We start from the raw sequence: 144179 nt of genomic DNA, 5'->3' as shown, positions 1-144179 counted from the left end.
GTACACAGCGATTGGTCACATCAATAGTGTGAGTTGTGGACACTTACGAATCGAGAGAGTAGCACGGAAGAATATACATTACCATATATAAAATAGATAGCAAGTGGGAATTGGCTGTATGACGCGGGGAGCAGCGCTCTGTGACAACCTAGAGGGGTGGGATGGGTTGGGAGGTGGGAAAGAGGTTCAAGAGGGAGGGGACATACGTATACCTGTGGCTGACTTATGCTGATGTATGGCAGAAATCAACACAATATTGTAAAGCAATTATCCTCCAATTAAAAATAAATTAATTTTTTAAATAGTGTGCACACTGGAAAAGGAAATGTCAACCCACTCCACTATTCTTGCCTGGGAAATCCCGTGGGCCTGGTGGGCTACAGTCCATGGGGTCTCAGAGTCGGACACGACTGAGCACAGTGTGCACCCCGACAGCAGGCGAGGAGGCAGCCTGGCACCTGTGTAGTCTTCCTCCCCTAAATCCATAACCCAGCCTGACCCGAAAAGGAGCACTGGACACTCACCCAGTCAGTAACCTGGCAACCATCGAGGCCATCATGAGGAGCTCGAGGAGACAGGGTGGCGACATGTCCAGCAGTCATCTGGAGTGGATCCTGGGGCAGGAAAAGCACATGAGGCAACAACTAAGGAAACTGGGTGAGGTCCAGACCTCAGCTAACAGTGAGCTAACATCACTTCATCCATGTGACAAGTGTGCCTCACTAAAGCAAGGGAGCAATAATGGGGACCTGGAGGCACAGTGCATGAGAGCCCCCTGCACTGGCCCTGAGATGCTTATGTAAACCTGAAACTGTTCCAAAGTTTATTAGCATCAACAGCAATGAAAAAGGAAACTAGTTCCAGGAGTCGTGGTGCCCAGAAGCCATAAAGAGCCAGCAACCCGTCGTTTACTCAGTTACATTATTCAGACAGTCCGCTGTGTTTCAAGTGTAGATGCTTACTCACAAAGTTAACACTTCATTAAGAACAGCAAGTGGAGGGAATATTTTTATCTGATTTCTGGAAAACACAAAAGAAACATATCCCTGAAAATGCACTTAAAAAGAATTCTGATCAATTCCCAAGGAAGACAGTGCCATCTAGTGTCCTGTCACATAAATGAACCAGAGGTGGTCTGGTTACTTCATCAGCTATACCTTACCTTACATCCGAATACGAAACTGAAAGAAAAATGAAATGAAAGCACTTTCCCCCCACCTTCACCAGAAGTCCTTTCAATACCAAATGGCTTGAGCCATCAAATTTCAATAACTTGGTTTCACTTACAAGCTCAGCCTAGAATCTTTGTTTATAAAATATTTTAAATATTTTTAAATATTCAGTCCAATAATAATGTGTATGAAAGAGATCTTATCAGAAATAATAAGTGATGAAAAAGTCAGTAAGAGCCACTTTAAAAAGTTACAAAATAACTTAAGCCTTCTAAGACAGCAGAATTGAGATCTCTCAATTCCAAGCGTCTGTTCTAGAAACCATAAAGCAATATATTAATATTGTGTTATTTAACTTTACCCTAACACTTACATAAAATTCCCTTGTTTAATAAGTCCATGCTTATATTAATATCAGATTGTTATTCATAAAGTTATACTTTTATTAAGAATAAAGACTGAAAGAGGAAAAATGAGGTCAATTATGGTCTAAAACATCTCAAGGGAAAAAACTGAAATGATTAATTAACATATATTGGTTATAAACCTGAATGTTTTTTCAAAATATGTCATTAAAAAAAGAAACACAGCTGAAATAACTGGCACATTTAAACTGCAAATAACCAAAGTAGCAGATTGCCTAGAATATAAATGGCAAAAATTTATTCCCCTCCCCCTGTATTTTCCTATATACTTGGCATATGAATAGATGGAAAAAATCATTTCAGTTGTTAATTTGATTGACACTCTTTGTAGTCTTCTAACCACCAAGGCATGTTAAGATAGACCCCTGGAGAGATTATGTCTGTAAGGTGTGTGTCCTTTGGTTAGGAAGTCATCTTCCATAACGGAAAAGAATCTGGGAAAGAATATATATATACATACATATATATATATGTACAGACATCGGAGAAGGCAATGGCACCCCACTCCAGTACTCTTGCCTGGAAAATCCCATGGATGGAGGAGCCTGGTAGGCTGTAGTCCATGGGGTCGCTAAGCGTCGGACACGACTGAGCGACTTCACATTCACTTTTCACTTTCATGCATTGGAGAAGGAAATGGCAACCCACTCCAGTGTTCTTGGCTGGAGAATCCCAGGGACGGGGGAGCCTGGTGGGCTGCCGTCTATGGGGTCGCACAGAGTCGGACACGACTGAAGCGACTTGGCAGCAGCAGCAGCAACATGTACAGACATATAAAGGCTTCCCTGATGGCTCAGAAGGTAAAGAAACTGCCTGCAATGCAGGAGACTGGGGTTTGATCCCAGGGTCTGGAAGATCCAAGGACATGGCAACCCATTCCAGTATTCTTGCCTGGAGAATCCCATGGACAGAGGAGCCTGGTGGGCTACAGTCCATGGGGTTGCAAAGAGTCAGACACAACTGAGCAACTAAACACATACAAGGATCTCTTAGCATCAGAGTCTTGGGACTTCGAGAGGATGAGAAAGCCCCAGGGAGGCGAGGAGAGGCAGCTTTTCTAGGACAAAACACCAAGAGGCAAAGCTGCCACCAACATCATCTCCAACAGATACAGAAGGACTGGCCGGAGCTCAAAGAGGAGCAGGTTGGCGTCTCCAGGGTGCTTGGAAGGAGTAGTCTTTGGCTGTGATAAGATGGTCTCTTGAAGGATGCTGGGTCCTCAGGGAAGAAGAGAGATTGTAGTGCTCTGTGTTCTCTGGAGAGAGTGAGGTTTCAACAGAAACACCGCCCGCCCCCTCACCCCACAACTCCCAATAGCAAAAGGGGCGATGACGTCAACTTTAAAAAATGCACAATGTGAGAACTGTGAATTAAGTTTTACTGGGGGCAAAATGTGGACTGCAGCCTGGGAAACAGCACCTCAGATAGCTCTGAGAGACCACTCCAAAGAGACAGTGGGGGGAGGTCAGTATGTGTGTGATTTTGGTGAAGGGAGAGTACATGCAATCGAGCACAAATTTTCCCAGAAACTTTCTGCTAGTCACAAGGAGCAGTGGTCTCCATGAAGGGTTTTAGTGCTTTTCTAGACCCGAGGAAATATGAGAATTGGGCTCATAAAATCAGCTCCTGAAAATACCAAACTACCTGAAGACCTGTCCTGCCAGTTTCTCCCTCCTCCCCTCTACCTGAGCACAGCGTTCCTCATTTCTGCGCTCCACCCTGAACTCCTTTCAGAAGGTGTTGAAGGTCAGCAGCTGCAGTAGTTCATGATTTCAGCCTTGTAGAGGCAAGGGCCTATGGCGAGTACCCATTTGTAGTTGACAATGAGCTAAGTCAAATTTTCTCTGAGAAACATCCATTTATAGCCATTATAAGTTGATTAAAAAACAAATGAAAATCAGAGATGATACAAGCCTTTCCCTGTTGACTGAACGAAGTAGGATTTCAGTTTTCATGTAACTCTGCACCATTTTGCTATATATAACAACTTCAGGAGCTGTTCACTGATTTTGCAGAACTGGATACGTCACTGTAATTATAGAGAGCATGCGGATCTGAACCGTTTCCATGCCGTTTAGTGCCATCTGTAGGTGAGTTGAGGTCACCAAGATTTATAATTGAATCGAGTCTGGAGTACACGTCACTGCAGGTGTGAACACAACTCCCCATCAACTGGCCGGGCAGATTGATGACCAAGGGGTTATTTGATTAAATTTTCAAGTAAAAAAAATCCCTAGGGAATCTCTTCAAAGTTGCAGTGAAATTGTGCAATGCTTTAAATTTGCTGTAATAAATTTCATGCCAATCTTGAGTCCCTGGAATTAATAAAAACACATAAAGATATATTGGGCTGTGAGTTCTGGAACCTTGTGGAGAATGGAAGGGACGTTCTCCAGGAAGCAGGGTTGGGAGGGAGGGCAGAGAGGGTCCTGAGGGATGATTTAAATCTTTCTGCCAGCTTGGGATCCCCAGTTTCTGCTCCAGGAACCTTTCTGGTTGTGATAGACCCTCCAGATTTGGTGTGGGGTTGGGGGGGAGGGTGCCCTGTGGCTGCAGTTCTCAGATGAGTACAGGGAAATTCTTTGATTTTCTGTTGGTCAGCTTTTCTTATCACAGGAGGGAATGACGACTTCTGAGCTCTTTACCAGTGAGAGCAGAAACTGCATCAGTGTGTTGGGTCACTGGAAATATGCTCTAATAACCCCACAGCTAGGAAATGAAAAAGAAAGAGAAAAACCCACTCTTCTGGCTGCAATTGATTTTCATAAAGCCCATCTGAAGCCACTTGAGAACCAGATGAAGAATATCTTTGAAGTGGGTTTGGAATTAAGCAAAGTAGAAAAGAATCTACCAACAGTAGAGTGCCCTTCCATCTTAGCATCCAAACTGGGATATCTGGGGGCAGGGGCAGTAAAAGGGAGAGGTTTCATTAATTACATGGGGAAAGTTTGTGCATCTCCTAGGATTTTCAGTACTGCATACATTTATTTAGGACTTCCCACATGGCAACATGGTAAAGAATCTGCCCGCCAATGCAGGAGACAGGAGACATGGGTTCGATCCCTGGGTTGGAAGATCCCCTGGAGTAAGAGATGAAACCCACTCCAGTATTCTTGCCTGGAGAATTCCATGGACAGAGGAACCTGGTGGGCTACAGTCCATGGGATCTCACAGAGTTGGACACAATTGAAGCAACTTAGCACCCAATTACGTACGTTTATTTAAAGATGAAAAATAAGTTAGCATCTCTTATTTACTAAAACTCCATTCTAACAACAACAACAAACTTGCTTTAGTGAATGTTACTAGATTCTTTGCTGTAGGCACTTCAAGGCAAAAATCTTGGCACTTTTCCAAGCACATCAATGCCAGTATTCTCAGATCTTTAGTTAGAATTAGAAATATAAATTTAGTTAGAAATTAGAAATAGAATAGAAATAGCAATGGAAAGTCCTCTTGTAATCATGGAGTATAACACCTTTCCTACTAATTATGTTATATAGCCATGGGAGGAAGTTTGCATCACATTTGTTTACGATTAGGAAAAAACTATTTCTCTTTAATATAATCATAGAATTGTAGAGTTCAAAGCTGAGATCTCACTTAGCCTCAACTTTTATATACTAGGCATCTGAGTCCCAGAGAGGTCGAACCACTTGCTCAAGGACAAACGAGAAGGAAGAACAGAAGTGAAGCCCATCTCTCCCAGTACTGAGTCCTGTGCTCTTTCAGCTCCACCGTTAGTGCAGGCTCGCACGTAGGTGCAGGCTCGCACGTAGGCACAGTCACGACTCCTCTGCTGCTGTGAGAGGCTCATCATGGGCTCTGGCTTCCTTTCACGCTGACTGGATGTAACAATCAGAATCTTTTTCTGTTGCACATCCTCCCTTTCATTTGTGGCTTTCTTGGTCTATTACATGGTAATATTAATCATAGTTAAATAGACCCTACATGAGATCTACCCTCTTAACAGGTTTTAAAGTGTCCACCACAGTATTATTATCTATTGGTGAAAAAGAATGTATATAAATGAATCACTTTGCTGTAGAGCAGAAATTATAGATGTAAATCAACTATACTTCAATTAAAAAAAGAAACAGCCAGAGAGCTGTTTTCCTTGCTCAGCAGAGAGGTTAGCTTTCCATTTTAAACTGTGGTATCTTCAGGTGTTATTTCTTTTGCCACCTCTATAAATATAAAAGCCCATTTATTCTTCTAACAGAATTTGTCAATAACTATTTCTTCCTCACACGGATGTTTGTGGCTGGATGTATATCTTTTTCTTATAAAGACAAGGCATATGGTGTATGAAGGCAGGATTCTATTTTTTTTTTAAGATTTATTTATTTATTTTTGTTCTCCATCGCTGAGCAAGTGATCTCTAGTTGGCAAGGCAAGCAGGGGCTACTCTCTAGTTGCAGGGCACAAGTTTCTCACTGTGGTGGCTTCTCTTCTCTGTTGTGGCTCCCTGACTCTAGAGCACAGGCTCAGCAGTTGTGGGACTTAGTTGCCTCGAGGCACGTGGAATCTTCCTGGATTAGGGATTGAACCAGGATTGGTTTGGTTCAGTTCAGTTCAGTCGCTCAGTCGTGTCGGACTCTTTGCGACCCCATGAATCGCAGCACACCAGGCCTCCCTGTCCATCTCCAACTCCTAGAGTTCACCCAAACTCACATCCATTGAGTCAGTGATGCCATCCAGCCATCTCATCCTCTGTCGTCCCCTTCTCCTCCTGCCCCCAATCCCTCCCAGCATCAGAGTCTTTTCCAATGAGTCAACTCTTCGCATGAGGTGGCCAAAGTACTGGAGTTTCAGCTTTAGCATCATTTAGCATCATTCCTTCCAAAGAACACCCAGGACTGATCTCCTTCAGAATGGACTGGTTGGATCTCCTTGCAGTCCAAGGGACTCTCAAGAGTCTTCTCCAACACCACAGTTCAAAAACATCAATTCTTCGGTGCTCAGCTTTCTTCATAGTTCAACTCTCACATCCATACATGACCACTGGAAAAACCATAGCCTTGACTAGGCAGACCTTTGTTGGCAAAGTAATATCTTTGCTTTTGAATATGCTATCTAGGTTGGTCTAGATTCTTAATCATTGGACCACCAGGGAAGCCCTGAAGGCAGGATTTTAAAGTCTTTCTGTTGATGAAATGCAAAGCTTAATTGAAATTGCTGATCTTATTCCAAAAGTATTTTTATTGAGATATAATTAACATAGAACTTTGTATTAGTTTCCACCATCTCCTCCCCCGTGATGATGTCATCATCATCACCTCGTCCTGTGTGTTCAGCTCTCGCCTCTCTGCTGCTTCCTTCCCAGCAACCTTTAAAAGTCCTTTAAGTTCATCTGAGAAACACAAAGGTCCACTCTCAACCACACGCTGCTGCACTCTTGCTCTTTGTCTATTTTATCTCCTTTAGAGCCTAACTTTTCAGATTTTTCTGTGCTCAAGGGTCTCCATTCTCTCATTCTCCTCTGTAATCTACCTCACATTCCCATCACCTTTGTGAAACTGTCCTTTATCAATTTTTGCTAAATCTAATGGACTCAGGCAAATTGGAAGTCGTCAAACAGGAGATGGCAAGAGTGAACGTCGACATTCTAGGAATTAGCGAACTAAAATGGACTGGAATGGGTGAATTTAACTCAGATGACCATTATATCTACTACTACGGGCAGGTATCCCTTAGAAGAAATGGAGTAGCCATCATGGTCAACAAAAGAGTCCAAAATGCAGTACTTGGATGCAGTCTCAAAAACCACAGAATGATCTCTGTTCGTTTCCAAGGCAAACCATTCAATATCACAGTAATCCAACCAGTAATGCTGAAGAAGCTGAAGTTGAATGGTTCTATGAAGACCTACAAGACCTTCTAGAACTAAAACCAAAAAAAGATGTCCTTTTCATCATAGGGGATTGGAATGCAAAAGTAGGAAATCAAGAGGTACCTGGAATAACAGGCAAATTTGGCCTTGGAGTACAGAATGAAGCAGGGCAAAAGCTAACAGACTTTTGCCAAGAGAACGCACTGGTCATAGCAAACACCGTCTTCCAACAACACAAGAGACGACTCTACACATGGACATCACCAGATGGTCAACACCAAAATCAGACTGATTATATTCTTTGCAGCCAAAGATGGAGAAGCTCTATACAGTCAGTGAAAACAAGACCAGGAGCTGACTGTGGCTCAGATCATTAACTCCTTATTGCCAAATTCAGACTTAAATTGAAGAAAGTAGGGAAAACCACTAGACCATTCAGGTATGACCTAAATCAAATCCCTTATGATTATACAGTGGAAGTGAGAAATAGATTTAAGGGACTAGATCTGATAGATAGAGTGCCTGATAAACTATGGATGGAGGTTCGTGACATTGTACAGGAGACCAGGATCAAGACCATCCTCATGGAAAAGAAATGCAAAAAAAGCAAAATGGCTGTCTGAGGAGGCCTTACAAATAGCTGTGAAAAGAAGAGAAGCGAAAAGCAAAGGAGTAAAGGAAAGATATAAGCATCTGAATGTAGAGTTCCAAAGAATAGCAAGAAGAGATAAGAAAGCCTTCCTCAGCGATCAATACAAAGAAATAGAGGAAAACAACAGAATGGGAAAGGCTAGAGATCTCTTCAAGAAAATTAGAGATACCAAGGGAACATTTCATGCAAAGTGGGCTCGATAAAGGACAGAAATGGTATGGACCTAACAGAAGCAGAAGATATTAAGAAGAGGTGGCAGGAATACACAGAAGAACTGTACAAAAAAGATCTTCATGACCAAGATAATCACGATGGCGTGATCACTGACCTAGAGCCAGACATCCTGGAATGTGAAGTCAAGTGGGCCTTAGAAAGCATCTTTACAAACAAAGCTAGCAGAGGTGATGGAATTCCAGTTGAGCTATTTCAAATCCTGAAAGATGATGCTGTGAAAGTGCTGCCCTCAATATGCCAGCAAATTTAGAAAACTCAGCAGTGGCCACAGGACTGGAAAAGGTCAGTTTTCATTCCAATCCCAAAGAAAGGCAATGCCAAAGAATGCTCACACTACCACACAATTGCACTCATCTCACACGCTAGTAAAGTAATGCTCAAAATTCTCCAAGCCAGGCTTCAGCAATACATGAACCATGAACTTCCTGATGGTCAAGCTGGTTTTAGAAAAGGCAGAGGAACCAGAGATCAAATTGCCAACATCCACTGGATCATCGAAAAAGCAAGAGAGCTCCAGAAAAACATCTATTTCTGCTTTATTGACTATGCCAAAGCCTTTGACTGTGTGGATCACAATAAACTGTGGAAAATTCTTCAAGAGATGGGCATACCAGACCACCTGACCTGCCTCTTGAGAAACCTATATGCAGGTCAGGAAGCAACAGTTAGAACTGGACATGAACAACAGACTGGTTCCAAATAGGAAAAGGAGTATGTCAAAGTTGTATATTGTCACCCTGCTTATTTAACTTACATGCAGAGTACATCATGAGAAACGCTAGGCTGGAAGAAGCACAAGCTGGAATCAAGATTGCTGGGAGAAATATCAATAACCTCAGATATGCAGATGACACCACCCTTAAGGCAGAAAGTGAAGAGGAACTAAAAAGCCTCTTGATGAAAGTGAAAGTGGAGAGTGAAAAAGTTGGCTTAAAGCTCAACATTCAGAAAATGAAGATCATGGCATCTGATCCCCTCACTTCATGGGAAATGATGGGGAAACTGTGGAAACAGTGTCAAACTTTATTTTTGGGGGCTCCAAAATCAGTGCAGATGGTGACTGCAGCCATGAAATTAAAAGACGCTTACTCCTTGGAAGGAAAGTTATGACCAACCTAGACAGCATATTAAAAAGCAGAGACATTACTTTGCCAACAAAGGTCCATCTAGTCGAGGCTATGGTTTTTCCAGTGGTCATGTATGGATGTGAGAGTTGAACTATGAAGAAAGCTGAGCACCGAAGAATTGATGCTTTTGAACTGTGGTGTTGGAGAAGACTCTTGAGAGTCCCTTGGACTCCAAGGAGATCCAACCAGTCCATTCTGAAGGAGATCAGCCCTGGGATTTCTTCGGAAGGAATAATGCTAAAGCTGAAACTCCAGTACTTTGCCACTTCATGCGAAGAGTTGACTCATTGGAAAAGACTCTGATGCTGGGAGGGATTGGAGGCAGGAGAAGGAGGTGACGACAGAGGATGAGATGGCTGGATGGCATAACTGACTCGATGGACGTGAGTTTGAGTGAACTCCAGGAGTTGGTGATCGACAGGGAGGCCTGGCGTGCTGCAATTCATGGGGTCGCAAAGAGTCAGACACAACTGAGCGACTGAACTGAACTGACTGAATGGATTCATGCAACTTGTGTCTAATCAGCACCAATTAACACCACCCTCATTCTAGAAATATTGTTTTGGCGTCCCCCTCATTCTGGTCTGCTGGTTTTCTTGATCCCACTTACAGGTTCCCTTCCTCTCAGGATCTGTCTGCTCAGGGCTCCATCCAGCTCAGCTCACCAGTCTCACACTCCCTGGGCCATCTCACCTATGACTATGGTTGCGATTATCATCTTTATGCTGAGGTTCCCAGGTCCACCTCCCCACCCAAGATTCCTCTCCTAATCTTTAGATCCACATTGTCCAGCGATTTATCAGTTTCTACACATGGAAGGAACACGGCCACTTCAAACATGTCAGATCCAGCCCTACAACCCTTCTTCAGAGTTCTCTGTAAACGCTCAGTCAGCATTCACCACTTAAGATCCTGCCTCACTCTTTATTTACCCTTCCTCCTATTCGACCTACTCACAACTGCAGTAGCATCTTCCTCTGAAACCTCTCATAGTGATAGAACTTCCTCTATCCCCAGTCCCTCTATTTTAGTTCAAGCTGCGTTCCTGCCTCAACTGGACCCTTTCAATCACTGGTCAGCCTCCAGGCTTCCCTCTCCCTGCAGTCCACTCTTAACAGCAGATCCCCTCATCTTACGCCTCTGACTGAACACTCCGATGTTCTCCCCTTTGCTGGAAAATAAACGCTACGTTCCTTAGCACAGGGTAAAGTATGACCCAACCCTTCTTACGGCACCAGTCCTGTGTCTCTCCTCACATGAACCCAGACTAGGCATTTCATCCACACCTGACTTCTCTCAGCCCCTTTACCATGCCACGCTCTTTCTCAGCTGCGAGCTGGTCCTTGTTCCTGGAATGTCCCTTCACCTGTTCTCATCCTCTTTAGTACTTCCCTGACCCCTCCAGCTCTGGCGCCCATCCACAATCTAGTTTATTCTGACCTTTATTTCCAAAATCTGAGTTAGGTGAAACATCTAGCTTTGCAGATAATAAAACAAATATGTATGGAATTGAAACTGTGATTTTTATCATAACCATGTTGAAATTTACAGACAAACATATGATTTACCAAGGCTTGCCTTCAACACAGAGCTCAGCCCTTCACCTCTTATGGAGCCAAATTCCTAATAAGCTCTTAAAGGATCAAGCACATGTTAAAAGAAATAGACCAACTTCTAAAAACCTGCAGGGAGATTATTCAAGGAATAAAACTTCAAAGTCTGCATTTGAAAATCACAACCCGTTTGAAGTTTTATAATAGTTTTCACTACAGGACATTAAATTATTTTTCTATAGATAATAATGAGATCTATGGTTACAACAAAGCATTCTTTAAAAAAAAAACTATGATGATTGCTATGAGCATTTCCTTAAGTAGGTTCATAGTCAACTTAAGTTGGGGTCATGTTATAGAACTTTTGACCTCTTAATCTGCTCTGTTCCTATTATTTCCTGGAATATCACTGGGTATTAATAAATCTTTATTTAGTGCATCAGTGCATTGTTAGTCTTTTGGCAGTTAACTTTTCTATCAGATTTCCAGCTGACCTTAACAGATCTAGCAAAAAATCATTGAAAAGAGAAAACAGAGACATGAATAATTTGTTCTGCAGCAGGGTTAAATCACATATCCATCGGTGAAATGGAAGCTGTTCCTCTAGCACCCTGGCTTCTCACTTAAAGCACTTCATACTCTAGAAAGATTGTATTTATGGGGCAAATATGAACATACATCTCATGTAAGAAGAAATACGGATAATCCATAAATATACAAACATCTTCCAGAGAATAAATAACAAGTACAAGACATAGTTTTCACCTTTCACTCAGGAAAATTCCCAAAAGATAATCACAATGTCCTGTGCTGGAAGGGAATGAGCAGAAAGATACTGTTATATGTTGTGTAAAATCATATGTACAAAGATCTGCAGGGTAGCACTGTTTACGACCAAAAATGACTAGAATAAAAATTATAAATATCTATCCATGAGGTGCCGGATAAATAAATTGCAGTATAGCCATGCAATGGAATCCTATGTAATTATTTTTAAAATATTAGAACAGTTCTATAAACAAAAATAAAATGATGTTTGTGATATGTAAGTGAAGGAAACCAGGACCTTGTATAGACAGCACTGTAATTTGAGTTCCATGTACACACCTGGGCGCCTTGGAGTCTCATTCCACAAAGGTTACTCTGGCAATTTATTCTATCAGTTTGCTTATACCTGCTCAGCTCAGACCAAACCTGTTCAGAAGACTAATGACCTGCTTCATCACTTCCTCTTCTTAGGAGTAAGATCTCAGCCCATCTTAGGAGTAATATCTCAGCCATCTCATTCCTTTTGAGAATCTGATGACACTGTTGGATCTTCTTTCCAGAAGGGTCAGGCATAAGCCCAAGCAAAATTTCGTCTGTAATTTCAAAGTGAATTCACTGAAGTCCATCCACAAATGTCCAGCAATCCAAAGCTCCTAAGAAAAGAAAAGAGCTCTTTGTTAAAGAAGAGCTCACCGTAGGATACCACAGAATTTGAGAAAGGCATGATAGCCAGACCTGGATGGGGGCAGGGGCACGCTCTCTGGAGTGTGTATCAGTGGGTGTGTGTCACCTCATACTGGGCTTCTTAGGTGGCTCAGCGGTAAAGAATCAGCCTGCCAATGCAGGAGACTCAAGTTCGACCCCTGGGTCAGGAAGATCCCCTGGAGTAGGAAATGGCAACCCACTCCAGTACTCTTGCCTGGCGAATACCATGGACAGAGGAGCCTGGCAAGCCACAGTCCATGGGGTCACAAAGAGTCAGACACGACTTAGTGCCTGAACAACAACAAGCGCCTCACACAGGCTCTTGGAGCCTCAGAAGGGCAAGTGATGCAATCACGTGGCTGTGGGACCAAGCAGGGGCCTAGCTGTGTTCCAGTCCATTTCCACTCAGCCTTCTGGCACCTTCTCACTCTTTCCATAAGACAGCTTTTCTAGTAAGCATGATGCCACCGGGAAAGAGAGCCTTGAGAAACTTTCCTGGAAGAGAAGGAGAACAACTAGAGCAGCATCTCCTTAAGTGAACTCAAGAGCCCCTCATGGTGCCATGGCCTTGAGGACAGACAGTTTTCTAACACCTGAGGTTCAGATGGCCCTCTAGCAGATAAGGCCTAGATAACCGGTACACTCTATTTAATACAGCAGGGAACAGCATAGCGTATATTAGAAGAGTTCCCCTGAGAGGGAATAATAGAAAAGCTTTGGAAATTAGAGGATTAAATTTCTGTTGTTTATTCACTAAGTCATGTCTGACTCTTTGCAACCCCATGACTGTAGCCCACCAGGTTCCTCTGTCCATGGGATTCTCCAGGTAAGAACACTGGAGTGGGTAGCCATACCCTTCTCCAGGGGATCTTCCTAACCCAGAGACTGAACAGGTCTCCTGCATTGCAGCCACATTCTTTACCATCTGAGCCACCAGGAAAGCCCCTATGGATGTCGGCAGACCCCAAGGCCTACAGGACAAGGCAACAAGCAGGAGATCAGGAGTGCTGATGGTTTAGGTCCAGACTGAGCGCAAAGGCCTGGGAACCAGGGAAATCTATGGAATAATTTTAGTCTGAAGGTCAACAGGCCAGAGACCAGGAAGAGCCAGTGTTTCAGCTCAAGGCTGAAGGCAGGATAAAGCCGTGTCCAGGCCCAAAGGCAGCCAGGTAGGAAGAGTTCCCTCTTACTCCCAGGAGAGTTAGACTCTGTGTTCTATTCAGGCCTTCAGCTGATTGGCTGAAGCCTGCTCATGTTAGGGAGGGCAACTTGATTTACTGTCTGCAGATTTAAATATTAATCTCATCCCAAAACACTTCACAGAAACCCCCAGAAAAATGTTTGGTCAAATACCTGGGCATCTCATGCCCTAGTCAAGCTGAAATTAATTAAATTCCATAAAATTTATAAATTAATTTACAAATTTCATAAAATTATTCATCACAGACATCAAACAGTCGTTTGGGATTGCAAAAAGTCAGACATGATTGTGCGACTAACACTTCACCTTCATAATCACGTGAGATGACTCATAATATATTTCATACATTTCAATAAATTTCATACAACATATATACATATATATTATTGATTCTGTTTCTCTGGAGAACCCTAACACATCACTGCAGAACATAAACCCACATTTCATAATAACCTCTAACTACTTTAAATGTTTTATACAATAATTTACTGATTTCATTTTTCAGTGTGGGCAAAATAGATTGAATATCATTCTGGGGTACACACATAAATGTTTAAGACCACGTGAATTCTCTGTATGAATTTTTAAAATAATCATAGTTAAGTATGACCACTTCCTAACCCCTCAAAATATTCCTCTGAGATTCATGACGTAAATGGAAAGGCATTTTGTTTAAAATTTGTGATTCTGCTTAGGATGACTTCAGATCATCGACTGGATCAAAGTTTTACCTGCTACAGTTCACGGTTAGACCCACATGAAAACATATTTCTCTAGACTGTTAGAGGCCTCTTCCTTTTCTTTTCTTTCCCCTTTATCCTTTATCCCTCTCTCCCTGAGCATCTCAGCATGGGTGTGATCACCCCCAGAGGGAGTGGGAGGGCAGTGGCTGCGTTGCAGGGTGTCAGCACCCAGCAGGGGGAGGTGGTGGGACCAGCAGCTCAGCCCAGCCCAGGACATCGCCCGAGAGGGAAGGGCTCAGTGGAGAAGAAGGGCAAGATTGCAGGAGCGAGCCCTGAGTGGGGCTGCAGCCTGCACAGGTAAGGCAAGTATCCAAATTACAATGCCTGTAACCCTCCAAAGTGCCAAGGTCATGAAGATTAAAGGAAGACTGAGGAATGGGTGGGCTAAATCAGGCAAAACAGAACTTTAATGCAGTGCAATGCCTGACTGAGTCTGGTGCTGAGTTAGGACTGGTGACAGAACTTGAATGAGACACGAGGATTAGACCAAGGTGAGCATCCTTGGTCTAATTTTGGTGGCTGCACTACGGTTGTGGGGGGGCAGGGCTGAAATACACATAGGGAAGTATTTGAAGGATGGTGTAATGTTGATCATTTTTATCCAAATGGGTGACAAAATATTCTTTGTACTGTTCTTACAGCTTTTATGTAAGTTTGCGGTTACAAAGGAAAAATAAAAGAAAGAATCTTTAAGGAACATATGTTTGTCAACATTATTTTCTGACATGGCAGCAACAAGTTTTGAGATCAACAAGTTTTGGGATCCCAACAAGAATTGGGATCAATGAGGCTTCCTGTTCATAGTGTAACTGGTTTATTTCTCCTTCCTGTTTTAAAGAGACAATTTACTTTTTTTTTTTGAGACAATTTACTTCTTGTTCTTGTGGGTTTTCCATCATTTTCCTTAAACCAAAGTTTAATGGGATTCGTATTTGGAAAAGATTCCAGCTCAGTGTTGACGCTTTTAGAAATGAAAACATCTGAGACTTGATAATGTACAAATGTGCTCAGTCATAAGTGAACAAATGATAAATGATTGAAAACACCTGTTGAATGTTCATAGGAAAACAATGTCCACAGTTCTTTTTTTTTTTAATTGCAGTTTTGTCAGAACTTGATCTTTTGCTGAGTATTTCACTGTGGTCTTTTTGCTGGGCTTTCAATAGGTAGCGTTTTTGCTTTCCTCGAGCTTTGGCTGAAGTATTGTGAGGATGCGATGATTACCAAAAATAGAAGCAAACAGATGTTTGGAATCCTGTCTTTGAGCCTCCTTTGTCAGGCTATGTCTCTTCCCTGTTAGTTGTTTGTATGGTGAATTCATTTCAGTTGCTACTCTGATGCCTGTGTGTCCTGTCTGGGATACACTTAGTTCTTCAGACTTACACATTTACTTCTTATGAACTGCCTACTTAACTGCAAAAGCAGTCACCACTGAACCTAAGTGATTTTTAAGCAGGAAAAAAAATTTTTCTTAAGCCTCTTTGTATTCAGGGAACTCTGTTCTAGATGTGGAGACAAGAAATTAAAGGGGCCACATTTTCAGATTCATTTTTCATTTCTTGAAATTCAAAGCTGTTCATTTTCAAATAAATAGTTCTTATTCTGTGCTAACCACTGTCCTAAGTACATTAAAAATGTTAACTCACTTCATTTTCAAACAATTCCATGAGGCACTTTCTTATTTTACTGATGAAAATAAGTAAATCTTATTATAAGTATATAATAGGTAAGTTTACTTATAAGTAAGATTTACTTATAAGTAAATAAGTATAAATAAGTACTTATAAGTACTTATTTACTTATAAGTAAATCTTATTCCACTGATGAGAAAGTGAACGTGTTAGTTGTTCAGTCACGTCTGTCTCTTTGTGACCCTATGGAATGCAGCCCGCCAGGCTTCTCTGTCCACAGGGATTCTCCAGGCAAGAATACTGGAGTGGGTTGCCATCCCCTTCTCCAGGGGATATTCCTGATCCAGAGATCAGAGATGGAACCTAGGTCTCCTGCATGGCAGGCAGATTTATTTTTACCATCTGAGCCACCAGGGAAGCCCTGGATGAGAAAAGCAAGATACAAGAGGATAAATAACTCAAAGTCTCAGCTAGAAAAGAGCAGAGTCAAACTGTGAGCACAGACAGCCTGGCTAGGAGCCCCTACTCTCCTTACTACACTAGTCCACTGTTCTTCCTAAGGAGACGTGTCCCGGATGGGTAAGAATCAGCTAGAAATCAGCTCAGGATTGCAGACTGAGCAAGGAAGTTGCCTCACCTCTGTTTAGAGACCTCATTGAAACTATCGTAGAGGAAAACAAAGGATTAAAGAATAACAAGAAAGAGAATGGAACAGACTTTTGAGTTCAACAGCTTTCTAGGATCCAGAACGTGTGAGAAGAGACAGAATGGAGGAGGCCGCCCTAGAATATGTTCCTGGTAGGGCTGGTGGTGGGAACTGCCCTTCCTGGGGCTCTGGGTAGGGAGGAGTTGGTGCAACCCTGGGTGCAGGATTAGAAGAAGGCTACCAACAGGGGGCTTAATTTTTAACTGAGAGTGTGTTGTTGAAGCACCTATACCTGTCAGCCTGCCCCACAAGCTTCTGCCTCACTAAGGACAAGAGGGAGATTGTAGCCGTCTATAACCTGAATAACCCTGGGAAGAGATAAAAGCATCAAATGTGACCGAGTGTTGCTCTTCATTTAAATGGTGTCTGTTGTGAGGGTCCCCAGTCTAGCAGCCGGCTGCCTATACGTGTACCTTACAGGGAATTCCAGGCCTTGAAAATCCTTCAAATGGTAAAGAAGAGCCTATTAGAGATGCAGGTCTGTCTACCTAAGAGGGAAGATCCAGACCAGTACCAGAAAGAAAAGCTTAATTACGATTCTTAAGTACAAATAAAAGAAACCAAAGATTCCCCATAGCTTCAAGGGGAAAGATCAAAATAGACAATTGCCCCTGAGAAATCAGAGATAATTCCAAGACAAATGTGGGTGGTCTTTGCTTTGCCAGGTTCTGATAAGCACGAGCTTTATCACAGTTATCACAGTAGAGGCCTACACCACCAGGCCCCCTCTGATGTAGTTCCTATATCAGTTACCACAGTACATCAATTGTGAGAAGCTGCAGAGAAGATAAACTCTGTGGCAAGCACTTCAGTCTACAAGTCATTAACACACACATAACAACGTCACTTCTCTCAAAGTCTGGTGATGGCTCATGTTATTCAGTCCTCAGAGAGGCAGCAGAGACAACAAAGCATGGAGCCATAAACCCATGTGATGTTTTACAAAAATGGAGACTTAAGAACAGGAATTTGGCACACAAAGACAAAAGAACAGCGAAGAAGCAATATGAGAATGCTGGATGTGAAGTCTGAATCAAACGTGAACAGGGTGGTGGAGCGAACAGTGGACCCTGAGCCTGTTGACAGTGCAATGTTGAGAGACTCAGAAACACAGCCAAAGAGGCTCAGTGAAGACAGACTTACTGAGATGAAGGAGGAGCGCGGTTGTGATGAAAAGGGTGATGATGTCCTAGAGGGGGGATACCATTAAAAAGCTATACGTTAAAAAGAAACTAGAAATATTTCATGACCAAAGTCAGAAATATGACAGCTCACCAAGGCATAGGAAAAAAAAATGCCTTAAGTTATGTAATGAGAAAACAAGCACTGTTCATACTACTATTGATGAGCTTGGGTTTTTGGTTTTTGTTCTTTTTTTTTTTTTAACAAAGGCATAGAATATTTTCTTAATATTACTAATGTTTTAGATGATAGTACACTAAATATCAAGCTTCCCAGGTGGCACTAGTAGTAAAGAACTGGACTGCCAACGCAGGAGATATGAGACATGGGTTCGATCATTGGGTCAGGACGATCCCCTGGAGGAGGGCATGGCAACCCACTCCGGTATTCTTGCCTGGAAAATCCCATGGACAGGGGAGCCTGGCGGGCGTCAGTCCACAGGGTTGCAAACAGTCAGACACAACTGAAGTGACTTAGCACAGCACACAAATACTGAATATCAGTTCTACCATTTTATATTTTCCTTTACATTTATAACTGAAAGCAAAGACTTAATTTTTTGTAAAACTTTATAGGTAACAGAACAATCATAATTTTTCCTGTTGATTATTAGGACCATTTTGCAAGTTTTCAGCTTGCGTGTTTACTTTCTCTGGTCCCATGCTACTGCTCAAGATGAGGTTTGTCTGTACCTAAACAATTTCTTAGATGGAAGGGGAACCACTAGATTAAAAGAAATTTGAGAAACATCAATCAGATCCTTATTCAAATAAATAAACAGTAAAAATACTCAAAGAAACTTGAATACTACTGGATATTTAAGAATATTAAGAGGTTATTGTTATTTATGATATTTGATTATATTTCAAAAAGATTCATTAGAGTGATGTCAGCAAGACAGAGGGATAAATAGGAAGCCCCAGACCTTCTTCTAACACACATACCAACCTAACAGTGATACACAGACCACAGTATCTTTGTGACAACTCCAGGAACCAGGCAACAGGCTGCAGCATGAGGTGAGCACAAAGCCAAGAAGGGTCACAGCAGGTGACCACCCACACCCCCGTCCAGGATGAGACCAGAAGAAAGCCCCCAGCTTCTCTCTTGGAAGAGAAAATAGAGTGGAACATGAGTCCCATGTCCTGGCTTTTTGCGGGACTGCCTAAGGGACTAATTTCAGTCTCTGGAACTCAGGGAACTGATGGGAAAGCAGTATACTGTGTGTGGTTGCCGGACTCGAGGCCAGTTGAGAACAAAGTCATGTTCAGTTGGAGTTATACTTTGGCCACCTGATGCGAAGGACTGACTCATTTGAAAAGACCCTGATGCTGGGAAAGATTGAAGGTGGGAGAAGGGGACGACAGAGGATGGATGGCTGGATGGCATCACCGACTCGATGGACATGAGTTTGAGTAAGCTTCGGGAGTTGGTGATGGACAGGGAAGCCTGGTGCTCTGCAGTTCATGGGGTCGCAAAGTCTGACATGACTGAGTGCGACTGAACTGAACTGAATCGATACCATGGAGAATGCAGTACCATAGACAGACACCAGAGGGAGTAAGAGATTACAGGCTCCTGAGAAGCAAACAGGCAAGTCTCTGTCTCTAGTAAATCATACACACAAGCCCAGAGAGACGTACCCCCAGAAAGTGTGAGAGGTTCTCAAATCTCCAGCCAAGATGACTTCCCCTACAGACTAGACTTCCCCTACAGACTGGGGCTTCCCTGGTGGCTCACTGGTAAAGAATCTGCCTACCGATTTAGGAGACGCGAGTTCAATCCCTGAGTCAGGAAGATCCTCTGGAGAAGGAAATGGCTATCCACTCTGGTATTCTTGCCTGAAGAATTCCATGGACAGAGGAGCCTGAAGCTACAGTCCAGCCCATGGGGTCGCAAGAGTCAGGCACAAATTGGTGAATGAACAACAGACTGGGAGGGATGGCCATTTTTCACATGCCCAAATTTCAACAAAGGATCACATGGCTTACAAGAAATTAAAAGGGGGGAAACAAACAGCTCAATCAACTGATCAAAATAAATTTCCAGAAACCAACCCTAAAGAAACAAGAGGTCTATGAATTACCAGACACAGAATTCAAATAACCACTTTAAAGGTGCTCAATGTGCTAAAAGAGAGCACAGATAGACAACTAAAGAAAATCAGGAAAACAGTGGTTAAACAAAATGAGAAGATCAACAAAGAGACAGAAATTATTAAAAAAAAAATTCTGGAGCTGAAGAACACAATAACTCAATTAACAAATTCAATAGGAGGATTTAGCGGCAGACTTAATCAAGCAGAAGGAAGAATCAGCAAATGACCTGAAGACGATAATTTGAAATTACTAAGTCAGAGGAGCAGAAAGGATAAAGAACGGAAAAGTGAAACAGTTTGGGGGTTCTGGGACACAATCAGGCAGATCAGTGTAATAATTATAGGGGCTCCAGAAGGAGAAGGAGTAGGGTATGCAGAGAGCTTACTTGAAGAAATAATAGCAAAAAAAAGAATTTTTCTAAATTTGAGGAAAGAAATGGACATACCAAACGACTGCAATGGAATGAAACTAGGGCTCAATAGCAAAGGAAAAATGGGAATATTCACAAATATGTGGAAATTAAACAATACACTCTTGAAAAATAATCTAATTTTACATCTCAAAGAACTAAGAAAAGAACAAACTAAACTCAAATTTTTACATCTCAAAGCACTAAAAAAAGAACAAACTAAACTCAAAGTTAGCAGAATGAAGAAAATAATAAAGATTAGAGCAGAGATAAAATAGAGAATAGGGAAATAACAGAGAAATTCATAAAACTAAGAGCTCAATTTTTGAAAAGATAAAAAAAAATGACAAATTCTTAGCTAGATTAACTAGGAAAAAACTACTTAACTAAAATCAGAATTGAAATATAAGACATTACAACTAATGCCATAGAAATAAGACGGATTATAAGAGAATACTATAAATGCTTATATGTCAACAAATGGGATAACCTAGAAGAAATGGATACATTCCTAGAAATACAGAACCTCTTAAGACTGAATCATGAACAAATAAAAAATTTGAACTAGTAAGGACATTGAAGTAGCTTTAACAAAGAACAACAAAGAAAAGTCCACGATCAGACAGCTTCACTGGGGAATTCTACCAAACATTGGAAGAAAAACTAACACCAGTCTTCTTCAAACTCTTACAAAAAACTGAAGAGGTGGGAACAATTCATAATTCATTCTGTGAGGGCAGCATTATTCTAATACTAAAACCAAACACTACAAGAAAACTACTGATTATATACAAATATAAAATCAGTCCATGGTACACCTGAAACTAATATAATGCTATATGTCAATTATGGTGGTTTGGTTTAGTCACTAAGTCATGTCCAACTCTGGGGACCCCGTGGACTGTAGCCCACCAGGCTCTTGTGTCCATGGGATTTCCCAGACAAGAATACTGGAGTGGATTCCCATGCTCTCCTCCAGGGAATCTTTCCCAGCCAGAACCCACGTCTCCTACATTTCAGGCAGTCTCCTGCATTGCAGGCGGATTCTTTACTCCTGAGCCACCAAGGAAGCCCTCAATTAAAAAAACTCACACCATTATCTCTGATCAATACACTGAAGCATTCCTCAACAAAATACTAGCAAGTCAAATTCAACAGCATGATCAAAGGATTATATACTATGACCAAGTGGGATTTATTCCTGCACACAAGGATGCTTCAGCCCTGACTGAAGGTCAAGTGATCTTCAGTAAGGGTGCCAACTGATGCTTTTGAATTGTGGGGCCGAAGAAGACTCCCAAGAGTCCCTTGAACTGCAAGGAGATCAAGCCAGTCAATCCTAAAGGAAATCAATCCTGAATATTCATTGGAAAGGCTGATGCTGAAACTGAAGCTCCAATAGTTTGGCCACCTGATGCAAAGAGCCAAATCATTGGAAAAAAACCTGAAGCTGGGAAATACTGAGGGCAGGAGAAGGGGATGAGACAGTTGGGTGGCATCACCAACTCAATAGAAAAGAGTTTGAGCAAACTCTGGGAGATAGTGAAGGACAGGGAAACCCTATGGACAGGAAGTGCTGTAGTCCATAGGGTCGAAAAGATTTGGACACGACTTAGACTGAACAACAAAGGTGCCGAGACCAAGCAACCGGGAAAAGAAGTCTCTTCCAGCCAATGGTGTTGGGAGACATACAGAGATACACTGCAAAAGGAAGCCGTCTACAAACATCACCTTATACCATACACAAAAATGTACTCAAAAGGAATTGGCATGAAGAGGCAACCTACAGAATGGGGGAATTTGCAAATCACATATCAGATAATCACTTAATATCAGAATATACAGAGAGCAATATGTTTAGTATTGTCTCACATGTATTTTTAAAGAGAGAAATTTTATATGGCTAAAGAAAAGATATTGAATAGCTTAAAATCACATATACTTGTATTTATAAGAAAAGTTCTGAAGATTTCAATATTAACAATACCTTTTGGGGTGGGTGGGTTTTATGTAAAGAAAAAAAAAAAGCACTTTATGGGACAAAACGTACAGAAAGATCAAGTTCTCTTGTTCTAGAAGTCTAATTTGCTATGAAAGTGAAAAGTAGTATACCTAGAATGAGAATTAGTTCTTCTTATTTTCTAGAGGTTAAACTTTGGCTTTGCCACATTCTGCTTTGGAGTTGGACCTGTGTACTCACTAGTTTGGTGAAGGAGGAAGCAGGTAGGAAAGCCATGTCCTGGGCTCAAATGCCCCTGTAAATAATCTCACCTAACACCATTGGTCAGCAGTGCACCACACCCTGTGGGAATCAAGGTTGCCGTGGGAGAAATCTATGCACTTAGCAAACCAGTCTTGATTTTGTTAGAAAATGTCTCCCAGAGAAACAAAGGAACCCCCAGTATGACCTTGAGATAGACACAAGTACCTTCATTTTGCACATGAAAATTGAGGCTCCAAGAAGTATTTTATTAAGCCTGCATATCCATGTAATTAAGCTTGAAACAGATTTGACAGCCCAGCCGAGAATTTCTCCTCTCTTGCCCGTTTACCTTACATCCCAGGTCCTGAACCTATTTAATACATACTTTAGGAGCCTCAGGTGGAAAAATCTGACCTAGCAATGCATAGCTGTTGTCTCCGGTTTAGCTGCATGTTTAAAACAAAGTAGCTGTGAATCTAATGGGAATGTGTTAAGGACTGGAGAGCCTCCCATTTTCAACCTTCCTCTGCCTTGGGCTAATTTGTGGCTCAAATGGTAAATAATCTGCTTACAATGTGGGAGACCCAAGTTTGATCCCTGGACAGGAAAGATCCCCTGGAGAAAGGGAATGGCTACCCTAGTATTCTTGCCTGGAGAATTCCATGAACAGGGGAGCCTGGCAGGCTGCAGTCCATGATATCCCAAAGAGCTGGACATGACTGAGGGACTAACACTCTGCCTCCCTAATCCATACGAGCTGGCCTACAACCCAGACTCATTGATATCGATACCACTATGTAAACTACCATTATTTTGTTACGAATATTTGAAGGCCCAGTATGGATTTTAAGTAGCTATTTTTGAATGTTTGAGTGTATTAACATGTAGAGACATCACTTTGCCAACAAAGATCCGTATAGTTAAAGCTATGGTTTTTCCAGTAGTCCTGTACAGATGTGTGAGTTGGACCATAAAGAAGGCTGAGCGTCGAAGAACTGATGCTTTTGAACTGTGGTGTTGAAGACTCTTGAGAGTCCCTTGGACAACAAGGAGATCAAACCAGTCCATCCTAAAGGAAATCAGTCCTGAACATTCACTGGAAGGACTGATGCTGAAGCCGAAGCTCCAATAATTTGGCCACCTGATGTGAAGAAATGACTCATTGGAAAAGACTCCGATGCTGGGAAAGATTGAAGGCAGGAGAAGGGAAAGACAGAGGATGAGATGGTTGGATGGCATCACCAACTTAATGGACATGAGTTTGAGCAAGCTCTGGAGTTGGTGATAGACAGGGAAACCTGATGTGCTGTATAGTCCATGGGGTCACAGAGATGGACATGACAGATTAACTTAACACAACAAATGCATTTATGTATATTTTCTCATTTGTCCTTTTAAAGTCCTCTGAGGTAGTGGGCAGATGTTTATTACACTTTAGTTCATTCATGTTAAGTGAGTTACTGAAGGTCTCAAAATTTCTCTTTATTTTTAGGGGGAAAACGTTAATGTTTCCTTTGGAGAAGAGGGAAAAAAAATCTTACCTGAAATAAAGTCATTCAGTCACGTCCAACTCTGTGACCCCATGAACTATATACTGTCCATGAAATTCTCCAGACCAGAACACAGGAGTGAGTAGCCTTTCTCCTCTTACAGATGAGAATTAATGACCAAAGAGCTTAAGTAAGCAAGTTTAAGGTCACCTAACTAACCAGCTGTGGAACTTATGACTAAAAACCCAGTTAGTTCACTGCTATCTCCCCTGTACTACATTATCTACAGTTAGGATAGGGAAGCCTGGTGTGCTGCAGTCCATGGGGCCAGAGAGCCCCACAAAACTTAGTGACTTAACAAAGGAATTGAAGATAATAGCAGTTCCTGAACTTTAAGTGCCAGGTTTTAGCTGTATTTCAGGCCCTATGAATTGCTTATGGCTTAAATGCAATTATCCTTGTGTGATGACAATTGCTAAACCATCAGTCACCCTGGCATGTGTTGGTTAAATTTCAGAACTGTATTCAAGTGCATCTTTTGATTTAGGAAGGCACATTTTGCTTAACAGCCTACTCTTTAGCCATTAATGATCTTAACTGCCACTGTAGTTGTAGAACTTCCTAGTGCAGAGAATGCTGAAAATTGGGCTAGAGGGCAAGTCAGTAGCTCACTGCCTGGCTGATTTCCTACCAACTTCTTCAGTTGAACTGAGAACACCAGCTCCTCTAGGAAAGGTTAAATCACTGCTGGCCTCAGGAATAGAACTGTAAGACTCTTACGCAACGAAATTTTCTTGTTTCCCCAAGCTAATTAGAAGTTGATCTGGCACAATGTTATTGTAAATGGGTTAATATAGGTTACTTTGGAGAAGGCAATGGCACCCCACTCCAGTACTCTTGCCTACAAAATCCCACAGACGGAGGAGCCTGGAGGGCTGCAGTCCATGGGGTCGCTGAGGGTCGGACACAACTGAGGACTTCACTTTCATGCATTGGAGAAGGAAATGGCAACCCACTCCAGTGTTCTTGCCTGGAGAATCCCAGGGACAGGGGAGCCTGGTGGGCTGCCGTCTGAGGTTGCAGAGTCGGACACGAGTGAAGTGACTTACCAGAAGGTTACCTTAGCATAGGTTAGCATAGCATCTTTGCTAAACCTTAGCATTAACACCTTTCCAGGTTCCGCTCTACAAAAATCCCTTTTCAACATCTGGTGTTTTGGAGACCTGCTAGGAGGAAAAAAACAGAATCAAAAGGACTTGGATGTTGCAGAAGTGTTTTGGGATGAAAATTCCAGTATCAGAACGATTGTGTGGCATGTGTTGGACATGGGTTGAAAACCAGGTGTGGGGGCTTGTCAACTTACAGTGAGGCTCTGGCATCTGGCACATAATTGGATAGAGAAACCTGAACAGCTTACGTATGCTAACTGAAGCCACTGGACAAGGTAACCCAAAGTGGGCTGGGTTCCTGGGAAGAAAGGCAGGAATTTCATTACTGCAATCCTAAGAGTGGCCAATTTTATCAGTTGTAAAATGCTTATATACCTGTCATATACTTCTGTAGAATAGACATACATGTTTAGGATAGCCACCCAATTAAAAATAGCAAAGACTTCAACCCTTCAATGGGACATCAAGATGGATCCTCAACCCATGGGCACACTAAAATTTCAGCTGTGCTATTAAAGCTCAGAACACTGAGCAAATTAAAATGCAAAAACCAATTTCTATGTCTACACAATGGGAATACAATGTATAAGCAGGGTCTTGGAGTTAGCCAGTGTTACCCAGTAATAGAGGTTTGGATTTGACCTAAGATGTGCTTTTCAGCCCTAAACATATAAATGCTTAACTTAGCTTCATACGGAATGACTTATATACATAAAGTGAAAAGTGATTCCAAGGAGTATAACACATTCTATAGATATAACCTAAGTACTAGGATTGTTTTATATTTTATTGTATTATATTTTCTTATCTAAAATTAAGGCACCAGTATCTATAAAAGTTTCCACAACTTACTGAAATTTGCCAAATTTAAAAGGAGTTATGACAAATGGCAGGGTCAGATATTAAGACCTAGATTTTGAGTTCCTTGCCTTTTATCACACTAGGTTTCTAACTACAGCTGGTCACATTAGAATCATCCCAGAAACTGCTGACAGTTCCAAAGTTAAACGCACACACATGTTCAAAAACCCCAATATTCATCAATAGCAAGATCTCATGTGGCAGTTAACACAATTCCATTTTCAAATGCTGTCACGTGTAAACTAGCTTACAATGGAAACAGGGTCAAGAACCACAGGCTATCCATCTAATTCTGATTATTCTACTTAAAAGGTGGAATCAATTCCATAACACAACTCTATTTCTAAGACTTGTCAGTATTATAAATAAGTCAACAAAATTTAACAACTGATTATCGATTTATTAAAAAGGTTGATTTAGGCATCGGCAATGGTGACTTCCACCTCGACTCCCGGCTCAATACTGATGGAAGTGATCTGCTTGACAATTTCAGAAGGACTGTGCAGGTCAATGAGTCGCTTGTGGATCCTCATTTGGAATCGATCCCAAGTCTTAGAACCTTCACCACAAGGAGTTTTCCTCGTAGTTATTCTCAGAGTCTGCAACAAGAAAAAATGGAAACCAAGCGTTTATGGTCTGTTGTGCTTCCCTAGGACACTTCTGATATCCAAACGCACATCAGAATTATCTTGGAATTTTTTTAAACATATAAATGCCCAGGTATTGCTTTTTTTCGCCAAAGCTCCAGATGTTTCTATCGAGCAGCCATGTTTAAAAGCAACCGGACTGTAACAGAACCTTTTACCTAGTTTGCTTCACTTTTTCTATTTCATGTTCAGTGCTATTTCACTTAGTTTATGTTTTCTAATTTCTCCATCTTCTCTCCAACTATCATCTTCCACCTCCTGCCCAGGACACACTCTCTCACCTTGGTAGGCATCCGAACTGGTCCTTTCACTTTTAGATTCTTTTCCTTCGCGCCTCTGATCAGGTCAGCACACACTGCAGGGAAGTAAAAGCATCCTTCAGTTGGTTCCCTTAACGCACAAGAGCCGGCTCAAAGTCGAACCGCCGCGGGCTCAGAATAGCGTATAAGACGATCACCGTAAGTCAACACAGCAATTCTCTCCTCACCGCCAACACGGCACACACCAAGTGTGGACCACTCTTAATTCTTGTCTTTTGAAAGAGGACACTGGCCCCCCCGAGAGCCGACCTCGCTCAGGAACAAGCCCCGAGACCCCCGAATTCGCCGCACTGACCCTTCTCCAGAGACTTCACGTTGCGGCTGGTGAGGGTGATCCTAATCCGGTGAATGGCCACCTCTGGCTCCACGGGAGTCTTGCCGGTGTCTTTAAAGGCCTGTTACCACACAAATGAGAATAAAAAACCCTTAAGTAGCTTATCAAGTCCGGGGACCAGCGCGCTCGGACCCTTCACAGTTCCTAGCGGCATCTCATAAGCCCATTCCCTGGACAAACGAGTCCCGTTCCCTCCCTCCAGCCCAATCTTCCTCCAGGACGCGACCCGGACGCCCCCGACTCACCATGGCTGCGGCGTGGCTTCCTGACCGACTTGTTCCTCGGCGAGAGCGAACAGCGGTGAGTCAGGAGCAGGAGCGGGCGGCACACAAGTCCGCTGCAGCCGCGACCGCGTCTTCCTCAAAGAGGAAGGCGTGAGGCCTGTGGGGCGCTTATATAGCCGCACTCGCGTTTGCATCCGGGTCCCGCACGCTTCTCCGCGCTGCCCCGGAAGAGGAATCGTCCGGCGGGCTCTAAGGCGGCTGCGCGAACCGGGGATGGGGCTCCCGCGAAGGGGCAGGCTAGGCGTGGCTGCGCGCGCCCCCTGTCGCCCAGGCGGAGTCTGAGCGCCGGGAGGTGGAGTGCTGGCGGAGCCGTCCTCGGGGGCACCTGGCGGAGGTGATGGGGACACTACAGTTCAGTTCAGTCGTGTCAGACTCTTTGTGACCCCACGAATTGCAGCACACCAGGCCTCCCTGTCCATCACCAACTCCCGGAGTTCACCCAGACTCATGTCCATCGAGTCGGTGATGCCATCCAGCCATCTCATCCCCTGTTGTCCCCTTCTCCTCCTGCCCCCAATCCCTCCCAGCATCAGAGTCTTTTCCAATGAGTCATCTCTTCTCATGAGGTGGCCAAAGTACTGGAGTTTCAGCTTTAGCATCAGTCCTTCCAAAGAACACCCAGGGCTGATCTCCTTCAGAATGGACTGGTTGGATCTCCTTGCAGTCCAAGGGACTCTCAGTCTTCTCCAACAACACAGTTCAAAAGCATCAATTCTTCGGCGCTCAGCTTTCTTCACAGTCCAACTCTCACATCCATACATGACCACAGGAAAAACCATAGCCTTGACTAGATGGACCTATGTTGGCCAAGTAATGTCTCTGCTTTTGGATATGCTGTCTAGATTGGTCATAACTTTCCTTCCAAGAAGTAAGCGTGATTTAATTTCACGGCTGCAGTCACCATCTGCAGGGATTTTGGAGCCCAAAAAAATAAAGTCTGACACTGTTTCCACTGTTTCCCCATCTGTTTCCCATGAAGTGATGGGACCAGATGCCATGATCTTCGTTTTCTGAATGTTGAGCTTTAAGCCAACTTTTTCACTCTCCTCTTTCACTTTCATCAAGAGGCTTTTTAGTTCCTCTTCACTTTCTGCCATAAGGGTGGTGTCATCTGCATACCTGAGGTTATTGATATTTCTCCCAGCAATCTTGATTCCAGCTTGTGCTTCTTCCAGCCCAGCGTCTCTCATAATGTACTCTGCATAGAAGTTAAATAAGCAGGGTGACAATATACAGCCTTGCTTGACGTACTCCTTTTCCTATTTGGAACCAGTCTGTTGTTCCATGTCCAGTTCTAACTATTGCTTCCTGACCTGCATACAGGTTTCTCAAGAGGCAGATCAGGTGGTCTGGTATGCCCATCTCTTTCAAAATTTTCCACAGTTTATTGTGATCCATACAGTCAAAGGCTTTGGCATAGTCAATAAAGCAGAAATAGATGTTTTTCTGGAATTCTCTTGCTTTTTCAATGATCCAGCAGATGCTGGCAATTTGATCTCTGGTTCCTCTGCTTTTTCTAAAACCAGCTTGAACATCTGGAAGTTCACGGTTCACGTATTGCTGAAGCCTGGCTTGGAGAATTTTGAGCATTACTTTACTAGCGTGTGAGATGAGTGCAATTGTGCGGTAGTTTGAGCATTCTTTGGCATTGCCTTTCTTTGAGATTGGAATGAAAACTGACCTTTACCAGTCCTGTGGCCACTGCTGAGTTTTCCAAATTTGCTGGCATATAGAGTGCAGCACTTTCAGAGCATCATCTTCCAGGACCTGACCTAAAACCCCACAAACTCCCCGGCTTGGTGCGCAGACCGCCGGCCTCCGTGCTTGCAGCTTCTACGCTGCAAAGTCCACTGCCCGTAGAAACCCAATCACTGGTACTCTGTGAAGCGGTAGCTTTTCTGAGCACAACTCACGTGGATATCAGGAAAAATGACTGGTCATGTTATTTTTTTAAATTAGCAGTTATTTTTCATAGCCTGGAACATCCTTTTGTGGTATTTCATCCTCTGGCTTCTCAGGCGGGCAGAAACATCTGCAGTCTGTTTCTAGAAAGTACGTGAGTGAAGTTCTTCCGTCTGGACCTAAGGTCAAATGCTCCCCGCGCTGCCCGCTTATCTGGGGGCGTGTCGTGCATCCAAGGCCCCCGCCTGGACACCCAGGCCCTCCAACTGATTCAACTCAAAAGTGTGTAATCTCCTCTGTCGGGATAAAGTGAGGTTGGCCGAGATCCCTGAGGACCTCCCCAATACTGAGCATCTGTCTGTTCATAGTCAGATATGGACAGAGTACAGTGGACACCCGGAGAGTGGTCGGCTGACCTGGTGGCCAGGAGGACACACGTGCTTACAGATGACGGAGTGGTTATGCAGGCCGAAATGGGTGAGCTGGGTTTTGATACAGGGCAGAAGTGAGGGTCAATAACCTCCTATTATTTTGCAGGTGAACCTGAGTGCATAAGAGTGATTTGCTCAGACTCAAATCTAATCCTTCCAGTTCGGGGCCTTTCTTGAGCCTTTCTCTTCTGTTCCTTGGAGGGAAATTATACTTGAAACAGATTAAATAATCTCATTGACTTTTTCCTGGATAATGGGGCACAGCTAATACCTGGCTATCTTTGGCTCACAAAGAATATGTTCTAGATTTTGCTTCTATTTAACAAGTAATTTAAGTGTTAAAATTTGGACATTTTTCAGTTCAGTTATTTTAAAATGTCATCCATTGGCTGTAAAGACTTTATTAATAGAATTTGCAGCAGAAAATCCAAAAACCTGCTTTCTTGTTTTACTAGTTGTAATCTAAATGAGACTTCATAACTTTGGGCTTTTATGTCTTGGCAGGGCTCATGCTCAGTCACTCAGTCATGTCTGACTCTTTGTGACCCTGTGAACTGTAGCCCACCAAATTCCTCTGTCCATGGGATTCTCCAGGCAAGAATACTGGAATTCTTCAGGCTTACCATTTTCTTCCCCAGGGGATCTTCCCAATCCAGGGATTGAACCAAAGTCACCTGTGTCTCCTGCATTGGCAGGTGGTTCTTTACCACTAGCACCACCTGGGTATGGCTAACAGCCATAAATAGACAAAAATACAATTGCCTAAACTCCCCTGGTAGTGATCAACCACAACTGCATTAGTACCGAGTATACATCTTCAGAGAAAGCTTACAGCTGCATTTAGGTTTTACTAGTGCTCAAAAGGGACATGAGTCTGAGCAAACACCAGGAGATGGTGAAGGACAGGGAAGCCTGGTGTGCTGCAGTCCATGGGGTCATGAACGGTTGGACACAACAGGAAGATTGAACGAACAACAAGTGCTCAAAAGACAGCCAGAAATTCAGTGGTGAAATACTTGGGAAGTACATTTGTGATTGTGGTACATCCATTCTTAGACTTCCTGACTATAGAAAAAGAATTTCAGTATAGGAAAAGGCAAAATATCGCCCAGCATTTATGGGGAAAATCATTTGACGTGACTGGTACTAAGGAAATGGCTAGTTGAAATATTAGATGAATGCAATGAAAAAAATCAGTGTTTTGAAGTTTATAAGGTTTAGTTTCAAACGTTTTGTTATATTTTTCTCTCAAAAGTTATCAACTGCTGTGGTACCCAAATTTGTATTAAAATTGTAATATTCTAATATTAGTAAGATGTTCATTGGAGAAAAAGTAACGTTTAATGATAAGCACAAAGAAGAATAAAATACAGAATGCTACATTCAGAGATAAACCACCTATTTACACCCTCAGCTGTGTATGTAGCCCTTTAAAATGTGGGCTCGTACTGCATATACAGTTCAGTAAGCTTTATCCACAGAATGTTTTGTCACAATAATTATACTTCTGCAACATTCCTTTTAACAACTGTCTTGTATGGATGAGTCATTCATCATTTATTCAGCTAGTCTTCTGTTTTGGACACTTAAGTTGTTTTCACTGCTTCACTCTTACAAAAACAGTACACGAGGCACATGCTTCTAGTCCAGGGTGTCTCAGTCTCAGCACAGTTGACATTTGGGGCCACATGAGTCTCTGTTGAGGGGGGCTGTCTTGTGTGTTGTAGGATGTTTAGGGTATCCTGGCCTCTGCCCACTGGATGCCTGTCCCAGCCCCTCCCCTCCAGTTGTGACAAACACATCCCTAGATATCATCAAATGTCCCCCCACGGGACAAAACCACCCCAAAATGAGAACCACTGCTGTAGATAGATTTTTTTAGCTCAGGCTTAATATCTTAGATCAATGACTAGGTATATTTATTTTTTGATGGCTTCATCAAAGAAAAACATATTTTAAATACTTTGGCATTAAGTAAATTGCCCTCTGGGAAGGTTATACTCCCATAGATACTTCTTCTGGCAGTGTGACAAAGATTTTTGTGTGAAGAATAGAATTAAATTTTTGTCTCAAATGTAAAGATATTCTTTAAAAAATTTTTATTGGAGTATAGTTGATTTAGAATGTGGTGTTAATTTCTGCTGTAGAGCAAAGTGATTCAGTTGTATACATGTATATTCTTTTTCATATTCTTTTCCATTATGGTTTATTACAGGATATTGATTGTAATTCGCTGTGCTATATAATGGGACCTCGTTGTTTATTCATCTACATATCATAGTTTGCTAATCCCAAACTCCCAGTCCATCCCTCCCCACCCTCCTTCTCCCTTGGCAACCAAGTCTGTTAAAAAGTACTCTTAAGATCGTTACAAAGTCTGTGTTTTCAATATTGACATCTATAGCTTTCTTGCACTAATTTTTGCAGTTCTTTGGAAACTATCTTGTAAAGCCTTTTCCTGCAGGTATTTGTGTGTTTTTGTGGACAGCCATCTGCTGGTCTTTCGCTGCAATGACAGTGTCATCAAACGACTTCAAAAGGAAATTAGCAACAGTTCAAAACGACTCACTTCATGGTACCCATGTGTACGTGTGGAAAGAAAATAATAAGAATAGATTGTTGAATGTGGATGACTCTGCTTAGACACTATTTTATTTAATTTTTGATCTAAATAAAATTTCTGTGACGACTTCTCACTCTGAAACTTCAGAATAGAAACCAGAAAGAGAAAGAATAAAAACTTGGTCCCGTGTCCACCTCTGTTGTGTGGAAAGGAGGCTCCCGCTTTACTGGGATTGCAGGTGGGGATCCGAGCACCTAACGTGTACTGTCACCTACGTGATAGTAGCTGACACTGCTGGAAAGGGACTACCTGTGTGCTCATCCATTTGTTTGATCCTCACGTCAACCTTGGATTCATATTCTATATACATGAGAAAGCTGAGCTTAGGTGGCCTGCCCAAGGTCACAGGAAAAGCCATTGTCTGAACCCACACTGTCTAGCTGGAACTCAGAGGCTGCATCGTGGCCACTATCCTGTGCTACTTCTCTTCGTGCATGTGCGCCAAGTAGCTTCAGTCGTGTTCAATTCTGTGCGACTGCGTGGACTATAGCCCACCAGGCTCCTCTGTCCATGGGATTTCCCAGGCAAGAATACTGGAGTGGGTTGCCTTGCTCTCCTCCAGCGGACCTTCCCAACCCAGGGATCAAACCTGTGTTGTCATGTGTAACCTGCATTGGCAGGCACCTGGGAAGCCCTGTTTCTCAGTGTACGTTAGTCTAATCTTCATCACTAGTAGCATTAGAATGTCTGAGAGGTTAAAATCCTCTTATGTTAAAGAAAATGACATAGAAGGGCTTCATAGATTTCACTCTAGTTGAGGTCAGAAATTTCACTGAGCTACTAATATATGTTCATTTTAAGATCAGTTCAGTTCAGTCACTCAGTTGTGACAGACTCTTTGCGACCCCATGGACTGCAGCGCGCCAGGCTTCCCTGTCCATCACCAACTCCCGGAGCTTCCTCAAACTCATGTCCATTGAGTTGGTGATCCTTGGTGATGCCATCCAACCATCACATCCTTTGTCGTCTCCTTCTCCTCCTGCCTTCAATCTTTCCCAGCATCAGGGTCTTTTCCAGTGAGTCAGTTCTTCAAATCAGGTGGCCTGGTATTGCAGCTTGAGTTTCAGCATCAATCCTTCAAATGAATATTCAGGACTGATTTCCTTTAGGAAAATTTACTGGTTTGATCTCCTTGTAGAGATCCATTTTAAGGTAGAATCTACATTAAAAAAATTTTTGTGTTGCAGTAGAGTTGATTTACAATGTTAGTTTCCACTGTATAGCAAAGTGAATGAATTATACATTCACATATACCTACTCTCTTAGGTCCTTTTCCCGTGTTGGTCATTACAGATTATCGGGTGGAGTTCTCTGTCCTGTACACTAGGTCCTTTTTAGCTCTGCAGTTTACATGTAGTGTGTCTATGGCAGAATCTCATAATTCATCCCTCCCACCTACTTTGTTTTCTACATCTGTGAGTCTATTTCTGTTTCGTAAATAGATTCATTTGTACCTTTTTTAAGATTACACATATAAGAAATAACATGGTAAGTGTCTTGTCTGACTTACTTCACTCAGTATGACAATCTCTAGGTCCATCATGTTGCTGCAAATGGCATCATTTCATTCCTTTTCATGGCCAAGTGATACTCCATTGTATGATGTACCACATCTTCTTTATCCAAGAATCCTCATTTTTTAAAAAAACTCTTTCAATTTTTAGTTTGAAATTCCATAGACAGCCACAGTCAGTTAACTCTGTTTGCTCATTAACATTGGTCCGCAAAGTGAGCAGTGGAAAAGAACCAAGGACACAGGAAGGTCTTTTCACTGACAACGATTCATATGCAGCCTGCTTCAGGGTTGGTAATTTTCAATCATATTGAACTGCTGAGCTCAGGGAATTCTCTGTAGGGGTGAGGCTGAATGCCAGGCCCCCTGGGCCTCAGTACGCCCCTCCTCCCTTTAATCCTCCTGTTCCTAGGCTTGCAGGCCTAGAGATGCTACTGTCCCTTGTTTCAACCTGAAGAATTACTCAGCGCCGTTTTCTAGCTTTCACAGGTAACCTGCAGAGGATATCCACAGCCAGACCTTGTGATTCCGATGTCCTGCAGGGGAGCCAGGGATGTGTTTCTCTTATCAGTTACTTTTTCCTGGGCTTGTGCTTCTCATGTTATGTGGAATTCGTACACTTTTTTCTTTGGCTTTGCCAGGTCTTGGTTGCAGCATGTGGGATCTAGTTCCCTGACAAGGGATCTAATCTGGCCCCCCTCCATTGGGCCCGCAGAGTCTCTGCCACTGGACCACCAGGGAAGTCCCCACAATTTTTATAAAAGATTTCTACAGTTTGCCTTCCTTTGTGAGAAGATTGGAGCCCCTGGCTCTCACCACGGGTGAATTCTGCCCCATCGCTCCTGTATGGGGACGCCCTCTGATGAGACCCCCATGCTCGCCCTCCCACCTGCAATTCCTGTCGCTGTGATCATGCCCTCCTCTTCAGGGAAAAGTGCTGGGCTGTCACCCTCCACGAATAGATTAACTACGGTGCTGATCCCTGGCCTGCTGGCCCCTAGTCGCTAGCTTTGGTGGAGCAGCTATCCCCACAGGAGACACTGGATGGAGAGGCGCGTGTGCAGGAAATGAAGGCATCCTGTGGCCAGCAAGGAACTGAGGCTCCTGCTGCAATAGCCCCAAAGCACTGAGATGCTGCCAGTAACCCTGGGTGTTGGGAGCCATCTTCCCCCTGCAGGAGCCTACAGCTTGAGTGCAGCCTTCACAAGGGACCCTGAGCCTGAGCCTGCCTGGATTCCCGATCCACGGGAAGTGAGATCTAACCACATGCTGTTTTCATCTGCCCACTGTGTGGCAGCTTTTCTGTTCAGCAACAGATAACTGCAACATTGTGAATATACAGATTTATTCATTGCTATATTTTTAAATCTGTTACCATTTTAAAATAAGTAAATGTTTTTAAATTTCCCAATTTTTAGTCTCTATTATAACAAATACTGGCTTCCCTGATAGCTCAGTTGGTAAAGAATCCGCCTGCAATACAGGAGACCTGGGTTTGATCCCTGAGTTGGGAAGATTCCCTGGAGAAGGGAAAGGCTACCCACTCCAGTATTCTGGCTGGGAGAATTCTGTATAGTTCATGGGGTCACAAGGAGTTGGACACGACTGAGCGACTTTCACTTTCACTTTTCATAGCCAATATCTGTAGATATAAATAAACCACGTAAACAAAAGCTCGTGGGGATCCGCAATAATTTTTAAGTATATAAAGAGTTCCTAAGACCAAAAAGTTTGAGAATCACTGTTCTAGAACATTTAAATTGCCAAAACTGACCCCAGAAAAGAGAGACTGAGACAAATCAACTACCATAGAAAGAAAGTATATAGTTAAAAAGTTAAAGTTTATAGTTAACTCTCAAAAAAGCATGCATTCTACCAAATCTGTAAGGCACCCATTACCACACTACTCCATCAACTTTTCTAGGGCGTGCAGGAAAAACTTCCAGAGTTGCTTCTTTGGCACCACATATTTTTATGGAAAAATAAGGGTATTTTCCATAACAAAAAAGTTTAGTGAGAAGAGTGGCACTGTTTTTACATTTTTGCAAATCTCTTTAATGTCTGGTGTAATAGAGGAAGAAATATCATATCTGCTTTCTGCATCCAGTCTGTCATAATACTCTGTTTTTGTAGAGGCACAGATATGTAGCTGGTAAAAGGAGGATAACTTTAATTATCTTTTCAGATATTCAGGATAGTCTTTGATATACCAAAGCTGGATGAGTGGTAGTTTCTTCCATTTTTTTAAGTTTTATTTTATTTTTGTCTTCTGATTCATTGATTTCTGCTTTTATCTCAATTTTTATTGCAGTCCCTCAGTTTTTTAATTTTTATCTTTTTGGTCACACCTCGTTCATGTGGGACCTTTGTTCCCTGACCAGGGATTGATCACGCACCCCCTGCATTGGAAGAGCAGAGTCCTAACCACTGGACTGCCAGGGAAGTCCCAGTGATATTTTCTTAAAGATTAGTTACAGTCGGAATCTGAAACCATATCCCTGACCTTTTTGTACTCTCTTACATTAAAAAAAAATCAGTCTCTAGTACCTTGCTGGAGAAGGAAATGGCAACCCACTCCAGGATTCTTGCCTGGAGAATTCCATGGACCGAGGAGCCTGGCAGACTACAGTCCATGGAGTGGCCAAGAGTCAGACACGACTGAGCAACTAACACACACACACACTGGTACCTTGAATGGATCTTTTATCGTTACTCATGTATATTTTTGCAACATTGTGCATTAGTCCTTTGGAAAATATTGATTCACTGGCTTATGCAGCTCTTCTAAATGTTTGATTATATAATATTAAAATGTCACATCTGTTAACATCACTACAGTAAAGTTGTTATGTATTGGGATGCTGTGAAGTTCATGGTGGCAGCTACAAGTTTTCCAAAGTGCGAATTTTTGCTTGAAGCCTGGGTTTTTATTATTGATAATTGACTACTGATTGTTTTCCTTGTTGATGGGCTCACTTCATTCATTCCCCAGGAAATGTCTGCCAAATACTCCAATCTGAATAACCACAGTTTGTCTTTCAATTCTTTTTATATATATTATAAGTGGGACTGCTGGATCACAGTAGTTCCTTTTTACACTTTTTTTAGGAACCTCAATACTGTTTCAATACTCAATAGACGGGACTCCTCTGGTGGTCCAGTAGTTAGGAATCTGCCTTGCAATTCACGGGACGAAAGTTCGATCCCTTGTTGGGGAACTAAGATCCCACATGCTATGGGACAGTTAAGCCCATGCATAACAGCTAAAGAATCTGCACCTCAGTGAAGATCCTGAGTGTCCTGAGTGCTGCAACTAAGACCCGAGGCAGTCAAATAAATAAATATTAAAAAGAATGCTCAATAGAGACCGCTGCACAATTTTACAGTCCCAGCCACAGTGCCCAAGCATTTCAATTTCTCCACATCCTCAACACTTGATATTCTGGGATATTTTGCTAGTAGTCACCCAAATGGATGTTAGGTGATACTTTGTTTTGGTTTTGATTTGCATTTCTGTGACGATTAGTGATAATGAGCATCTTTTCATATGCTTTGTATATCTCCTCTGGGGGTGTCTGAATTCCTTTGCCCATTTGAAATTCAAGTTATTTGATTTTAGTTGTTGAATTGTAGGAGTTTGTCATATATCCTGAATATAACCCGTCATCAGATACATGACTTGCAAATAACTCCTTGCATTCCCTAGGTTGCCTTTTCTCTGTTTCCTTTCACGTCCTGAAGTTTGGTGTAGCCCCATTTGTTCATTTTTGCTTTTGTTGCCTATACCTTTAGTGTCGTATCCAAGAAATTACTGCCAAGTCCAATATCGTGAAGGTTTCCTCGTTTTCTTCTGGGAATTTTATAGTTTTAGGGTTTATGTTTAGATTTTAATCCATTTTGAGTTAATTTTTGCATATAGTATAAGGGTCCCATGTCATTCTTTTGCATGAGGATATCCAGTTCCCAGAACCATTTGGTCAAGAGACAGTCCTTTCCCAACTAAGTGGTCTCAGCACCCTTATCAAAAGTCATTTGATGATGTAAGCGAGGGCTTATTTCAGAAGGGCTTTTATTGTATTCCATTGGTCTATTTCTCTGTCTTTATGCTAGCACCGTGCTCTTTTGCTTACTGGGTCTTTGTAATGTTTTGAAACAGGAAGTGTGAGGCTTTCAAATTTGTTCTTCAAAATTGATTTGGTTATCAGAGGTCCCTTGAAATGCCCTATGCATTTAAGGATGAATTTTTCTATTTCTGAAAAATTTCCATCAAGGTTTTGATAGGGATTATGTTGAATAGGTAGATCACTTTGAGTAGTCTAGGCATTTTTAACAATATTAAAGTCTTCCAATCCATGAACATGAGATGTCTTTCTATTTATCTATATCTTCTTTAATTTCTTTCAGCAATGTTTTGTAGTTATCAGGGTATAAGTCTTCTATGTTGTTGGTTAGATTTATTCCTAAGTATTTTATTCTTTTTGATGTATTACAAGTGGAGTTTTCTTGATTTTCTTTTCAGATTGTTCATTGTTAATGTATAGAAATGCAAGTGATTTTTGTGACTTTTCATTTTTAAATGAATGTTTATGTTATAAAGAATTTTTAGAAATTTGAAAAAAGAGAGAAGTTTTAAAAAAGGAAGAAAAGAAACATTCATAGTTCCCCAGACAACCAGCCCCAAACAAACAAAACTTCTTTCAGTCTTTTTGTCTGTATATTTTATGAAAAATGTATTGATTTTTAAAAGGTAATAATCAAACTAATACAAAGTTTTAGACTCTTCTTCATTCACTTAATGATGTAGTACAAGTATTTTCATAGTATACATGTAGTACAAGTATTTTCATCACCACCATCATAACATTTTGAATCAACTGTGTACTGTAATTTATTTAATCATTTTGGATATTTACCTTGTTTTGAATTTTTCTCCAGAATAAATGGCCCTGAGTGAACAATTCTGTTCATTAAGATGCTTATTTTATGTTTTAATTAATATTTGGTAAGATGGATTTCCAGAGACATAATTATTGAATCAGTGAATATAAATGTTTTAGAGAATCTTAATATCGTTGCCAAACTGCAAGTACTTTCCAAATTATTGTATCCTATGCTGGCACCAGCAATGCATGGAAGATCCTGTTTGCCACAATTTCATTAGCAGTAAGGATTTTGTGCATGTATGTATTTTTAAGACACTGTATTTTTAATTTGCAGTTCTTCAGTAATTGTGAGATATTTTCCTTTTTTTATATTTGTGTCCTAAATGTATTTTCTTTATTATGAATTGACTTTTCAAGATTTTTTTATGTTTCCCTATTAGGGCATGATAATTTTTTAGTTTTATTTTTATGTGTTCTTTATAGAAAAAAAAAAAACAGTAACCTTTTTCCCCAGTCACACTTTGGCTAAATATTTTTCTCAGTCCCTTGTTCATATTTTATTTATTCACATTTTAATATCCAGAAGTTATAATTTTTATATAATTAAACCTGACAATCTCCTTTATACATTTTTTTCACTGCTTTTATAAAAACTTGGAAATCTCCTCCTCCTGCAAATTCGTATTAACTATTCGATTCTATTTTCCTCCAGTTTTACAGATGCTCTCTAATCCATCTGGAAATGATTTTGGTATGTGGTATGTAAAGTATTTATTTAAAAAAATATATATATAGTTTTAGTAAAGTTGGTGGTAGGCTAAAAGTCCTTGAAAACAAGAAGCATGATTGATTCACTCTTTGGTTTCCTCGGCTTTCCCAGATGGTACAATCACTAAACACGGCTACAGTCAGGAGAGATGGGTACCCTCTTCCCTCTGCTGGGGACACTGCCTGCCTGTCCTGTGAGTGTCCTGACACCTCCCCAGGCTGCTGCCCTCTGTCCTTTGAGGACTTTCCACTTTGCAGGCAGGGAGAAGCGCACCCCAGCAGTGAGCCAGCAGCGCCCCCTGGCGCCTCCTTCCTTCCAGTATTCTCATTTCAACTCCACCTAAAGCCTCCATTGGCTCCAGGGGCAAATTCCTGGAAGGAGCCTCAAAACAGCTTTCTCCTTCCTTCTCTAGAGCAATCCTGATATCTTCTTCAGGGTAAATTTATTTTCCATTTGAACAGTTCCTCCCCAATTAAAGAGAAGTCATTTTTTCCTGGTTGCGGTTGTGTCCTTTTGATGGGGAGAGGCAGAGGGATTGTGGATGGGGGCCAACTATTAATAACAGCCCCAACTTCTTAGTAGTCTTTTCCATGAGGTCTTTGAGCCTCTGTATGGGCTTCCCTGGTGGCTCAGCTGGTAAAGACTCTGCCTGCAATGTGGGAGACTTGGATTTGATCCCTGGGTTGGGAACAGCTACCCACTCCAGTATTCTGGCTTGGAGAATTCCATGGACTGTATACTCCACGGGGTCACAAAGAGTATACTCCACTCAGTCACACGACTGAGTGACTTTCACTTTCAGTTTCACAAATAAAACACCAATCATGGGGGTCCCTCTACTCATCAGGTATCTGCCCTGTTGTGAGTTCCAAATAGAGATCTGACTCTGGGACCCTCTTCAGAGAATTAGGAGGAAAAAAAAAAACAACTTTAAAATTAGATTTTTGTTGCCTAAGGAGAAATCTGTAAAATATGGAGAGTGGGAAGAATGCTGATAAATGTAATCTAAAAGTTGTCCTCAAATCTAATTAAAACCAATACTGGACAGTGGACCTGTTGTTGTTTGGATGCTAAGTCATGTCCGACTCTTTGTGACCCCATGGACTATAGCCTGCCAGGCTCTTCTGTCCATGGGATTATCCAGGTGCAAATGCAGCAGTGGGTTGCCATTGCCTTCTCCAGGGGATCTTCCTGACCCAGGGATGGAAGCCGCATCTCCTGCATTGACAAGCAGATTCTTTACCACTGAGCCACCAGGGAAATCCACGATAGCAGGAAATTCAGAAATAATTGTGGAAAGAAACATTCCGGGAGACAGTGAGTGATGGTCACGTGATCTACCCAGAGTAGACCAGTGTGACCCTTGTCATGACATTCACTTGAGAAATAGGGGAGAAAACAGGTTATTTTTTCTGTCTTTAAAAAAGATTCTTATTCTCCATCTTGCGTCAGAATTGGAATTTCTTAAGGACTTCACAATTACTCACTGTTTGACAAATATTTGGTCAGACGGACAGTACAGTGTGTTCTAATATGATTTACCGTTCCAAAGGGGCAAGGTCTACTTCCAGTTCTGAAGCCAGGGAGATTCTGTAACTCGACTCCTCTGTAAGAGGACTGGCTTCTGGCATTGGCTGCCATTATTCTGTCAAGGCTTTTTTCTTTCTCCTTTCCCTTTAAATTTCTTCTGGCTGCACTCTATTATTCCATAGACCTTTAGGTTTTCCCTTTTTGTAATCTGATGCCCTATCCAGCAGTGTTCAGGAAGCTGTCTTGCTTTAGTTCAGTCCTTCTCAGCTGCTTCTGCTTTCCTTAGCTGAATGGGTGGCTTATGTTTTTCTTTTAGTCTTTTGGGGGAGACTGTACTGTTTTATTACTCTATTATAAAGAAAGTATGGATTACTCATAGTGAGTTGATACACATGTATCAGCATAATCAAAAAATATTTAGTTCAATCACTTTGATATTGTTTGTTTCTTAAAATTCTTTTTATAGAAAAACCACATTAAAATATGTCCCTATCATGCTTACCTGGCAGGAGAGATACCATGATCAGGAAGGTGGTTTTCCCAGGGCGAGGCTCATCCATTGCACTCCTGATGTGCTGACCTCTGTGACTTTCCCAAATGTGGGAATCTCGACCACATAATTTGTGGTAGTAGGGGACTGTGTTCGTGCTATCCCCTAAAAAAATATATATATATATCCCTATTGTCCATCTTCTCCTAAGACCTAGCCACACACTCAATTTCTTTTTATTTTTGAATTTAGTTTTGATTTTCATCAGTTATACATGCACATCAAAGAGTCAAATAGTTGCACTAGAATTATTACCACCCACCCCCCCGCCAAATCCCTCTAGAATGTCACACAAAGTCTTAGAGTCTCCCAGCCACTTTTAACTTTTTGCTATCAATTTTGTTGTCTAAGTCTGCACCTCTAAATAGTGTGCTTATGTAGACTCTTCTTGATTTGTTTAGTTTCAGTTATTGTTTAGTGACTTCTGTCTTTGGAAAATTAGGATCACTCCTGTTTCTGTTCTCTATAGTCATAATTCTTTCTCTACTCTTCATCATTTTTATGTTATAGCTCTGATTAGATCAACATAGTGTATTACATCATTAGAACTCTACAAGGCTATTTTGAACTGAATCATTTCTTATGAAAATTGGCTTTTCTTGTGCTGCCCAATATTTCATGCCCCCTAAAGGCTAATAAACTTTGTTTTATTTGCTTTGTTTTCTCTGTACTCATCATTAAGTTAAATCCAGACTCTCTTCAAATTATGGAAGTATTCTTTCAGTCCATTCAAACACAGATATTCATTTACTTTATTGTCTTTGGATCTTCAGACCTGCTCCAGTCTGCTTGTGATCTTTACTCCCCATCAGCTTTGCCCTTTGTCTCTGTATTGTACTGATTTCCTGGATCCTGTGTTTTCTTTTTCTTCTTCTTTGGTTTATATACTCGCTTTTGGTGGAGTAAACCCTCAAGTAGTTCCCTGAGAAAAGGTGCACAGAAGTAAAATTGTGAGACCTTGCATGTGTGGAGAGGTCTTTAGTCAGCTTGCTCATTCAGCTGATAGTTTGGCTGGGTATAGAATTCTATGTTGGAAATGATTTTCCCTCAGAATTTTGTAAGTAGTAGCCTCCATTATCTTTCAGGATTCTTATCTTTGGTAAGTGATCTGGATTTTTAATAAAATTCCAGAGGTTTTCAGGACTTTCTCATTGTCCCTACTGTTCCAAAATCTTATGGTGATATGCCTTCTGGTAGTGTGTTTTCATTCATTGTCTGGGAAATCATCTTTTCAATCTGGAAGATTTTGGTTTCTAAATTGTTGATACTTTTGTCCTATTTTCCATGTTTTTCTCTTCCTAGAACTTCTAAAATTTGGATATTAGTCTTCCCAGACTGAGCCTCCCATTGCCTTGTCTTGCTATTTTCAATGTATTTTGCTTTTCTCCTGGTTTCTGAGAAATTCATTTATCTTTATGTATCAATTTTCCTAATGAATTTTAATTTATATTATTACCATAGCTTTAACTTCAAAGCTCTCTATACTGTTTTCTAGATTAAAAAAAAATAAACCTTGTTTTTTTCAAGTAACCAATAGTGCCTTTTATATAGGTCTCTAAGGATAAATTTTTTTATTTTCCTTTTTCATATTAAAGGATTTTTTATAAAAGAAATAAACTGAGCTGTCTGCTCCCATTTAATGCATGCATGCTCAGTTGCTAAGTTGTGTTCAACTCTTTGCAACCCCATGAACTGTAGCCCACCAGGCTCCTCTAACTGTAGAATTTTCCAGGCAAGAATACTGGAGTGGGTTGCCATTTCCTTCTCCAGGGTATCTTCCCAACTCAAGGAGTGAACCTGCATCTCCTGCACTGGCAGGTGGATTCTTCACCACTGAGCCACCAGGGAAGCCCCAAGTATACTCTTTATCTATCGCCTTCTATCAGCATTGGGCACCATACAATTTTTGTCAGATACCTTTCTGTTTCCCTTTAAAAACCATCCCCAATGACACTATCCTAATGTTGTAGCAAGTAATGCCTCCAACAGCAATTTTCTTGGTTGACTTTTGTGAATTAGATAAAATACATTTAAACGTTTGAAATCATGAAGCTAAGAGTAGGGTATTCCCTGACATCACCACCATTCTGGGTGGTGAAGTAGAATGGTTAAGGACATGGGTTCTGGCCCAATCACTTAGCTGTGTGACCCTGGGAAAGTTTTTCATTTCTCCGTGTTTATCAGGGGGCTTCTGTGGCTGTCTTGTGTTTCCGGACCCCGTACCCAGTGACCCTCTCAGTTAACTGCTTTCCGAGCTCAGCAGTGGGTAGATCCTCCTCAACACTCTGTTCTCTTTTGCTCCCTCATAACTCTTGTAAGCTTAGCTCTGTATGATCTCAGCCCTGTTCTCAGGAGTTTCATCCTCAACTTGTGCCCTCTACTCGGCCACCTGCTCTTCAGAGCGTGTATTTTTGCAAAGTCTTTCTGGTATCTGCCATGACAAGGTCCTCCCCTGAGCCACCTGCCACGGCTCCCTGCTTTCTTTCCCGGCAAGCTCTTCCAGTCATTAGGTGTCACTGCTGACATTTGGAGTCTGTACATTTTCTGTCTCTTAGTGTTCCTGACCGTGGGGTTTACAAGGTCCCTAGCCCCTTTTCTCTATGTCACTCTATGCAGTTCCCAGGAGCAGGGAAGATGTTTGGATCTGAGCTGTGGCCATGTTCGTTTGGGGAACTGAATTCCAGAATTTATTTAAGAATGCTTTTAACAGGTATCTTTACATGGCTTGTCTGTCTGAAATAAGGTATCTCAGCATAGTTCAAATCTTGTTTTAACGCATCTGGTGTAACAAACTGATCCTCTGTAATTTCTTCAATCCATTTTATTTTAAACATGCCAACCATGAACTCCTGTTGCTACCATGCACAGAGGGAAGCTTTTGTTGGTATGGGTCTGTGGCTGGTTTGTCCCCAGCTTTGTAGACAGAGCCCAGAGCACTGGACCAATACCATGCAGTCATAGACAGCTCCCTTTTGCTTCCCTGGAGAATGGTTCTAACCCATCACCTCACACTGTGGACCCCCTACTCTCAATCTCTCTTAACAGAAGAAAGTGGAAGTCCAAAGATGTGAACCTCCCCAGTCCCTCTTCCTCCTGCTTAAAGTCTCATCTGTGGTGGCAGTTGTCCTGCCCTCTGCCCACATCCAAAAAGAGACATTCTTCCTCTCCAAGGCCACAGTCTCTTTCCTCTGGCATTCCTTTTCATTTCTTACACAAGTTCTTAAAACCTCACCGGTCATCACTGTCTCCTCTTGCTTCTTTTACAGATAAACTCACTTCTTTTATCCTAAAAGTAAACTCAACCAAACCAGCAATCGCAAAACACTTCTGTGCATCTCACCCCCTCTTAAGGTTTCTGCTTCTCCCTTCTGCCGCAACAATCCAAGCATAGCTTCTATATCAAGCTGTTGTTAAAGTGGTGTTGTTAAAGGCAAGTCAACTTTGTCCTAATGACCTCATCCAGTCACTTCATTCTTTAAAGACCAAGCACAGCTCCTACATCATAGAGACATCACTTTGCCGACAAAGGTCCATATAGTTACAGCTATGGTTTTCCCATTAGTCATGTATGGGTGTAAGAGTTGGACCATAAAGAACACTAAGCGCCAAAGAATTGATGCTTTTGAACTGTGGTGTTGGAGAAGACTCTTGAGAGTCCTTTGGATTGCAAGGAGCTCAAACCAGGCAATCCTAAAGGAAATCAACTCTGAATATTCATTAGAAGGACTTATGCTGAAGCTCCAATATGTTGGCCATCTGATGCAAAGAGCCAACTCATTGGAAAAGACCCTGATGCTGGGAAAGACTGAGGGCAAGAGGAGAAGTGGGTGGCAAAGGATGAGATGGTTGGATAGCATCACTGACCCAATGGATATGAGTTTGAGTGAACTCTGGGAGACAGTGAAGGACAGGGAAGCCTGGCGTGCTGCAGTCCATGGGATCGCAAAGTGTTGAACCCAACTTAGCTACTGAACAGCAGTAGCTCCTACCTAAAGCCCTTGCTGAAAGTGTTGTTGCTGAACAGAAGTCAACTTTGCCCTAAAAACCGGGTTCAGTCACCTCATTGTTCTAAATCCATCTACCAGCAACCATGGCCTTGATTTCTAGGATGGGAATCTGGTTCTCCTTGTCTGCTTTCCTCCATCCCAATGTTAAATTTTACTATTTCTCAAGGTTATTATTTCTTCTCACATCGTGTAATCTTTCCTTGTTGTCTCATGCAGATAACTGGGACCCAGTTCAGAAGTATTTTAGCAAAATTATACAAGTTCAAAATATCACAAGAAATCATTTAACATATTATTCCTACAAAACTAAATTTATCTCAGTTTGAGAGTTGTATGTGTGAAGGTCATTAGAAACAAGTAAGTTTTTGGAGGAGGAAGGAAAATTAATCTTTTAAAAAAAAATGTGTTCACTTATGTAGTATGGGAACAAAATTAACTGTTAGTAGTTTAAATTTAGGTGGTGGGTATGGAGCATGTTATTTGAGTATCAAAAATTTTGGCATTTTCTAATTCAGTTCTGTTTTGGAAAACCTGGTTTTACAAATAACAAATCTGAAAAAGTATAGTACCATGGAACTGTTACAGTAAGCACAGTAGCTGTGAAAGCAAAACATAACCCTGTAAGGAGATAAGGTAGGTCCTAGAACCACCAGGGGGCTTCTCTGGTGGCTCAGCGGTAAAGAATCTGGCTGCCAATGCAGGAGACCCTGATTCCATCCCTGGGTCCGGAAGATCAGGAAGATCCCCTGGAGGAGGAAATGACTACCCACTCCAGTATTCTTGCCTAGGAAATCCCATGGATAGGGGAGCCTGGTGGCCTACAGTCCATGGGGTCAGCAAAGAGTCAGACACTACTTAGGGACTCAACAACAACAACAAATACAAAGAATAGCCATTTAAATGAAAACAAGAGTTATGAGCTGCTGTCCTCTTTGTTGGGGTTGCAGACAACTATTTTTCTTTTCTTTTTTTTTTTTTTTTTTTTTACAATTTATTCAGGAATACCTGTTACTGCCTGGAGGAGGGCATGGCAACCCACTCCAGTATTCTTGCCTGGAGAAGCCCATGGACAGAGGAGCCTGGCCGGCTGTAGTCCATGAGGTAGCAAAAGAGTCGGACACGACTTAGCGACTAAATAACGACAAAGAGCACCACGACCACTCTGCGGTTTGTCTTAGAAAAAGCATTCGAGATAAAGGGAGTTTTTTAGGGACTTTATTTTCTAAAAATCCATCCTACCTATATGATTTTTTCCCCCGCTAAATCTTCACTTCGTTAAAAACGATCAGAAACAAAGACAGACGCTTATCTGGATCCAGTCTCGAGTCCTCCCAGCTCCTCTTTCAAAGCGTGGAGGTCCCCCAAGAGAAGTTCTGCGCTCGGCCTCTCGGGAGCAAGGGCCGCCCAGCAGCGCTGGACAATGCCCGCCAGCGTCTTCCTGGGGACCGAGTCGGTGAAGATGGGTGCCCGGAGGGCGGGCCGGAGGTGGTAGGCCACCACGGCGTAGAGCACGTGCTGCCGCTCCCCCGAGAAGGGCGCCTCCCGCGTGCTCATCTGCCAGAGGGTGATGGCGAAGGAGTAGATGTCGGCCTTGGGTGTAACAGGCTCTCCTTTGAGGAGCTCCGGGGCTCGGTGAGTGTAGGTGCCACCCAGGTGGTGAGGCGTTCGCGGGCTCCGCAGGTCATCCAGCCTCGCGGAGCAGCCGAAGTCCCCGATCTTGCAGACGTCCTGCTCACTGATGAGGATGTTGGCCGGCTTGAGGTCCAAGTGCACAATGCTTTGCGCGTGGAGGAACAGCAGGCCGCTGACCACGTCTAGGGAGTACTTTAGACACCTCTCCAAGCCCAGCTGCATGCCTGAGTCCCCGGGGCAGCCGGTGGGGCCGTAGATGACCTGGTGCAAGGTGATATTGCCCCCGAACTCCATGATGACAGTCCCCAGGCTGTCAAAACCCGGGGGCGGGTGCGTGCTGGCCGCCAGCACGCGCACGATGTTAGCATGGCGCAGCCGGGCCGCGTTGAGCTCGGCCCAGAAACTGCGCCTTGACGCCCGCGGGTTCTTGGAGCACCGGCTCACCTGCTTGACGGCCACGCGCACGCCGTGGTAGGTGGCCTCGTACACCGAGCCAAAGCCACCCGCGCCCAGCCTCCGTAGCAGACACACCTGCTCCCAGTCGATGGAACACCAGGCCAGCCGGCGCCGGAGGCGCCGGGCCCGCGGCGGGATGCGACCCAAGAGTTCGCAGGGGCTGCTGCAGGGCCGCGAGTCCCCCGACGACGGCGAGAGGTCGCCGGGCAGGTGAGGGCGCCGCGGGAGGGGCGAGGGCATCTCTCCTGCAGCGCGGACCCCGCGGGGGCGCAGGTGAGCCGGCCTGGAACAGGGGACCCCGCCGGCCTGCAGGCATCACTGGAGACTGCCCCTGCGCTCCACCCCGTTGTTTGTCTCCTCTGCCTTCATCTTCCCCAAAGGAGCCACATCTGTGCGATTCCTTAGCGAGGACTTTTATCAGCTGGGGAAACCATCTGAACGCAGGCAGCACCACAACCCCATTCAGATGAAGGCATTTCCCTTGGGCACTTACAGTGAATTCTTATAAAACAAGCCCTGGAAGAGGGTTCACCGGATAAACAGTTGGACTTGCCCCAGGAATCACCCCTCTTCTACAAGTTCTTTAATTATTATAAAGTAGGCTTCCCCCCACCCCTCCCCCTCCAAGTCTCATCCGCTGGGCGTCATCGGTCCTCAGATCACAATAGTGCAATGAAATTTTTTTCACACTTTGCAGGCTATAATGATTGTCGGTTTATTCTCCAGCTGCATTAAATCACTTCCAGCAGTTATTGGCAGAAAGAGTTGAAACATGAACAGCTGACACTTGTTGAACCGATTACAGGGAAAATTAGGTGCAACGTTCACAGAGGGATGAAAAATGGTAAGCTGAAAGTGATCGATCCAAACAGAATCGCTGATACAGGTCACAGCACAAATACTCTGAGTTCATAAGGGAAAAGAAAATTCTCTGACACCCCATTCAGCTGATAGAGCAGATTAGCAAGACTGCTTAGCAACATACGGAGTCCTTAGCAGTCCTTGGGGTCCATGGCTGTCTGGCGCACCCAGTAAGCTCACTTGCAGAAGAGATTCTAGACTTCACAGCAAATAAGTTACAGAAGTTCTGAAGCAGAGTTAGAGGAGGAAAAAGAATGAAAATGATTCAGAGCCACAACCAGAGTGTCAAATAATAACAAATAGGAGAGAATCCTAGGAGAGGAAAAATCTGAAGAAATAAAAAGAGTCACAGTCATATACTGTTCCTCCATATACTGTGGAAAATCAGATGTTGAAATTAAATCCAGGGTCTTGCTGTTCAGCCGTGAGTTATTCTGTTCTAATTTTTATTTTTAAAAAAAGACAGTTTTCATTTCATACCTTTGGGGAAAAAACCAACATTAACACCCTGTTCGTGAAAAAACACAGGAAGATGTTAGGATCTACCTTTTGAAAAGTCAAATGGTAAAGTTCTATCTTGACTTTATTTCTGCACTTAGAGCACATAGGTGATGTGTAAACACATTTTTCTGATGATGGGTCTATGCTTCTGAAGTATATTTGTTCCAAGAAGATATGTTAATAAACAGTCCATTTACATAAGCTATTGGAAGTCTTCTGAATCCTAGAATTAGATTTCTATTCTATATTACCCCTGTGACTTACCATGTGATATCATGTGTAATATTTGACCTGTTTGAGCCTCAGTCTTTTTATTTAAGAAATCAGGATAATCATTAAAATAAACTTCTAAATTTTGGAACAAAATTTGGGGAGCCCTATCTGGAGTAATGGAGCTTCCCTGGTGGCTGAGACAATAAAGAATCTACCTACAATGCCAGAGACCTGGATTTGATCCCTGGGTAGGGAAGATCCCCTGCAGAAGGGAATGGCAACCCACTCCAGTATTCTTGCCTGGAGAAATGGACAGAGGAGCCTGGTGGGCTACAGTCTATGGGGTCACAAAGAGTCAGAAAAGACTGAGCAACTAACACTATCTGGAGTAATAACAACAAAAATCTAAAAAATGTAAACTATTAAATATTATAGTAAAAATGCAGATATGTCAAACCTGAAATATAAAGAGGATAACAGTGAATAGAGTAAGAAAGTACAATTATATTCTATAATAAGTATATATTGCAGAATCTATTTCATTGCTGTCACATAGTAGGAATTACACTCTAGGGCTCTGAAACTGTTATATGATATCAGAAATGCTGTGGAGATTGGCCAAATGAGAGCCGTAGAGTGCCTTAACTTGAGCATTACACATAATGCAAAATGATGTGACTTTCTATAATGTAATCTTTATTATTTTAAAGATAATAAATAGCATAAGCTACTTATTCTTCACAATTTGACTGTATTACTTACATAAAATATAAGGTAATAATAAAAATATGGTACTCTACCCATTCACAAACTCTAAGTTCATTAGATCCATCATCTGCCAATCTGCCCAAGAGTATTTAACTGGATATTCAGTCCCTCAGGCCAGATGGCCTGGATTTCTTGCCCCTAAGTTTCCTCATCTGCAAAGTGAAGAACATATGCCTATCTCAGGATCATATAGCTATCTCTTATGTGAAGATTAAGAGAGTTCCAATTACTTAGATCAGGGCCTGATAATTATTATTTATGAAACTCATAAAATGTATTATGGGATTATACCAATAAGATCTATTACACAGTATTGGTCTGGGGGGTTTTGTGTTTGTTTTTTAAAAAATGATACCACAGTGTGGATTTTATTTGATTGGTTTTTTTTTTTTTAGTATTTATTTACTCGGGTGCTCATGATCTTTTGTTGTGGCACACAGACTCTCTACTTGCCCCACGTGGGCTTAGTTGCCCCACAGCATGTGGGATCTTAGTTCCCAAACTAGGGATCAAACCCATGCCCCCACCAATCCTCCAGTCTGGAGGAGGACCCCAATTATTAGAAGGTCTTTAGGGCTTGTTGAGATGGGGAAGCTGGGGTACAGTCTCAATGGGCCATGTTTAGGCAGGAAATGGAGAAAGAACCTTCTGGAGGGCTTCCTCTCAATATTTCCCTCCCTGTGTTTACTGAGGTTTGGGCCACTTTCTCAGTAGCTTATATCAGAGCTTTCTCTCCCTTTTCCTAGCATCAGGATCTTTTCCAATGAGTCGGCTCTTCACATCAGGTGGCCAAAGTATTGGATCTTCAGCTTCAGTATTAGTCCTTCCAATGAATATTCAGGGTTGATTTCCCTTGGGATTGACTGGTTTGATCTCCTTGCAGTCCAAAGGACTCTCAAGAGTCTTCTCCAGCACCACAATTCGAAAATATCAATGGATATGTGGATTTTTTTCAGTATGTACGTTCTACAATACTATACAAGTCACGGTTGAATCTGAGGATGTGAAACCTCAGTTATGGAGGGACAACTGTAAAGTTATATGTGGATTTTGAACTGCTTGGGGGTCAGTGTCCCTGACCCCATGTGGTCCAAGGGTTAAATGTCTATGTTGCCTTATTCACAGAAACATTTGATTTCGGGCTTTTGTATGTCTCAGATCACTATTGTATAATTTTTAAAAATTATTTATGTGTCTTTTTTTATTTTTGGCTGCAGTGGGTCTTAGTTGCTATGAGTGGGCTTTCTCTAGTTGCTGTGCATGGGCTCATTGTGGTGGCTTCTCTTGCTTCAGTGCACAGGCTCCAGGGCAGACAGGCTTCAGTAGTTGCAGCACCAGGCTAGTGGAATAGTTGCTCCACAGTGGAACCGTCCCAAACCAGGGATTGAACCCATGTCCCCTGCATTGGCAGGTGGGTTCTAACTACTGTACCACCAGGGGAGTACAGTATTATATTATATAAACTGTGTCAGGGGACCAATCGACTGGAGGCTGATTTGGGATTTATATGTCCCAATTAATATCACCACGTTCCAAAGACCATTAATTTACAGATTACCAGAAAAGAATAGCACAGTCTTTTCCACTATTGAGTGTAATCCCATATGACCTCGCTCTCGCCTGCAGGCGATAATGTCCAATTATATGACCAGATGTTATTAATAACTGGCCTTGGTATTGGTCCCCACATTCAGCCCAACCCAAGGAAGGAGGTGGCCACACAGTAATTTGCCCCAGATGACCCCATAGGAGATAGCAGGCATCCTGTACCTTGTGTCATTTTCCACAATGGTGTTGAGCTGGCACATTAGCAAGCTTGTTCATCCAGATGAAGTGGAATCGTGGCTCCAACTTTGAACAACACAGCTAAAGTCAGAAGAAGCAGGGTCCAGGAAGCATGGTAGAAGATATGAAATTACTATAAACCTTCATTTTGAATGGCTTCAGGTTTGAGGTAGTCCTCTGTTCAATTCTATGTTTCCAGTACTTTTAACTTATACTTTCCTATTATTTGGTTTGTTTCTTGCATAATTAACCTACACTCTGTTTTCCATGTATGTTCAACCCCATGGTGGTGCTAGTGGTAAAGAATCCTCCTGCCAATGCAGGAGATGGGGATTCAGTCCCTGAGTTGGGGACTATCCCCTGGAGAAGGAAATGGCAACCCACTCCAGTATTCTTGCCTGGGAAATCCCATGGACAGAGGAGCCTGGTGGGCTCCAGTCCATGGGGTCGCAAAAGAGTTGGACACACCTGAGCACAGATGAGCACGTCAATATATTATCAATGTGATGGCTCATTATAATACTTGGATCTACTGTAGGACATAAGCTTAAATTCCATGGCACCATGTTATGACATAAACTAGGGAGTGAATACATCAGATTATCATTGCTTTCAGTGGTGCTCAGGGAGAGAAGTTGCATTAGCTGGATTCATAAAAGCTTATAAAAATTAGGGGGATTTAGGGTAATCTTTCAATACAGAAACAAAATGAGGCATAGCATTGACACAGCAGGGACAGCCTCATTCAATTTACTATAATCCATGGTTAACCACTGTATTAGTTAGGCTTCTTAGGTTCCCCCAAAGTAGTGGAAACCAACTTAAGCAAGGAGAAGTTTATTGGAGAGATTTTGCAGGATCACAGACTTGGGAACCTGAAGAAATACACTCAGAAGTGGGCAAGACCTGAGCAGGCATGCATGTTAAGTTACTTCAGTTATGTCCAACTCTTTGCGACCCCATGGACTGCAGCCCACCAGGCTCTTCTGTCCAGGGAATTTCCCAGGCAAGAATACTGGAGTGGAATGCCATTTCTTCCTCCAGGGGATCTCCCTGAGCCAGTGATCAAACCCATGTCACTTATGTCTCTTGCATTGGCAGGTGGATTCTTTACCACTAGTGCTACCTGAGAACTGAGATGTTTCTACAAAACCAGAAAACAGGAACCACTGAACCAATCCAGACAGAAAAGTATGGCCAGGACTGAGTGTCCCACAGTCATTATTTTTGTCTCAGGATGGAGTGACCCGCAGGTCTATTTCGTCCACTGTTCTCCCTTCCTGGTGGCACAGCATGGGGAAAGGCAGTATGTGAAGCTTTGGTTCCCCTTGTGGAAAGTGGGCACCTGGATATACTATCTCAACCAGACCACGAAACATTGTAGGGAGAAGTAATTTCTGAAAAGAAAACCAAGGCGTTGTTAGGAAGCGCTAGATATTATGCAGCCAGAGAGAGACTGTTGTCCTCTACACTCACCAGGGGACTGGCCTCTGACAAAGCCAGGGCAGTAAGGGGGACTTGGAATATAAACTTCCCTAGTGCGTCTACATCCTGAGTCCAGCTGTGATGATGTCCTGTCCCCTGCACCCTCATGATGTTTCATTATCGTTTGGGCTGTGGGCTTGTGCTTGTCATGTGTGTTCAGTCATGTCCAACTCTTTGTGGCTCCATGAACTGTCGCCCGCCAGGGTCTTCTGTCTATGGGATTTCCCAGGCAAGAATACTGGAGTGGGTTGCCATTGCCTCCTCCAGGGGATCTTCCTGACCCAGAGATCAAACCCACATCTCCTGTATTTTCAGGTGGATTCTTTACTACTGAGCCACCAAGGAAGACTTTGGGTTGTGGAAGAGGATTCTGAAGACACTGCTCTGGATGTCCCGAAAACAGCCCTTCCCAATTGTGCTCTGCACTCATTCAGATGTTTCCACGGTACTTTCCTTCTTCTTCAGGACTGTGATGACTCAATTCTTGTGGCCCTCTTGGGAAGGGGAAAACCATCACAGGGTAATCACTGGCATGTCTGAGCCACTTGGGGTGTTAGCACAGTTTAATTATTTTGGACACTAACTTCTCCATAAGTTCCAGTGGTTAAGGGGATATTTTTACTGATTACGTTCTCCAGGTCTATCTAATCATCATATTTTCCTTCTCTTGGCCGTAATGATTGGTTCAATAAGCCTCAGTTTAGGGAATTTTCTAGTTCAGTGAAGAAGCAGCACCTTTAGGAGACTGCTTACCTGAGAGAGAAGTTAGTGCAGAATAAAGCAGAGCAAAGATCTGGTAAAAGAGAGATGGGGAGCTGTTAACAATGTGTGGGGACTTCCCTGCTGGTCCAGTGGCTAAGACTCCAAGTTTTCACTGTAGGGGGCCTGGTTCAATCCCTGGTCAGGGAACTAAATCCCACATGCTCCAACTAAAGATCCCATCCAAGTGTAGCCAAATAAATAAAATAAACTTTTTTTTTTTTTAAAGACCCCAGTGTTTGGACTCTTAGGACTAATTCTGCATGAAGTAAGAAATTCTCATGAACTTTGACTTCCCTGCTGGCTCAGACAACAAAGAATCTGCCCACAAAGAAGGAGACCCAGGTTCAATCCTGGGTCAGAAATATCCCCTGGAGAAGGAAATGGCAACCCACTCCAGTATTCTTGCCTGGGAAATCCCATGGACAGAGGAGCCTGGTGGGCTACAGTCCACAGGGTTGCAAAGGATTCGGACATGACTGAGCATGCATGCCTGCATTCATGGTGGCTGCTGATGACTCAGTGGAGGTAGTGGGGAAAACAGAGGAAATTTGAAACTCGGCGGTTACAGAGGGTGTTCTTAAGAGCCCAGCATTCATTTTGTAAGAAGCATCCCAGCATCTCTCATGATGGAGATTGGAAGTGTTGGGTCTCAGTGGCTTAAGTGCTGGATTATATATTTAGATTGGAATTTCCTGAAGGGATCATGCACACCACTGAGGAGCTGATGCCATAATTGCTCACCCAGCGGAAGAGACATCCCAACAGTGCTGGCACCCAGTGGAACAATTCTCAACTCTTGAAGACTGGTGACCTGGTAATGGGGCCAGTGGACAGTGCTAGAGGTCTGGCTGTCCAGCCTCTTCCTGTTCTGGAAGCAAATACCCATGGGGCCTTAGAGGCTGAGCAGGAGTCCAGAGTCAGGACTCTGACTTCAGAAAACCTCTGGTTCTGAGGAATGGAAGGAGACTGTAAAGGAAACGCTTTTATTTATTTATTGACTGCACTGGGTCTTCCTTGCTGCACGTGGGCTTTCTCTAGCTGTGGTGAGCAGGTGCTATACTCTAGTTGCAGTGTGTGAGCTTCTCACTGTGGTGGCTTCTCTTGTTGCTGAGCACAGGCTCTAGGGCTTGCAGTCTTCAGGAGCTGCAGCATGTGGGCTCAGTAGCTGTGGCTCCCAGCCTCTAGAGCACAGGCTCAGTAATTGTAGCATGAGCTTAGTTTCTTCACAGCATGTGGGATCTTCCCAGAGCCTGAATTTGGCAATAAGGAATTCATGATCTGAGCCACAGTCAGCTCCCAGTCTTGTTTTCACTGACTGTATAGAGCTTCTCCATCTTTGGCTGCAAAGAATATAATCAATCTGATTTCGGTGTTGACCATCTGGTGATGTCCATGTGTAGAGTCGTCTGTTGTGTTGTTGGAAGAGTGTGTTTGCTATGACCAGTGCATTCTCTTGGCAAAAGTCTGTTAGCCTTTGCCCTGCTTCATTCTGTACTCCACGGCCAAATTTGCCTGTTATTCCAGGTATCTCTTGATTTCCTACTTTTGCATTCCAATCCCCTATGATGAAAAGGACATCTTTTTTTGGTTTTAGTTCTAGAAGGTCTTGTAGGTCTTCATAGAAGCGTTCAACTTCAGCTTCTTCAGTATTATAGTTGGGGCATAGACTTAGAATACTGTAATATTGAATGATTTGCCTTGGAAACAAACAGAGATCATTCTGTTTTTGAGACTGCACCCAAGTACTGCATTTCAGACTCTTTTGTTGACTATGAGTGTTACTCCATTTCTTCTAAGGGATTTTTGCCCACAGTAGTAGATATGATAGTCATCTGAATTAAAATCGCCCATCCAAGTCCATTTTATTTCACTGATTCCTAAAATGTTGATGTTCACTCTTGCCATCTCCTGTTTGACCACTTACAATTTACCTTGATTCATGGACCTAACATTCCAGGTTCCTATGCAATATTGTTCTTTACAGCATTGAACTTTACTTTCGTCACCAGTCATATCCACATTCTTTCTGGAGTTATTTCTCCACTCTTCTCCAGTAGCATATTGGGCACCTACCAAGGAATGATGCTAAAGCTGAAACTCCAGTACTTTGGCCACCTCATGTGAAGACTTGACTCATTGGAAAAGACCCTGATGCTGGGAGGGATTACGGGCAGGAGGAGAAGGGGACGACAGAGGATGAGATGGCTGGATGGCATCACCGACTCGATGGACATGAGTCTGAGTGAACTCCGGGAGTTGGTGATGGACAAGGAGGCCTGGTGTGCTGCGATTCATGGGGTCACAAAGAGTCGGACACGACGGAGCAACTGACTGACTGACTGACTGACTGACCAACCTGGGGAGTTGGTCATCTTTCAGTGTCCTATCTTTTTGCCTTTTCATACTGTTCATGGGGTTCTCAAGGCAAGAATACTGAAGTGGTTTGCCATTCCCTTCTCCAGTGGACCATGTTTTGTTGAACTCTCCACCATGACCTGTCCATCTTGGACAGGGTGGCCCTATATGGCATGACTCATAGTTTCTTTGAGTTAAACAAGGCTGTGGTCTATGTGATCAGTTTGATTAGTTTTCTGTGATTGTGGTTTTCATTCTGTCTGCCATCTGACAGATAAGGATAAGAGGCTTATGGAAGCTTCCTGATGGGAGAGACTGACTGTGGGGGAAACTGGGTCTTGTTCTCATCTGACTAGTTCAATATAAATACTCTTTTCAATAGCCCTTTATCCCTGGATCCGAAAACAATGCAGTCAACTTCAAAATTTGGTCTTTTAAGTTATAATTTTGAAAAAAAAACACATTTTTAAAAACACTAAGTGAATGCAAATGAACCTTTAAATATCAATATATAAATCCATTTATCGAGTCTCCAGCACACACAGAGAGGTACTCGGTGGTCAAAAGTTCCTCTATGATCAATGCAAAGAAATACAGGAAAACAATAGAATGGGAAAGACTGGAGATCTCTTCAAGAAAATTAGAGATACCAAGGGGAAAATTCATGCAAAGATGGTACAATAAAGGACAAATGGTATGGACCTAACAGAAGCATAAGATATTAAGAAGAGGTGGCAAGAATACACAGAAAATCTATACAGAAAAGATCTTCATGACCCAGATAGCCGCGATGGTGTGATCACTCACCTAGAGCCAGACATCCTGGAATGTGAAGTCAAATGGGCCTTACGAAGCATCACTACAAACAAAGCTAGTTGAGGTGATGGAATTCCAGCTGACCTATTTCAAATACTAATAGATGATGCTGTGATAGTGCTGCACTCAATATGCCAGCAAATTTGGAAAACTCAGTAGTGGCCACAGTACTGGAAAAGGTCAGTTTTCATTCCAATCCCAAAGAAGGGCAATGCCAAAGAATGTTCAAACTACTGCATAATTGCACTCATTTCACACTCTAGCAAAGTAATGCTCAAGATTCTCCAAGCCAGGCTTCAACAGTACATGAACTTCCAGATGTTCAAGCTGGATTTAGAAAAGGCAGAGGAACCAGAGATCAAATTGCCAACATCCGTTGGATCATGGAAAAAGCAAGAGAGTTCCAGAAAAACAGCTACTTCTGCTTTACTGACTATGCCAAATTCTTTGACTGTGTGGATCACAACAAACTGTGGAAAATTCTGAAAGAGATATGAATACTAGACCACCTTACCTGCCTCCTGACAAATCTGTATGCAGATCAAGAAGCAAGAGTTAGAACTGGACATAGAACAACAGACTGGTTCCAAATTGGGAAAGGAGTATGTCAAGGCTGTATATTGTCACCCTGCTTATTTAACTTATATGCAGAGGACATCATGAGAAATGCTGGGCTGGATGAAGCACAAACTGGAATCAAGATTGCTGGGAGAAATATCAGTAACCTCAGATACACAGATGACTCCACCCTTATGGCAGAAAGTGAAGAAGAACTAAGGAGCCTCTTGATGAAAGTGAAAGAGGATAGTGAAAAACCTGGCTTAAAAATCAACATTCAGAAAACTAAGATCATGGCATCTGGTCCCATCACTTCATGGCAAATAGATGGGGAAACAATGGAAACAGTGACAGACTTTATTTTCTTGGGCTCCCAAATCACTGCAGATGGTGACTGCAGCCAATAAATTAAAAGATGCTTGTTTCTTGGAAGAAAAGCTATGACCAATCTAGACAGCATATTAAAAAGCAGAGACATTACTTTGCCAACAAAGACATTAATTTGCCTTCTAGTCAAAACTACGGCTTTTCCAGTAGTCATGTATGGATGTGAGAGTTGGACCATAAAGAAAATTGAGTGCCAAAGAATTGATACTTTTGAACTGTGGTGTTGGAGAAGACTCTTGAGAGTCCCTTGGACTGCAAGGAGATCCAACCAGTCAATACTAAAGGAAATCAGTCCTGAATATTCATTGGAAAGACTGATGCTGAAGCTGAAGCTCCAGTACTTTGGCCACCTGATGCAAAGAGCTGACTCATTGGAAAAGACTCTGATGCTGGGAAAGATTGAAGGCAGGAGGCGAAGGGGATGACAGAGCATGCAATGGTTGAATGGCATCACTGACTTGATGGACATGAGTATGAGCAAGCTCCAGTAGTTGTTGATGGACAGGGAAGCCTGGTGTGCTGCAGTTATGGAGTCACAAACAGTCAGACAGAACTGAGCAACTGAACTGACTTAGGGAAGATGATTAAGTCTAGGACTCATGAGATCTCATTAGAGAGTGATCAGTTGATGCTAGGAAGTGTTAAACTTAGAGACTATCCATCCCCCTTGGCCTGCATAGTGGTGATGAGGAAGGATCAGAAAGTGACAAGTGAATAGGAGCCTAGTTAGTTAGTTAGTTCAGTCGCTCAGTCGTGTCCAACTCTTTGCGACCCTATGAACCACAGCATGCCAGGCCTCCATGTCCATCACCAACTCCCAGAGTCCACCCAAACCCATGTCCATTGAATTGGTGATGACATCCAACCATCTTATCCTCTGTCGTCCCCTTCTCCTCCTGCCCTCAATCTTTCCCAGAATCAGGGTCTTTTCAAATGAGTCAGCTCTTTGCATCAGGTGGCCAAAGTATTGGAGCTTCAGCTTCAGCATCAGTCCTTCCAATGAATATTCAGGACTGATTTCCCTTAGGATGGAGTAGTTGGATCTCCTTGCAGTCCAAGGGACTCTCAAGAGTCTTCTCCAACACCACAGTTCAAAAGCATCTATTCTTCGGCACTCAGCCTTCTTCACAGTCCAACTCTCACATCCATACATGACCACAGGAAAAACCATAGCCTTGACTAGACAGACCTTTGTTGGCAAAGTAATGTCTCTGCTTTTGCATATGCTGTCTAGGTTGGTCATAACTTTCCTTCCAAGGAGTACAATAGGTGAATCCATTGTACCTCGTTGTTAGTCCTCAGTATTAGACTTGATGACTAGGTAGTAACTAACACGTAAGGCTGAGGAGGGCAACGCCAGGATGCCTTCGGTGTCCTCTGTGGTTTGGAAACATTTTTTTTAAGAAAAAAAGTTTATTTCTCATTTAGGGAAAGTCCAGGAGGCTCTCAAAGGTAGCTTTCCTCCTTCCAGGATGTTTCAATACTATGGCATTTAAAAAATTGAAGTATAGTTGATGTTTAATATTATAATCATTTCAAGCATACAGCAGTGTGATACAGTATTTTTATTGCACATACTCCATTAAAAGTTATTAAGGGACAATGACTATAATTCCCTGTGCTGTACCGTGTATCCTTGTTTCTTATCTATCTTATATATAATAGTTTATATGTCTTAATCCTATGCCCTTAATGTGCCGCTCTCTGCTTCCCTCCCCCCTTTGGTAACCACTGGTTTGTGTTCTGTATCTGTGAGTCTGTTTCTATTTTGCATATATGTTTGTTTTCTTTTTTAGCTTCCATAAATAAGTGATATCATAGAGTATTTGTCTTTCTCTGTCTGCCATATCCCTAAGCATAATATTCTCTAGGTCCATCCATGTTGTTACCAATGCAGAATTTCACTGTTCCTTTTTTAATGCTAAGTAATATATAATATATATATATTATATGGCTAATACTAGATACATACATATATATAGTTTATATTAATAGTAATACTCAATATGTACATGTTTATATTAGTATACATTACTAGTAATACTAATATAAATATGTATGTATGTAGTATAAACTATATATATATATCTAATATTACTCATACTTGATGTGTGTGTGTGTATATATATATATATATATATAGTTTTAAATTTTGAATGAAGTCCCAAGGTATTTCTGGGGTATCTGCCAACATTTAGAAGTTAATGGAAAAGTAATTGGGGCTATCCATTATCTAGAGCTGCTGTTTTAGCACAAGAAGCACAAAGATTGAGGAGCTAGGTTCCTGAGGGTGGGTGCAGCAGGTATGAGGCTGTCCCTGGACAAACGCCGATTCTGTCACACACCAAGTGATGCATGAGGTGTGAGTGCTACTCTACTGACTAACCCTGAAAAAACGCCACCACCATCAACTGGTCCTTAGTCCTATTAATTACAGGAAATTAATAGGACTTAATAGCAATTATAAGCGGTTTAAAAAGGATTATTCCCCAACTTTTAAACCACTCAGAACTTCACTGAGCCAATGCAGGAAGGAGGTGACATTGCACACACAGCGGTGCACACCTCACCTCTGCTCTTGGACCTGCGGCCGGGGGGACAGTGGGGGGAGAATGTACAGGACATTCAGGGCCCTGTTCTGTTGCAAATCCTGAATTTAGCTTTCCTGACACTGTAAGTCCTTATCACCCCCACGGCCATCGCTTTGAGGGGTCTTAAGATGAGGAAGGAGAAGGAAGAGAAATGGAGTTCACCCAGTTAGAACTGGGCGAAAGAACTCCTGTCCTTTCCAGAGAGAGGAATAACGCGTGACAAAATAACTGGGAATCTCCGTAAAGGTTATATGGATCTTCACTGTACTTGGAAACTTTCTGTAGGTCTGTAATTTTTCAAAATAAAAGCTAAGAGAAATAAATTTAGATCTACCAAAAAACAAAAGAATTCCTGTCCTTTGGAGGATTGTGACCTCCCTGTTCCCAGATGTGTGAGGTCACGTATCAGTGTGGAATGGTTTCTATCACAGGTCACAGAATAGCTAATTAAGATCGGTTTAAGTGATGAAGGGTTATTCCATGTAACATGAAATATAGAAGGAAATGGTCGGAGCTGTCACAGGACTTAAGGTTGAGTTGGTGTGCCAGCTTCAGCATCACAGCTACATCCCAGGCAAGATGCTGGAAGAGCCAGCCATGTCTGTGCACTTCACTAGGGACGGAGGAGTTTTCCTAGAAGGAGCTCAGCCATTATCCTTGCACTCTTCTCAATGTGCCCCAACAGCAGTGCCTGACTACTGTTACATGCAAGGAGACATCCGCCCCTCAAAAAAAAAAAAAAAAAAAAACAACCCCCTCCCTCCTGCCACCATGGATCCATAGTTGTTGTTTTTTTTGCCTCTACTCCAGGAATAGAGCCTTTATTTTTTTCATAAAAAACCAACTCTTTTGCAAAGAAAAACAGTTTAGTGAGAAGAGTGACACTGTTTAACATTTTTGCAAGTACTTTTAACTATAGGTTGGGGCTTAATGGAAAACAACCAGCTCCTCACACCTGTTTGAGTCTGTTGTGATATGTTGTTGTAGATGAAATATCTGAAGGAAACTAGTGTCGCAGAGATAGGCACAGCTGCATTTTTTTTATTAGTGTTTTCAAATAATTGTGGCTATTCTACTTTGAAACTATAACCAAACTTGGCAAGTGGTAGTTTCTTAAATGTTAGTTGCCATGTAGAATTTGAAACTGTAACAATGTACTTTTTGTACTCCATAACATTAAAATCCAATGGTCTCTCTTGAACACTGAATGGGTCTTTTACAGAGGTATGAATTTGTAACATTGGTCATTTGAAGAAAAAATAATTCCCTGAGTTAAGCAAACCTTCCAGATGTTGACACATTTCATTACACAATACCAAAAAATTACATTCGTTGATATTACCACTCATCTCATCAGAAAGTAATGAGAAGTCACCACATCAAGGTGTGGATAAAAGTTTCCAAGATTTCACTTTTCTCTGGAAAGCAAGATTTTTATCAGAAGCAACAAACGCTGTCAGTGGTTTCTTTCTGGACGTGACAGGCTTGATTCATTCAGCTTTTGAGACCAATGTCTGCCCAACACGCAGGATCCCTCATAGGACAGACACAGTGCACGTTGTCACGCTCTCAGGCTCCTCTTGCCTAGGGCAGATCCTCAGACTGTCCTTATTTTTGATGACCTGGACAGTTCTGAGGAGTCCGGGTTAAGTATTTTATAAAGTGTCTTCCATTCGGGGTTTGTCTGATGTTTTTCTCCTACTTACCCGGGGACGATGGTTTTCTGGAAGGAAGACAGCAAGAGTTGACTGCTGTTCTCATCACATCATGTGGCGGGTGTGTAACATCAACACAGCTTACCCTCATTCATGCTGTACTTGCTCACCTGGTTAAGGCTGTGTTTGTCAGGTTTCTGTACTATAAAATCTCTATTTTTACCCCCTTTCCATACTGTCCTCATTAGAAAAGGGTCCTTATGTGCAGTCCTAACTTAAGGGGTAGGGAATTATGTGGTTGTATGGATACACAGATTATTTGGATTTTTCTGCCCAGGAGATATGTCTATTTCTCCTCCATTTATTTATATCAATATGTAGTCATGCATATTATACTTCGGGTTGTACTTTATCTTCTTGCTAAAATTATATCCAGCTTTGGCCATGGAAATTCATTCAATTGGCTGCTGTTTCCCTTTGACATACCTCAATGTTATGGGGCTTTTATTTCCATTTTAAACACTTCTGTACTTTCTGACACAAAAAGATGTTCTAGGCTCCTTTTATATATTTCCCGTTCCAGTCCTAGAATCGGCCATTTAGCCAGTGCAAAATTTTTTTTAATCTTTTTAACTTTAAAATATTCAAAAAATAAATGTACAGTGGAGTGAATTATTATAAGGAACACACCCTTCCAGTGTTGCACTGGCGCTGGCTCACACAGCCCCTAAGAGCTGTTTGTGTAATCTCTTCCGAGCTCCACAATGACATCATGTTGGTAGCCTGAAATTGGCCACTGTAGTAGTATTTACATGATGGAGATCAGGAACCTCTACAAGTCAGGGCTTTCTTTCCCCCTTGGAGAGTCAGCTGTTACACACCAGCCTACTGCTTCTTGTAACTGCCACCCAAGGGAAGAAAGAAAACTACAAGCTAATAAATAAAACCTTTCCAGCCACCTCGGTAACCCCTCCATATTTTCTACCCCAGTCCTCTCTCTCCAGAAGTCACTGCTACCCTGACTTGACAGTAATCACTTCCTTGTGTGTGTTTTAGTGTTTTTTATCACCCATGTGTCCATCCCTGGACACTATGGTTAATATCATACATTATTTATGCTGGTGTATATTTTAAGCCTTTATTCTACAGGCTGACTTTCCATCCCTTCTTTGTCTTTACAATTTATCTGTTGACACATGTGGACCATTTTGTTTGTAGACGTTCCCCCATCTGGATTTTTACTGATTGTATACTTACAGGAATCCTAAAGGAAATCAATCCTGAATATTCATTGGAAGGACTGATGCTAAAGCTGAAGCTCCAATACTTTGACCACCTGATGCAAAGAGCTGACTCATTGGAAAAGACCCTGATGCTGGGAAAGATTGAGAGCAGGAGGAGAAGAGGGCAACAGAGGATGAGATGGTTGGATGGCATACTGACTCAATGGACATGAGTTTAAGCAAATTCCAGGAGACAGTGAAGGACAGGGAAGGCTGGTGTGCATGAGTCCATGGGGTTGCAAAGAGTCGGACACGACTGAGCAACTGAACAACAACAAATACTTACGGGTGTATTTCAGCATGTTTCCTTGTTCTCCATTATTTACCATATCAAATTGACATTGACAGAATATTCCACCTAACACATTCTCTTCAATTGTCCATGAAACGTTATCAAGACAACCTGCATAAATTTCGACCCCATGAAGTGTAGCCCACCAGGCTCCTCTGTTCATGAAATTCTCCAGGCAAGAATACTGGAGTGAGTAGCGATTCCCCTTTCCAGGGGATCTTCCCAACTCATGGATCGAAACTGGGTTTCCTATGTTGTAGGCAGATTCTTTACCATCTAAGCCACCAGGGAAGCCCCTCCATTAAAAAAACAAAAAACAAAAAACCAGCAAATGTAAAAGAATTGAAACCAAACAGACTGTGTTCTCTGATCACAATGGGATTAAACTAGAAATGAATAACAGAAAGATAACAGGAAAAATCTCCAAATACTTGGAAGCTAAATTACACTTTTCAAAATATTCCATGTGTCAAATAGGAAATCTCAAAGGAAATTAAAAACAACAACATAGAACTGATATGCAAATAGCATATGAAAATTTGTGAGACACAGCTAGCGCAGTGCTAAGAAGGCAAATTTTAACCCCAAACTGTCATGTTAGGAAAAAAGAAAAGTTTCAGATCAATAGTCTATACCCTCACCTCAAGAACTTAGAAAAAGAAGGGCAAATAAATTCAAAAGAAGCTTAAGGAAGGAAATAATAGAGATAAAAAACAATGTGATTGTAAGCAAGGGAGAGTATCAATGGAACAAAATCTAGGTCTTTGAAAAGATCAACAACATTGACAAACCTCTAGCAACATTGTCATTTATCAAGAGAAAAGACAAGTTCACAATATTGAGACTGAAATCAGGAGTGTTACTACAGACTGCAAACATAAAAAAATATTACAAACAACTCTATTAATATATGTATAAATTTGGAAAACTAGATGAAATAGATCAATTCCTCAAAAAATATAAATGACCATAATTCACTCAATAAAAAGTACATAATTTGAATTGCTCTTTAAGTATTAAGAAAATTGAATTTAAATTTAAAACCTCTCCCCAAAGAAATCTTGAGGCCCAGATAGTTTCACTGGAGAATTCTCCCAAAGACTTAAAGAAAAATTAGCACACACACACACACACACAAAACACAGATTCTACAAAGTCTATTCCAGAAAATAGAAGAGGAGAGAACACCTTCCAACTCATTTTATGAAGTTAGTATTACTTTGATATGAAAACCAAAGACACTACAAGAAAAGCAAACTATAAGACCAATATTCCTCACAAGAGTTAATGGAAAAAAATCCTTCACAAAATATTAATAAATAGAATTCAGCTACATATCAAAAAACTGTACATTAAGACCAAAGTGATGTTGATTCAAGGCATGCAGATATAGTTCAGTATTTGAAAATCTAACAATGTAATCCACCATACTGAATAGGAAGTCACATCAGCATATCTAAGGACATTTAAGTTCTTTGTTGTTGTTTTAGTCCCCAAGTCCTGTCCAACTCTTCACGACCCCATGGACTGTAACCCACCAGGCTCCTCTGTCCAAGGGAATTCCCAGGCAAGAATACTGGAGTGGGTTGCCATTTCCTCCTCAGGGGATCTTCCCCACGCAGGGATTGAACCTGCGTCTCCTGCACTGGCAGGCGGATTCTTTACCACTGAGCATCCTGGGAAGCCATAGAAGTCCTTACATGAGGGATAACTCTGCCTGCTGCCTGCTTCTGTAATACAGTTTAACTGCAGCACAACAGTGCTGATTGGTTTACACTTTGTCTATGACTGCGTTTGAGTGGCAGTAGCCGCAATGAGTAGTTATGACAGCAATCAGTTGACCCACAAAACCTAAATTATTTCCTCTCTGACCTTTTTCAGAAAGTGTGTTGACAGAGCTCTAAAGCAATGTTCTATGTGCTTCTTTAAAACTGGGTCACTTCCCTGCCTTCATTCCAGCTGGTGGGAGGGGATAGGAAATGTGATGTCGGTCCCCTGCAGCATGTAACACTGTCACTTATGTTTTATTGGTGACAATGTAGTTCCACGGCCAGTTGAGCTGCAAGGGGGTCTTTGGGGTGCAATATAATTGGCCCCACTTCACTTTCCCTTTCCACTTTCATGCACTGGAGAAGGAAGTGGCAACCCACTCCAGTGTTCTTGCCTGGAGAATCCCAGGGACGGAGAAGCCTGGTGGGCTGCCGTCTATGGGGTCGCCCAGAGTCGGACACGACTGAAGCGATGCAGCAGCAGCAGCAGCAGACATGCCATGAGCCCAGCTACTGTTCTTTCACAGTGGTAAAGGAGTGGATTTGGAGGCTAGCTACCAGTCTCCCCATAGCTAAAGAGAGCATTCTTTTATCTTCTGTCTTTCTCTTTCAATAATGAAGAATTTTCAAGTCCTAATATTTTCCCAGTATAACTTAAACATTGACTTTGGAGGTTTATTATGACACATTTTTCTTTTCATGGCCTTTTTTTCCATGTAATTTCAGTTTGGAATTTTTTTGTTCATCCAAGGAATATTTAGGATGATGTTTCTTAGTTTCCCAGTAGTTACCTATTTTTTAAAGTCATAGCCTTAAAAAATAATATATATAAATATTTATATAAATAATATAAATTTATATAATATATACTTTATTATATTTATTATATATTATTATAATTTATATATTATATATATATAATATATATATATTATATTTTTGGCTATGCCAGGTTGGTCTTAGTTTCAGGATCTTAGTTGTGGCCCATGGGATCTAGTTCCCTGACCAGGGATCGAACCCATGCCTCTTGCAGTAGAAGCACAGTCTTAACCACTGGACCACCAGGGAAGTCTCTGGAATTGGTGCTTCTGTAATATATATGTATGTATTTTATTTGCTTACTTATTTGGCTGCACTAGGTTTTAGTTTCGGCATTCAAAGTCTTTAGTTGTGGCATGTAAGCTCTTAGTTGCAGCATGTGGGATCTACTTCCCTGACCAAGGATTGAACCCAGGTCCCCTGCACTGGGAGAGCGGAGTCTTAGCCACTGGACCGCCAGGGAAGTTCCTGAAGTCATATAAGAATATGACTAATTGATTTCTAATTTTATTAATAGGACGTGGCCTTAACACTTACCCTTTTGAAAATGTGTTTACCTTATTTATGATCACACACATAAAAGATTTTGTAATACCTGGACATAAATATGAGTGTTGATATATTCCTTCAAATGACAAAATTTTATTTACTACATGCATCAAGTTTGATTGTATTATTTAATTTTATGTCCTTTCTTATTTTTTTCCATCTCGATCTGAAAGGATTACCAATCTCTCTCATTTCCAGGTAGCCCAGTGGTAAAGAATCTGCCCGCCAATGCAGGAGACACAGGAGACACAGGTTCAATTTCTGGGTCAGGAAGATCGCCTGGAGTAGGAAATGGCAATTCACTCTAGTATTCTTGCCTGGAGAATCCCATGGACATAGGAGCCTGGTGGGCTACAGTCCATGGGGTCACAAAAAGTCAGACACAACTGAACACAAATTGACTCTGTGTGTAGAATAAGCAAACAAAAAGGCTCTCCTTCAGTGGTTTTTTACTCACTGGCCTAACTGCTGAGGGTAAATGCAAACTAAAATTTGAATAAGATCTAAGGAGATTTCCAAATGATAATTTCTGTTATGAGAACTTATCATAGTACTTGGTGAAATAACATCTTAAGAACCCTACCTACTTATCTCTAGATAGTCACTCAACTTCCAGAAAGTTTAAACAGAGCTAACAATTCCACAGAGCTTTTGAAGTACAGTTATAAGAATTGGAATCATCAAAGGTTCTTCCCTAATTTTGGTCCATTGTAGTGAACGTGTTTAGAGTGGTTTATTTCTGAAGAAAGGGTACACTATTACAGAAGTTGCTTATTTCAATGTAGGAGGGCAGAACAAAATGTGAGGTTTAAGTATGATCACACAGTCTTCAGTGTATCAAATAAGCCTTTCTATAGAACAAAGATAACCCGAGCATTACGACTGTCATATAAAATTTTTTCTAGGGTCAACTTTTAAAAGAGTACTTCTGTTAAGCTAGGGACTTAAAGGAATTAAAAAAAAACAGACACAGCCCTCAGAAGATCTAATAAAATTTCATAGGGAAAATAAGATACTTTTCAGTGGGTGAAAGCTGAAAAGGTATTGTGAATGGAAGAGTGATCATCAAGAAACAGCTAGAGGGAGGGCTTCCCTAGTGGCCCAGTGGTTAAGACTCTGTGCTTTCAGTGCAGGGGACGTGGGTTGGATCTCTGGTCGAGGAACTAAGATCCCATATGCTTCATGGTGCTGTCAAAAAAAAAAAAAAAAAGAAGAAGAAGAAAGGGCTCAGTTCAGTTGAGATGCTCAGTCATGTCCCACTTTTTGTGACTCCATGGACTGCAACACACCAGGCTTCCCTGTCCATCACCAACTCTCAGAGCTTGCTCAAACTCATGTCCATTGAGTCAGTGATGCCATCCAACCATATCATCCTCTGTCATCTCGTTCTCCTCCTTCCTTCAATCTTTCCGAGCATTAGAGTCTTTTCTAAGGAGTCAGTTCTCCGCAGCAGGTGGCCAAAGTATTGGAGCTTCAGCCTTAGCATCAGTCCTTCCAATGAATATTTCGGACTGATTTCCTTTAGGATGGACTGGTTGGATCTCCTTGCAGTCCAAAGGACTCTCAAGAGTCTTCTTCAACACCACGGTTCAAAAGCATCAGTTCTTTGGTGCTCAGTTTTCTTTATGGTCCAACTCTCACATCCATACATGACTACTGGAAAAACCATAGCTTTGACTTTGTTGGCAAAGTAATGTCTCTGTTTTTCAATATACTGTCTAGGTTTGTCATAGTTTTCTTGTCACAGCCAAGTCCTTTTCTTCCAAGGAGCAGGCATCTTTTAATTGCATGGCTGCAGTCCCCATCTGCAGAGGATGGTGAGATTTTGACATGTGGAATTCACAGGCATGCTCATGCTCAGTCGTGTCCCACTCTTTGTGACCCCATGGATTGTAGCCTGCCAGGCTCCTCTGTCTCTGACATTCCCTGGGCAAGAATACTGGAGTGAGTTGCCATTTCCTCCTCCAGGGGATCTTCCTGACCCAGGGAAGGAACCTGGATCTCCCGCATTGCAGGCAGATTCTTTACCAACTGCGCCACCTGGGAAGCCCTGGAATTCAGAGGCAGGAGCAGGGAAAGCAGGCATGCAAGGGAGGGATAAGCACAAGAATGGTGAGTGACTTCACATGAAAATGACAGAAAAAGTAAGAGGAGGAAACAGGAGGACCGCTGTCAAGAGTGGGAAAGAATTTCAGGGTCCCTTAAAGCACTGACTGGTAATAACCTGAAGCTCTTTTAGTAAATGTTGAGGTTAGGAATAACTACAGAAATAGCGTATGAAAGGATTCAGGACAGAAAATACAAAAGCAGGTGCACTTCACTCCTGTGAAAGTTAATGTAACTTAGGAAACTGGGAATAGTTGAACCGGTCTGTCTGCATTTTGTAAACAAAATGGTCTTGAAGATGTTTCTAAGGGTGTGTATTTATTACAGCCACTGATCACCACTATGTAATTCTGGGGTGGGAGAAGCTGACATAGCTTAAAATCTGAAATAGGGCAGTTTAGGCTGTTAACCTACTTACATAACGCACATTCCTAGGACATGAAAATCTGGTTACAGGAGTGATCTTAGAAATGTCACCAGGTGTGTGTAGATACAAATAGCAGATCAATTATGTTTTTAGAAACAGCATGAACAACACATTGAAAGGGGCTCCAAGAAAAAGATGAGAGTTCACTAATTACAGACTAAACCAAAAGTTAAACCTTTGCAAAAATGCTGCCGCCTTCAAACAGGAAACTTCTGCAACTTATGTGAGGCACCATTACATTTCCAACTCTCATCTCTCCCAGAATCTCAAGACCTTGACTGAGGTATTACTAGAAATGGACTGAGGTATTACTAGAAATGGACCATGTTTTCAAAAGGATTCAATTTATGAACATTTCCATGTGTGCATTAGGATAAACATTGGTTTACATGTCAAGTATGTCTCTACAGGGTAAAGCAAGATTAGCCTGCTGACATGCTTTTTAAAAGAAAACTGGTTCATTAGGAGAAAACCATTTTCATCTGCAATAACTGCAGTTATTAATAATGCAGTCCTACTGTAGAGCACAGGGAGCTATACTCAGTACCCTGTGATAAGCCATAATGGAAAAGAATATGAAGAATGTATATGTATGTGTGTGTATCTGAGTCATTTTGCTACACAGCAGAAATGAGCACATTGTCAAATCAACTGTACTTCAATAAATAAAGTTTTAAAAAATCACGGCAGTCAAAATACTAGTATGCAAAAGGAGAGCCCAAGGACTCCTTTATAGGTACAATCTCCATTAGGCACTGTGCTGTTTATCTCTTTTCTAAAGCAGTCAGAACTTGGGAACTTTTTTTAACCAGTTTTTTTTTTCTTTCTTAGTGTAATTGCCTTACAATGTTGTGTTAGTTTCTGCTGTACAGCAAAGGGCATCAGCTGTAAGTATACATCTGTCCCCTCCCTCTTGGACCTCCTTCCATCCCACCCAGCCCCATCCCCCCCCACTCCTTCTAGCTCCATGTGGTATATAGCGGCTTCCCACTCACTGTTTTACACGTGTATATATGTCAATCCAATCTCTCAGTTCATACCACCCTCCCCTTCCCGCTGTGTCCATGTCTGTTCTTTATGTCTGCGTCTCTGTTCCCACCTTGCAAATAGGTTCATCTGTACCATTTTTCTAGATTCCGCCTATATGCATTAATATACAATACTTTTCTCTGAGAACCTGGGAATTTGCATTCTTTGCTATTACAGTGTATCAGACAGAAAGATGTTGCCACTTCTTAGAACCAGAACCTCTGAAGAACAGCAGCTGAACTAGTGTTTTCCAGAGAAACTGAAGCCACAGAATACTGCATACAATAGATTTACTATAAGAAATAGACTCACACGACTGTGGAGGCTGACAAGTCTGAAATCTGCAGGGCAAGCCAGCAGGTTGGAGACTCAGGGAGGCTGGGGACCCGTGGAGAGCTGATGCTGCAGGTTGAATCTGAAGCCATCTGAAGGCAGACCTCCCTTTTCCTGGGAGAATGGGTTTTTTCTCTTATGGCCTCCAACTGATGAGATGAGGCCCACCCACATTATGGAGGGCAGTCTGTTTTATTTAAAGTCAGCTGACTATAAATGTTAATCACGTCTAACAAAGAACCTCCACAGCAACAGCTAGACCAGTGCTTGACTAGACCAGGCATCCAGTCTGGGCCAAGCCAAGCCGAGTGGACACAGAAAATTAACCATCACGCTAGTCAGGAGTCAAACATCTTCAGTAGACAGATTTATTATTGACCTCTGTGTTGAATAGAAAGCAGGTGAAGTTGCGACATTCTGGGCTTGGTTGTTTTTAGTTTTAGTCTGAAACCGCCAATATTTGATCATTTTTGATCTACAAAAAAGGGTAACTGGGTACAACTCAATACAGCATTTACACCTTCCCACTGTTGTAATGATGGTGTCATCTTCATTCCAACGGTTCATCAGGAAACCAGCCTCTTTCTGTAAAGCTGACTCCTTGGGAACAGCCCAGGACTTTGCAATGAAAAGGTACCTTCTGCTTAAGAAATGCTCATTTAAGGAAAAGTGGCAGCAAAAACTCAGGCTGTCTTTAGTCAGACTGAAGTTTTCCTCCCCTTAATGATAAATCATCAGTACTAACTTTTCATCTAACAAAAACCTGCATGAAGAAGTCTTTTAGCCCCATTGGATCTATGGTGCAATGCTTATGCTTAATGCTTTGCTTAAACTGCACTTCTAATTGCTTTTCCATAAGGGAGAATACACCTTAAGTGAATTAACCCCAAACATCCTTTTTCAGAGTATTCTGACTATAAAAAGCAATAGCATTTTCCCTTCTATAAATAGTCCTTAAAATATTTCATATGCGTGAATTTAAATAAAAATGTATGTAGTGTTAATGCTAAGAATCAACAAAGAAATGCTTTTAGATTTGCTGGAATTAGGTATGTGAAAAGAGGAACTGCCAAATGGGGAGTCACTGTGCATTTTCTTTACCTTTCTGAAGGTAGAGAACCTTAGGACAGGAAAGTCAAAGGTTAAGAAGCAATTTTTCCTATCATAATGAAAGAGGTGCTATGAGAAATCCAAAAAAATTTTTTTTCCTGCCACTGGTTCCTGGCCAGATTATTAACTGGATTTTCAGAATTAATCTCTTTCTTTCAAAGATGCATCACTGTTTAACTGATGAATTTGAAACGAAATGACATCTGTGAGCTCATTACTCTGGTCCAGGTAAATGGTCAAGGGAGGATTTTCAGCCAAGTTTTAGACAAATAGCCCAAAGAGAATGTCTAAAAAGATAATTTACAGGACTGATGGACAGTAAGTGCCAAAGAAATACTTAATGCCCATTTTATCTCATATGAATAAAAACATGATTGCTCTATACATTCTAACAGCCTTTGGGAGATTCTTTGTTTGAATTTTCACCTGGATTAAAGTTTTGATGCACAACATTTTGACTTTTTTATTTACAATTTCTATCCTTCCTTTCAAGGTACAAAAGTTAAGACAAAACAAAAGAAACCCTAGAACTTTACATTTCAACAACCAAGTATTGTCCTAGAGGCAGCTATTAGAATCTTATATTTATCAAATGAGAAAATATTTCAAATTCAAAGGGAAAAAAATGTTATACCAAATAGAAATTTATCATCTGTTATAATTTCAGGAAGATCTACATTATCTAAAGCCATTCTATAATTTTTATTCATATATTTTTGTGGAGTTCACATATCTTTTTCTTACAGCAAACATAACACTGTAGGCCATGAGAAGCTGCAGTACTATTGTTTAATTAGCAGCAAATGAATATTTTATAACTGGGTAACTGGACAATAAATAGCCTGCTTCTTTGGATGTGGATGTTTAAAATGTAGTCTTGCTGCAGCTTCATAATGTGATTGCTATTTTACAGAGCTTATACACACACAGAAAATATGATCTTTGTCTATATTTTATACAAACACAACAGTAGTTTGTGAATACATTTTAAGTACATGATATACAGGATAAGCCACTTGATTTCCCGGTATCACAGAAGAGCGAATTTTAAATGCAATAAAAATATACAAAATGCAGCCTGGAATGCAGTTTCTCTTTTCTATTTTGACTCAAAACTTTATCATCAGAACATTTTTAGAGTACTAGTCCAAACACTTTTTCGTCAGCTAAAAATACAATTTCAGCAGTCCAGCTTATGTTCAGGCATGATGCAATCCATTTCCGAATGGATGCCCAGTTTTTGTTAAATTCAAAGGGCTGTTAGTAACGTACAGCATGTTCTTCACTCCACACCATATTATAAAGCCCATGTTTCTTTCCGAGTCACGGTCACCTTTGTGGACAAAGCTGGGTTTGTTCTGGTATAACATTTGCACGTCCAAGGTTTCCTTTTGCAAGTGCACATGAATACATTGTGGTGGGTGGTGTAAAAGTCTTGTTAAAGACAAATGAAGTCACAGTATAAAAATATATTGTACACCTTTACACCTAATGTAGTCCTTTTTTTTCCTATGGATAAAAAAAAAATACGACTGAACGAGACAGAGAAGTCTGTAGCACCATGAAGAGTTGTATCCCAAGTTACATTAGCAGCATGATCCGACAGAATATTGAAGGAGTGTTTCTGAGAAGATACACATTCATTCTGGGTCATCTGTACCACTGAAGCTTATACAATGAAGTGTTTTACACATTAGCAATAGTTCTGTCCTTTCTAAGCTAGGTAACTTATCAAAAGACACTGCCTTCCAACCTCAGAGGTTGACAATATTGCAGAAGGGCCGGGGGGTGATAGGAACGTGCCTTGCCCGTTGTGGGTCGTATCATTTGGATGTGTAAGAAAGGATCCATTTGGATGAATCAGAAGGGAGCTCTGCATGGGTTCTCAGCACAGAGCTACACAACACAGCCTAACGTGGATCTATGGGATCACCACAGACCATCTGTGTGATTGATGTGGCTGCTGACACAGCGTGAGAAAAATAAGACAAGGGCTCAACGTAGGCACTCACTTCTCAGAGGTAACAGTCTGCCATTGCTAATGAAGAATACATGACGTCTAAAAGATCTCCTCCAATGTCGCCTGGATCTCAGTAGGCTGGAAGCAACTTGGGTGAATATTTTTTTTTGTATTTTAACTTACATACTGGGAAGACAGTGTGTTTTGAGACACGTAAACCTTGTAAAAAAAATAAACCATTGTAAAACCTTATGAAAAGACACACTGATTCTGTGCAATATAGCAAATTGATAAGAAAACACTGTAAAACTGTACCTGTTTAAAATACCGTCTACCATTCTTGAACACAAAGCATTATACATCAAAGGCCTATATATCTATCCTCTAATGGCACTTGAAACAAATTATAATAAGTCTTAAAATAAAAGGCATAACCTATAAGAAAGTTTTTCTGTAAAGGTTTAGATTCGTTTTGAAAGTGCTATATCTTGTAATATGTGTAGTATAGAGGTTGACCAAGCTCTATTTTTTAAAAAAATATTGGCCTATATATGTGTATTGCTTACTAGATGAATAATCCTGAAAATATGTACTCTTTAACATTCATTATTAGCTTAATAAAGCAGTCAGCTCTGGCTCATGTTTTCAGTCAGTATATGGTTTTTAAAAACCGCTACTGTCCAAATCAACACAATATATCACTATGTTGCACAAGTGACTAAGAAGAATGAAACACAAGCAACACATCGGCAAAAATACATAGTTTGGAAGAAACACCTACATGAAATTAAGCTGCACAAGGAGTAGCACGTATCAGTCAGGACATGAACAACGGAACTCGGTAACAGGGGTTTAAGATGCACGTTGTAGCAGTGACCAGTAGCTATCAAGGTGATGTTCGGGTCCATCCGCGGAGAATATTGCTTATAGTGTCAGTATCCTTCCGTGCTCGTGCTTCGGTATCTGGTGACCTTAATTTGTACAAACACATGGAAGGTCAAACCGAATGAGGTTCAATATCTTGTCTGAGGTCCAAATTCTAAACTGAAATATTTTTACTTAGTAACAATCCCTTTATGAAAAAAAAAAAACAAAAAACCCCAAGCAAAGGCACTACTAGAAATTTTGAGGATGATGATTCTGGCCACTGGAGAATGAAAACGGAATTGGCAATCATTATTTTTAATCACATCCAGTTGACATCAAAAGTGTCAATTTTCTTTTTAAGGAAAAAAAAAAAAAGAGCCAGTTCGGTGTTACAGCCTTGTCAGACCATTGTGCAATTAAAATAAAATGAGTCTACCTCATGTTTAATAGAGATTCTCTCAAAGGGGGTTTAGTGACCACTATAGTCAGTTTAAAAAATGAATGAGCAGAATTCCCTCTTACTTGGAAGTGTGATTTCAAGTCTGTGGGAAAGCAACAGGCAAAGGGGTGTGTACACGTGAAAATAGAGTCCACAATTTCAGCCCTGGTGCCCTGGAAGGTATGCTGGGCGAGAATTAGGCTAAAAATATATATATATACACCTACATGGCGCCATTCCCCATTTCCAAAATGCTTTATTTAATAAATCCTGGTACTCCCTTTTTACTTTTTTATTAGCAGTGAAATACAGCCCACGAAAAGGCCAACATCTCAGTTCGTTCATCTGACTTCTCTTTAAGCAAATTTTAGACAAAAATAAAGTAGTGCTTCCATACTTGTGATTTGTGATTTCTATTTAAAAACAGGTTTTCTATTTATTTGTGCTCTGTCACCAAAATTTTTTTCTTTTTGCTTTTCCTCTCGACGGTGATTAAAGCAATATTGAACACTAATCATTCAACTAATGATTTAAGTAAGCAATCTGTTTCATAGAAACTAAAGCGGGCAGCAACACAGCAGAGCTAAAAGCCTACTTTGAGAGCAAACAGTCTCCTAGGCAAACGCTCAGGAGCAGTTTGAAAAATTTTTAAATGTATTTCCTTATTAACATATATAATTTTAATGCCTTTGGAACACACTTTTTAATAAAATGTAACTTTTAATAATAAAATTTAAATACATACGTATAAAAACTACTGCTCCTGGGATTTAAAAAAACAAAAACAAATAGGAGCATGATAAAAATACTGGAGCCAAAGCTCCGTACGAGAGCAACTCTGATTCTATGAAGTGCGATACACGTGTGTGTACATATATATAATATATAGTGAAACCCCATTTACATTATTACAATTTACATCTCTCCACAAATTATACTACTCCCAAATAGTTTAAATAATGTATTATATTCAGTAATCTGCACTCATCTTTAGAACTTCTTGGTAAACATGGAAATCCGCAGTGATAGCTGGCCCTGTCAAAGGGAAGAGAACCTTCCACACAGGGCTCATGAGTGCTCAGAAATATTTTTTTTTTTTAAAGAGATATATACTCTTCTATAAACCCTCCCTCCTCAAACCCACCCCGACAGACAGGGTCCCCAAATAAGGTGTTAACAAGTGCTTAATAAGATATGTTTCTTAGGCTGACGCCCCAACCGATTATTAGAAAAATAGAATAATAGTTTGACCTTTGAGAAAATGTGCTGGTTGTCTGAAGTGAGGAAAGCCTGTAATAACTACTGTATTCACTGAACACCACGCTCTTGTTATTTTTCACATCACCTAAGACAGTGCTTGTTTTACTATGCTCTTCTCCCTCCGTCTGCAAATTCAGCTTCTTTGTGACGTTCCTCCCACTTTCCCAGGGACTTGTAAAAGTGGGGTTTACTGTATATACTTTTAGTCACTTAAATTTTGTGATCTTTCCTCAAATAGTTTTTGAATGCATTTAACTTTAAAGTCTCTGTCCAAAAACAGCAGGGAAAAATGAATTAACACTGAATGGAAAAAAAAAAAAACACTGAATGAGAAAGATACCACAGTGCGGGGGGTGGTGGTGGTTGGCGAGCCGGGTTGTTCTGTTTTCTGCTTTTGGTGCTCAGGGAGAGAAAACTGAATCAAAGGGAGCAAGAGTGATGTAAGTGATATGCTGTGACTTGACCCCTCATTTCCACCCTGGCAACAGGGGACGTGGTCCCCAGACAAGTCCCTAGCAGAGTGGCAGGCCTCGCACTGGTCTCTCTACCTGGGGTCTCTCACCCTAGAAGATGGGACAGCCCCACCCCTGGGATAAGCACACCTGTGTTCCCCAACAGCTGTGGACTCTGGACCAATTGTGCAGTGAGAAGCCAAGGGAAGTGGCTGGCTGTCCTCGACCTACCCTCTGGCCATGAAAGATGGAGAAGATGAAAGAGATGCACCTAAAGACTGACGCTGAATACTCTTGACGCCATAAACTATTAGCATGAATGCAAGAAAGACAGCAACAAGGATAAAACGTGGCAAACATCCTGTGTACTAATTTAAGGCCAACTCTTAAGTAACATGGACTGCCGTGTCACCTTCCTAGGGGGTGTGTTTGCTACAAATACTGGTGCGCTTTGTGTCTAGACTTGTTTTTCTTATATGTGCATAAAAAAGACAGCAAACATTTGAGCCAGACAATAGCAAGTCTTCAAAATATACTGACCTGAAATTATGGTTATATCTAAGAAACATATGCTATGTCCCCAGACTGGATTCTAAATTCATTTGAAGCATTTCCTTATTAATCCATTTAGAGGCTAGTAAAATTTTTTTAAACTCTCAGGTCGTTCATGTACGTTTTAGAAAACTTACATTCTGTAGCAAAAATTTTTAAGGAGCCAAATGTCAAAAGGTAGAGCCATTGATCTCGGACAAAAATGCAAAGTTTAAGATCTAACAGTAAGTCAGAACATGGGATTTGTAAGACTTGACTGCTAATAATGGCTTTCCTATGTGAGAAATCGTCTTAAAATATGACAGTTGGCAGTGAATCAGGACAAAATACCCAGGTAAACATAGCTGAACACAAATGGTTCTGTAGCTCATTTAAAAAGCTAGTTTCTATTTTATACTGGCTTAATGAAAATTGGTACTATACAGAAGCAGAAACTGTGATACTGTCTTAAAGTAGGCACTACAACCAGAACGGTCAGCTAAGGCAGGGCTGCACGTACGTTTCGGCCATCGATGCGCACGGTGGGACTCTACTGGAAAGCCTGGTGGAAACGGGGCAGGGTTGTGCTCGTGCTCAGACTACTGGTGAAGGCTGCGGACAGCGAGTGCAGAGAGCCCAGCCCTATGGTGCTGGCAGGATCCGGCAGGTCCTGGCTCTGCGGGGGGAGCTGAGACACCGAAGAGTGTGCCTCCTCCTGGGAGTAGCTCATCCCCAGGCTCCCCACCGAGATCGGGTTATAGGGAGGGCCGTTTAATGGTATGAAATTGAACAGCTGAGAGAAATCCAATGCTGGTGTGTTCAGGGGGTCACTGATGGAGATGGAGCTTTTGGACAGGGAGAGGTCCCCCGTGCTGTCCTCCAGGGACCCGAGCTGCGGCTCCAACCCCAGTTTGGACGAGGATGCTGGAGAGTCCTGGGAGGAGGAGGGCACGCCGCCCTGCAGCTCCATCAGGTAGCTCTCAATCTCCCCCTTCAAGGGCTGTTCTTTTTCGGGAATAGAGATGGCATATGAGGTAGAACTGAACGGGTACTTGAAGGAAAGGTGGTGGGAGGGGTGGACAGCATCCATGTCGATGGGGCACGTCATGCCCAAAGGCAGGGTGGTGATCATCTGGTGGGCAGAGCCCGAGCTCTGCACAGACTGGAACGGAGTGTTGTAGAGGTTCAGCTGCAGCGTGCTGGGGAACGGCTTGGACAGCAGCTCGCTGGAGGGCAGCGACATCACCGGGAGGAGCTCGTCCTTGATGGGCACCGACACGTTGCAGGTGAAGGGATCCAGGAAGTCCACGGGCTCCGTCTTGACCTTCAGGAGCTCCTGGTTGTGGCTCTTCTTCATGTGCCGCGTCAGGTGGTCCTTGCGCCCAAACCTCTGAGCGCAGTACTGGCAGAGGAAGTCCTTCCTTCCCGTGTGCACCACCATGTGTCGGCGGACGTCCTTGCGCGTGTAGAAGCGGCGGTCGCAGTGCTCACATGGGTGCTTCTTCTCCTTCACGCCGCCTGCCGACTTGCCCGCGTGCGACTTCAGGTGCTCTAGCAGCACGCCGGTGCTCTCGAACGTCTGCAGGCACACTTTGCAGGTGAGGTCGCCGCTCGTGGCCGCGTGCAGGGCCAGGTGCCGCTTGAAGCCCAGCTTGGTGTTGTAGCTCTTGCCGCACTCTTCGCACTTGAACGTCTCTTTGTTGGGGTCGTGCGTGTGCAGGTGGTTCTTCAGGTGGTCCTTCCGGTGAAACATTTTCTCGCAATAGTTACACTTGTGGGTTTTCTCGGGAGAGTGCGTAGCCATGTGCCTTGAACACAGACATATTCTGTCAGCATCATGGTAAGAACGGCCTGGCCTCCCTGTTCAAACGGAAGCTAAGCTGCTAGGCTAACACAGACCTGTCCTACTCACCGACACTCTCTAACTCACTACACATCTGCTACAAAGGGTACACACCTAAACACCGCAGACCTGGAACCATCTAAGTCGCCACTTTAGTTCTCTCTGGTTTTTAGTGACTGCAAATGCAACTGAGCAAGACAGAATATACTCACGTTAACGTCCATACCCTTCTCTTGCAATTTCTTTGTACAAACGGACATTCTACGCTCGTTTAAGCATTGCATTAAAAAAGATCCAAAAGCACTAACACATAAAAGTCTGTGACTTAGAATGCTAAAACGTCTAATCTACTTAAACATTTCTCTCTGCAAGTCAGCGGAAAGAGGTGGATACAAATATATACGTTAACAATGGCTTCAAATAGCCAACATAATAGAAAATAGAATCTGAAAGACAAATAGAGTTTAATACCTTTGTAATTTGTACTTAGAAACAAAGGCTTTCGTGCAGTCTTGTTGTATGCACTTGTAGGGCCTCTCTCCTGTGTGAGAGTAGGAGTGCACCTTTAATTTCTCAACACTGTTAAAGGCCTTGTCACACAGTTGGCAAGGAAAGTTTTTTCTTGGTTTGGTTTCACCACGCTTACGTTTCCCTGAAGGGACTTTCTGGGTATCTCTTACTTCTGACAAATCACCAGGAATGACAGTGGCCATCGCAGCCTAAAGCAGGCCTTCTTGTTGGACACTTGGGAACTGCCCAACTCCACTAAATGATTTAGCTTTAGGTGGCTTCTCAAGTTTCATGTGGTCGTAAAAGAAAGCAAAAAGGGACTGGAAAAAAAAATAAGAAACAACTAGTTTGTAACTAGATTTAATTTTTAAAAGTTTTACTTGCTATGTGACGCTTTTGAATTAAAAAAGAAAGAAGAAACCATAAAATGGATTCAGCTGGTCTAATGTAATATCTTTAGGCTTCTTTTATATTTGTCAAAATACATATTAAGGCATTGCTCAGAATGAACAGTTCACAGATCCCCTGAGATCCCACCTGACAAACGTCGTACTCAGGGAGAGCAGCAGGGAACCCTTGGGAATCATCAAGACGTGACACTGAAAGTAGCATCATTAAAGCTTCACTTTTTACAAGGACCCAGAGAACATAAATCTCGCTGAGAACATAAAAATGTTTCCACATATGTTTTAATGTCTAAAAATCCTCTTAATTTGTGCGAGGCAGCTCTAGCCACAATTTGTGTTGTAGAAGAATATAGATAATCAGCCAAAAACTCTTTTAGGCACCTTGTGAACCATTCAGTCCAGGGAAGGAGTTCTTAAGACAAGAGACACCAGAGGCCTGAAAGAGTTGAACTCATTGCCCAAGGTGAAAATCAATTCTTTACATCAGTGTCATCACACGAAGAGGGGTTTCTGACTCAAGAGTAGAAATGACTTGTCTTCAGGACAAATATGCATTCTTGAGGTGGTGAAACGTTTTGGTGTTATGTTAGGTGAGGGTCACGGCTCCCTGTCTCTTGGGTGGAAGCAATGATTTGGCTGAAGTAATTTTCCCCACTGTCTTTCACGTCATAGAAGAAGATGCTGTTCATGGGGCACCCAGGGAGAGCGGATGACCAGATATAGGGGGCTAGTCTCTGACACACCTGTGACCTGTGAGAGTGGTAAGCACAATACTTGTGCAGGGGTACATCAGTGTGGAGGAGTCAGTTTGAAAAAGGTGGGTCAGAGTTTCAAATCATTATCAGTGCTTTGAGAAAGAAAGAATGAAATGTATATTGTCTATGGCAAAGAGCATGTCTACTTAAAAACTTACATTGATTGAAAACTTTGAAAACTTGTGGACAAGAGATAGTAAATATTATCAACTGTATTTCTCAGAGGAAGAAACCAGCTCCTCAAAGATCCATTTGATATTAAAAAGGTAAACGATTCCTCAAGTTCATGAATGCTAGTTTTTAGCAGGGTACTATATTTCTAAGAGACACAGAACTGATAATACCAGCAACCTCTTTCAAAAAGATCTGACTTTAAATTGAAAATTGGCAGGTGGCTAAATGTTACCAACTACTGATCAATTGGATTTCTCACCCTATTATATATTCAAAAAGCAATGAAAACCAGTTTCTATCACTTGTGTTTTGGCATCAGACTGACGCTTGCCCTCACGAAAAGTGGATGGATTTAACCTATATTTTTGTAAAATTAAGTGTACATTGCAATTGACCCTGTTGTATTTTTAATGTAAAGACTGTCCCTAAACAGGCAAAATACAGCAATCATTTGCTCGTGTGACTAAAGAGTAAAGCATGGACGTTGAGTTAATCGGTGTCTGAGTCACACAGCCTTTCTTCTTCAGTAGGTAGACACATCAAGGCTTTCTTTCACGCCTAAGTTTCCTCTGCAGTTTAAAAGTGACATTAACACTTTTTTTCACACAACAGCAGGGTACAAATTCAAGTCCTCACATACTGTGGAATTATGTGAGAAATAAATATCAAAAGATATTGGAAAATAACCCACGTATTTTCAAGTACAATGTGACTGTTACCAAGAAAGACCTTAGACTTGGTCATCAAAAGCCTCAAGAAGGTAAAAAGACTGAAAAAACACAGAGGGTTACTGCAGAGAAGAGAGCATTTGTACCCAGCTATTATGTGAAAACTGGATAAATCTTAATTACATTGAATTAGTGCACAGTACTTTTTGGGTAGACTATATCCTTCTACTTTTCTATGTATTAATTCTATTAATTTTTAAGAGTTTGCTATTTTGAGAAACTTCAACTAAAAATTATCTTAATTTATCTACTTAAAAATTATAATATGTATTAGAACTACATGTAACTCTGTTCTGTATTTTCCAAGTCTCCTGCATATGTGTTATCATACTTTTCATAATTTAAAAAATAAAAAAAATTTTTTTTAAGTGACATTAACACAATTAATGCAACTGACATCACTATTGCGAACACAATGTGTTCCCTCTGGTTTTAGATTTTTCTGAATCTCAACGGCTTGTTCTTTCCCTGTTATATTTTCATTCAAGACACAGCTTCTCTGCCTCTCTCAGAAATATCTAAACAGCTATTCTGCTGTAACCAGTAAAGACAATGTAAGTTGGTATAAAGCATTCTGCCAAAGCAGGAAAAAAGAGTAATGTTGACTTTCTAACATGATGCTTTTGTGCATCTATTTAGAATGGTGTGGGAAACAAGCTGTTAAATTTTGCAACTGTTAAGTCAACATGGAATACAAAGTATCTAAACCCCCATGTATAAGTAATATCTGAAAATATTTCATAGACTGGTCATATTTTGCCATTATCATGTTAGAAGAACCCAACTATAATTGGGCCGAGAATTCCAGTTGAGAAAAACAGTTTTTAAGTTATTGAAAAGAATGTACTAAAACTGCATCATGATGCAGCAAACAATTGATCCTATGAAAATTGGTGACACTCAATATGGAGTAACACAAGAATTCTGTTATCTTTGGATGTACAGACTGAGCAATGAAGAATTGCATATTTCAAATATTACACTTTTCTAAGACCAGCTGAAATTTTTTCATGGCTAACAATATCATTTAACTCAATATACTGCAAAATTTAAATTACTTACAGTGCATTTAAAAACTATAGGATAAAGTTGTGACTCAACATTGTATAAAAACCCAAATTTATAATATGCATATCAACCAAATACTTCAAAGATACATGCATAGAACTGTAGTGATTTTTGTTCAATGCATACCTGATGATGGATGGACGAAGCCTCAGACCTTGATCTTAGCCAGTCCCATTGACTCTTCGTGGAAGAGAGCGGAATCCAGTCCTTCCCATTTTGGCCAACCTATGAAACAAAAAATAAGCATGGACTACACTCTAAACGGAACCAGTCCGTAAGTGATGGAAAACACGGGATCAGAGAATGGCGATTTCATGACACATGCTTTTTCATTCAGTACTCGGCTGAAGAGTCATGCATTAATTTTTACCAGTTGCAAATCTTTATTAGTTCTGAGCACATTTACATGACCAAATTAAGGCAGAAATGAAAAGTAAGACAGTATTACCTAGATAAATGGCATCTCGTGATGCTGAATGACCCCACACTTTTCCCCAAATTCAATTTTTTAATCCTAACTCGCCTATTCAGAGAAATGCCTGTTAGGGTGACTGTAAACCAAATGGATCAAATTTTCACGAAGCTAAACACTACTCAAGAACAGACAAGCTCGGTTCTCTCTTGGGGACAGCGCACCAGCAGCCTGAGCTCAGAACAGCGGGCTCCCTGAGGAGAGCACCTCCCAAGCTCACACTGCCCATGCTTGTGCAACACAGGCTTCTACGCTATATGTGTGTTACCTGCAATAGCCCCCACTTTATTTCCCAGGATGCTGCAAGCGCTGCTGACATGTGGCAATATCTTAGATTTCAAAAGCATGCAAGAGAAGTTAAATATAGGTTTCCTACAGGAGAAGGGGTATTTTAAGAGATCGATGTTGAAAAACCTTAAAATATCTTAAAAATGCCTATTAGTAGCAAGATCCTTAGTAGACTAAGAAGACACATTAAAAAAAATCTGCTAATAATTCCTGATTGTACAAGTAAATGTGAAAAGAACAAATAGCAGAAATGGTCAAAGAGAAGGGGAAAAAAGTAGAGAGTACAGGGCACAGAGAAATAAGTAAATCCTAAACGGTTTAAAGATAACAATTCAGGAATCATGATTATGAGAATCTGAGGAGAATATAAATCCAATACTTGAAACAAAATAAGCTTCTCCGATGACAGGTTAAATGACAATAACTTTACTTAACATTTGAAGTGAAGTGAAGTGAAAGTCACTCAGTTGTGTCCAACTCTGCGACCCCACTGACTGTAGCCTGACAGGTTCCTCTGTCCATGGGATTCTCCAGGCAAGAATACTGGAGTGGGTTGCCATTTCCTTCTCCAGGGGATCTTCCTGACACAGGAATTGAACCTGAGTCTCCTGCATTGCAGGCAGATTCTTTACCGACTGAGTTATGAGGGAAGCCCTGAGATTCTAAACACACATTTAATTAATTTCCCCTGAAATCAAATTTTCGAATACTTTAAGAATTTGATGATCTGTAGACACAATATTTAACAGAGGGCATTCAAGCATCAATACAAAAATACTACAGGTATATGTGAAAGCATTATTCTCATAGTTTAAAAGACAAGAGAAAACAAAAATTTAGACTAATAAAGGATGCTCAACAAAGTTAAAGCAAAGGCTCCATTTTTTGGTAAAGCACAGAACATGCATAAACGGAAGAACTGAACTCTGCACTTCAAAACTGCAAAATGATAAATAAACTTGGTGAATACTTACTTGCCCAGGGCACATACTGGGTTTTTGGTAGGGCAATTAAGAATATGAAAGCCTGTGTTGCACGTTATGCTAGTTCATAATATAAATACCTTACACAGTGGAGGGTGTTTTCATCTCTATTACCTCCCTGGAACTCAATGGGTCTGAGAAGCAGATGCTTTTATCACTATGTCCATTTTAAAGTGAGAGGCCCAGAGAAGCTGAACATCTTGACAGCATGTATGTGGTCAAGAAGGGGCCAGTGTCCTATGTCGGTCTTATTCTACTGCTTTGTAGACGGGCAGGCTGGCAAACCAATGTGCAAGTGGATAAATCCTCTCATTACACTTAAAAGGCATGAAGAAATAGGAGATGGTCCTCTTTTCTCTATCAGAGCTGCCAATATGACCCCCAAACAGACACACCTTTAAGATTTAAAAAGCTTGTTTTAAATAATGACAGTTTGTAAAGTAAATTTAAGGTAATTTAAATAGCAGTTAAAGTAACAAGTAGCATATCTGTCTCAGTGGATAATGATTTATAGGTAGAAACAAAAATCTAAAACTAAAGTAGCCTAGTGAACAACAATTTTTCTTCCTTTTTTCCCCAACCAATATAAATTTTACTGCATCTCAAATACATCCATAAAATTTTTATTTATGCTTACTGTTCAATGGCATTTGTAATAAAGAAAAAATCCTTTAGAGTCAAAATAATTCAGTACAGTTTAAAATTACATCTATTTTGATTTGAAATGTTACAATAGTCTACAAATTACTCCACTTACATATTTTACACCCTGAAATAAAATAACAGACATCATTTTCATTCATTTTATCACAAAACATAATTCCAAAGTCATGGTTAATTTCCCTGAATTCAGCCTAATTATTTTGAGTTCTTATGACAGGCTAATTATTTCCTCAAACAAAGGAAACCAGAAGCTGTTTAGAGTTTATAACTATTTGGCTTGGCATAATAAACATAAATATATAGTTTCCATTCATGGATTCCTAACTAAAATGTCAACTAAAATTACCTGTGTATTCTCTTTTATACTGTTAAGAAAGTCTTTAAAAAAGCATTATGACTGAAAAGTCTGCAATGAAATTCGCACTCCAGTTTTTCTTTTTTACATATCAAAGATAGGTTACCATGCTTTTCCAAATAATCACAAAGTTCTTTGTCTTGATCTAAAGAATCATAGAGCAAGGTAGAAAACATACATATACCTATTTTAAATTACCCTAAGATGAAGTAACACTCTTCAGAATCCCTGCCCAGTTTTTGCTGGTACCAGAACAGATGTTATTTTTCCTAGGGCGACTTTGCATACACACAAACAATAATTAAAGAGAATATAGTGTGTGCGTGCACACACACAGGTTTATTATCTCCCTGTGTTTTACATTCTGAAATGGTGACTCATGCAGAAAAATAACAAGCGCAATGAATCATACATCAGAGGGTCTACTAAGATGAATTCCTATGAGGATGCTGACAAAAGAAAAAGCTTGAATTAAAACTATTTCTGTACTTTGTACTTTAAGTTTCACAGTTCTGACAGTTGTTTCTCTGAGAGCTGTGAATTTTGACAGTACTTACCTGCATCGATAACTCTTTCATATTTAAGCTAGAAGTCAAGCATATACTTTGCTAATTAAGGGCAAAAGCTATCATAATCAAAGTTTCAGTCTCCTTTATGCTAATCATAAAACTCATTAGTAAACAATTAAGAAAATGTCAACATTTGCTTAAAACATGTTTTTTATGTATAGTAAACAGGTGGGTTGGAAAAGGAAATTTACTACTAATAATTTATATGTATAAAACACGATAAAGCTTTGAATAATGTGAAAGAAATTACTAACATGATAACATAATTGAAGTCAATTCTGAGGGGCAACAGCATACTTAGAACACTTCTTTGATACGGTATGATAATGTGCAAATTTTTACAGCATTTGGTTTTTGGAGGTCTGTAAAATCCCTTATTAAGAATAACAACTTATCTTGTATGTATAAAAACCTAAAACAGAAGTAAAAATAGACTGTAGGCAGCATTGGGGCAGGAGCTGTATTAGTTGTATTCAGTGTTGTTTCCCATAAAAGGAAGTAAAATTTTTGCTGAGTGAATGAAAATAATTAAAGCAAGACAAGTGCTTTCCAGCAAGGAAGTGAAGTTACAGGCTCAACCCCCATAGTAGACACAGGACAGAATGCATGTATCTTAATTCAAGTAAAAAATAATACAGTGTGGATATAATTTGGTCCAATAAACTAAACGTAAGCCACTAGAAAGGGACTTCCTAAACAGCTATTTGTAAGGCCTTAGATTAAAACAACAGTGAAGTGAAGTGAAAGTTGCTCAGTTGTGTCCGACTCTTTGCGGAATTCTCCAGGCCAGAATACTGGAGTGGGTAGCCTTTCCCTTTTCCAGGGGATCTTCCCAACCCAGGGATTGAACCCAGTAACTGCAGTTAAAACCTGTCTGAAATACTAATTTTGTTTCATAGAACAAGCATTCTCTGACTGACTTTACTGTTAAGGAGTCTATTAGTATGAGTGTATAATATCAGTTTGGTCCCCATTCATTCCTAAAGCAAATTTTTAAAGTGAAGACATGCCTGGAGCCTGTGTCCATGCCTAGCATGGAGCAGGAAGGATGGCTACATGGTTAGGCAGTTAGAGAATCTGCAATGCCACAGGACAGGATGGAGCAGGGCACATGCCCAGAAGCAGGAGACACAGCAGTGAGCAGGGCTGCGCCTGACCTGGCCTGCCAAGTTGTAACCAGGTACCCAAATGTCTCATTTTACACCCGGAATACTGATAATCACAGAACTAATCTTCCTATCTTTGATGTCGTTAATGAAAATCCTTCAACTATCAGGACGCCTTTTTGGAATTGCTTTATGTGGTATTTTCATCTTTTGAGCAATTCATTAAAAAAAAACGGTTCTAGGACAGCCCTTCTGAAATTTACCACACGATGTAGCCCTACAGTATTTTGAAAGACTTTAACATTTAATATACAAATACTGAAAGCCGACAGAGAAGTGAAAGGAATTGCAGACCTATTTGTGCTTAAGAACCAAGAGGAAAAAGTCAACGGATTCCAAAGTGGCATCAACAAACTCCGATGTCAGTTCTCTCCTCTGCACAATGAGGATGTTCCTTTTGGGGCCACCTTGAACTTGGGTGTGGGATATTTCATTTTCTAGAGTCCCCAGAAGAAAGAATAGATGGCTGGATGAATAAAACAAACTTATCCAAATAAACTTTATCTTTCAATTCAGAAATGTCTTCCTCGGTTAATTTATTTGGTTGTTGTGTGTATGTGTGCTTAGTTGCTCAGTCGTGTCCGACTCTTTGCGACCCCTGTGGACTGTAGCCCACCAGGCTCCTCTATCCATGGGCTTTCCCAGGCAAGAATACTGGAGTGGGTGGCCGTTCCCTCCTCCAGGGGATCTTCCCCACTCAGGGATTGAACTTGGGTCTCCTGCACTGCAGGCAGATTCTTCACCATTTGGCCACCAGGGAAGCCCTTTTTTTTAATGGTTGTATATTCACATCAAAAATTAAAAAAAAAAAACAAAAAACTAAAAACTACAGATGGGTGCTATGTTAGAGCATTTTCACTTTCTTCATCTAGACAATTAGTATTTGCAAACAGGAAATGAGCACAGTATGATGCAAAAGAGAAGCAAAGATGCCAGAGAAAGAGCGAGAGAGCAAAAAATCTCAAGTACACCTGAATACAGAGTTAAGATTGCTTAATCACAATTTTATTTCTAGAGGTTTTCTTTTTTTTTTTTTTTGCATAAAGCATTCCCAAAATAGTGGTGCTCAGGCTAGGATTATAAAGCAGGTGTCACAGGTCAGCTCAATTTGAAAACTGCACGTGTCTCAAATTGGGATGACTTGTTTCTCTGTTTTTCTTACCACTGACCCCTTAAATTCCTAGGGCAACAAGAAAAATGCTGGACACCAACTATAAAAGTGTTCACACTGAAGGACCCTGAACATTTGGAGGGCTGCCTCCGTGCATAGATGGTTAACAGCCAATGCTATTAAAATGACAAATACAGCATCACCCAAGCTTCGAGTCTGACCTCCCCAAGCACGCACACTGAATCTGTCTATATGTTCAGAAAGAGTACACATTAGAACAAAAGGGGTAAGGAAACACAGTTTCACCAAGTTACAAAAGCTCATGCAGAGAATTAGTTTTAAGCCATCTCAAAGTCGGGTGCGCTGTGGATGTCAGCTTATGTTGTGGTACATAGTAAGGCACAGATGTTGTGAAGTGTGACCAAACAGCAAAAACACAAAGGAACCCACACCCAGGAAGTTTCCACCTGTGCCCTCACCCTGTCCTCCCTGTGTCTGTGTGACTGTCTGGGGGCAAAAACACTTCGATTGATTCCTACCAAGTTGAAGGTGAATGGGATTTGTTCCAGGCAAGCCTGTTAAGCCAGGGGCGGCCACTGCCCCCGCCACCAGAGGACCCCTGCCCTCCCCCAGCTGTCACAATTAGAAGAGACCTGATAATTCGATTCCTCGACCAGTTTTACTTGAGACAGGGTGAACTTTTTTCAGAATGAAGCTTTTCAGAACACTATGTCTCTGAGATTCTTATGTCTAACATAGAGGGTCAAGTCCTTGTTGAAGTGACCTGTTTCTCCCCTGGGACTGTAAATTCATCTGCAGGGAGAGACCACAGGTCACCCCCTCCACGTCCCTGGCACAATGCCAGATGCTGGATGAACATGCATGGACCACACTTGAGTCCCTTTGAGGAACTTCAGGAATCAAAGCAAGCAGGTGAACATGTTGTGGGGCTCCTGAAATTTCAAGTGAGTTTCAAAGCAAGCTGAGAAGACAAGCCCCACAGGAGGAAGATGTTAGTTCCGCGCTGGGGTGGAGACCTAGTGAGCATTTGCAGCCGTTGGGAAGCCATGGATGTGGAAAGCTGTGGAGATGTGGGCACATCCCCTCGAGGTCACCCTGTGGGTGACCCAACGGGCAGGGAGGCACCCCTGGGCGGCACTTGGTTGGCCTGGACTTTTAGAACATTTCTGCTGTTGAATGTTCAGCTCCATAGCTCTGTGAGCACATGCAACCTGTCTCCACTGTGATTTACTGCTGGGAAATGAATGGTTTTATGGGAAAGAAAAAGGAACCAGGTAAAATTTAAAAACCTTAACAGAGGATGTTCTTCATGTGATCTTCAACGGGGGGGGGATGATGTTGAAAATGTCAGAGGTAATTTTTGACCAGTTACAGATTAAAAGAGATGAGAAGGGAGAGAATCTGTGTGAACAGAGTTGGCTAAGTAAAAGAAATGAAAAAAATTTTCTTTTTCTAACTGCTCCAAAACAGCTTCATTCAAAGCAAGTGTAAAAGTTACAATGAAATAGAGGAAAAATAAAATCCATAACCCGTAACACTAGAAAACCATTAACATCTTTATATATAACTAAAAATATTTACAACATAGGAACAGCTATAAGTTTATTCTGACTTGATTTTTGTGCTGAGATTGGGGCATTTCAACCAGATCAGTTTGTGGGCCTTTCATCTGATCAGAGCTCCTTCCCTGTGAACTGTGAGACCCTGCCTGGCCCTCGGCCTCTGGCCGTGTCCCCCTTTCCCAGGCACGGCCCGCCTGCTGTTGGTGCAGTTCGGGTGACTCGAGCCCATCCTCTGGCACTCGGCATGGCCATCCATGTCCTTCCCATCCCAGGGCTGAGGGTCCAGGCCCCTAAACCTCCATCCTGTATTCAAGGTCTTGCTGACAAGACTTACCTGGTACCAAATCCACATGTGCCTGGATTTCCAAGTATGGCTATACTGTGATCTGAGCCACTGAGCTGCCCCTACAGGCTGCAGACTCTAGCAGCCTGACTGTGTCCTCTTTCCAAGGTCAGCGAACTGTTGCTGTTCCACCGGGATCCTTATTCTAGCATCTGCTGCATCCCACCTGGCAGGGCCAGCCCTCTCCCCACCTGCTCGGAGGTACCCGGACCCTTCCCAGTGGATAGAAAGAGATACAGTGGAAACTCTGGGTAAGACTTGGAGGAGGAAGAGTTCATCTGCGGGCTGTTTGGGGAATGTGGACAAATAAGCTTTTACAGCAGCTCTGCGTTTCGTGCACGAGACAGGGGAAAAATTGCTCGTTGCCAGGATTCCGATCCTTCTGTGAGACCGTAACTATTAATGAGGTCCTGATGAGCACGATACATTTTGATGGACCTAAGAATAGTAAGTGGCATGCTTATTATGTGGCAGGCTTTCCAAAGCTTTTAATGTCGTATCTTCTATTATGAAGAAACTGAAATAAGTAATCACTTGGAAAGCCGTGCCATATAATGATAAAAGCCACCTACCGGGGGCTCTGCTCCCAAGACTAGCAAGGCAACCTTATTAATAGACCGTCACAGAGTGAGGCATTCTGGGTGCCAGATACGGCCAACACACCACCAAGAGGCGACCTAAAAAGAAAAGAAGAGTTAGTCTCAAGTTCCAAAAGTCACACCAGCTTGGCTAATGGCACATGAACCACAGTGCTGTTCTTATTCATTACCACTTATTCATATCTTGATACTTTAGTGGGAAATCTAGCTCAGAATCTGTTAGGAACAAATGTGAATCAAAGAAAAATATTTACAGTACATGGAAAACTGAAAAGTAAACCAATCAATATGCCTTGACTCATGCACTTTCCCCTTGAACCACCATGAAATTATCTAGGTTGTTCATGTTTTTAATTCAGTAAAAAAGTCCGCGTTTACTGCTGTTTCTCAGAATTGCTGCTTGTTTTCTTCATTTACATTTTAAACACATGCACTATTTTTGCTGTAACACGTTTTTGAGAAAAACCTTTAGGGTTGTGTATTTTGTTCCGAACAACAGGTGAGAGAGAAATCCCGACAGATGAGTGTTTCCTTGTGGGCTGTGTGTTCTCGGGGAGGGGAGGTGTGTGGGTTGAGGACGGCGTGCAAACCTAGAGCACCCCGAAGTGGAGGCGGAACAAGGACAACTGGCACCCAGCCGCTGAGCTGGTCTTCAGATAAGGCCGCCACTGGTTCTAAGGTGAATTCGCAGGTGGAGAGTTCATCGCCAGCAAAAAGAAAACCCCAAGCGAACTCTGAAGCCTCTACTGGGAATCTTGTCCTCAGCTTCGTTATACCGTGCAGGTGATGGAGACCTATGTCTGTGGTGCTGACTACCGGGAAAGAGGCACCACGAGCTCCATGCAGAAACCATCTGCTTCACTCCCCTGGACCAGGGGTCAGCGCGCAACCATACATAAGGCCATATTAGCATGACAGATCGACAGCAGAGACATTATATGGTGTAAACTAGGAACACAGAGGGTCAGAAAAGGAGAAGACCACTACAGGCTTGTGCTTGAAGAATGTACAATAAAGAAGAAGAAAAGGGGTGTGGGGAGCACACTGATAAGCCAGGACTCAGGGCACCAGTGCAGGTTACATGCAGGCCAAGGTGACCCCTGGCTGCAGTGGGGTGTAGTCATGGACATCATAAGCGTCCAGATGAGAAAAGTGCAGTGATGTCCGAGGCTGGGGGCTCTTACACCCATGTACTGTGACGAGAACAAAGTGTGAGACAGGTAAGGGATCCACGGCTCTGAGAACAAGTACCGGGGAGATGGGGTGGATGTGGGGAGCAAAAGCAGTGGGGGGAGGACAAGGGGCATGGAGTGCTTGTCCCATGGGCTGCGGAGGACTGTGCTGGACGAGCACAGAGCTGAAAACCAGCAAGAAGAAGCCTTTCCAGAGAGAGGCCACCGGTGTGCCCGACAGTATCCACACAGGAGGTGAAGGGAAGGTGGACAGACAGCCTCCTGACACAATGATAGGATGAAACCGGCCTTCTGTGGTGGGTAGGGGCGATCAGGCAGAGCTTCGAGAAGGAAAAGGTGGCAAAACCCACAAAAAGACAGGACTGCGAAGAGTTCCAGAACCACCCTGCACTCGTGTGCAGAGTTCACCACTTAGGAATGATGGCATCAAACTTCAGCAAGAAAGAGGGTGGACCAGGCAGTGAGGAGACTGGGGCCAGGAGTGGGCTCCCCTCAATCTGGGTGCCAGCAGAGGGACAGGAAGTGACCTCCAGAGAAGACAGACTTCTTTTCAGAGCTTTGTACTGGAAGAGGAGAAAAATGGTAGGGCGGTGGCTGGTGGCAGTCAGGTGCCTGGCAGGAGAGAAGGAGCGAGCTGGGGTACTGAGGATAGAGAGGCGGGAGGGCAGGGGCAGAAGACAAGGCAAAACTGTGCCCAAGAAAACAGAGAGGTTTTCATCTACGGTGATTACAGATGTGGGAGAGACACACACTAGTCCTGCAAGTTGTTGGTAAAAGGGGTAAGGGGTGTGAGGAGCTGGCTTAACTTGGTCAGTGTCAGCAGAGCCAAGCAAGAGGGTGGTGTGGATGTTTAGGATGGGGGAGGAGCAAGGTGCCCAGCCTGGGGACAGTGGCCAAGGTTAGAGTGATGCTGTGGCGGACAAGAAGGGGGTGTCTAGAGGCATCCCTGAGGCTTTAATATAAACAAACAAAACCTGCCATAAAAATTAAAAATTTCTTAAATAAGATATAAGGACGTGATGGACAGCATAAGCAGTATAACCAATATTTTATAATAATCTGAAATGGATTATAATCTATAAAAATATTGAATCACAAATTGTATTCCTTAACATAACATTGTAAATCAACTATACTTCAAAAAAGAATTTAAAGATCAATTTAAAAAATTAAGTTTCTTAGCTATTACTGTTGGGAGTGTAAATTGTTGAAGCTTTTCTGGAATATGTTGTAGAAATAGGTACTCAGAGCCTTTTAAGTGTCCATTTATGCTGATCTGATAAATAATTTCTAAAAATGTAAGGAGAAAAACCAAGAAATAAAGATTTAAATATAAGCATGTTCGAAGCATATTTTAAGCATAAAAGTTTAAAAAAAGAATAAATTGATAATGTCTAATAAAAGGGGTGAAGTAGGATATGTCTATGCGATAAAATAGTCAGCCATTAAAAGCAATGAATCACATGATTAAGCACCAATATAATGCTAATAATTTTTAAAAGCAGGACACAGAATACACTGTGATTCCAATTTTCTAAAGTACACACTTGGAACTACTCCTCCCCACTCACCTCACAATACCCTTAAATGTCCCTTGCTAAGTTATTTTAAAAAATTAGCAAGATATAGACTTTATATTCTTCTGTATTTTACAAATGTCTTACTTTTACAATTAGGAAAAAATAATTTTACCTCCCCACCATAAAAAGCTTTTTCAGATAATAATGCTGGGAAAAAAAAGAACTTGTATCCATACCTCATTCCATATACAAGTAGACCATGGACACAAACGTAAAACCTAAACCTATAAAAATTCTGTGAGCAAACAGGATAAAGATTTTGTGACATTCAGTAAGTCAAAAATTTTTTGGCTACAACACAAGAAGCACAACCCATAAAGCAACAAATTTATCAATTAGACTCAAACCTTAAAACTGCTCTTCCAAAAGACAATGTGAAGAGAATGAAAAGACAGGCCACAAGAAGACTGGAAGAACTCTGCAAAGAATGTCTGTGATAAAGAACCTGTATTCAGGATATACAGAGAACTTCTGAAACTCAACAATAACAAAAAGCCAATAAAAAAACGGGCAATGTTTGAACAGACGTTTTAGCAATGAAGACATATGGGTGACAAATAGGCACATTAAAACATGCACACCATCACTGGATCATGCTGCTAAGTCACTTTCAGTCGTGTCCGACTCTGTGCGACCCCCAGACCCCCAGACGGCAGCCCACCAGGCTCCCCCGTCCCTGGGATCCTCCAAGCAAGAACACTGGAGTGGGTTGCCATTTCCTTCTCCAATGCATGAAAGTGAAGAAAAGTGAAAGTGAAGTCGCTCAGTCCAACTCCTAGCAACCCCATGGACTGCAGCCTACCAGGGTCCTCCGTCCATGGGATTTTCCAGGCAAGAGTACTGGAGTGGGGTGCCATCGCCTTCTCCGACTGGATCATAAGGGAAATGCAAATCACACCACAAGGACACACTGCTGTCTACACACTAGAATGACTACAATTAAAAAAAAAACAACTGACCATCTGACTGCATCAAGTGCTGGTAGGACTCACACCACTGGCCGGAAGGTAGAAATGTACAGTCACTTTTAACAAGTTTGGCAGTTTCTTAAAAAGTTAAATATGTGCCCATCATGTGACACAGCCATTTCACACCTATGTGTATACCCAAGAGACAAGAAAACATATGTCTGTATGAAAATTTGAAAGTGGATATTCAGAGCAGTCCTGTTTGTCAAAGTGAAAAACTAGATAAAACCCAAATGCCCATCAGTGTGTGAATGGGTAAACAAGCTGTAGTAGGTTCAAACAATGAACTAATCACCAGCAATGAGAAGGAATAGAGTACTGATATACACAATAACAGGATGAACCACAACATAATCAGGCTGAGTCAAAGAAGTCAGGCAGAAAAACAGGGGCATGTTACATGATTCCATTTACACACCATTCTAGGAAATGCAAGGCCATCTACAGTGACAGGAAACAGCTCGGCGGTTACTGGGACGGGATGGGGCAGCAGCATTCAGAAAAGGACATGAGCAAAGCTTTGGGAATGACAGGCGTTCTCACTGCGGTGTCTGCGCTGCTGGTTTCATGGCCGCATCCCCGATGTCCCTGCCTGGCAAACCGTGCACCTTCAGTGCGTGCTGTTACTAGACACCGATTATGCTTCAGCGCTGCTGCTGCTGCTCAGTCACTCAGTCATGTCCGACTCTGTGACCCCGTGGACTGCAGCCCACCAGGCTCCTCTGTCCATGGGATTCTCCAAGCAAGAATACTGGAGTGGGTTGCCATTTCCTCCTCCAGGGGATCTTCCCGACCCAGGGATGGAACCTATGTCTCTTGCATCTCCTGCATCAGCAGGTAGATTCTTTACCACTACTGCCATCTAAAGCTAATAAAAGAAGGTAAGTTTTCATACTGAGAGAAACTTAAAATTGATGAGTCTCAGAAACAAATCATCATATGAATTTGCTGGAGTCTGCACAAAAAAACCCCTCTACTTTTCTGTGAAATGATAAACTCATCAACTAAATTCTTCATAAGGGTTATGACTCAAGATGACTAAAATCCTTCCTTCCCATTCAGAGAGGGTAAAAGAAAAAAAAAAAGATGAGTGGGATCCTGGGCTAACTGTTAGAGTCACATTCAGTCCTTACTAGAAAGGATAAGATGTCCGGGCCGTTTTCAGAGCAACATTCTCAGCTGTCGCCCTTGGAGGAAGCCAGCGAGGTTCACCTGTTTCTTGCACACTGGCTGGCACATCATACTCGGTGATTTAGAGGCTCCGGGAATACACTCTGCCTGGAACTGAGACCGACACACAATAAATAGTCTGGGGCAGGTTCTATTTATCAAATACCAAAGAAGCACTCAGTGGAGAGCCACGATTCAGCCTGGGGACAGACCTTCTAAATATATTAATTAGCAGTAACCTTAAAAAGAAAGAAGTGTCATGCTGACTGGGAGGCCTGCCTTTGATTAACTAAAAAAATAATAAAGTAACAGTTGAGCCAAGACAATCAAAGAACCAGTAGGTTATCAGTCAAGCACAGGCAGGTAGGGGGTCAGGAACTGCATGGTAGGTCTGGGTGACTTCAGGCAATTTGTTTTTCGTAGCCAAGAGAGAAAGACAGGAGGAAGCTGGAGATGGTGGAGGAGTCCTGTATGAGGGCTGGACATTTTAAATTATTCTAATTTAAAATTATCCTAAATGTGGGTGTCTGTATAACATGTTCCCTCCCATCCCACTTCCATCCCCACACACAGTTTTAAATCATTCAACAAACAGCCGACCTCTGTGTGCTTGTCTGAAACAGAATTTTCCTATCAGTTGTTTTAGGTTAGCATGTTTTCTTTTAAAGAAATGTGATCTTCCTCACTTAGAAACTCAGGCCATTGCAGTGTTTGCTGATAGGTATCAATAATTAACAAAAAGGGGTTTACACCCATCAGTATGAAGCCTGAGGGTCCTCTCCCCTGAAGCCCCAGTCAGGACTTGGGGGGCTTCTTCCACACACCCGGCCCCCCACACTCTGATAAGGACTGAGTGACCAGGGCTGTGTGTTTCCGTCACCGTGACCAGTGCAGTCTGACGATCCATCGTCTTCACGATGCTCCTTCGGAACTCTGACTTGGAGAGGGCCTCAAAACACAGACTCTTACCCGGGTTCAGGGCCAAGAGAGTGGGGACCAGAGGCACAGGCCCCAATTTCTGAGAGTCAGAACCGGGCCTGATCCTGCTGGACCCTTTTCTAAGGGCAGGAAGGGACCATGCAGGCCTGTGAGCATTATCTGGGGACATACCTAGATCTCTAGTGGGATTTCTCAGGGCTCAAGGTCCCAAAGTCCCCTATTCGGTGGGTGACTCAGGATTAAGTGCTGACCCCAAATGGCTGGATGTGCGCTTAAAGAAAAGGGTTCATTTTTTTTCTCCCTCTTTACTGGCACAGGCTCCTATATAGAATCAGAGCTAACAGAATCTCTGAAGGACAGGTAGGGCAGAACTATGTGTGAAGAAGTGTTTGGTCACATGTGGTGTGAGATGCATATGAAAACTGATACCTGTTGAAACAACTTACTTTTGATCGTCTCTTCTAACTGTGGTAAAAGATTATAACACACCTGTGAAAACAGTAAGATTACTACAAACCAGAGAAAACACCTACTTTATCCAGGTACACACTAAACCCAAATTCCTCACTGTGAATGCTGTGACATGGAAACGCCTTGTTCACACAGCATCTTGAATTTGTCCCCTCCCCACAGTCTCCTGAAACTGAAGCGGGCTTGGCAAGGGTTTGTGAACTGAATGGCATCTTGCACAGCCAGGCTGGTGGAGGGATTAGGGACAGAGGGAAGGAGACAGCATTCCTATATGTCCTCGGCTAAGTCTGACACAATGAAGATGGCTGCAGTCTTGGACAGTAACTTCCCATGGTCTCAAACAAACAACGTGTGTTTTCTGAGGTTTCTACATGATATTTGCATTATTCTCACACTCCTGCTCACCCTTTGCAGAGGAAATGTTTCTAAACATCTTTGCGACTCCATGGACAATAGCCCACCGGGCTTTTCTGTTCATGGGATTCTCTGGGCGAGAATATTGGAGTGGGTTGCCATTCTCTTCTCCAGGGGATCTTCCCCACCTGGGGATTGAACCCAGGTCTCCTGCACTGCAGGCAGATTCTTTACTGTCTGAGTCACCAGGGAAGCCCTGGTGTTTAGATGTAATTTTAACTAAATGTATTTACATTGGGCTGACCTTGTCAAACAGCTCTCTCCAGCAAACGCAGTGTTTGCCAAATTTATCTACAGGCACCTGCCACAATCCTGGACTTGCTTGTTTTTTTTTTCAAAAACTTTACTGGTATTGATGAATTGGGAGTTTGGGATTAGCAGATGCAAACTATTATATACAGGATGGACAAACAACCAGGCCCCACTGCAGAGCACAGGGAACTCGTCAACATTCTAGGATAAGACATAATGGAAAAGAATGTGAAAAAGAATATATATACACATAAATAATGGAATCACTTTGCTGTACAGCAGAAACTAACACAACACTGTAAATCAACTATACTTCAATAAAATAAATTTTAAAAATAAGTTATTAAAAAACTTTACTGGCACTGATTATATCATTAATGGACTGATGACCCAGAGACCTGAGCACGGATTTCTCCGTGTATTGACCGACGCCATATTAACATGCCTCATGGCCTTTCTAGACCTAAATATCCTTAACTGTAAAGAGAGCACAGTCAGTTGCAGATTAAGTGGGCTAACCAGGACGTAAGGTGAAAGTGGCCACAGAAAATCATGGTGAAGACAAAACGTGTCACAGCAGTGCATTGATGGGTGACCCTTCTGCTTTCTAAACTGAAGCCCACTTAGATAACAAAAAGTCAATCCATGCTGGGGGCGAGGGGGAAAGGAGCCTTCGGGGGTGACAAAAGACAGCAGAGAGACTCTTGGGTCTGCCTCCAGTGGGGTCCCTGGCGAGGCCGCAGAGAAAGTTCCCTCAGAGCCAAGATCCTGCCTTTTCTCATTTGTTTCCGCATCCCCGCTACCTAGAATGGGGGGGTGCATCGAGGTGCTCACACATGTGCTGATGGCACAGGAGGAGGAAGAGAAGGGGGCGGGGGGAAGCTGTCCTCCTGTTGGCCACGTGGACCTGTGGAGGGGTACAGCTGCCCACCCTACTTATTTCCCTTTGTGAGCAATGAGAAACTGGCTGAGCATTTAAATGAAACTCCCTTGGGTTCCCTTGGGGCCCAGCAGTCAGGAGCACCTTGCCGTGGTTCCTGGCTGGGCCCACCCTCACCAGACACTGGGACGCTGCAGTCACTGTGCCACCTGGTGGCCATGCCGAGAACGTTCGTCCTCCTCAACTGAGGAGAGCCGCCCCCACCTGCACAGGACCTGGAAGGTGCTGTCCAAACACACTTCCGGATAAACACACCCGACTACATCTGCAACAGATCACTAGTAAGGACCCCCTGGATGGCACAGGGAACTCCACTCAGTACTCTGCAGTGACCTTTATGGGGAAAGAATCTAAAAAAGAGTGGATACATGTATATGTGTAACTGAGTCCCTTTGCTGTATAGCAGAAACTAACATGGGGCTTCCTAGGTGCTGGTGGTAAAGAACCCGTCTGCCAATGCAGGAGACATAAGAGATGTGGGCTTGATCCCTGGGTCGGGAAGATCTCTTGGAGGATGAAATGGCAACCCACTCCAGTATTCTTGCCTGGATAATTTCATAGACAGAGAAGCCTGGAGGGCTACAGTCCACTGGGTCGCAAAGAGTCAGAGGTAACTGAGTCCGCATGCACACATGTAGCTTATTTTATACATGACAGTTTGTACCCCTTAATCCCCTACCCTGTATGGCCCCTCCTGCTTCCCTTTCCCTATGGGTACCCTGGAGCAGTGAGGCCAGCACAGGTTGTGAGGAAGGGCGGACACTGGTCACACGGGCAGAGGGGAGAATATCCCCGAGGAGGATGTGGCATCTCACATCATTGCAGCGCAGGTTTTGTTAAATGTTGTGGTTATGCCTGGCCCTCAGTCTTCCCCGTGTAGTTCTGCCTCAGGGTGGAAGGACCTCTCTCCACCGATCAAGCCTTCTGCCAGGGAAGCTGCTGTTGTTGTTCAGTCACTAAGTCGTGTCCGACTCTTAGTGAGCCCATGGACTGCAGCACGCCAGGCTCCCCTGTCCTTCATGATCTCCCAGAGTTTGCTCAGATTCATTTCCAGAAGATCTCCACATAACTCGCATCAGCCTCAACCTGACCGATTCCTTTATGGCAGTGAGAAAAACCTGCCAACCTGAGAATGGGCACAGGAGACCAGACGGCTGTGCCTGGGGAATTTCAGCAGTTTAGGGCTGTGAGGGGACCCAGGAGGGAGGAACATGGCCAAGGCAGGGCCAGGAGCGGCCACACCATGTCACCAAGTCATGGTGGGGGCAGGCCTGGGGCTCAGCTGTTACTTTAACACTACATATGTGGCCACGGAGTCACCTGGTCGCAGAGGCGAGCAGTTCAAGGAATGATGACACGTGGCAAAGCATTATGCAAATAGGAGGTATTTTCAGGATGTATTGTTATTTCAGAGTATCCTGATTATGATGTTTGAATATTTCTAATACTTGAGATTTCTAACTGACATCCCTTCCATAGTTATAATGCAAGACACCAAAAGAGGTGCCCATCTGAATCCTTATTTTTTTAAAAAAGGAATTCGGGGTAATGTGAGTAATTACTCCCTTAATTTATGTGCTTTGCAAATTCTAATTCAGAATTTGGCAGGTGAGTTTCTCCCACCTCATCCTACCATGAGCTTGAAGTATTAATACACAGTGATCTTTTATTTAAACCAAAACATCAATGATCTAAAACAAAGGGAGAGGACAGAAAGGAGGAACACAAGTCCTGAACAGCCCAACAAAGTGTCCCACACCCACGCACATCACACACCACACTGTGGAGGTGGGTGCTGTGCCTTCCCATACTCAGGGCCAACCTCTCAGGCAAAACCCCAACAGGTTGGGTTGCTGCGATTTTTGGTGCAGAGAAGACTAGAAGCCTCGGGTGTCAAAGACAAATTAATGACGGCTGCAGTGGGGGGACTGCTAAGCAGGGGCAAGATATGAAACTTAAATATACACGACGGAAACAAAAAGCATAGACTATGGTCATGGCCACACTGGGGAGAGCTAAGGAAATGACCACTCACAGGTACTACAGGCAACTTGCAGAAGTCAAACTGGCCACACAATGGCCAAGTAAAAGAAGGCATTTACCATTTTCTCCACTCATTTCACACCTGAGAGTTTACCTGAAGAAAACAACATGAGACACACATAACGATTTAAGCACAAGACCACCCCTCACTAGCATCAAGTGAAGACTAGACATAAGCTACCTGGCCGACCACAGGGAAGGCTAAGTACACGTGGTGCCCATTCAAAGGATGCTCTGAATTCAAAGATGCTCCTTCAAAGGAGCCTAGCTTCTGAGATGTATGTAGAAGCAACAAAAGTATGCAGGAAATAACCTTTAAACGGGGTTAGCATACACGATGAAGAAGGTCCCAATTTACAAAAGTATTGCACAGGTTCAAAGAAAAATTATACTAGAAGGAAATACCTGTTAGTGCTGAACATCATTTTTGATGATGTGAATATCAACATTCCACCAGAAATAAGATATCACATATCTAGATTTATTATATGTATATCAATGTCATTCTTATTGCTTATAGCACTTCATTCAAAATTTACTTCTTCCACATTCCACCTTTTCCACTTTTCTTTCTAGGAGACTTTAACATGTTTGGAGGCAGAAAGCAGAACCTGATTCTCACATATAATGAGGCAAGTAAAGTAATATCCAACAGAGATGCAGTTAACAAATTACAGACTTGTGGGAAACTCTACAGGACAAAATCAAACCCCAAAAAAACCCAAAAAATCAATTCTTCAAGAAAATTTTAAGGGGAAAAAAAAGAAGAGGTAACCTACAGATCAAAATAGACTTGAGAGATATGTCAACTGACTATATCAGTCAGTCAGTCAGTTCAGTGGCTCAGTCATGTCCAACTCTTTGCAACCCCATGAATCGCAGCACGCCGGGCCTCCCTGTCCATCACCAACTCCCAGAGTTCACCCCGACTCACGTCCATCGAGTCAGTGATACCATCAAGCCATCTCATCTTCTGTCATCCCCTTCTCCTCCTGCCCCCAATCCCTCCCAGCCTCAGAGTCTTTTCCAATGAGTCAACTCTTCGCATAAGGTGGCCAAAGTACTGGAGTTTCAGCTTTAGCATCATTCCTTCCAAAGAACACCCAGGGCTGATCTCCTTTAGAATGGACTGGTTGGATCTCCTTGCAGTCCAAGGGACTCTCAAGAGTCTTCTCCAACACCACAGTTCAAAAGCATCAATTAGGTCTTATTGGATTTGAATCATGCAAATTGGTTTAAAAAAAAAAAAACGAGAACTGGGAAGAATGAAACACTATATTTGATGACATTAAGGCATTACTGTTCTTTTGGGGTGTGACAGTTGTATTGTGACTATATCTTTAAAAAGAGTGTACGTTTTGGAAATACTTACCAAAACTATATGAGTGATGGGAAATAATTCTGTATTAAATTAGTGGGCAGGAGAAAGGGTGGGCGTGGGTAGGAGGACCACGCTGTCCCCCACAGAGGTGGTTACTGCTGAAACTGGTCATGGGTAGATAAGGATGCATTCTACTGTTCTCTCCACTTTTGATTTTTCAGCATTTTTGACATACTCAATAATAAGTTTTACAAAACGTCTCTAGATGCAGCGCTAAACTTAACCTCCACAATAAATCTGTATGGGATGTACTATAAATTCCACGTGCTGTGTGTGTGCTCAGTCGTTTCAGTCATGCCTGACTCTTTGTGACCCCATGGACTTCAGCCTACCAGGCTCCTCTGTCCCTGGGATTCTCCAGGCAAGAACACTGGAGCGGGTTGCCATGTCCTTCTCCAGGGGATCTTCATGACCTGGGGATCAAACCAGCATCTCTTGTGTACAAACTCTCATGGATGCTCAATAAAACCTAGGTGACGATGATGAAGTCAGAAAAGATAATATACATGTGCAGTTTCTGACTCACAACTTCTGTGAAGGAAGGAATTCACAGGATCGTATCTGAAACCCGGACACAGAGTCACAGGCCAACCAGTCACTCTACATGCTCTGCTGAAGCCAGGCAATTACCACTTGAAGCATGAGAGGATGTAAAAGTAATAGAAACAAATACCTTTATTAGTCACGGCCTTTGAACTGTGTACATTATTTTCCACAAATAAATATTCTGAGAGAGGGTTTTCATGATTCAGGCTTTCAAACAATCATTTAGCATACAATGGCTGGGTCATTTTTAACTGTAATAAGACTGAAGGCTAAATCAGTCTAGCAAGATCAGAGAACCGTGTCTGGCTGGGAAGGGGCTGAACACAGAGGGATGGAGGTGGTGGGCACCCCACAGGAGATGGGCCCCGAGTTGCGGAGCGAGTTGATGGACCAGCATCCAGGGGAGCATCACACAGGGGAGGGGGGTGATGAGCACCTGCCAGGCTTGGCAGTGGGGTGGGCCTGTGTGCGGGGCGTATGCACGCACTTGGTCACACACATGGGAGCCTGAAGTGGTGAGGTTTGAGAAAGGAGGTGAGGCCAGGAAGGTCTGAAGGGAAAAAGGACAGTTGGATGGAAGGAGGTGGCAGAGTCCAGCTTCCAACAGCCTGGCTTAGAGAGTTCTGAACATCTCCACTGTCAGAGAAACAGAACCAGTCGGGTAAACATATATCCATCTTCAGTGGGGCAGGGAAAGAGATGGTGAGCCTTGGGCAGGAGAGCAGAGCTGCCCAGCAGCCAAGAGAAGAAGGGATTTGGGGGCAGATAATGTTGGGGGATTCTTTATCACTAGCGCCACCTGGGAAGCCCATACCATAAGGTTGCATGCTGGCTAAGTTGCTTCAGTTGTGTCTGACTCCTTGCGACTACAGACTATGGCCCACCTATGGACTGTAGCCCGCCAGGCTCCTCTGTCCATGGGATTCTCCAGGCAAGAATACTGCAGAGGGTTGCTGTGCCCTCCCTCCAGGGAATCTTCCCAACCCAGGGATCAAACCCAAGGCTCTTACGTCCCCTGCTTTGGGAGGCAGGTTCTTTACCACTAGCGTCACCTGGAAAGCCCCATACTATAAGGTTGGTGGTAGGGGAACAGGGCAAGCCTGACAAACCAGTCTTCCCAGTGATCTTCGGGTAAAGTTACCTAATGTCTACTATAAGTTCTAATAGGAATCTCTATTAGAGTATGAGCTACTAATAGATTAGTATTAATTAGAACATAAAATAGATATTCCTACTCTATCAAATATTGAGTATAAATAAAAAGAAAATATTAATCACTTAATAAATTAGCATCAGTCTATTAATAGACTACTAGACTCTTAGAAGTAGGTGGCACTAGTGGTGAGAACCTGCCTGCCAATTTAGGAGACACAAGAGACACAGCTTCAATCCCTGGGTCAGGAAGACCCTCTGAAGGAGCAAATGGCAAGCCACTCCAGTAGTCTTGCCTGGAAAATCCCAAGGACAGAAGAGCCTGGTGGGCTAGAGTCTACGGGGTCGCAAAGAGTTGGACAAAACTGAAGCAACTTAGCAGCAGCAGACTCTCTGAGGTCCTGGTTCTATGATAGAACTATTAACACCATCACCAGTGCCAGGGAGAATTCCACAGACCAGAGTCCACAGGGCTGTCAGACAATGAGAGCCACTGGAGCATGTGTGTGAACTAGGTGCCACGTGGAGACTTTTTCAGGCACTGTCTCATTTAATCCTTGATTACTTAACTTCTAGCCTCCTCCTCCTCTCCCACCTGGAACTCAGATGAGCTCAGAAACCATCTACAGGGCTGTGATGAGGCTTAAACGAGTTGCCAGGTGGGAGCGTGCCAGCAGGGAGAGCGCAGTGAGCGCCTGGTAAAAGTAACAGCAGGTGATGTGCTCCCCACGAACCTTCCCACCCCCGGACCACGTGGTGAGGAGGGAGCAGTGCAGGCAGGTGCTCCGGGTGTAGGAGGTCCCTCGACCTGACACCAGGAAGTGAGGGGGTCTGGCTTGTGGTGGGGGCAGGCATCCAGCTGGGAGGGGAGACCCCGGAGGAGTACTGGATGGGTGGGAAGCTGGACCAAGACCCAGCTTTGATGGTTTCAGCTCAGGTGTGCTCATCTTCCGAGAGCTACACTGGGCAAGGGTGAGGGTAGATTTCATGACAAGTAAGACCCAGGTCCACGAATGGGCGACATGGATGCCCCCATTCAAGTCCAAGCCCACTGTGTGCTGGGGCCAGGAGGAGAGGCCGAGACTCATGGGTTAGAGTCTAGGCACACCCAAGACTCTGTATTCTACTCTCAAGACCCGGGAGATGGGTATGATGACACGGACATTATGCTCAGAGAAAAACAATTTGGATGGGGCTATACGGCGGTTTGATCCTTTAATGAGAATAACAGGACTGAGGTCTGGCCTTCTGCGTGGAGCTGTGACCTGAGGGTGGCCTGGAGGGTCAGGTCCCCTGAGCAGTCGAGATAACTTCCGATTCTCTCTGGACAAACCCATGGGGCATCAGGACACATCACCCCAACCCTGGAGGGGGGCACAGACAGAGAAGGTGCAGGTGAGCTCTGTGTGCATGGTTCGGGAGGCTGTGTGTGCCCCTGCTCATGTCTGCCTCTCCCCTTCTGGTGTGCGCACACGTCTCCCCACCACACCTCTGCACGTGCACGCAGTGTGTGGACATGTGTGTCCTGTGCCAACTCCCTTCTCCGTTGCTTGTCTTCCTCTCCCAGTCGGGGGTGCAGCCACCTGTCTCCCACTCCTGGTGTGTGTCTGTTCCTCTCCCCGCTCTGGGTGTCCGTCGCCTGCAGTGCACGTCTCTCCCGGGCTCTGGATGCCTGGGCGGGCGTCCAGCTTCTCCTGGGTGCGGAGGGGCCTCTCTGTCCCCATGCCCCAGTGTGGGTGTCTCCTTCACACCCTGCCGCGGGTGTGACTCCCCCACCTCCTGTGTGGGTCTCCTTCTGTCCCCACAAGTGAGTGACCCATGCCATCCTGGTCTGTACCCCACCATTTCTGGGTGTCTGTCTCTGTCCCCCACACCTGTCTTCTGGACGTGTGTCACTATGTCACCCACCCCCACCCCGTGGGAGCGTGTATCTCTCTCTGGCCTGAGCCGGGTGCGCTCTCATCCCTCTGCCTCTCCCCTGCTGTCTGTCTGTAGAACTACAGACGATAGTAGGGTATGTGTAGACACACACCCAGGGTACGTGTCTCCCCTGGCCCGCTGTGGGGGTCTGTCTCCCTGGGACTCTGGGTTCCCCCGGTTCCGGGTGTGTATGTACATCCTCCCCAAGCCTGTCATCTGTGCCAGTCCTTCTCTGGGGTGCGTGCGCTTGTCTCTGCAGCCTGGCTACAAGGCTGGCCTGCTGGCGGCGGGCAGCCGTCTGTCTGCACACGATAGGAGGGCCCAGGCATGAGGCGGGGTGGGCGGCGCCCAAAGGGGAGATGGCTGCTTACCGTCTCCTGCCTCCCACCCAGCTGAGTCTGGCAGGATCCCTGGCCTATGGCGGGCCCTCTATCAATCTGCGAACTGAACAGGAGACAATTGTCCTGTACAAGGATGTGGATGTGGAGATGGCTGAGGCCTGGAGTCCCGGGTGGGCAGGAGACTTGAGGCCGTCCCCACCAGGCTGCAGGGCAGGCCCTGGGCAGGGAGCTTCTCTGTGACCTGGGGAGAGGATGGAGGAAGGGGGCTCGGAGCAGGCCAGATGCTGGGGGTTCACGATGAGAGGACGGAGCAGAGGGGTGAGAAGGAGACCCAGGGAAGGGGGGCATCACGCCACTGCAGTCCCAGCTCTGAACCATGGGGTTGCTCCATAATGGTGAGGACCGGTCCCATCCTGAGTCTTCCCTCCCAGCCTCACCGACCAGTGTTCCGCTCACTCACCACGCCCTAGGCCCCAGTTCCAGGACAGCACCCAGTGGGCACTGCAGGACGAGGCCCTCATCATTCCCTTGTTCTTGGCTGGATGCACTCCCCGCCCCACTCCCCCAAAAAAAATTCCCTGCTCCAGGACCACTTGAATCCTCCTACTCCCCTTATGTTTCCACTTGGTTTGGTATCTCTACAACAGAAGTCCTAAAACTTACAACCGAAATTCCAACTCAACGCAGAAAAGACAGTTTCCTGATCAGGGGCCTGAAAGAACAGTGGGGCCGTAAATAAGATGACTGAGGTCTGAGTTGCTAGTTATACAGATGCTGAGTCTGAGATGCCTGGTGGCTACATCCAAGCGGCCCTGAGAATGAAGGTCTGGAACTTGCTAGTGAGAATGGGCTTGGTGATGGAGATCTGAGCAGCAGTGGATCACCACTCCAAATCTGGGTCATATTAACATTTTTGTGACTCTAGTCTCATACCTGTAGGCTCAGTTCATTCTGGATTCTGAATGAACTTCGTTTTCCGAATACCCTCCATTGCTCAAGAACCTGCAGTGCCATCTACAGCGCAGACTGCAGGTTCCTCAGGCTGCGGGTGAGGTGGTTCACCGCAGGCCCCAGCACCCCGCTGCAGTTCCACCTGGCCCTGCTCCCAACCACGGCACCTCCTCCAGGCGGACTGGTCCTCTTGGAGACTGCTGACAACAAGCACACTTCTGCCTCCTCCTAAAGCCTGCTGAAACCATCCGCTGCATCGTAATGCTCTCCCTCCTTCTGTCTAGTCCCAGATCACACCTTGTGCAAAGCCCACCTCCAGAGCCACCTCTGCCTTCCCTTGAAGATCTAGCTTTTACTGTCCATCATTCACTTGGTATTTTAAAATATTCTGCTTGGTAGTATCTCTTTCATATATCAACCTATTATCTGAAAGGTACTTAAAAAAAAAAAGACAAGGAAAAAGGAAAGGCCAACATCAGTACCCTAAGAGGGGCAGGAGCTACTGTCCCCACTTCTTGCTCTCATTTGGAGAAAGAATAAAGAAACTTCAAAAAAAAAAAAAAAAAAAACAGATGGTCTGAGATGGGACTTAACATCAGGACAGCTAAGAGGTAGACAGGTATATGAGAAAAACATTGTTGCATGGAGACTGGACAAAGTCAAGAAATGGCCACCATCAAAGTTGGCGTGTGTCTCTAATTCCCTAAACTTGCGGAGATAAGCACATGCTAACAGGATCTGGAATTTGGAATTAACAGACATAGACTACCGTATGTAAGATGGGTAAACAGCAAGGACTGAGTGTACAGCACAGGGAACTATACTCAGTATCCTGTAATAACCTATAATGAACGAGAACTGGAAAGAGAATGTATATAACTGAATCACTTTGCTGCACACCTGAATCACTGAATCACACTGTTAATCAACTAAATTTCAACCGGTTTTGTGCCCCCATGGACTGCAGCACGCAAGGCTTCCCTGTCCTTCACTATCTCCCGGAATTTGCTCAAATTCATGTCGACTAAGTCAGTGATGCCATCCAACCAACTTGTCCTCTGTCAACCCCTTCTCTCTTTGCCCTCAATCTTTCCCAGCAAAAATTAAAAAAAGATTTTGAACTTGACTTGGAAGTTTGCAGTAGTTGGAATGACACCACATGTTGCATAACGTTTTTTCAATTCTCCTGAGTGGTAAAATCGTCAGTGACGTTTCTATGAAGGAAGCTTAACATCTGAAATTAACCAAACTAAACAGTATGTTCAATTATGATATATGATTACATTATTTACTGAACTAAAACTAGACAAACATTTAAAAAGAGATGTTCATTATTCTGATATCAGAAGGCTTTGTTATAAATGTGATTTGAAGCGAAGATTAGTAAAACTGTACCAATTTAAGGTCATTAAAAAGCAAAGTTTAGGCGTACATCTTTAAAAATCTCCTTTAACTTAGTAAATTCATAAAAAAATTTCCCCCTTATCTATAACTTTTAAAAATACCTAGACAAGCAGTACTTTCTAACTGGAGTTACTATCAACTTCATGACTGAAAATTTTAGCTTTAAGACAAATTGATTTTTAAAATAAATCCTCAATATGGAGATAATTCAGGTTTACTCTCTAGCAAATTAATGTATTGAGCTTCTATGACCTGTACAGTCTAGAGACTTGTTCATAAAAAGTAACATAATTTGTTTCTGAAGTCATTACTGTTCCTTGCATACATATTACGCTTGCACTTCCTATCTCACAAGACTGCAGTAAAAATTAAATGAGATAATATAGGTGAAAACAGAGATTGCTATCCAGGCGAACTACTTTATCACTGATGCAAAGTATTAATACTCAAAATATTTGGGGTGATATAATTTAAAAGTCATGTTGGCTAATGATTCAGGGAATAATTTAACCAATCAAATTTAGTTTCTTTTTCTTTTAAACAGAAACAGTCTCTTTTGTGCTCATTTTTGGTTTTGCTTTTACTAGGAAGAACTTTTAACTAAAACTTGGCTAAAACAAAAAACATCTTATAATATTTCTCAACTTTATAAAGGATCAAACCCTCTGCTTTCATATTTCACTATTTCAAGCTATTTTGAATAGCTTGTTTAGTGAAGTGACGGATGAAACAGATAAAGGTATTTGTCTTTTTAAAAATCCCCCAAATTTCATTTTTGGCAACTGAATACCATATTTCTAAATTGTGTAACCTTTAAAAGTCTAGATTTAGTACAGCCACTGAACACAGGGCAGAGTATATGAAAATATCTTTTAAATTTATTGTAATATGCATGTTCATTCTCCCGAAGTAGTTTTGGACACTATTGCTTCATAAAACACACACACACACACACACACACACAAAATTAGTGCAGACAGGACAGAGGCACTGCCATACACAGGGTGGCAGCACTGAGAGCAAATACGTGCAAACAGCAGAACACTTGGAAGGGCCAGTGCAGGCACACAAGTGTGCCTGAAACCTGATTATGAAAACACTTCTTAGACACACGGGCATTATGGTTTTAATTAAGAAATTCCTTTTAATTCTGGCAGAGGTATCATGCCTTTTAGAAAAGCTCTTATGAGTCAGCCCCTGAATATGATCAACTGCCCTTCTCTGAAAAGAAATTGCTTTCTCTTCCTCTTCCTGCACTGGCTGATGGTAGGTGAGATGAGTATGATGAAACTGAAGCACCACGTCAGGATCAACGCTTAAGCACACCGATTCGATCTCTAGTATATATTTTTTGCTGTTTTTGCTTCCCATTTATTTAAACTAAATATCAAAACCAAAAGCAGTTCATCCATTTCTCCTATCTCCCACTCCTTGCGTCTGGTAACCACCAATCTGCTCTATGTATCTGTGAGCGTGGGTTTTTTAAAAATTAGTTTATTTATTAGATCCCACATAGGAGAGATCATATGGTGTGCACCTATCTCTGACTTATTTCACACAGACCTCTGAGGTCCATCCATTTTGTCATCAATGGCAAGATTTCATTCTCTTTTATGGATGAATTAATATATATCTCACGCATGCACATGTATGCCACATCTTCCTTATCCCTTCATTCACTGATGGACATTTAAATTGTTTCCATATCCTGCCAATCACAAATAATGCTGCAATGAACATGGGGATCCATATACCTTTTCAAGTCACTGTTTTTGTTTTCTTTGGATAAATACCCAGAAGTAGAATTGTTGGATCATACAATATTTCTATTTTTAATATTTTGAGGAAACTCTATACTGTTTTTTCTATAGCGGCTGCACCAGTTTACACCACCAACAGTTCACAAGGGTTCCCTTTTCTCCATATCCTCACCAACACTTGTTATTTCTAGCTTTTTTTTTTTTTTAAACAGCCATCCTAACAGCTGTGAGGTATTATCTCACTGTAGTTTTGATTTGCATTTCCCTAACGATTAATTATGTTGAGTGTCTTTTCATGAACCTGTTTGCCATCTGCATGTTTTCTTGGGAAAAATGTTTACTCAGATCTGTCCATTTTTAATTGGATTTTTTTTTCTTTGCTCTTGAGTTATATGACTTCCTTATATACTTTGAATATTAGTCCCTAATCAGATATATGATGTGCAAATATTTTCTCCCATTCAGTAGGTTGTCTGTTAATTTTGTTGATGATTTCTTTTGCCACGGAGAAAGTTTTAGTTTGATGTAATGTCACTTTTTGATTTTTGCCTTTATTGCTTTTGCTTTTGATGTCAGATTAAAAATAATTATTGCCAAGACATGTGTCAAGGAGCTTATTGCCTATGTTTGCTTCTAGGAGTTTTATGTTTTCAGGTCTTATGTTCAAGTCTTTAATCCATTTTGAGTTAACTTTTGTGTATAATTTAAGATTGTGGTCTAGTTCCATTCTCTTGCATATGGCTTCCAGTTTTCTCAACATGAATTATTGAAGAGACTGTCCTTTCCCCACTGTATACTCTTGGCTCCCTTGTCATGCATTAATTGACCGAAAATGCATAGGTTTATTTCTGAGTTCTCTATTCTGGCCCATTGATCTGTGTGTTTGTTTTTATTCTGATACCATACTATTCTCTTACTATAGCTTTGTATAGTTTGAAACTAAGGAAGTGTGAAGCCTCCAACTTGGTTTTCTTTCACAAGATTCCTTTGGGTACTCCAAGTCTTTTATCGTTTCATATAAATTTTAAGATTGTTTGTTCTCTTTCTCTGAGAAATGCCTTTGGAATTTTGATAGTGATTGCAATGAATCTGTAGGTTGCTTTGGGAAATATGGACATTTAAACAACGTTAACTCTTCTAATCCATGAGCACAGGATATCTTTCAATTTATTTGTGACTTCTTTAATTTCTTTCATGAATGTCTTAACAATTTTCAGAATACGGTCTTCAACAATTTTAAGTGGGATGGTTTCCTTAATTTCTCTTTTGGATAGTTTATTATTAACATATAGAAATGTAACGTATAGATTTTTTTATATTGATTTTGTATCTTGCAACTTTACTGAATTCATTTACTAGTTCTAACAGGTGTTTTTTTTGGGGGGGTCAGGGGAGTCTTTAGGGTTTTCTATATAAAGTATCATGCCATCTGCAAATAGTGACAATTTCATTTCTTCCTTTCCCATTTGGATGTCTTCTATTTCTTTTTGTTGCCTAACTGGGCTGGCCAGGACTTCCAATACTGTGTTGAATAAAAGTGGTCAAAGTAGGTATCCCTCTTTCCTCCTGACTATCAAGGAAAAGGTTCTCACCTTTGAGTGAGAAAAGGTTCTCACCACTGAGTATGATGTTAGCTCTGAGCTTCCCCATACGGTCATAACTATGTTCAGGTACATTCCCTCTTTACTTGATTTGTTGAAAGTTTTCTTTTTATCATAAATATTAAATCTTGTTAAATGCCTATTCTATATCTATTGAAATGATCATATAATTTTTATCCTTCAATCTGTTAACGTGACATATCACACTGATTTGTGGATGTTGAACCATCCTTGCATCCCTGGAATAAATACCATTTAATCATGGTGTACAGTCCTTTTAATGTATTATTGAATTCGGTTGGCTAATGCTTTTTTGAGCATTTTTGCATCTATGTTCATGAAAGAGGCACACCTGCTTATTCAGTTGCTCAGTTGTGTCTGACTCTTTTGTGACCCCATGTACTGTAGCCCACCAGGCTCCTCTCTCCATGGAATTTTCCAGGCAAGAATACTGGAGTGGGTTGCTGTTTCCTACTCCAGGGGATCTTCCCAACCCAGGGATCAAACACATGTCTCCTGAGTCTCCCACATCGGTAGGTGGATTCTTTACCGCTGAGCCACCTGGGAAGCCCATTCATCAAAGATACTGGCCTATGAGGTTCTTTACTTGCGGCATCCTGTCTGGTTCTGGTATCAGGGTAATGCTGGCCTTGTAAAATAAGTTTGGAAGAGTTCCCTCCTCTTCTATTTTTTGGAAGAGTTTGAGAAGGATTGAAATTGCAAGCATACCTCAAAGATATTGCAGGATTGGTTCCAGACCACTGCAATATAGCAAATATTGCAAAAAGCAAGTCATATGATTTTTTTTTGTTTTCCCAGTACATATAAAATTTACGTTCACACTATCCTGTAGTCTATTAAGTGTGCAACAGAATGTCTTAAAAAACAATGTAATTAAAAAATACTTTATTGCTAAACAATACTGATCATTATCTAAGCCTTCAATGAGTTGTAATTTTTTTTGCAATAGTAACATCAAAGATCATTGATGACAGATCACCGTAACAAATACAGTAATGATGAAAAAGTTTGAAATATTCTGAGAACTACCAAAATGTGACAAGGAAGTGAACACAATGCTGTTGGAAAAAATGGCAACAACAGACTTGCCTGATTCAGGATTGTCACAAACCTTTAATTTGTGAGAAACACAATACCTATAGAGCGCAACAAGATGAGGCATGCCTGTAAGTCTTTAATGTTTGGTAGCATTCACCAGTGAAGGCATCTGGTTGATCCCAGACTTTTGATTGTTGGGAAGTCTTGATTACTGATTCAATCTCCTTACCAGTAACTCATTTGTTCCGATCTTCTATTTTGTCATGATTCGGTCTTGGTAGGTTGCTATGTTTCTAGAAATTTGTCCATTTTTAGGTTGCCAATTTGTCAGTGTGTAGCTGCTCATAGCTGTCTCTTAGGATGCTTTGTATTTTTGTGGTATTAGCTGTACTATCTCTTTCATTTATTTTATTTTAGTCCTCTTTTTTGGAGGGATGAGTCTAGCTTAAGGTTGTCAATTTATTTACCTTTTCAAAGAACCAGCTTCACTGATTTTTTCTATCATCTTTTTAGTCTCTATTTCACTTTTTTCTCTAATCTTTCATGTTCTCTTCCTTTCTTTTTCTAGTTCCTTGAGCTCTTTTTCTAGTTCCTAAAATATCTCTAAAAGTTAGGTTGTTTCTTTGAACATGAAGATATAACATCTATGAATATTCATGTACCCAACATAGGAGCCCCTAAATATATAAGGCAAACACAGGGAGAAATACACAGCAATACAATAATAGAACAGAACTTTAAAACCCAACTTACACCAATGGTTAGATAATCCAGAAAGAAAATAAGGAAATATCAGCCTTAAATGACACATTAGATCAGGTACACTTAATGCATATTTGCAGAACATTCTACCCAAAAGCAACAGAATACACATTCTTCTCAAGTGCACATGAAGCATTTTTCCAAGACAGACCATATGTTAGGTCACAAAACAAGTCCCAGTAAATTTAAGAGAACTGAAATCACCTCAAGTATCTTTCCTGAACCACAAAGGTATGAAACTAGCAGACAATTACATGAAGAAAACCAGAAAACTTCCAAACATGTGGAGATAAAACAAAATGCTACTGAACAACCACAGGGTCAAAGAAGACATCCAAAGAGAAATTAAAAAACAAAAACCCTTGAGATAAATGAAAATGAAAATGGAACATACCAAAATTGATGGGATGCAGCAAAAGCAGTTCTGAGAGGTAAGTTCATAGCGATAAAGCCTAACTCCAGAAAGAAGAAAAGCTTCTAGCATATATTTAAAAAGATAACCTTTTAGCTATGATTAAGAGTATTTCATGATAGGAACTTCTTTTAAGAATAACATGATCTAGGGAACAGAAATTCTTATTAAATAGAAGCAGCTAAAGTTTTAAAATAACTATCTTAAATAGATTATAATGTCCAAAAAAAAAGGGGTTTTAAGGAAAACACTGTTATACTAATAAAAAAAATAAAAAAGCCTAAAATATCCCTAAAGTATCAAATGCTTTAATGAGTAAAATTTCAAATGCAATGAATATGCAACTGATAAGAGATATAAGCAACACTAAACCATTCATCTCCACTTTTCTTTGAAAAATAAGTATAATAATTGAATGTTATAATTATTGAAATAATTTTGCCCACATATTTAAAAAATACATTTTCATTACTATCAAAGGATAGATGTTTAGGAACGTCTGTAAACTACCAGACTTTCACATGTGTTCACTTTTACTCACAAACTTTTGAGGCATACAGAAACAGATTCAGGTACAATAACAACTTTCAATTAAAATTCCCTATATTTCAGCAGTACATCAAATTATCTAGTTAAATATTTTAAACCATCATTCTATGTCTAATTAAAACAATTACTTGATAGTTTATTTTCATTTTGATTTGGGTAAGTGATTATGATAATATATTTTACCTGTAATATCTTTTAAGATGTGATGTCCACCAAATTATAACTAAGGGATACCTGTCTTATTCAGTTTTCTTATAAGAAAGCTAAAGCAACTTATATTAAAAGCTAAACCTGATATGTGTACTCTACACAGGGCATAGTTAAATCAGTTATTTATTGCATGACAGTAGCTCTGAGAATGCTCAAACTTTATGAAGCAGAAAAAGAAAACTATAAAATATCACTAACTGCTGTTAGAGGTATGCCTTATACCCATGGGCAGTTTGTTTGAGCCATTTTAAACTATTCCAAATAAGAACTACTAAGACTGCTTCTACCACTCATAGTATAATTAACTTTTTATTATATATCTAGTTCTATTTTACTGCTGAGACACTGTGTATTTGAATAGTAATTTTAGGCAAAATTCTATTAATATTAGAAGAGGAATATAATTGACATTGAAAACTTACCCAATTAAATTACTTTAGACAATAACAAATGAGAAAAACACATGAAAAATATTTTCTCAGTTTTATTCAGAAAACAATTTTAGAAGAAGGGGAGCAAATTCATGTTTGAGATATAGTTTATAATCAGATATGATAATCATATTAACATTTACATTTAAGGTTATAATAGATCTTATCTAAACATATAAAGTGACAACTCTCCCATAAACTGCAAATTTAGAGCAAATTTAGTTTTAAAGTAAAGGAGCTAGTTTCTCTTCCTTGGAATGGAACAGTTAAAGAAATTAAATTTAGGAAATGCACATAATAGTTTTAAAAAGGTAATGTACCCTTATATAAAATAGTATTTTCATTTCATTGTCTAAAGTTGATAAAAATAAGACCTATTAGTGTAACTGTTTTAGAATATGATGAAAACTGATGTGGGCTCTATGTAATTCCAGCATTAAGGCAATACAAGGAAATAAAATCAAGTTATTGAGAAAATCTACTAGTCTAAAATTCAACTGATGCCATTTTGAACCTGCACATTTGAACTACCTCAAACTTTCAGGTTCAATTTCTTAAAATTCTTCTGATTAAGAACAATTCAGTCAACTTTTTACTAAAATATCTTCAAGTAGAAAAAAACTGATTAAAACATTTTTCTAATTCTGCCTATTAGTCAAAGGGACTAAATTCCTCATTCTCCGACTTCTAGCTGAACAGTCTCCAAAAATATATCTCAAAACTCAAGGCTCTAATGTCAAACTATTGATTTAAAAGATAAAATTTTTTCAAAAAATCAGATGGCAGCCTTGTAGTTGTAGCATTTCATCTGACAATTAACATTTCCATATTCAGAAATAAAAGATAGGATACCATAAATAATCAATAAACAATGTGCAATTCCAACATTGGTTTGACACAATAACTCAAATATTTAATATCTGAAAGCCTAAAATGAGTCTCTGATTCTCAAAAAAAGGTAGGGCTCAAGGCTCTGCAATAACAGATAACCACAGTCTGCTGAGACCCTTGAAGAAACGATGCCTCCTTTACCCTCAAAATATTTTCTAATATTAAAAGAAAATTCCACTCTTGAACACAATACTGTAATAGATCTAGATTCTCCTTCAGAAAATCAATTGCTAATTAATAAATGGGGAAGAAAATTTCTTTAACTGTCAGCTTACCCCTAAAAACACTTCAGAAGTCAAAAAGTTTGTGAGTGTTCTTATCTTTACCTTGTGAAAAGCTTTTAAAATGTTACTGAGTCTGGAAGAAATGACTTAAATTGTCCTAAAAAAAAGTCCACAAAGTACACTGTTCTTAAACCAAGGTTTTAAATTTTATTTCATTAACTTAATGGGAAGTTTTAAAGTTTCTGATGAAGAATTAAGAAAATAATTTTCAACAGTTTCTAAAATTTTTCAGAACACTTCACTTAGGTACACATTTGAAATAATCTTTACTCTTTTAAAAAAATAACAAAAAATCATTTTTCCTTATTTAAAAATAGAGTATTCCAAATAATCTCTACACATTATTCTTAGAGTTTAATTTAGTTTACTACAAGTCTAAAGATATGGAGGAAAAATTGGGGAGGCATCTATTTTTAAAAGGTTACCATAAACCAGCAATTTGTATTAAAAATACTCTCTTACAGATTTCCCCAGTTATCACTCTCATTTTGGGGGAGTAAATTTACTATTATTTGCTTTATAGTTAGTTATTCTGTATTCACAGAAGTCAAAATTTTAAATTTACCACAATTACATCTGATATTCTCATATACCTGGTTCTTTCCCCATTAATTTTGGACATTTCCCCATTAAATTTGGACACTTAGGTTCTTATAATACACTTTTCCTTACAATTTTTTTTAAGAAAAAAAAAACATCTAAAAGAACATTTTTGCTTTCTAACACATTCATATTTCTAGGTTTTCTATGTATTTAGATTAGGAAAAAGTTTTCACTTAAAAAAAACACAGGGAAACACTTCAAGCAAATTGCTCCTCCTATTAACCTAGGATACAACTGCCTAAATTCATTCCTTCTACATAGGCATACCCATTTCTTGGGTTGCCATCTCAAATTCCCCCCACACACTGTGGTTAGTTTTAATGCCATGTCCCTGCAGTAACTCTGTTTACAAGACATCCAGGGACTTTTCAATACCAACAATTTTAATGCAGTATCACGCCACTTCACTTTTTAAAAATGAGATATTGTTTTCTAAAACTGGGATTTTGTTCTCTGATAAGCATTTAAAAAAAAAAAGAACAAAAACCTTAACACTTGAACAACACACACCAGTGCACACACAAAATCAGAAAGCAAAAATACCAAAGCACCCTTGGTAGTTCCTCATCACCATATCCTTGTCAATACCACCCTGGAGGGAGGAGGCAGAGACAGGTGGACACCCAGGGTAGAATGTAAGCTACTGGGCACTAGGCCAAGCGACTCAAAACTAAAAATCAAATTATGCCCCTGCAATAACGGCTACTAGGCTTTCATACATGAGTATTTCTCACAACTCCAAATGTTAATAACTACACATCAATACTTCCAGAAAATGTTACAATGTAAAATTGTGCATTTAATTTCTCAAATTAAATTTGCTAATGAGATATAAAAGTTGCCCTGTTATAAAAGAAATGTAACACAGTAGATGTCAGGTTCAGGCTTTTTCAAAAAAAGACAAAAATTAGGTACTGAAATACACACAAAAGTAAAAATTAGTTACCTCCAAGTGGTCTTATTATAAAATGGAAAAGACTTCCCCTGCATGAATTCTAAAATCATAGTTAACTTTCAGTTCATCAATTCACTGTACCCTGCCCTCACATTTAACTTATTTGTAAATACTTTTCCAAGGCTACCTAAACACTTACTAATTGGTTAAATATGCTGCCTACATTAATTCCTGTTACAATTAAAGAAATTAAGGGTCAATTTTTGCTCCTCTGCAGTGTCTGATATATTTTCAAAGTATTTGATGTTTCAGATAAGGTGTTCATCAGGTTTTTAAAACAGTTAAAAAATGGCTCAAGGGACAACTGTTAGCCTTTTTACCTTGAACACATTCACTATCCTGGACTTTGTTGAACACATTCAGTTGTTCTTGCCTTCTTCTGAAACTCTTCCTTTACTCAAATAACTTATCTAAAGAATCTAAGATGTTATCAATATAAAGAAGAAAATTTCTATTTATTTCCTATACATTTGGAAACACATCAAAAAGAACAAGTATTCCAGACTGTGTAAGTAAAGTTACTCAGTAAAACTTTTTTCTTGGGTGTGTGTCTGTGTGTATATATGTGTAACAGGTAACTTTTCAGACATTAATTTTCCAAAGAACAAGATTCTACATAAAAAACATTAAAACATTCCTGGAAGGAACCAATATTTTGATTACACAGCTCAAGGGGCAAATGATTATCAAAACAAATCTTCAAAGACAGCTATAGATACACGTTTTAGTTCTCAAGCTTTTCAAATCTCAAAGACAGCAGCATTATATTTCATTCAGCAAATAACAATTTAATCCTTAGAAAGGAAAATTTCCAGAATACCAAACCAAAATGTATATAGTGACAACCAGTATTATATTAAAAACAAAGGAAAAAAAAGAACACCTTTGGATGATTTTAAAACACCAAGAGTACACTTACAACTTTGAAAATATACTGATAAAAACATATTCACTAATTTATTTAGCTATAAGATGTCTGTTTATTAAAATATTTAGATTGTAATAAATATGCAGATGTTGAATTTTATCAGAATTAGCCCATATTTATAAATCATCTTCCACAGCAGCTAAATTCCTTATAGAATGTCCAATAGCAAAATTAGACATATAAATTTCAAATAAGCATCTCCAGCTATGAGGCTTCTCTAATTCTACCTGAAATAAAGATTATGAGTATACAACAGCCTTAACTTATTTCTGTTAATTGGTACAATTTAACAGAAGCTTCAGGAAAAGGATGTTCAACAGGTAGTATTTCTTAGGCATTACAAAAGCTCAGTACAATCAAATTCAAATGAGTAATTATGCTATGTCCCAGCTAAGTAAGACTCTCCAAGGAATTACAGGTTTTATACTTGTGTGCTCTGAGTGTATTTTCTGATTCAGACAAGTAGCCAGGTGTGTAAAACCCAAACATGAAGAAGGTTTCATACCACCTTTTGTGATATAGAAAAAAAAAAAATCACAATACCAGCACTTTTATTTAGGATGACAATAAATTAATCATAATGTGAAGTGTCCAAGCAAACTGAATAACTCCATGGTCACATGTAACTGGAAGAAATACTTCTCCTTCACATTTACAGAAACTGAATTTATTGATGTTAGTAACGGGTTTGTCAAAGTGGCAACTATTCAAGATCTAAAAGTCTCACTTATTTTAAATCCATACTGAATTTGACTACTTATAGTCAATGTAACTTCCTCCAGCCAAACTACAATCAACATGTAAGATAAATTTCAAAGGTTTTATAAGTATTAATGGCACCATGAAATCTCTGCGAAGATTATTTGGGGGGGGGGAGTTTCCCTTCTCCACTGACAGTTTAATCACTTTCCAACCAATTTTGATTTAACAGTGGTTCATGGGATTAATTTTTTTAATGAGTTCTTAGAAAGTTGCAATTGCTTCCAAAATCAGAAACCACACTACACTGATGTAACTGCTACTATGGAGGTCTTTACAGAAAGGTGCAGGTAAGAGTTCAGATGTGAACACAGGTTAACGTACACCAGACTTCAAAATAATAATTTGTACAGTATGGCCAGAAAAAATATTCTATATAAGAAGTCTAAAAATCCAGTCCTTATATTAATCCATTTCTATAAATCATAAAAACAAAGGAAAATAGGCATCTATTCCAGAAACTTCATATACCTGTGGAAAACGGAACATAAGTAAATTCTATTCAAGGTGAACCTTAATGTCCAACAGAGTACAGCACATAACTTACATATTTTCAATTTTGAAAATATTGTGAAAATCTAAGCCATCAGAGTCAACAGTAGTTTATGATCAGTAAACATTTCCTGTTAAATAACACAAATAAATTCAACTTAAAAGATGCAAACCGGTAGGTCACAGGACTTTAAAACCTTTTCATTTCAGAGGCACAGAGTTACTGCACATGTATAGGATGGGGCTTTAAAATGGGTATGTGTAAACTTTTCCATGGTGTTGGTGTATGTGCTTTTTTTTTTCCCTTAAAGAAATGCCTACTGCTTACAGAGTAAAAGAATCTCCACCACTCTGTCTGCAGTTTTCAACCAGAAGTTCTCAGTGTACCTTAAGCCAAATTGAATATTAGGTATTTTACAGCTTTTACAAAATGGCTGTAAAATCATGTTATGGGCATACACAGCTCTTTGATCTCACTGCACAGAATTCATAACTGTTCAATAATGCTATACCATTACACCACACACCTTAAACTATTTTCATTTTTCCACAATTCCTTCCAAAATCAGCTTCCAGAGCACAGCAATGTAACATGCAAAGTTCCTGGGAGGGCTTGTTACACAAAAGAACAGCTTGGAAACAAACTGATCTACACAATATCCATCTTCTGTTGAGCCTGCTTTAGCCCTCCTTTCCCTCCATCACTGCTAAAGGTGGGTGCGTTTGAGTCATGGAAAGAGGAGGCTCTTCCATCACCACACCCTCCCAGCACCTCTGCTGCTGGTCCTCACGCAGGGCTTCTGTGTAGGTGATGAAAAATCATAAGAAAAGAGAAGCTGTCCCTTTAAAATGCCCTGCTCTGTCCCACATCCCACGTGGAAACCAACATCAGCAGCACTTTCCCATTAACTTCACTGTGATGCAAGAGGCACCATCCTTTTCTATACATAAAACCAGAAAACCTCGGCTGGACATTCTATCCTGAGGATGAGCAGGTGAAGCAAACGTGTCAGGAGGCGAGTAGCTCAGTAACTCCGCACCCCACCCCAAAAGGTGCTCCAGTCTTGCACACCAGCCTCTGTGTGCACCACCACCTCTCTACCCCTCCTCTGTAGAGCCTAGTTTAAAGAAAGGAGGGAGCCACCAACAAAACCTGAAGCATAAATGCGACGAAAATGCAATTCAAAGCCGAAAGGGTTTATTCTTCCAATCACACATATTAACTCTATTAAGAAAATGGCATCACTTTTTTTTTTCCACCGGGGGGGGAGAAAAAAAAACCCGCAACGATCATTAAAACAGAGTTATAAAATAGCAAATATAGTGTTTATCTTATGTCAGATCAGCCCACATTACCAATAAGTTTAGCAGTTTCTGCACTACCACCTCCCCCCCCCTCCCCCTCCTTCTCGAGCATCGGATTTTCACGTTTTCTCATTGTCGGTTGAGTTATAAAAGGCTTTTGCCCTTCGAAAGTTTTGAAAAAATAAATAAATATTAACTCCTTGGTCCCTGCAAAGTCAAAATGGACTTCAGGGGAAAGGCGGTTCATCCTTTTACCTTGAGCGAGAAAAGGGGGAGCATCCCGGATTTTTTGGGATTTTTTTGCGATTTTTAAAAAATTTTTATTTGGTTATATGCCTGAGTTCTCCCTCCATTTTGGTTGTTTATGATACTGACAACAAGCTGTCCCTGGTCTGTGCAGATCTCCTGCTTTCATTTAGCACCCCCCTCCCCCCCCGCAGCCACACACCCGGGGCTCACACCTCCTCGCAGACCCCGCACCCCGACCCCGACTCGCCCACCTGAGGAAAGGGCGAAAACAAATGCATTTCTCCAAAAAAGAAAAACCTCTTTTGAAAAAAGGGGCAAAGTTCCCCCCAAGTCACTCCAAGTGCCCCCCAAATATTGCCGACTGCGGGTTTCCGCCAGGCCCTTTGGGGACCCACCTTCCCCCGGGATGTTTTGGTAGAAAATGCGGAGAGTTTACTCTCAAAACCGAATTTATATTAATTTTTCCCTTATTTTTCGGGTCTCTAATGTCTTCCGCTCTCGCTGCTGCCGCTGCCGCTGTCACAATATTCGCAGCACCAGAGAGGAGGCGGAGGAGGAGGAAAACTTTTCAAACTTTCCAGACCCTGAATAAAGGGGTTTTTTTTTTTTCCCACCGACCTCACCTTCGGGTCTCCAGCCGCATCGCCCCCTGCCCTGTCAGAAGCGACTTCGGGAGTCCCCGCACCCCCGCCCGATTATTTTTATTTTATTTTTTATTATTATTTTTCTCTCTGGGGTCCTGAGCAGGGGCTGAGAGCAGCACAAACTTTTTCCTCCTCCTTTCGCCGCCGCGGCTCCTCTGCCCCCTCAGCGAGTCCCATAATTTAAATAACCCTGATATTTCTCCCGCTAAACGCCTCTCCGCCGCCCCGGACCCCGGGAGAACTCACCGCGGGGCTTTAACATCCTCCCTCCGGCCCGTCCGCCGCCTTTACACCGCCCGCGGAATTTCTAATAATTTTTTTCTCATATTTCGGGCTGGACGCGGCGGGCCTGGAAATTGTTTCCTTACGCCTCTTTCCAGCAGCCATTGTAGTGTATGCGCTGCCCCTGCAGCCCAACTTGCAGCTGCCGCCGCCGCCGCCGCCGCCGCCGCCGACGTCGCGCCCACCGCCGCCTCCCCCGGCCCGCTCGGCCACCGCCCCCGCCTCCCGCCGGCCCGCCCCCTGCCCCCGCCCGCCGCTGCGCCCGCCCTCCCCGCCCTTCCCCGCGCGCTCCTCCCCGGGGCCGGCCACTGGGTGCCACCGCCGCCGCAGCCTCGCGCTCCGATTGGCCCGCCGCGCCGCCCGTCAAGCCGAAGTGTTAAGAGGCGGGCCGCGGCGCGGGGGGCGCGGCGGGGCGGGGGCGGAGGCGGGGTCGCGAGCACCGACCCGCCCACTCCTCTCGTCTCGGCCCTCCTCCCGCCGGCTGGGGGCGGGGCGAGGCCCGCCCGCCCCCACCGAGCCGGGCCCCGTTCGGCTGTCAGTCAGGCGGCGGGGCGCGCTCATTGGGTCGGCGGCCGCCGCGGAGCGGGGGCAGCACGTTGGGATGCGCGCTACTTAAGGCCCAGCTGCGTGAGCCATTGACGTGTTTGGAGCTGGAGACGGCCTGGACGCTGGCGGAGCGGCCGCCCGAGGTGAGTGGTTTCCCCGCCCCCCCCCCCCCACTCTCCCCCCCCGCCCCTCCGCCTTGCCCTCCGCCGCGGCTGCAGAGCTGCGGGAAGAGACTGGCGCGTCTCGGCCGCCGCGGGACCCGCAGTCGCGTCTCCGGCGTGAAGCCGCCTCCACCAGGCCTCGCCTAAGCGCGGGCCTCTTGCCGTTGCGCTTCCTCGTGGCAACGCGGGTCTCCTCGGGCCGGGGGCGAGGGAGGTGCCCCCTGCCTGGGCACCCCCAGCCCTTCCTTCACCCTTACTTCTCAGCCTTTGGAGCGTAATCGCCCTCCCAACCCCCTGCCCGCGCCCCCAGTTCCCTGCGTTTTCTTCGCCCCCTGCCTTCTTGGGTGCCGTCGAAAGTGAGAGCAAGGTGTGTTCACCTGCGCCCACCGCTCACGAGGTTGGACGGGCAGCTGTCGGGAGGCCGCGGGCCTAGGGCTCGCCTCGCTCCGGGATCTCCTCTCGCCTTCCCCGCCCCCTCCGCAAGGCCACCCCGACTTCCTGATCCGCCGCTTGCTCCTAGACATATGTTGAAGGCTCGAATGCCTCGCGGGACGCGTTGCGGATTCCCGACGGCTGCTCCTGCGGTGGGGAGGCCCGCAGCCCTGCCTGGGCTCGGATAGCCTGGAGCGCGGGCGGTGGCGGCGGCAGGGGGCCTTGGACGGGTCAGGAGCTTGCAAAGCTCCCTTGCAAAGCTGCTCCAAGTGGGGACGTGGAACCACTGGATGGAAAGTCGAGAAATACTTTTTAAAGCATTTTGCCCTTTGCAAAAAGAGTTGAGCGCTCTTCCTCAAACGTGCTGTGCTTTTTTGCGCCCCCTCCCTCAAATCGTTGGTTTCTCTCCCACTATCCTCTGCGGACAGAGCTTAGGCACGTTTGTTTGTTACCTTTGGAGAGCAAGTAGATAAGGCCTCCCTAGCGGAACACCCGCTTTCAGCTCGGGTCCTCACTGTAAACTGACATTTCCTCTTCATTTCCAGTTATTACATGTGGATTCGTGCAGAGCAGGTGACAGTCGGAAATCCAAACTTAGATTGACTGGTATTTAGAACCCGGAAGGGAAAGGAAAGGAAAGGTGAATATACTCCTACAGCAAACTTGATTCAGTATATGTGATGTTACCTAGGTGGTGTGGTTTTTAAAGAATTTCTAACCGACGATGGTGATAAAAAGTAGAACACTTTCACGGAAGGGGGGCAACCTGAGTTCAGTCTGCGTCAGATCATTGTTGAGATTACATCCAAGGAGTGTGAACAGTGGAGCAGAGCTCTGTGCTCAGAACACAGGACACATGCAGACAAGAAAACCGTGAGTTCATTTTGTGGCCTCTGTGCGGGAGAGGAAGAAGCTTCTAGGTACAGTTGAACAGCATCTTGAAATTTTCTTCCTGTCAAGAGATTTCTGTTAGCTAGGTGTACTCATGTATTGGTCAATGAAGATCATAAAATAGAAGGATTGCTTACTGAAAGGACCCGGAATGATTAGACTTTTTTCTATCCTTCTTTGCAAAGGTTATCCCCTTTAGCTTGGACATACTGAGCTTGTAAAAGAGAAAGGGAACTAGTTGACTCATGATCCTAGAATACCTCCACTTTTCAGGAGCTTATGGGAGTCTGATTGTTTTTCCTGAATGTACTTTTATTTCTTTTAACATGGCTCATATTTTTTGATGGTCCCATCTTGGGGAGGGAAAGTAGAAACCACTTTGCGCAAAAGTTCAGAGCTCTGTCTAGTTATAACTGACTCAGTTTTTTATTCATTGGTGTTTCAGGTAGGTAATCCTACATTATTTGCTGTCTTCTTTGATCTTTAGGTAAAAGACAGTTAAGCTAGAGCAGGATTCAGGAGTAAGTTCCATAAAGTTAGCGCAGAGCATTTAAAAATATTTGTGGGTGGCTCGTTGATAATATGCCAACGTGTTGAAATAAAGAATTGCGTTTAATTAACAAGTAATTGAGTTTTTTTAAAAAAATTCTCTTTTAGTTCATTTCTATGATGGTGTCTTTGAAGATAACAGGCATACCAATTTCAGTTAGATTCATTAGAGAGGGCATTTGTCCTGGGAGTATGGGTGACGTACTTGTTATAAGAGTATATGATTTGACTTGGAATCCCTAATTGGCTCTTAAGAACTGTGATCATCTTTAATTGATAAAGGCTCCTCCAAGCTGTATGCCTATAGGGCTTTAGCCAGAAGATGAATGTGCCGCAGTGGTGTTCCCTCACTTCCTTTATCCCTGGAAGTATCAGTTAAATAGAAGATGCTTTGGGGAAGTTAAATTTCAGATTTCTTTTTTTTTAAACTTTTCAAAATGTCCACTGAGCAATAACTTTGGTGTGTGGTTTTTTTTTTTTTTTTTTTTTACATTGGTCAACACAGGACAGGCCACAGAGTAGACATTCAGATACTTTAGTTGACTTGCTAAAGTTGGGTTGTACTAAATTATTCCACCCTTATTTTGTGTGCTAATCAGTGTATAATAAGGAAGTAATCATTAGAGTGCATGCTGTATTTTTGTCTTGTTAATACATTTAATTGCTTAGTCTATAGATATTGTTGTCTTTTAGTCCCTGAAAGTCAGTCTGACTCTGCGACCTCATAGACTATAATCTGCCAGGCTCCTCTGTCCATGGAATTCTCCAGGCAAGAATACTGGAGTGGGTTGTCAGTACCACCTCCAGGGGATCTTCCCAGCCCAGGGATAGAACTCTCGTCTGCTGCATTGGCAGGCGGATTCTTCACCACTTTAGAAATAGGAGTAAACTAAAACTGAATTTTAGCAGAACTGTATTTTTCTCTGAACATTGTAGTTAGATTTCAGTAGAGGCACTTAAACAGTTTAAACAAGGTGTTTGTGCTGAGGCATGAGTCAGTGCAGAGGAGAATCACATCCAAGTCTTCATTCTGAAAATACAGAGAGCACTTGAGTTCCTCACTAGAAAATCTTTAGGCCAGAGTTAACTTTTCAGGTACTGTACTTGTGGAGTTGATGAGGCTTAACTGACTCCTGCATCATCCCCCGTCCCCCGTGTTCCCCTTCCCAACCTCTGCCTGCAGGGAGAAGACACTTAGGATGCCCATGGTGACACGGAGGCTGAGGGATCCTGACGTAAACCCTTGCTTGTCGGTAAGCTGGTTGGCTTTGAATTGTCACAAGTATTACGTTGGAAAAAGAAGCATCTTCTGATTTTGTGGGCATCAGTTTTCTTCAATTCTTGAATAAAGTTATTCCTGTACAAGAAACATTCATGGCCTGTGTATCCTTATTTCACCAGAGCATTTTTAGATATTCATCATTTAGCTGACAAAGACTCATCTCTTTTAAGTTTCCCTAATTGGTAGAGCATACAAGATTTTAGTTGTCACTCTTAACCCTAGACAAGCATGTGCAACACTGAGGAAATTCTTGAGTCCGAACTTGCAAAGTTGGAAAAAGTAGGTATTTTTAAATGGTTACTGAAATTTGTTTTGATAACGATGATTTCATCATGTCCCTGAGACCACCTCGCTGAGAGTGAAGGGCTGATAACTGAATTAGAGTATTTAAAGCCTGAAGGTTTTCACAAGGGTATCATGTAAACAAAATGTTTTGTTGTTATAATAAGCTTTTGTGGCATTTATTTGGTACAATTAGCAGTTCTTGTGGCATTGTCATCCTTCAATAAGGCAGCCATCGGACTGGTGCTATGAAAATTGTATTTCCTGACTCATATGCATTTTCCAAATATACACACTTGTTAAATATTTGGCGTGGAGTATTGGCTTTGTTCTCTACTTGAAATCTGTTTTCAGCAGCTTTCCTAAGTTGCTTTAGATGAACCAAGTTTCTCAGATCTGTGAAGCAAATTACTTGCCCTTAATTTAAAGTTTTCCTTCAGATGACTTCTCAGAATCATGCCTTTTACTCTGAAGTTTGTTGTCCAGTCTGCTTCCAGTTCAGACAGCTAAACTTTAATTCCCAAATGGCAGCTACCCTCCTTTGAACTTGTAGCCCTGTGTAGCTTACTTCAGTTTTGAAGTGATATTAATGATACCTATTAAAATTACTGACATAATAGTGTATTTACTTGCGTAATGGAGTGAATGATAGCCAAACATACGTTGAGATGAATGTCATTAATTTACTTGTTGTAGACCAGTCATTAGCTATTTACTTAGGGTCTGGAAACCACCTTAACATCAAACGTTCAAGTCCAGGTGAGAACTTGGAGGAGTGGAGAGCTGCCCTCTGAGTCAGGAGATGGCGTTTGGCTTCTGCTGTGCAGCAGTGAATTTCTTTTTTCTTTTGGCCCTGCTGTGCAGTCTTAGTTCCCCAACCAGGGATTAAATCCAGGCCCCTGGGAGTGAAAGTGCTGAGCCCTAACCCTGGACCCGCAGAAAGCTCCCTGCAGTCATGACTGAGCACATCGAAGTTGCCTTAGCCGCCTCGATAAATGGTTACTGACTGATCTCATTCAGTGCTTTGACTCAAATTCCTGTGAATCAGATACAGAAAAAACTGACCCCAACTATGAAGAGGCAGGTGTTGGCCTTGAGCATAACGGATGCTGGGATAGTTGGAAAGCTAAGTCCGTTTTGAAACTATCTCCAGTTATCTGCTCGGGGGACGCAGCTTCAGAAGTGTGTGTACCTTGTTTTTTAGATGCCACTCTGCCTCCTAAATGCTGCCTGTCTTACATGTTTAAGGAATCGGACGCGTCTACCAGATGCATGGCTGAAAACAACTATGACAAGGAGAGCTGTTCTTCTCACTTCTTGAAGTACAAGAACTGCCGGAAGTTCTGGGTAAGCTTGGCTTGGTCACCTCTGTCAGAACTCATCTGTTATGCATGAGTCTGAAGCCTGAGGTTTGTCAGAACCCACCACCCTTCCTTAGTGATGGCTGTGGGAAGCCCATCTTTCTGACCACATCCCCCGTGTGCCCTCAGGACCCTTGGGCACTCTCGTTGGGTGCCTCAACCCTTCCCACGTGTGAGGATTCAGCTCCAACTGAGGTGGGTCTTCCTACGTGGATCAGTATCTCACCATCATGTTAGTTTTCTAGAGGTGGATGGAATGGCGGGCTTGCCCTGTCACCACGCGTATCCAACTTCTTTTTCTGCCTCCTCCCCCACTGCTGCCCATGGTCCCCATTTTCTCATATATATTGTAATTTCTGCTTCTCTGAGCACCGGCTCCAATGGCTTCCTTTCCCTCTGCTCACTCACTTGTTGTGGTCACCTGTTGGCTCCTTTGGGCAGTTGTTCTGAATTGGTGGGCTGTGCTCCTGGGCTGGTAGTTCAACACTGTATACCCATCCTAGTAACAGGGGTCATATTATTCCTGTGGGAATAATGGGGCTTCCCTGGGTCAGGAACATACCCTAGAGAAGGAAATGACAACCCACTCCAGTATTCTTGCCTAGGAAATCCCATGGACAGAGGAGCTTGGAGGGCTACAATCCATGGGGTTGCAAAGCAGTCAGACAGGACTTGGCATCTAAACTACCACCACCACCATGGGAATAATCACTTCTTTTTAATGGATGATAATCTCAAAACATTATCTGGAGTCCTAGAATTTATTTTCTGTTTTTTTTTTAACCTGCTCTTTTATGTTTCCTTTTAGAAGACGCAATACCCGATTACTGGCAGTTGATTGGCATTTAGTATATGACTGATTCTGGTTTCTTCTCTTTTGTACATACACACAGAACTCTGTCATGATCCAGAGAAGACAAAACGGAGTGAAGCCGCCCATGCCTACGGCAGCAGAGAGAGACGAGATCTTGGGAGGATTGGGGAAGATGCCCTATTGAGTGTTTGCATTAAAATTATTTATTTAACTTAGGAACAGATAAATATTTTTAATAAGTGGTTACTGCGTCTTCATAAGACTTTTCAGGCCTTACCCAGACAGATCTCGGATTCCTCAGGGAAAGCCCCGTGTCCTCCACTTCTGCTGTCAGTGCCGCAATGAGAGCGGGCCACCCCGGCTCTGCCACGTCCCCGACTTCAGAAGACTTGCTGAATGCAAGGGGGCCTTAGGAACAGCTCAGTGGAGAGTTGAGCTTTTCTGCCGGGTCTCGAGAGAAAGAAGAAAGATGCGAACAAGGGAGGGATTAAGGGGGTGAAAGGGAGGCAGTGTCTCCAAGGAAGAAGTGATGTGCGTGACAGCACGACGAGGGCAGGCTGGAGCCACGTGGAGAGCAGTGTGTGGACTGTCCTGGAGGGGAGGTGGGGACTGAGTGGTGGGGAGAAGACTGGACAGCAAGTCCAGGGTGGATACCCGATGGGCCTCAGTCTCAGGCATGTTACTAAGGTCTCTGCCCTTATCTCACTCCTTTACCTTGGTTTAAAAAGCCTTGGGGAGGCACGGGTGTCTTTAAATGAAATACAGAGAACTGGTTTTCTTTATGTTTCCTTAATGATGGGCTTAGTCAAAGGATTCTGAGACTGAAGTCTGTGGTTACTGGACAGCCTTCTAAAGAAAAGGTGGTGCTTTCAGAGGTGGGGTTTCACCTGCAGGAGGAGATGGACAGGGGGGGCTGGGGTTCATCAGGTGATGGCAACACAGGATGAGGCTGGAGCTGAGCTTCATTTTATGATATAAAAGAGAATATTCAGTATCATGACTGGGGTGGGGTTGTAAAGCAGCTCTCAAACCCATGCCTTTTAAAATCCAGGGTCTTTCATTTACAGGATTGCTTTGTAAAAGACACATTATTTGATCAAATTTCATGTGTATAGAAAGTGAAAACAGATAGTTTGTGTCCCTTCTCTTCATCTGGTCCTGGTGCAGGAGTATTACGACGGCTGCTGACACAAACTGTCCAGCTCGTTGGTCCTAGTCCAAAATCCAGGTCAGAGGTTTTTAAACTATGCAACCTTTATTTTCAAATGTGATTCTCTTTGAATAAAAGGTAGAACTGTTTCAGAAATTCTTTGATTTGTATTGATTGCTGTAAAAATGATGGATTTAGATAGGAGCTGACAAGCAATGAATATTGTGTAAGAAACATTTCAGTACTTCTAGGCTTATTTAAAAGTGGAATTTTAATGTCACCTTTTTAAATGTACATACCAATATCCACATTTATTTGTCCTGGCCTAGCTCTTTTTATTTTTAAATAGCAGGTTTATCAACATGCAGTCTGTATACCATGTAAACCATTTGTTCAAAGTGTACAATGCAGTGGTTGTTATTAATAGTATACTGACAAAGTTGTCATCCATCCCCACCACTGACTTTAGGAGCCGTCACCCCAGAAAGCAAGCCTGTGCCGGTAGCACTCTTGGCCTGCTCCTAACACACACCACCCTTCGTCTCCACTTCACACCCCCAACACTCAGCAGCTACTCACCTACTTTCTGTCTCTAGAATTGCCTCCTCTGGACATTTCCATAAATGGAATCATGTACCTTGTGATCTTTGGTGACTGGTTTCCTTCACTCACCATCATGTTCTCAAGGTTCAGTCCCATTGCTTGGATCAGTGCTTCGTTGCTTTTGTTGCTGACAAAGCTTCCATTGTGTGAATACACCACATTTTATTTATACATTCATCAGTTGACAGGTATTTGGTTGTTTGTGGTGTTGGCTATTTTATGAGGTGTGTTGCTTCTTGAAACTTGTGTGTACAAGCTTTTGCATAGACAGCATCTTTTTGGATATATGCCCAGCAGTTGAACTGGTGTGACCATACTGGGTCATATGGTGAGTACATTTAGTCTTTTGAGGAGCCAACATGTTTTCCAGAGTGGCAGCACCACTTTACAGTGTATGAGTTCCAATTTGTTCACATGCTCATTAACATTTATTGTAATACCTGCCTTTGATGACAGCCGTCCTAGAGGTATCCTAGTTGGTATCTCATTGTGATTTTGATTTGAATTTCCCTGATGGCTGATGATGCTGAGCATCTTTTCACATGCATATTGGCCACTTAGAGATCTTCTTTGGAGAAATGTTTGCTCAGATCCTTTGCCCATTTTTAAATTGGGTTGTATATTTTTATCACTGCCAGAGTCCTTTACATACACTAGATACATGTCCCTGATAAAATACATGGTTTCTGAATTTTATCTTCCATTCTGAGTATGTTGTGTTTGCACTTCATGGTGTCTTGTGAAACACAGAAGCTTTTCATTTTGATGTAGTCCATTTTGTGGTGGTGGTTGTAGCTTTTGGTGTCATGTCTACAAAAAAGTCCAAAGGTTAACATCTGTGTTTCTTCTGCTGCTGCTAAGTCGCTTCAGTCGTGTCGGACTCTGTGCGACCCCATAGATGGCAGCCCACCAGGCTTCGCCATCCCTGAGATTCTCCAGGCAAGAACACTGGAGTGGGTTGCCATTTCCTTCTCCATGCATGAAAGTGAAAGTGAAGTTGCTCAGTCGTGTCCGACTCTTAGCAACTCCATGGACTGCAGCCCACCAGGCTCCTCCATCCATGGGATTTTCCAGGCAAGAGTACTGGAGTGGGGTGCCATTGCCTTTGTGCGTTTCTTCTAAGAGCTGCATATTTGTAGTTATCCAGAAGCTCTTGAAGGATGGAAGCAGTGTCATCCACTGTAATGGACATAGCAATGTCAACTACTCCAAGAAGCAGCTCTGTCCATAACACTTCCTTAGGAAGCTTCTAGTATATAATAAATGATCAACAGCTGTGTATGTGATTGGAGAGAGCAGGAGAGCAGGCTTTTAAAATTGAACACATTGGAAAACACGGCTGATTCAAAGGATGCGAACAGGTATACAGTGTAGATTAATCTGCCCAGAAGCAGCCAATGTTAGGGGTTTTCAAGGTCTTGCATGCAAGTACAGGCACATCCGGTGCTTCCCAGGTGACTCAGTGGAACAGGTTCGATCCCTGCGTCAGGAAGATCCCCTGGAGAAGGAAATGGCAACCCACTCCAGTATTCTTGCCTGGGAAGTCCCATGGACAGAGGAACCTGGCAGGCCTACAGTCTGTGGGGTCGCAAAAGAGTTGAACACAACTTAGCGACTAAACAGCAGATGTAGCTGTATATTTGGTTTGCAAAAAAGGAGCGTGGTAGTGCGTGAGTGGAGGCGCTTGGCCTTTTCCGCTGAGAAGTGTAGTTTGGAATAGTTCTGCATGGCCAGTTACAGGTCCACTGTAGGTCTTTCCCTGTGAGATACTAGGTCATGGACCCATTTCCCACAGATGGATTCCTTCCCTCTTAGAAATAATGTCAGCTGTGGTGCTTTGCTTATTCTATCTTTATCTATATGCTGCATTTCTAAGAATGTAATTTCTAGGCTGAAGTTTTCAGTAGTGTGAATTTTGTTGTTACTCCTTCCCCCAGGAAGCACACCTTCACAGTCCTGGATGAAAAGCCTGCGAGTCCTTCCTTGTTCCTCAGGCCCTCATTCCCGCTGGGCACTTTAAAACTTCCATCCTTATCATTGATGAGTGAAAAATGGAATGGGTGTATTTATTTCCCTTGCCCCCCGCCCCCTTTTTTTTTTCTTCTTAGATTGTTGCTGTGAACCAGTTGGGGAATGCTTGGTTTGGTAAGTTTAATACCTCTTCATCATATGTATTCTATGTATTTTTCCCAGTTTGTCTTTTAACTTTGTATTTTCATTTCGGAGCAGTATTTTATATTTTAAGGTAATTAAATGAATCAGTCTTTTTGCTTATGGTTTCTGCTGCTCAGTAAGTATTAAATGAATCCGGCTGCAAGCACTGCAGTTTGGTTCTACTTCACAAGCCTTAGCAAAGTGCCGACAGTGTGCAGAGTGCTGGGGTAACCATCAGGAGGAGCAAGGCACCACTGGCCTCAGGAGACTTTGAGATGCTCCCTGGAGGATGGGCTCCTGGGAGGGGCAGAAGCAAGCTTCCCAGAGGGTAAGTGGCCTTGACAGACACATCCTCTTATTGGCTGAAAGAGTAGATGAAGGCAGTGGCAGGGGCTGTGGACACGTGGCTTAGGATCACATTGTGTGTGGCCTTGAAGGCTGTTACAAGGACTTAAACTTGACTCTGTACAGAAAGGGAAGCTCTGCAGGGTTCTGAGATAAAGAAGGTCAAGTCAACACACTTGACTTGTGTGTTGAGAAGGGTAATTGTGGAGATGCTGAGTCAGAGGTTATGGAGATGGTCCGGGATCCCTTCTACCATCTACACTGTCTCCCGCTGGAATCCTGGTCCGCTTCAGGCCCTCCTTGGTACTGTAGCCCAGAGAACCTTCCCCAAACAGAAACCCAGCGACCCACCTCCTTGAACTTCCCGAGACCTGCCGTCACCTTAGGATAAACATCCACATTCCCTCCTCTTGTTTACACGGTCCTGGCCATCCAGCGCCATGTAAAGGGTGCAGGCTAGAGCAGAGTGGGGAGGGTGTGTTTTTGGACACACACGACCCAGGCTCTGTCCTCAAGGGCCCTAGTCTTCAGGGAGGGAGACAGACAGGTACACGGCTGCCTCCTTCCGGACATGGGGTCTCCTGCACCCACGCAGCTCCCTGAGCGACCTAGTCCTTCAAGCTGAGCGCCCCGGCCTCCTGGGCTGCAGTCAGATCTCCCCTGACCTTCAGCCCCTGGCTGGCTGTGCAGTCTCCATACCACCTCATCAGAGCCCATCTCCCTCCCCACCCCCCAACTCCATGGTGGCTCTCGCTTTGTGAGTTCACATAGTCAGATGTGGTAGAACCTGGAAAATAAAGTCACCTGTGCATGCTCAGTTGTGTCTGACCCTTTGCAGCCCCATGGACTGAAGCCTACCAGGCTCCTCTGCCCATGGAAATTTTCAGACAAGAATACTGGAGTGGGTTGCCATTTCCTTCTCCAGGGGATCTTCCTGATCTAGGGATCAAACCCAAGTCCCTTGCATCTCCTGCATTGGCAGGGAGATTCTTAACCACCAGTGCCACCTGAACCAACTTTTTAACTTCACCTTTTTGGTTTTGTATTTTGTAGAAGTGTGAAATGCTCTATTCTGAAAAGGAGATTGAATGAGGTGAACTGGTTCTGGTCTGCAGTTATAACCCCAGAAACAGCTTTCATGGACAGGCACCTGCATCAGAAGCGAGTGTGCCTGATGCCTGAGATGGCAGGGTGGCCGGTGCTGCCCCCTGGCCCCAGGCAGGTGACTCTCTCAGGGCCACCAGGCTCTGCCTCTGCCCTGGATGGAGCTGTTGCACAACCAAATGTAAATCCACGTCAGAACACCTGCTTGCTTCTAGGAGGCCTCCTGGCTTACATTCTGCAAACCTGCTGGCCTATAGGACCAGCCCCACTCACAAACATTCCCTTGGGCTGTGTGCTCAGATTCACTGTGTTTCCTCACTGTTTATTTTTTCTCTTCTCAAAATTTATTTTGGCCACACCATGCAGCATGTGGGATCTTAAGTTGTGGCATGTGAGATCTAGTTCCCCAACCAGAGATTGAACCTGGGTCCCCCTACATTAGGAGGTAGATTCTTAACCACTGGATCACCAGGGAAGTCCCCTTATTACTGTGTTTAGAGACCACAGATTAGCTTGATACCAACTCAGACTTCTCTACCAGTCCTGATTGTCGCCCTGGAGAAAGAAGAGAATTGGTGGGCTCTACCTGTCTTCAGGGTGGGTGGGGTGAAGGAGGGGCAAGTACAGGGTGTTGAGACGGGAGTGGGGGGGTGGGGATCGTGGGGGAGGAGAGGGTGACCTGCCCAGTGTGGTGAACACTGAGGAAAAAGGTCGTTCACAGTGAAAATAAAGCTTCCAACAGCAGAAATCCACGTAATACCCAGAAGCCAGACCCAAACTTGGTGTGAAACGGCACTGCATTTGGAGTCGGTTCCCAGGATTGAGTTCAGGCTCTGCCACTTGCTGCCATTACAACCTGAGCAAACCACTGACTCAAAGCCTTTCGCCCCTGGGAATACGTCTTTAAAAAATGCCATAACTTCCTGTAGGTTGTCCCACAGCAGGTTTCATGTGTGGCATGCAAATAGGTATTATTAATATTTCAAATGCATTGATAAAAAGATAGTGGATTTATAGGTAATCCGTGAAAGCCTGGCTAATTCTTGGTCTACTCTGAAAACTATGATATAAACTACGACAATCTTCTTACTTGACCCCCTAAAAACATCTCTGCTGGAGAAGATTACAAAAAGTCAAACTGTTTGTTTCATTTACTCCTTTACTTTTATAGTTTTATTATATAATTTGGCCCAGAATGTTGTCCTTATAGATTTCTTCTCACACTCTGTTCAGTCACTCAGTCGTGTCCAACTCTGACACCATGGACTGCAGCACGCCAGTCTTCCCTGTCCTTCAGCATTTCCTGGTGTTTGCTCAGATTCACGTCCTTCGAGTTAGTGATGCCATCCAACCATCTCAGCCTCTGCTGTCCCCTTCTCCTCCTGCCCTCCATCTTTCCCAGCATGAGGGTCTTCTCCAGTGAGTCAGAGTGGTCGGAGTACTGGAGCTTCAACTCTGCACTCTACGCCCCCATCCTAGTTGCTTCATGTATACCCGAAACCTCTGATAAGCAAGAACAAGTAAACTTCATTTTGGGGTGGGGGCAGATTATAAGAACAAGCTATTTACCACATCAGTCAGAAGTTTACTGTGCCTCGGTGCTTAGGGCCTGAGCTGCATAAACCGAGCTGACTGGTCCTGCCCACGGCTGGGAGCATTCTCCTGCTCCTTTTACAAAGCCATCCTCTGCTCCGTTGAGGAGCAGACTCGTGGTGGCTCAGCTCTATGTCACACCAGTCCTTGCCCTGTTCCAGAAGTAACCGTGTGCCATCTGTACCCTCCCAGTGCCTGAGCTCCCCATGCAGCACTGGCCCACTCTAACTAGATGCGTGTTCTGTCATGTTGTGCCCAGCTGTAGACCTAGGTTGTCCCCATTACATCTTGTGCAAAACTGCAGAAGCAGAGGCTGTTCTGACACTTCTGTTTGTGTGGCACCTTGCAGTTTTTAAGGCAGTGCCAGAAACGTCCTATTAATCTCACAGCCCACCCCGTGGGAAGCCAGGCGTCTTCCTGGGTCACAGATACAGAAGCAAAACTTGGGCCCTATAAGCTGTGATCCACACAGATGCTGTGGGCCTCTGACCCTCACATTCCTCACCCCGCATCGACATGGCCTCACAGCATTTTCCATTTTCTTCGCAGCTCCTGACTCTGCCTAGTGTTCCCAGTTACTAGTTATTTCATCATTTAATACTGAGTTTACACAAATAAAAGGCTTCCATATGGGATGTAAACATGAATATGGATTTATATGAGTAAATTTACAAGTTAATTAGTGTGTGTGACCGTGTGACTGACTCTTCACTAAACCTCTAAGAAATCTCCCCCAAATGCTCGGTCCTGGGTGCCCCGTCACCATGCCTGTGTCTTCTGCTCCAGAGATGCCAGAGGAACATGACATTGATGTGATGACCATGCTCTTTGCCGTGAAGAGCAAGGAAGAGGAAGGCTGAGGTCTGGGTCATCTGCAGGGAGAGGAGGCTCTCCTGGATAAAAAGGTGGACTTTATCAATCTGGTGTGCTGAAGTGCTTCCTGACACACACCCAGGCTTCTTGGAGACTTGGGAACTCATGGCCAGGATGGGGGTGTTTCCACTTTGCGGTTCATGGGCTTGGCAGCTGGAGCTGTCATCTTGTCGCCCTTGAAACATGGATGATATCCTGTAGAACCGCATTCCAGACCCTTGATAGCTTCTGTATGTAATTCCCACTTTTGAAGAATGTCTTTCACAAGCTCTGTGGACTACATTTCTTGGGAAAACAAGACCAAACAACAATGCAAACAGCAGCACACCCTACATGGTCACCGCTCCTGAGTTTTGTTCCTGGTGGGGGCATGACTCCAGCCCCTCATGACACGAGGGCTCAGAGCAGTGTCTGGGTCACTTACCTGTATCTCTTCAGAAGCCCCTTTATCCTTTCGGGATGGGTGTGGGGAGAAGATGTGGAAAACGGAGGAAATGAGGGACAGAACGGGAGAGGTGTGGCTGGTGATGGAGGGTAGGGGCAGCCCTACTTCCTAGCTGTCCCAGCAGTGGGCTCTGGATAATTGCTTCAATGTAGAAGTCTCAGTTCTGCAACTTTGAAATGCCAACATTTTACAGTTAACGTGGGCCAGGAATCAGATGATGGCTACCAAAAGCTTAGCGCGGTAACTGGACCATAAGAAGCACTGATAAATCTCACTTGTTTTTATTCTGTGTCCCTCCCTTTTGAGGAGAAGGAAAAGCAAAACATACCCATGAACTCTCCATTCCAGGAGATGACATTTTGAAAATCAGAGATCTTAGACTTTGTTTTTTCTTCACTAGACTAGGCTTTAGATCAGTACCACTTCCTTCCATGTTGTTGAACTTACCATCACAAAAACAGTATCCCGATCTTGAGTAAGAGTTGCTTGGTGCTGAGTGATTGCAAAACTAATTACAGTAATTCTACTATCTGGGTATCTCTAAGGGAGAGGGCCAGCTGCGCAAGATTGTATGATTTGGCACTAGTAATCCTCCAGAAGACAGTAGCATATTTGCAAAGATAGACAATTATATTAACTTGAAGAGTTCTTTTTTCCAGAAATGTTTATGATTCTGAAATTTTGAGTACTTCTCTGAACAATAAAACAAATAATGGGATGGATTTAATTAGAAGAGGATGAGCAACTGAGAATGCATTTCTTACTGAAGCATGGGGTTCTTTGGAGAATAGAGTCAGACTTGACCAAGGAATTGGTTGTGTTTAGATTAAATAAAATTTCTAGTTTACAGTTGTGAGAGGAGGTAAAGAGAGTAGAAGAAAGAATGGCCAAGTTTTAAAATTTTGCTGAAGCTTTGTATGTAGAGATGAGGAAATTAAGCAAGGAAAAGATTTAGCACTCTGAAGGGTATGCTTTATGATCTGAGCATCAGAGAGGTATCTATCTTTTGGCATTCATTCATTTGTACAGCAAATATTTCTTTTTTATTTTCCAGTAACTATTTAGTATTTACTATGCCTTATACTGTCCTTGGAACTTAAGATTGATTACTGAACAAGATAGGCAAACACCTGTGCCCTCATGGGACTTATATGATTGGAAAGAGAATGAGTAAGCAATAAACACAATAAATAAACTATTATTAGATAGCTTGTTAGAAAGTTGTAAGTGTTGTGAATAAAAGGACCATAAAGGCAAGAGAAGAGGGGCGAGGAGTAGTGGATGTGGGATGGGAAAGGGGTATGGATGTACTGATTCAGGGGAAACAGCTCATTTCTCTGACAGCAGTTGGGGCCACCACCCAAATGGATGACTTTCCTTCTTGCTGTTCTGACCTCGTTTTTCTAGTGATCATCTCCTGGTTTAGGATGTGGGAGTAAAATAGGTCATATGAATGTCCCAGGGAGAGCAGGAATAAGCATTTAAGAACCTGGAAATCATAGGTAATGGAGGTGATGGAAACACACAGGGAAAAGCAGTGTCGAAGCTCCCCAGGGCCCAGGCAGCCAAAGCCCACAGGGCACCATGAACTTGTAAACCATGGGCAGTGAGGAGTGAGTGCCCTTGTGGAATACACAGAGGCTCTGCAGGAAGGTTTAGGATTCAGAAACACTTCTGACTGGGCTAACGCCTTTGAAGAGATCTCTCCCCACAGCGGGGATTCTAAGACCGAAGTGAGGAATGCAGTTAACTGCCCGCTGACGTGAGGCCCCCCCCCCCCCCCAGCACCTGCATGACTGCCTTAGTTTCTCTCTTTCCTCCAGGACGTGGCCCTGTACACCTGTGGTCAAGCTCGGAGGTGTGGCCAAGAGCTGGTGAAGGATGAGCAGGACACTCACTTGAGGTCGGAGGAATGTCACCCATAGATGGAAGGTAGAGGGAAGAAAGCCTTCCTTCCTTTGGAGGAAACAGGCTGTCTTGGCCACTGATGTGCATACTCAGTCGCTCAGTCATGTCTGACTCTGTGACTTCATGAATTGTAGCCTGCCAGGCTCCTCTGTCCATGGGATTCTTCAGACAAGAATACTGGAGTGGGTTGTCATTTCCTCCTCCAGAGGATCTTCCAGGCCCGGAGATAGAACCTGTGTCTCCTATGTCTCCTGCATCGCAGGTAGATTGTTTACCTGCTGCTGGGAGTGAGCTAACTATTTATTGGAACTTCACCTCTGACACAGGCAGGCAAACCTGATAAGTCTCTCTTAATTACGGAGGGCCCCTCTAGGCCAAAGGGAGAATCAACCGCCTCTGACCTACTGCTCTACATTTGTGTTGGAGAGTGGGGTCCTGCTCCCCAATTCCCACCCCTGGGATGCAGAACCAGGTCAGAAGTGGAGGAGCGAGGCCCCTGTGGCAAATTCCGAGACCTTTCCAGGGCCACCCCCTTACCTCTCCTGTCACTACGTGATGGCCGAGTGTCTGCATATCTGAGGACATGACAGGACCAAGAGTGCTCTGACCACCTGCCTGGTTCAACAGGGTTTTTCCCCTTATGCTTCAAGCTGGCGCTTGGAATCTCACCAAATAATGAAATAACCTATCACTTCTTAGAATATGCTAGAGGCAGTGGTGTCTCCCTAAATGAGCCAAGTGAATGAGATAAACTCATCTCCGTGCTTCAGAACCCTTGGCTATCCCACCCACACAAGATGTCACTCAAGAGAAAATATTTCACAGTGTAACACCTGAATTGAAGCAGTGGAGACAACCTGGAAGGGTCACAGGAGCTGTGCATTACCAGAGGAAGAGAGAGCAGTTTGTGTGCCCTCAGAATGCGCGTGCGTGCTCAGTCGTGCCTGATTTTGCGACCCCATGACTGTAGCCCTCCAGGCTCCTCTGTCCCTGGGATTCCCCAGGCAAGAATACTGGAGTGGGTTGCCATTCCCTCCTCCAGGGGATCTTCCTGACTCGGATGGAACCCTCTTCTCCTGCGTTTCCTGCATGGGCAGGTGAGGTCTTTACTGCTGAGCCACCTGGGACACAGCCCCCAGGCACATCAGGGCAAAAGAGGCGGCCGACATTTTTGCAGTTTTTTCCCAAATCGGGAGATTCTTTTGCAGCAGAGTTTCTGCCCATCAAAAAGAGGGCTACAGGAAGCGTAAGGGACGTGTGTGAAGTGTTCGAAAGAAGGACACGGAGCAGGGTAATAGAAGCACGCTTATCTGAAGCTAAACCTTGTTTTACAGAGGGCAGCAGGATTTGCTGGCCTTGTGATACAATCTGCCACCAGCAGCAGTTATCCCATAATGCAGAAATGTGAAAGTGGTCCACGGAACTGTGCTTCTCCCCTTTGATTGTCCTTGGCCCCGTGCAAAAAAAGTTAACAAAAAGAATGTGTGTGTGTTAGTCACTCAGTCATGTTCGACTCTGTGACCCCATGGACTGTAGCCTGTCAGGCTCCTCTGTCCATGGGATTCTCCAGGCAAAAATACGGGAGTGGGTTGCCATTTCCTTCTCCAGGAAATCTTCTCGACCCAGGGATCGAACCTGGGTCTCCTGCATTGCAGGAAGATTCTTCATCTGAGCCACTGTATACTCCGTGGTTTATTCTAAACAAATTTGCTCCGGCACCCAGGTATTGCTCAAGCAGCCAACTCAAGCACTTATTTTTAAAAGTGTATTTTTGACTTTAAACACTTAAATCCATTGTGGTCTATCATGTCAATATATATTCTGGCTTGCACACAGCTCTGAGACAGCCTGGTTACATTCCTTCAAGCAGTCTGGGAAAGGCTCCTGCTGTCGTGGCCTCCCTGTCTGCAGCACAGATAGGTGAGCATCCAAACACTTTCCAGCAAGTTCTGAGTCGGCCCGTCTCCCTTCCCGAGAGTCAACTTCAGGCCCCAATGGTGGGGCAGATGTACCAACCACGGAATTTGTTTTTCAGTTAGCACAAATAGAATCTGAGAACCAGTGTTTGTGTAGGGCAGTGAGCTCACATTTTGAAATACGAACAACTTTTAAATTTGTACCACTTCAATTGCAATTATTGGATCCAAGTTTTTCCTCATCTCATCTCCAATAACAACCTTGGAAGACCAGCAGGGCAGCCACTAAGGCTCCTATTTTCATGGATGAGGAGACGGATGAAGAAATGAAGAAATAATAAGGGATGGCCCAGGGTCATGATATTCTATCCAAGCCAGTAGATGGAGGAGTATTTTGCATATAACATGTTTGGTTTTGTTTCAACTTGGGCTTCTGTGGTGGCTCAGACAATTAAGAATCTGCCTGCCAATGCAGGGGACCCAGGTTCGATTCCTGGGTCTGGAAGATCCCCTGGAGAACAAAACAGCAACCCACGCCAGTATTCCTGCCTGGAGAATTCCATGGACAGAGGGGCCTGGCAGGTTACAGTCGTTGGGGTTGCAAAGAGTCGGATACCACTGAGCAACCAAGCACAAGCACATAAAATCCAGTGTACATCTCTTATATAATGGTACCTCAAGAGAATAAATTGACTTCAGGTAAATGCTTAAGATGCCCCAAATATGAGGCCAGTAAATATTTTTATATTATAAATATTGGCAGGAATTTTTATTGTTTTTATTAGTATCCCAACGATTAAAGCAGCTGAAGAAAGGTTTTTTAATAAGTCCAGTGGAACAGTTCAGGAGGGAAAAAAATATTTCTCTGTCTACACATTACTGGATGGTGTGCCTTCCTAATTCATCCAGGACATTCTTTCAAAGGTTCTTGCTCTGTTCAGAGAAGATGGTAATTTGTAATGAGCTCCAAAGATGGAAACATGAATTCTGCCAAGAACATTTTTCAGAGATATTCCACTGTTATTAATTACAAGTGGTCTCCCAAATAAAGCGATATTGCTGCTACTCCTGCCATGTTGCTGCCACTGCATTTCCACTAATAGCAATAACTAATATTTTTAAAATGCTTACTATGCACCAAGTGCTGTGCCGGGTACTTTTGTGAATATCTTGCATTTTCTCCTCATTTATTCTTTTCTTTTCTACACCGTTGGTCAGATTTATTTATTTACTTGCTTCCCTGGTGGCTCATATGGTAAAGAATCTGCCTGCAATGCGGGAGGCAGGTTCAATCCCTGGGTCGGGAAGATCCCCTGGAGAAGAGAATGGCAACCCACTCCAGTATTCTTGCCTGGAGAATCCCATGGACAGAGGAGCCTGGTGGGCTACAGTCCATAGGGTCGCAAAGAGTTGGACATGACTGAGCGACTAACACATTTTTTCTTTAGCAACTGAACCATTAAGCAATTACAGTTTTAACTCTCAACTTTTAATAATAGTATTATTCATTACATTTGAGTTTGGCTTTCTCATGGAGGAAAAAAAAACCTCAAGCATAAACCTTTATACTATCTACCTCCTAGTCCAACAGCACAATTTCAGTAAGAAAGTCTTGCTGATAATTGAACAATATGTATGATGATGGCAGAGAGATATCAAGAGTGATTGTAAAATAGCATTCTTGTTAAGTCAAGAACTAGAAACTTTGACTCACTGCTCAATCCATTTCAGTATATGATTGGTATTACCCTCTAGATCTTCTGGTTTATTTCTTGGCAGCTAATGCATTATTTCTTCCTTGTAGGATGCTAAGGCTTCTTTATCAAGGACTAGAAAACTTTCTCACTGAATATTGTCTCTTAGCTTCTTCTCATTATAACCCCTAGTTTCAAGTCTCTTGTACAAAACACTTGCCTGTTTTCAGGACAAATACTATATGTAACCAGAGTTCAGAGAAGAAATCACAACCATAGTAGTCAACAAGACCTCCACCTTCACTCGTTTGATTTTCTAACTTATCAACTGTTCTCTCTTCATCTAAAACGGGACAGTCAAACTCTTCAATATAGTCATCGTATAACTGCCTGGTGAGCAGGAAGCAGCATGGTCCTCCCCATGTTCTTTACTCATTCATTCTTCATAGCAGCCTTCATCCACAGAGAAGAAAACCTTTGACTTGAGTGGTTAAATAATGTGCAAGCATGCTAAGTCATTTTAGTCGTGTCTGACTCTTTGCAATCCTGTGGACCATTGCCCACCAGGCTCCTTGGTCTATGAGATTCTCCAGGCAAGAATATTGGATTGG

The 144179-nt window shown here is 42.4% G+C and overlaps 4 protein-coding genes and 2 non-coding genes across 12 annotated transcripts; 2 read left to right on the top strand and 4 right to left on the bottom strand.

Moving 5' to 3' along the window:
• Positions 1-26542: 26542 nt before the first annotated feature.
• Positions 26543-27869, bottom strand: RPS20 (ribosomal protein S20). Its single transcript, XM_005889160.3, has 4 exons — positions 27710-27869; positions 27426-27525; positions 27092-27165; positions 26543-26762 (listed from the first exon to the last, which is right to left on the bottom strand). Exons 1-4 carry the CDS (start codon positions 27710-27712, stop codon positions 26580-26582), a joined length of 360 nt encoding a protein of 119 aa, XP_005889222.2. The 5' UTR covers positions 27713-27869; the 3' UTR covers positions 26543-26579.
• On the bottom strand, positions 27236-27302 carry LOC138990807 (small nucleolar RNA U54). The gene has a single exon (XR_011466923.1). It is a non-coding gene; the product is annotated as a small nucleolar RNA U54 (small nucleolar RNA).
• A 14024-nt stretch (positions 27870-41893) lies between the features above and the next one.
• LOC138990810 (U1 spliceosomal RNA) lies at positions 41894-42057 on the top strand. The gene has a single exon (XR_011466926.1). It is a non-coding gene; the product is annotated as a U1 spliceosomal RNA (small nuclear RNA).
• Positions 42058-47175: 5118 nt separating this feature from the next.
• On the bottom strand, positions 47176-48374 carry MOS (MOS proto-oncogene, serine/threonine kinase). Its single transcript, XM_070382836.1, has one exon. The coding sequence runs from the start codon at positions 48282-48284 to the stop codon at positions 47262-47264; it is 1023 nt and encodes a 340-aa protein (XP_070238937.1). The 5' UTR covers positions 48285-48374; the 3' UTR covers positions 47176-47261.
• A 23405-nt stretch (positions 48375-71779) lies between these two features.
• Positions 71780-123612, bottom strand: PLAG1 (PLAG1 zinc finger). 4 transcript variants are annotated; one of them, XR_011466781.1, is made up of 5 exons: positions 123430-123612; positions 83619-83717; positions 80322-80680; positions 75240-79815; positions 71780-74677 (listed from the first exon to the last, which is right to left on the bottom strand). XR_011466781.1 is itself a non-coding variant. In XM_070382383.1 (5 exons), the coding sequence occupies exons 3-4, from the start codon at positions 80561-80563 to the stop codon at positions 78558-78560; spliced, it is 1500 nt and encodes a 499-aa protein (XP_070238484.1). In that variant the 5' UTR covers positions 80564-80680; positions 83619-83717; positions 123430-123612; the 3' UTR covers positions 71780-75429; positions 78528-78557. The 4 variants fall into 4 exon arrangements, 3 of the variants coding, with proteins under 3 accessions (XP_070238484.1, XP_005889223.1, XP_070238486.1); XM_070382383.1 differs by having other exon boundaries at positions 71780-75429; positions 78528-79815; XM_005889161.2 differs by having other exon boundaries at positions 71780-79815.
• A 453-nt stretch (positions 123613-124065) lies between these two features.
• CHCHD7 (coiled-coil-helix-coiled-coil-helix domain containing 7) lies at positions 124066-130026 on the top strand. Of its 4 annotated transcripts, none has more exons than XM_070382379.1 (5): positions 124066-124154; positions 125296-125477; positions 127228-127297; positions 128857-128955; positions 129863-130026. In XM_070382379.1, exons 2-5 carry the CDS (start codon positions 125329-125331, stop codon positions 129965-129967), a joined length of 423 nt encoding a protein of 140 aa, XP_070238480.1. In that variant the 5' UTR covers positions 124066-124154; positions 125296-125328; the 3' UTR covers positions 129968-130026. The 4 variants fall into 4 exon arrangements, with proteins under 4 accessions (XP_070238480.1, XP_070238483.1, XP_070238482.1 ...); XM_070382381.1 differs by lacking the exon at positions 125296-125477 and adding an exon at positions 125150-125244 and having other exon boundaries at positions 124110-124154; XM_070382382.1 differs by lacking the exon at positions 125296-125477 and having other exon boundaries at positions 124095-124154.
• The last annotated feature ends 14153 nt before the right edge of the window (positions 130027-144179 follow it).

The sequence above is a fragment of the Bos mutus genome, chromosome 14 (assembly GCF_027580195.1).
Source record: "Bos mutus isolate GX-2022 chromosome 14, NWIPB_WYAK_1.1, whole genome shotgun sequence".
NCBI lineage: Eukaryota > Metazoa > Chordata > Mammalia > Artiodactyla > Bovidae > Bos > Bos mutus.
The sequence above is the reverse complement of the archived record's forward strand: the minus strand, read 5'-3'. Positions and strand labels throughout refer to the sequence as shown.

Coding starts and splice junctions, on each gene's coding strand:
- CHCHD7 (XM_070382379.1), top strand. CDS start 125,329: ATGGTGATAAAAAGTAGAACACTTTCACGGAAGGGGGGCAACCTGAGT. Junction 125,478..127,227: donor CACATGCAGACAAGAAAACC/GTGAGTTCATTT, acceptor CTCTGCCTGCAG/GGAGAAGACACTTAGGATGC. Junction 127,298..128,856: donor ACGTAAACCCTTGCTTGTCG/GTAAGCTGGTTG, acceptor TACATGTTTAAG/GAATCGGACGCGTCTACCAG.
- PLAG1 (XM_005889161.2), bottom strand. CDS start 80,563: ATGGCCACTGTCATTCCTGGTGATTTGTCAGAAGTAAGAGATACCCAG. Junction 79,816..80,321: donor TCTAAGTACAAATTACAAAG/GTATTAAACTCT, acceptor TCTGTGTTCAAG/GCACATGGCTACGCACTCTC.
- RPS20 (XM_005889160.3), bottom strand. Junction 27,166..27,425: donor CGTGAAGTCTCTGGAGAAGG/GTCAGTGCGGCG, acceptor ACTTCCCTGCAG/TGTGTGCTGACCTGATCAGA. Junction 26,763..27,091: donor CAGTTCGGATGCCTACCAAG/GTGAGAGAGTGT, acceptor TTCTTGTTGCAG/ACTCTGAGAATAACTACGAG.
- MOS (XM_070382836.1), bottom strand. CDS start 48,284: ATGCCCTCGCCCCTCCCGCGGCGCCCTCACCTGCCCGGCGACCTCTCG.